At 41.7% G+C, this 105,286-nt stretch overlaps 2 protein-coding genes across 5 annotated transcripts; both read left to right on the top strand.

Annotated features, from left to right (window-relative positions):
* The first annotated feature begins 39,911 nt into the window (after positions 1–39,911).
* On the top strand, positions 39,912–76,291 carry pnisr (PNN-interacting serine/arginine-rich protein). Of its 2 annotated transcripts, XM_041187178.1 has the most exons (12): positions 39,918–40,163; positions 50,749–50,927; positions 52,260–52,445; positions 54,222–54,454; positions 56,941–57,082; positions 60,416–60,606; positions 61,180–61,317; positions 63,413–63,512; positions 66,312–66,365; positions 69,446–69,625; positions 74,626–75,757; positions 75,969–76,291. In XM_041187178.1, exons 2-12 carry the CDS (start codon positions 50,840–50,842, stop codon positions 75,997–75,999), a joined length of 2,475 nt encoding a protein of 824 aa, XP_041043112.1. In that variant the 5' UTR covers positions 39,918–40,163; positions 50,749–50,839; the 3' UTR covers positions 76,000–76,291. The 2 variants fall into 2 exon arrangements, 1 of the variants encoding a protein (XP_041043112.1); XR_005942951.1 differs by lacking the exon at positions 75,969–76,291 and having other exon boundaries at positions 39,912–40,163; positions 66,223–66,365; positions 74,626–74,711.
* coq3 (coenzyme Q3 methyltransferase) lies at positions 75,971–104,647 on the top strand. 3 transcript variants are annotated; one of them, XM_041187180.1, is made up of 6 exons: positions 75,971–76,088; positions 93,719–93,856; positions 96,911–97,010; positions 98,134–98,376; positions 102,842–103,001; positions 104,207–104,647. In XM_041187180.1, exons 1-6 carry the CDS (start codon positions 76,078–76,080, stop codon positions 104,416–104,418), a joined length of 864 nt encoding a protein of 287 aa, XP_041043114.1. In that variant the 5' UTR covers positions 75,971–76,077; the 3' UTR covers positions 104,419–104,647. The 3 variants fall into 3 exon arrangements, with proteins under 3 accessions (XP_041043114.1, XP_041043113.1, XP_041043115.1); XM_041187179.1 differs by lacking the exon at positions 75,971–76,088 and adding an exon at positions 91,754–92,030; XM_041187181.1 differs by lacking the exon at positions 75,971–76,088 and adding an exon at positions 92,070–92,381.
* The last annotated feature ends 639 nt before the right edge of the window (positions 104,648–105,286 follow it).

Below are 105,286 nucleotides of genomic sequence, written 5' to 3'. Positions count from 1 at the left end.
TTCCAGGTAATGAATGCGAAAGTTGAGCTTGACCTGCAGTTGTTCTTCTAAGATGGACCTCTTCCGATAGCCCTGACAGAATTCAGAGTGTCAGCCTTGCAGTTGAGACCTGAGAATTTGATAAGACATAGTGTTGATTTTCCCAGGACTCTGTGTTTTCTGAATTAGGAACAAGCTTTCTTGCTTTTTTGGTATTCAGGATTAAAGATGCTCCAGATCCTGCAATACCTCTGGTCGCCACACCCTATTTCTATGCTTTTTTTGCTGCTCCATGTGTGGCACTGCTGTCTTCTTTGTGTATGTGCTCACACCCACCCATGAAGTGGGGTTCTGGTGCAAACGAACCACCAGTGCCTAAAATCAATGTAATGGCTACAATGGCTTTTCCCAGCCTTTCTAATCCTTCGTTAACCTTCCTGAGCTTGCTGTTTGATCGACCTTCCCTGGCACTATTCTAAGTAATGGTTAACCCTGTTTTGCTACTGATCCAGTGGCCCCTTTACTCAGTTGATACTTGAATACCGCCTAGCGCTGCACTTCTCGGAACTATATTTTCCACACATGCTGAACTTACAGATCACTGCTGCAGCTCCAAGAGAAATTGGAAGATCTCTGATTTCTGAGCGTTCTGTGAGAACTCAATGTGCTGCTGTGCTGCTGCACATATTGATTCTCAAGAAGACTGGATCTTTGATTCAAGTCTGAAGAATTTGAAGCTCTGATGTCACAGAGTTATTGCAGATGGTCTCTCCACATGATGATAGAGCCTTCAAAATACATTGGCTGCCATGATGTTTTAGATGGATGATTTTCTTAAAAATCAAAAATCTTCTGAAACTACAAGCTGCCATCATGTTGTGTTTCCTTTTCTTACTGCTGAACACAAACATATCAACCACTCAAATGGGATTGGTAAACTCAAATATGGGTTTCTTTATTGATGTGTTATGATCTCAGCTGATGTATACTAGATTTCAGGGTGGAATCTGGCTTGATAGATCCTGACTTTTATATTTTGTTTAGATACATGAAGAGTGGTTACTGAATCTTTGTCATGACCCCAGCTGATGTTACTACTGGACAAGACAGGTCTCAGGGTGGAACCCAGCTTGGTAGATCAAAACTTTTATTTTCTTTTTAGATACATGGAGAGTGGCTACTGAACAGTCACAGGAGTCAGCTGATGAACTTTTAACAAAAGAATAATACATATATTAAACCAGAAAATATGAACTATATTACAATACTCCTTCACCCACACCAATACCTTTACAGATATATACAGATTTGTAAGGATAATGCAAGTTACAAAAGCTATCTCATAGTCTAAGTACACCGTCCATGTAAACCAATAGGCAACCTGTGGTGAGGCACCCCAGACTCTGAAACCAAGTGACAAATGCCACCCCAAACAGATGCTATGGATCTCTCATCAACTCCCCTCAGACACTTTTGTCATACCATGAGCCAACCAGTCTCATTGAACTCCGTCTTTGACAGGAGAGCTTCCAATCTCCACTCTTGAAGAACTTGCTCTGGAGTCTTCTCCCAAACGACGCTTTCTCTCAGACGCCTTCTACAAGAGTCCACCTCCAGGATTTTGAACTCTCCTTCTGATGTTCATCTCCACTGGATCTCCACGTGCATTCAAGCTTCCTTCCAAGCACACTCTCTCTCACTGACTCAGCCATGCCAAAAGTACACCACTGCTTCACACGCCCATAATAAAGAGCTACAGACCTTTGGCTGTCCCCTTCAATCTTCTGGCTTCTCGGACACCTATATTGCTTTAAATCTGTGTCCTGCAGCTTTCTCTCTTTAAGCTTGAAGCTTGAAGCTTGAAGCCTTCCTCTCAGCTCCTTACTTTCACTTCCACAGAACAGGACCTTTCCAGATTCCTGTCCTTATCCTTTGACTTTCCTCTTGGATCTTCTCTGTTCCACTCCCCTGGATTTGAGGACTTCCTTCTATAGTTTCCAGAACCTGCTTCTACAGTTCCTTGTCCTGTGTCCAGCTTCTCTTGGCAGATGGCTTCAACTTTAGTTTGGGACTAGCTATCTTGGACCTCTGCTGTCCAGCCACTCTCAAATCCTGGCTTCAACTGAACTGAAACTGCTTTTCTAGCTTTCTCTGCTCCTGTAGGTCCCTCTCTCTGGACCTTTGTTGCAAGGCAACAGCACAGTTTTTTTTAACCTTGTGTTTGTTTTAAATTCCCTTCAAGAGTCATAAAATCTCCCTAAAATGCAGGCATACAAACAAAGCCTTAGACCTGGTATCTCCACTCAAAAATGAAACTAGATCCCAGATTTCACCTTTAAATCCGCAAAAAGAAAAATAAATTAAACTTAAACTTAAAGATAAACCTTATTACTAACACACCAAAATACACATATAACTTACTTAAACTATCTCTGTTTCCTAACACATGAAGATTAAATAGCACGTGTACAATCTTGGAGAGATCTTGATAACAAGTCTTTCTAGTCTTTCTTGGATGACTATACACTGCAGACTACCTATCATGTGGTACTTTACATCATTTCCTATCTGATGTACAAAGATCATAGCCACATCTAACTTAAAGATGTTCCACAGCCTTGGAAGAACAAACACTTAAATGAAAATTAGTTCTAATTTCTTAAGTCTAGAGTATCATATATGTTAGGAATGTAGTAATGATGGATCAGAAGCTATATTAGTGATGTAATTGGGGGGATATCTGGATAATCAAAGTTTCAAGGGGATATACCTTTTTGTGTGGTGTCAAAGTTGTAGCACTCGAGCAAAAGAAGGCTGAGTTGGGAGATCAGCTGGCTACACTTCATAACAGCCATGGTCCAAACATAGACAAAAAAGATGAACACAAGAACTGAGGTGAGAGTGACTGTCCTTGACATTAAGGCAGCATTTGACAAAGTGTGACATCAGGGAACCCTAGCAAAATTAGTCAATGGGAATCTGGGGCCAAAACTTTCTGCTGGTTGCAGTCATACCTAGCACAAAGGAAGATAGCTGTTGTCGTTGGAAGTCAATCATATCAGTCCCAAGACATCACTTCAGGAGTTCCTCAGGTTAGTGCCCTCAGCCCAACCATCTTCAGCTGCTTCATCAATGACCTTCCCTTCAACATAAGGTCAGAAGTGAGGATGTTTGCTGATAATTGCATGATGTTCAGTACCATTTGCAACTCCTCAGTTACTGAAGCAGCCTTTGTCCAAATGCAGCAAGACCTGGACAATATCCAAGCTTGGGCTGATATATGGCACAAATGTTAATTGCTATTTAAGTGCCAGGCAATGACCATCTCCAACAAGAGAGAACCTAACCATCATCCTTTAACACTCAATGACATCACCATCACTGGATCCCCTACTATCAATATCCTGGGGTTACTATTGACCAGAAACTGAACTGAACTAGCCATATAAATACTGTGGCCATAAGGGCAGGTCAGAGGCTAGGAATTCTGGGATGAGTAACTCACCTCCTGACTCCCCAAAACCAGTCCACCATCGACAAGTCAGGAATGTGATGGAATACTCATCACTTACCTGGATGAGCGCAGCTACACAACACTCAAGAAGCTTGACGGCCTCTGAACAAAGCAGCCCACTTGATTGGCACCCCATCCACAAACATTCACTCCCTCCACCACCGAAGCACAATGGCAACAGGGTGTACCACCTACAAGATGCACTGCGGGAACTCACCAAGCCTCTTTAGACAGCACCTTCCAAACCCACAACCACTACCATCTAGAAGGACAAGGGCAGCAGATACATGGCAGCACCATCACCTGGACGTTCATCTCCAAGCCACTCACATCCTGATTTGGAAATATATCGCTGTTCCTTCACTGCCGCAGGGTCAAAATCCTGGAACTCCCTTCCTAACAGCACTATGAGTGTACTACAGCACATGGACTACAGTGGTTCAAGGTGGCAGCTCACCACCACCTTCTCAAGGGCACTTAAGGATGGGCAATAAATGCTGCCCTAACCAGCCACATCCACATCCCATGAACAAATAAAACATGTCCTAATCAGAGTCCAAGGAAATGGCTGGGGGCGGGGGAGTGGAGAAATATGGGGCCTGTTAAAAGTGGCATTGACTCGGGAGCCTGACTGCACCTTGCACAGTGTCATGAGATAGTGACTATAGTTATAAAATGAAAATCAGTAGGTTATAGAAAATTAGTAGCTTAACTACATGCAGGGTGCATGTAATATGTAAATTATATCATTGTTGGTTATGAGGTAATCTGAGTGTTGCCAATATTACTATTAGTTATTGGATCAATTTCAGTGAATTGCTGTTAGTTCCTTTCAAAATCCAGTTCCTCCCACCTTTTCTGTCTCCCCTACAATAACATCCCTGACATCCATTTACCATCTCACCAGCTCCTCTCCCTTGGATTTTGCTCCTTTATCCTCACCCATTGGTGTCTTCACTTCCCCGCTCTCACTCTTTCCTTCCTTGTCCTCTGCCTCAATCTCCTCTTTCTCCTCCCTTGCCTGCTGTGTCACCTCCCCCAACTGGATTTCCCATTCCCTGCATCATACACATGAATATTGAGCATCTCAGTAAGATGCAACAATTGTCCTTGATCCTGTCCTTGACCAACATAAGAACATAAGAAATAGGAGTAGGAGTAGGCCATTCAGCCCTTTGAGCCCACTCCACCATTCAATGAGACTGATCTACTTGAACACCATTTTCCTGCATTACCCCATATACCTTGATGTTTTTAATACGTAGAAATCTATTGATCACTGTCTTGAACATACTCAATGACTGAGCCTCCACAGCCCTTTGGGGCAGAGGATTCCACCCTCTGCGTGAAGAAATTTCTCCTCATCTCTGTCCTAAATTGCCTGGCCCTTATTCTTAGACTGTGTCCCTGATTCTAGACCGCCCCCCCACACACCTCCAGCCAAGGGAAACATCCTTTCTGCATCTACCCTGTCGAGCCCTGTAAGAATTTTACATGTTTGAATGAGATCACCTCCCATTCTTCAGAAAATAAAGGCCCAGTCTATTTGATCTTTCCTCTTAGGACAATCTCTCCATCCCAGGAATTAATTTAGTGAATCTTCATTACACTCCGTCTATGGCAAGTATATCTTTCCTTAGGTAAGGAGACCAAAGCTGCACATGGTAGTCCAGGTGTGGTCTCACCAAGGCTCTACATAATTGCAGTAAGACTCAAATCCTCTTGTAATAAAGGCCAACATACCATTTTCCTTCTTAATTGCTTGCCTCATCTGCATGTTAGCTTTCAGTGATTCCTGAACAAGGATACTCAAGTTCCTTTGAAGTTCAACACTTCCCAGCCTCCCACCATTTAAGAAATACTCATGCCAGAATTTTCCACCCCTGTTGGCGGCGGGCGTCATGGTGGGCAGGGGGACGACAATATGGCAGGAAGGCCAAAAATCAGTTTCACGTCATAATGAAACCAGTTAGCCATCATCCACTCTGCCCGTCAATGGCAGGCCGTCTTTCCCGCTGTCCAATGTAGGGAACCTAATTTCAAAGCATTTGCATCTCATCATCTTGCCTGCTCGCCGCAATCACCCCCCACATCAAATTTACCGCTCACATTGGCAGAAAAACACGCCAGCCCAGAACACATCAGGACAGGTGTGACATGCAGAGGTCGGGACTTACCGTTAGGGCCTTGCTCACATTGTGAATATCCGAGGAGTAGAAGATGCTGGAGCCCGACAGCTACCGGACCCTGGAGGAACATGTGCATCACGTGCTGGGTAGATTCTCATGGACATGGTTCCACCACGAAGCAGCTCACGGAAGGTGAAAGGTCTCCATTGATACCTGAGGTCTGCTTCAGGACATCACAGTCTTGGCCATGGGTTTCTACAGATGGAGGAGGGGAGGAAGGTGTACTGTGGAGGGTGGGGATGGCATTGGTCGGAGAGGAAGGTCTAGGTTTGACTGGGACAGGAAGGTGTACCAGATGGAGGGGGTGAATTTGGGAGTTGAGGGGAGGGAATACACGGAACGGGAGGGTAAAACGGGGGAGAAAGTGGCATCTTGGAAGATAGGTGTAAGGTGGGGAAGAAGCTGTAAGGGAAGGAGTTTGGAGGAGGAAAGGACTTTGGGGGCGGGGGGGAAGGACTTCAGGGAGAGGAAGGCCTTTGGAGGGGAGAAGGATTCTGGGGAGGGGGAGGGTGTAAGTGTGGTGGAGGGAGTAAGGTGTTGGGAAGTCCAGGTGAACATGCAAGGGAGGGATCTGTGGAGTCAATGATTGCCTCCTGGAGAGCAAACTGAGGGCAGGTGTAGTAGGAGGGAATGGTGAGCATGAGAGGGGGCAGAGAGAGCTGGAAAGGCAGGAGGCTGACAGTGCAATGGTAGTGCTAAAAGAGATGGTGAACGTGGTTCGTGGGGATTTGGAGACAGACACAGACCCTGGGGGTGGGAAGGAGGAGGTTTGGGAGGTCAATGTGGGTAAGGGTGGGATTATCAGGAAGGTAGGGAACGTGCATCTTCACCTGGACAGGCTGAAAAGAAAAGGGTTCTAGCTGGTAGGTGACAGTGGTGAGGTGAAAGGTGATGCCAAGGGGATCAAGAGTGATGGGGGAAAGGGCATAGGTGACTGGGGGAGGAAAAAGAACAGGGGAGCTGAGAAAAAAAACTTAACTATTACCATGCCTGTCAGAATCAAAAGTGAATAGAGCCTCATGTTGGATGGGCAAAGGTGCTGCATGGGAGTGCAATCAGTGGGTGAGCAAAGATGCAGATCAGCTCAGATGGGCAACTGAAAGAGAACCACATCAGGCCACATTGAAAATGCTTGGGACATTGAGATGTGTGATGGAGGAAAGCTCCATGTGCATGGGAGAGTGTTTGCAAGAGGCTCTGAAAGGCCCTGTCACACACACTTCTCCCTCCAGAATCACTCGTGGTCTGGCTGCGTGCAGCTAAACTGCTAGTGGGGTCAATGCAGGGGGAGGACTCGCGAAGCCTGAAAATGAGATTGAAAGACATTACACATTACTCAGTGAAAGCGAATATATTTTTAGATTATAAAATAACAATATATATTCACCCGTGCAAACCACTTGTGATCAGAAATTCTTAACTTTCCTAGGCCTACCACTTCTTCAAGGTGTTACCCTGACATCCGCAGCAGGGGTGGAACAGCCTGTGCAATGGTTGACCCTGTTGCCTCTGATGAATTTGGTGTATGTCCTCTGAAGCTGAGGCCTTGAGGGCCCTGGGTTGCTTTGGCTGTCCTCCTGTGGGCCACCTGCTCTCTCTGTGGTGACAGAGGACAAGGTTGTGGGGCTCACAGGCAAAGGGGACTCAGAGAGAGAGGACAGCCTCTCAGATTCCTGAGTGGATGGCCCAGGGGTGTCCAGCTGCCGCTCCTCCCTTCAGGTGCCCAAGGGCACCCAGCCTAGCTCCTTGAGGGGAAAGAGCACCTGGAGGGACGCCAAGGTGTCCTGTTTCCCTCTCCCGTTGCCACTGCAGGAACTCACCTATGGCTACCGTGATGGAGTGCAGATCTGCATACATCTCCACGTCCTGCTGGATCAGGGTCTCCATGGCGTCTGCCATCCTTCCCATGGAGACCTTCATACGCACACATATGGGCACCACTTCATCAGAGAGCAGGCAGCACAATGCTCCAACTCTCGTGCCACTCTGTTGAGGGCTTCCAACAGCTCTGCATTATATTCCCCCGCCCTCTGATGACTGTCCATGATGAGTTAGAAGGCCAAATCCAGAGGCTTGTCATCCGACACAGACCTCGCAGATGCCGGGGAGCTCAGTTGAACCTGCCTCCTCCTGTTGTGGACACGTGTCCGTGCGGTGACCACCAGATTGTGAACCCAAGCCTCCCTCCAGATCTAGGTCCCACTGAGTTGCGTGTCTCTGCGCCAGTGGAGGGTGTGGGTAAGCGCTGTGACCAGTTTTCCAGGCTGCTTATTTCCAACTCTTTGATGGAGGAGGTGTCCTCTTAGCTGGAGGTGAGGAGCTGGATTGCGCAGAGGGACTGGCTGGCTGAGGGTGTCGGTCATTGGCAGAGCTCCCTGTGAACCAAAGTGGAGATGATTAGTACATGTCAGCACAGTCAAAAGCAGGAGAGAGAGAGAGCACTCACAGTTGCATTGAGAAAGGGATGATGTGGTGCAGGATCCTCAGAAATAAAAACAAAAAACTGTGGATGCTGGAAATCCAAAACAAAAAATAAAAAATACCTGGAAAAACTCAGCAGGTCTGGCAGCATCGGTGGAGAAGAGTACAGTTGTTGTTTCGCGTCCTCATGACCCTTCAACAGAACTAAGTAAAAATAGGAGAGGGGTGAAATATAAGCTGGTTTAAAGGGGGTGGGGGGGAAGAGAGAAGGGGCGGAGGGGGGTGGTGGTTGTTGGGACAAGCAAGCAGTGATAGGAGGAGATAACCAAAAGATGTCACTGATAAAAGAACAAAGAGGTGTTGAAGGTGGTGATATTATCTAAAAGAATGTGCTAATTAAGAATGGATAGCAGGACAAGCAAGGTACAGATAGCTCTAGTGGGGGTGGGGTGAAATAAGAGTAAAAGGGCATAAAAGGTATAGATAAATGGCACTTTACAACCTTCCGGACTGAATATTGAGTTCAACAATTTTAGATCTTAAATTCCCTCCTCCATCCCCACCCGCTTTCCGTTTCTTCCCCCTCCTTTTTGTTTTTTCCAATGATTTATATAGGTTTTTCTTTTCCCACCTATTTCCATTATTTTTAATGTATTCCACCGATCATTTATCTATACCTTTTATGCCCTTTTAGTCTTATTTCACCCCACCCCCACTAGAGCTATATGTTCCTTGCTTGTCCTGCTATCCATTCTCAATTAGCACATTCTTTTAGATAATATCACCACCTTCAACACCTCTTTGTTCTTTTGTCTGTGACATCTTTTGGTTATCTCCACCTATCACTGCTTGCTTGTCCCAACAACCACCACCCCCCCTTCTCTCCCCCCCCACCCCCCTTAAACCAGCTTATATTTCACCCCTCTCCTATTTTTACTTAGTTCTGTTGAAAGGTCATGAGGACTCGAAACGTCAACTGTACTCTTCTCCACCGATGCTGCCAGACCTGCTGAGTTTTTCCAGGTATTTTTTATTTTTTGTTTTGGATTTCCAGCATCCGCAGTTTTTTGTTTTTATCTCTGTGTTTAATTGACTGCCACTTCTCTTCAAGAAATGCCTACCTTGAAGAAGTTTTGTACTACTCTCCATCAGGATTTTCGAATCTCTCTTTTGCCTTGTTCACCTTCATTGCTTTCCATTTCTCTCCTGGTGTTTGACAAGGTGTTTACTAAAACCCGCTTTCACAGCCATATTTCCTTTCTCAGTGACTGTCTCCGTCTCCGACTTGCCCCACATGGATTTCAACTGAAATTCCATCCCTCAGGATTACAGGTATCTCTGGGACATACAACGTTCCTCAGTTTGCTGTTCCGGTCACATTCTGAGATCCACACTCAGTGCCATACGCAGCCATATGAACACACTCGAACTCTCCCTCCAGCAGCACCGCCGCACCCATTTCCAAAGCTGCGCATGTCCCCGGTTTCATTTTATTCTTCGTCTCATCTGACGCCTCAACAAAAAACTTTTTCTCTTTCTCCCAAGTGCTAAGGAACACAAGCTCCAACAACTCATCGACACCAACACACATCCAGGACCGTCCACCCCTGCCTGTCCCACCTTCCAATCCCAGCCCTAGCCGTGTATTCACTATACCCCCTGACCTTCCCCTCAGGTCGTTGTCAGGGCCCTCAACCGTGTCCGGCCCATCTCCTGCACATCCGCCCTCACACCTTCTCCTCCCGCCCAGAACCATGATAGGATCCCCCTTGTCCTCACTTATCACCCCACCAGCCTCCGCATTCAAAGGATCATCCTCCGCCATTTCCACCAACTTCAGCATGATGCCACCACCAAACACATCTTCCCTTCACCCTCCAGTGGCATTCCGTAAGGATTGTTCCCTCCGTGACACCCTGGTCCATTCCTCCATCACCCTCTACTCCTCAACTCCCTCCTAAGGCACCTCCCCATGCGAACACAAGATATGCAACACCTGCTCCTTCACTTCCTCTCTCCTCACCGTCCAAGGGCCCAAACACTCCTTTCAAGTGAAGCAGCATTTCACTTGCATTTCCTTCAACTTAGTCTACTGCATTCGTTGCTCCCAATGCAGTTTCCACTACATTGGAAAGACCAAACGCAGACTGGGTGACCGCTGAACGTTCAGTGCTCAGCAAAGGATTTAGTTTCATACCCTATGCCCTCATCTCAATGAATTTCGGTCTCGGCACGATGCTGAACTCTTCTTCCGCCACCTTCATCTCCATGCTCACTTCATTGGGCAGGAGTCCTCTCCCCATTCAACGGATCCTTTTACCCACCTCCAATATTCTCCCTCCACCTGGACCCCTCCCTCTGGATTCTTACCTTCTTTTGATCTTTTCATTGAGAACTGTCGGCGTGACATTAGTCGTCTCAAGTTCTCTACTCCTCTCACCCATTCTATCCTGTCTCTCTCTGAACTTACTGCACTCCGTTCTCTCAGGTCCAATCCTAACTTTGTCATCAAACCCGCTGACAAAGGTGGTGCTGTTGTTGTCTGGCGCACTGACCTCTACCTCGCGGAGGCTGAGCGTAAACTCGTAGACACTTCCTCCTACCTCTCCCTGGACCATGACCCCACCACTGAACATCAAGCCATTGTTTCTAGGACTGTCACTGACCTCATTTCTTCTGGAGATCTTCCTTCCACAGCTTCCAACCTGATAGTCGCTCAACCTCAGATGGCCCGCTTCTACCTCCTACCCAAAATCCACAAACAGGACTGTCCCAGCAGGCCGATCGTGTCAGCCTGTTCCTGCCCCACGGAACTCATTTCTCGCATTCTTGACTCCCTTCTCTCTCCCCTTGTCCAGTCCCTTCCCACCTACATCCGTGATTCCTCTGACACCTTACGTCACATCAACAATTTCCAGTTCCCTGGCCCCAACCGCCTCCTCTTCACCATGGACGTCCAATCCCTCTACACCTCCATCCCCCACTGGGATGGTCTGAGGGCCCTTAGCTTCTTCCTCGAACAGAGGCCCGAACAATCCCCATCCATCACTACTCTCCTCCATCTGGCTGAACTTGTTCTCACATTGAACAATTTCTCCTTCAACTCCTCTCACTTCCTCCAAATAAAAGGTGTTGCTATGGGTACCCGCATGGGCCCCAGCTATGCCTGTCTCTTTATGGGATATGTGGAACATTCTTTGTTCCAGTCTTACTCCAGCCCCCTCCCACAACTCTTTCTCCGGTACATCGATGATTACTTCGGTGTTGCTTCATGCTCTCGTTGGGACCTGAAAAAATTTATTAATTTTGCTTCCAATCTCCACCCCTCCATCATTTTCACATGGTCCATCTCTGACGCTTCCCTTCCCTTCCTTGACCTCTCTGTCTCAATTTCTGGTGATAGACTGTCCACCAATATCCATTACAAGCCTACCGACTCCCACAGCTACCTCGACTATAGCTCCTCACACCCCACTTCCTGTAAGGACTCCATCCCATTCTCTCAGTTCCTTCGCCTCATCGCATCTGTTCTGATGATGCTACCTTCAAAAACAGTTCCTCTGACATGTCCTCCTTCTTCCTTAATCGAGATTTTCCACCCACGGTCGTTGACAAGGCCCTCAACCGTGTCCGGCCCATCTCCTGCACATCCGCCCTCGCACCTTCTCCTCCCACCCAGAACCATGATAGGATCCCCCTTGTCCTCACTTATCACCCCACCAGCCTCCGCATTCAAAGGATCATCCTCCGCCATTTCCACCAACTTCAGCATGATGCCACCACCAAACACATCTTCCCTTCACCCTCCAGTGGCATTCCGTAAGGATTGTTCCCTCCGTGACACCCTGGTCCATTCCTCCATCACCCACTACTCCTCAACTCCATCCTAAGGCACCTCCCCATGCGAGCACAAGATATGCAACACCTGCTCCTTCACTTCCTCTCTCCTCACCGTCCAAGGGCCCAAACACTCCTTTCAAGTGAAGCAGCATTTCACTTGCATTTCCTTCGACTTAGTCTACTGCATTCATTGCTCCCAATGCAGTTTCCACTACATTGGAAAGACCAAACGCAGACTGGGTGACCGCTTTGCAGAACACCTGCGGTCTGTCCGCAGGCATCACCCAGACCTCCCTGTCGCTTGCCATTTTAACACTCCACCCTGCTCTCTTGCCCACATGTCTGTCCTTGGCTTGCTGCATTGTTCCAGTGAAGCTCAACGCAAACTGGAGGAACAGCACCTCATCTTCTGACTAGGCACTTTACAGCCTTCCAGACTGAATATTGAGTTCAACAATTTTAGATCTTATACTCCATTCCCACCCCTTTTCTGTTTCTTCCCCCTCCTTTTTGTTTTTTCCAATAATTTATATAGGTTTTTCTTTTCCCACCTATTTTCATTATTTTTAATGTATTCCACCGATCATTTATCTATACCTTTTATGCCCTTTTAGTCTTATTTCACCCCACCCCCACTAGAGCTATCTGTACCTTGCTTGTCCTGCTATCCATTCTTAATTAGCACATTCTTTTAGATAATATCACCACCTTCAACACCCCCTTGTTCTTTTGTCTGTGACATCTTTTAGTTTTCTCCTCCTATCACTGCTTGCTTGTCACAACAACCACCACCCCCCCTTCTCTCTCCCCACTCTGACCCCCCACCTCCTTAAACCAGCTTATATTTCACCCCTCTCCTATTTTTACTTAGTTCTGTTGAAGGGTCATGAGGATGCGAAATGTCAACTGTACTCTTCTCCACCGATGCTGCCAGACCTGCTGAGTTTTTCCAGGTATTTTTTATTTTTTGTTTGTACAGGATCCTCACGTGGGTGTTCACTGCCAACTTCACCATTACCGCATGCACGGTCCACGTCCTCATCAGTCAGTGCGATGCCAAGCTCCTCAAAGTGACTGAGGGGGTCTGATATATGCCACTCTACCCCAAGTCTGTGCCCTGTCCCTGCTGCTATGTGCCAGCCTCTGCTGCATGGAAACAGCTGGAGAGAGTGGGCAGGACACTTGGCATGGCACGGAATGTTTGTGCGATGACTGGAGCGGGATGAGAATGCCAAATCCAGAGCGTATGATTCTGATGGAGATGTGAGAGTTAATGGTGTTGTCCCTTGAGGTGTGAAATCCTTGTGAACGTGTGATGTGTTTGTGAGTGTGAGAGTTACGAGTGATGAGGTGGTTGACTTACTCTGACGGAACAGATGAGAGTATTCATCCTCTTCCTGCATTAGATGGCTGACCGCCTTTGTGCTCCGGTGGTGCTGACCACTGCTGCCACTGCCTCCCAGGCCAGATTGGTGACTCTGGTGGACCTTCTGCATCAAATTAGAGGATATCGCAGCCACCTTCCACTGCATCCAGCAGATGCCCCAGAGAGGCGTCACTAAATTTGGGGGCTGCCGTCTTCTTTGCTTTCGCAGCCACCTGTCGCCTGGAGCAGCCCTGGTCTGTAGACATGAAGTAGGCTCTGCTCTGGTCCACTTTAAATATGTCGCCTGGAGCAAGGAAGTGCTGAGGTCATATTGTGGTGGGCCAATCCAAGCTCACCTGCTGACAAGCCGGTGTGTTCCCCATGAATGCAGAATTAATGAAGCAGGACACATCAGGAACGGAACAATACAGCACAAAAAGACACCAATGCAGCCAGCGGGTAAAACGTTCTTTTTCCCGCCTGCTAGTGCACTTTGTGAATATCTGGGATGATTTAGCTCTCTCTATTTCTAATTTTCCTCCCACAGTTGATAACCTTACATTTCTTCACATTGTATTCCATCTGCCAACTTTTTGCCCACTCGCTTTGCTTCTCCAACTCCCCTCAAAGCATCTTTGTATCCTCCTCACAACTCACACTTCCACCTAGTTTTGTGTCATCTGCAAATTTGGAAGTATTACATTAAACCCCACATCTAAATCATTGATATAGATTGTGATTAGCTGGGGCCCAAGCATTGACCCTTGCGGTACCCCACTAGTCACAGCCTGTCAACCTAAAAATGACCTGTTTATTTCTACTCTCTGGATGGAATCATCCCAGATTTGCACAAAGTGCGGTAGCAGGCAGGATAAAAGTTGCTTTACCCGTCGGCCACAATGGTGGGTTTTCAAGCAGTAACGTCCCATTCCCGCCACATTAATTATGAAGCCACAGGAAACACGCTGTCACACTGGCGGATGGCCTCCAATTTACCCGCCAGGCTGTTACCTTGCTGCTTCCTCACGCAGTATGCAATATTTAAACTGCAGTGTGCACACACTTCTCAATGCTTGCAGCCCAGGACTGCTCTGGTGAAGACATGACCCCAAAAGCCAAAAAGAGTGAAGCCACCCGATTCAGTCACACATCCCTAGGACACCTTCTGGATGCCGTGAAGTCCTGCCTCGATGTCATCTATCCCTACTCTGGCCACAGGAGGCCCATGAGTATCACCACTCCAGCTTTGGAGGTAGAGGAGGTCAGTGCCAATGCTGCACACAAGAGGTCGGCCATCCAGTGCAAAAAATGGACGAATGATCTCATCCATGCAGCCAGGGTAAAGCAACCATCTCATCACCCTAAACTCACACACTCAAGTCCATCACACATTCACTGGCATCTCACTCACTGCCAGATCAAGGGACATCACAACTCACTCTCACACACGCCCTCGCATCTCCATCTGACCTCATCTCCTCTGGAGACTGCTTCCTCCATCCTCTGGCTATCCTGAGGCCACTTGCACTGATCACACACACCCTGGGATACCTCACTTCCCCAGTACAGGCCTAGCCCTGCAGCTGTTGAAAAGCCACCCACACATTATGGCTGGTCTGGTAGGGAGAAACCTGCCCTTGAGCTCCAGCAAAAGTGATGTGGTCCTACCTGCTAAGCCTGGCGCCGATGACCACGAGTGCTGCCCAAAGCATGGTAGGCAAACAAACCTTGAAGTCCCAAGCAAAGTGCAGCTCACCTGGTGCACGTACAGTCACTTATGTACAGTTGTGAAACAAGTCGGCGTGTAATCACGCAATGTGCCAGGATGATCCAGCATGGGGAGGGTGATTCCAGCAAGCAAGGCTAATGAGATGCTAAAGTATTGAAATTATGTTCGTGATGTGCGACGGCAGGAAACAAGGCCCACCATTGAAGGGTGCAGCGGACGATTGCAAACTGGTTTCATGATGGCGTAAAACTGATTTTTGGCCTTTTCGGCATATTGTTACCACCCCCCAACCCACCCACCATGATGCCTGACGCCAATGGGGCCAGAAAATTCCAGCCTGTTTTCTGTCCGTTAACCAGTTCTCAATCCCTGCCAGTATATTCCCCCCAATCCCAAATGCCCTAATAGTGTTTACTAACATCTTGTGGGACCTATCAAAAACTTTCGGAAAATCTAAATATACCACGGCGATGGTTCCCTCTTATTTATTCTGCTAGTTACATCCTCAAAGAACTCCAACAGGTTTGCTGAAGATGATTTCCCCTTCATAAATCCATGTTGACTCTGCCCAATCCTATCATTAGTGCCCTGTTATCACATCCTTTATTTTAGATTATTTTCCCTACTGCTGATGTCAGGCTAAGGGATCTGGAGCTCCCTGTTTTCTCTCTCCCTCCTTTCTTAAATGGTGGGGTTTCACTTGCCAATTTCCAATCTGCAGGAACCATTCCAGAGTTTATGGAATTTTGATAGATGATCACCAATGCACCTACTATCTCCACGGTTGCCTCTTTCATCAGGTAGATCATTGGGTCCGGGGATTCATCTACTTTAAGTCCCATTAATTTCTCTAGTTTTTTTTAACTAATATTAATATCTTGCAATTCCTCGTTTACATTAGTCCTTGATTCTCCATTATTTCTGGGAGGTTTTTAGTATTTTCCTCTGTGAAGACAGAACGGAAGTATTTGTTTAGTTTCTCCACTATTGTCTTATTCCCCATCACAAATTCTCCTGACTCCACTTGTAATGGACCCACATTTGTTTTTGCTATTTTTTTCCTTTTTACTTACCTATAGAAGCTTTTACAATCCATTTTTATGTTTCTCACTAGTTTACTCTCACATTCTATTTTCCCTTTCTCAATCTTTTTCTTCAGTGCTCCTTCGCAGAATTTTAAAATGTTCCCAATTCTCAGGCTTAATCTTTTTTGGCAACTTTATATGCCTCTTTGGTCTAATGCAATTCCTGATTTCTTTCATTAGCCATGGTTGGAACACTTTCCTTGCTGGGTTTGTGTGCATTTAAGGAATGTATTTTTGTTGTAAATTATGTATTAGTTCTTTAATGTTAGCCGTTGCCTGTCTATGTCATCCTTTTAACATAATTTCCAAACCTACCATTGCCAATTTGGACCGCAGAACCTCATAGTTTACTTTGTTCGGATTTAAGACCCTAGTCTCTAATTGAACTACATGACTTTCAAATTTAATGTAAAATTCTACCATATTATGGTCACTCTTTCCTAAAGGCTCCTTTACAACAAGATTATTAATTAGCCCTTTATTATTGCACTACTAGATCTAAAATAGCCTGTTCCCTACTGTCAGTTTCTAGCAGGGATCATTAGATTGTGATCAGAAGCAAGAGCCTTGGCTGATATTCCTTTCCCTTTTGGAAGTTTAATTCTTTATCTAAGAGAGACCTCAAGTTCCTTTTGTCAGAGTAGCATGGGGTCACTCGTCATCAAGGTGGATTCCCCTATTTGCCTTTTGCGCCCCTACAGGCATGGGCCACCCACCTCAATTATTACAACATCACGAAGATTTGAGATGGAGGTTAATCATTACTCCAATTATAGATGGAAATCACACCCAAACGCACTTTGAATAGAAGAAGGAGTTGCAGGGTCTGGACATATCTAACGTGGATAGGCACAGATAATGTAGACAAGGACTGAGGCACAGGGAATGGGTAACTGAACAACTCTAAAAAAAATCTAGAGCCTAATTCAAATAGGAGACCACCAGGAAATGTTATAATTAGGAGGATAGACAACCTGTTTTGCAATTATGATCAGGAGTCCTACTGGTGAGCAGCACCCCAGGAGTCAAGATAAGGAATATGAGGAGCAGAGAGAAAAACTTTGGTAAAGAAAGGATATACAGTAACTGTAATTATGGTTCACATAGGATCCAATGATATTGGAAAGAGTAAAATGGAGATTTTGCAGAGTTTGAACAGTTAGGTTCTCGACTGAAATGTAATACCTTGGATTTGATCCTGGTGCCACAGATAGACAAATTGAGAAACATTAAAGATAATGGTTCATTCCTGGAAAAATTGTGTTGATGGGATAGTTTAGATATAGAAATGAGTTCTGGAATATAGAGATGCTCTACAGATGGAGCACGCAACTTCCCCTTCCTGGTCCCTATGTTAGCTGATATTGTAAATGGGTCTCCCTCTTCAGCTGTTGTTCCTATCCCCTGAAAACTGCTGTCCTCACCCCCTCAAAAAAAAAATCAACCCTTGACCCCACCATCCTTGCAAATAGCTGTCCAGTCTCCAAACACCCTTCCCAAAGTCTGCTGAATGTGTTGTCACCTCCCAAATTTGTTCCCATCCTCCTCAGAACTCAATATTTGAATCCCTCCTGTTAGGAAATAAAGATAGTTTAAGTAAGTTATATTGGTATTTATGGGTAGTAGAAATGAGTTTTAGCTTTAATGTTTAAATTTGATTTGTATTTCTGTCTCTGTGTGCTAAGAAAAGGTCAAATTGAGTTTTAGTTTCACTTTAAAATGTGCCTGCATTTCTAATGAGAGTTTTACGACTGTTGTGGCCAAGTTAAATAAACAAGAGTAAAGAAACTGGGCTGTTCCCTAGCAAAAGGGTGCAGGGAGGCAGATTTTTTCATTCATTCATGGGATGTGTGCTTCGCTGGCTGGGGCCAGCATTTATTGCCCATCTCTAGTTGCCCTTGAGAAGGTGGTGGTGAGTTGCCTTCTTGAACCACTGCAGTCCAAGTGATGTAGGTACACACACAGTGCTGTTAGGAAGGGAGTTCCAGGATTTTGACCCAGTGACAATGAAGGAATAGCGATATATTTCCAAGTCAGGATGGTGAGTTACTTGGAGAGGAACTTCCAGGTGGTGGTATTCCCATCTATTGGCTGCCCTTGTCCTTCTAGGTGGTAGTGGTGATGGGTTTGGAAGGTGTTGTTGAAGGAGCCTTGGTAAATACCTACAGTGCATCTTGTATATGGTACACACTGCTGCTACCGTGCATCGGTGGTGGACGGAGTGAATGTTTGTGGATGTGGTGACAATCAAGTAGGTTGCTTTGTCCTGGACAGTATCCAGCTTCTTCAGTGTGTGGGAACTGCACTCATCCAGGCAATTGAGGAGTATTCCATCACACTCCTGACTTGTGCTTTGTAGATGGTGGACAGGCTTTGGGGAGTTGGGAGGTAAGTTACTTGTTGCACGATTCCTAACCTCTGATCTGCTCTCATAGCCATTGTATTTATATGGCAAGTCCAGTTCAGTTTCTGGTCAATGGTAACCTCCAGGATGTTGATACTGGAGGATTCAGTGATGGTAATGCCATTGAACATCAAGGGACGATGGTTAGATTCTCTCCCGCCCACAGATACACAGAAAAAACTGGGAATAGCCGTTTGATTTGGAAGCTATTTGAGTTCAGTTGCTTTTGAAAGTAGCTGCCAGGAGAGACTGGAAATGGGGACAGATAGCCAGTCCCAAGCTAAAGAAAAGACCTCAAAATCCAGGGGAGTGGAACAGGAGAAAGTCCCAAGTGGACCTTCCAGTCAAAGGAACCACAAAAACCTGGAACAGGTCCTGTTGAGTGAAGTTAAGAATGAGGTGCAGAGAGAAAGACTCCAAGCTTCAGATTTAAATAAACAAAAGCTGTAGAAAGTGGATTTAACACGGGAACAGCTTGAAAGAGGTCTGAAGGTCCAAAGAGATGGCTGGACATCTATAACTCTTTGCTAAGGGCATGTGAAGCAGTGGTGTACTGTTGACAGCTGAGTCAGTGAGAGAGCACGTGGAAAACAGCTTGAATGCATGTGGTGACCCAGGGGAGAGGAACATTGGAAGGAGAGTTTGAAACTCTGGAGGTGAACCCTATGGAAGTTGTCTGAGAGAAAGTGTTGGTTTGGGAGAAGATTCCAAAGCAAGTTCTTGGAGAGTGGAGATTGGAAACCCTCATGTGAAAGACGGAGTTCGGTGGGACCAGTTGGCTCCTGGTGTAACAAGCATCTGTGGAGGGGGTTGAGGAGCGATCCATAGCATCTGGTTGAGGTGGCATCTGTCACTTGATTTCAGAGTGTGGTGTGCCTGACCATAAGTGCCTATTGGTTTACATGGACTGTATATTTACTGTGGACATTAGAGTATAAGATAGCTTTTGTAACTTGCATTACCCTTACAAGTCTGTATATAACTGTAAAGGTATAGTTGTGGGTGAAGGAGTATTATAATATAGTTCATCTATTCTTATTAAATAAATGTTTTATTCTTTTGTTACAAGTTCATTAACTGACTCTGGTGACTCTGCTCAGTGGCCACTCTCCATGAATCTAAACAAACAAATTAAAAGTTAGGATCTATCAAGCTGGCTTCCACCCTGGGATAAGGCTTGTCCATTGGTAACCTCAGCTGGAGATCATAACACTCTAGTTAGGTTTCTGCCCCTGCTACATTACCTAAACAGTTCATAGCAATGTCACAGATGACACCCTATGTGACTGTGAGAAAAGTAAACATTCCCTCCTCATTCTTCTCAACCTGTCTGCAGCCTTTGTTACGGTTGACCACACCATCTTCCTCCAACACCACTTCACTCTCATCCAACTGGATGGGAGTACTCTCACCATTCTTACCTAACTAATTGTTGTCAGAGAATCACTTGCAATGGTTTCTCTTCCTGTTCCTGCACTGTTACCTCTGGGGTCCCCACGGATCCCTCAGCAACATCATCTGAAAACAAAGCAATAGTTTTCACATGAATGCTGATGACACCCAGCTCCACCTCACTGCTACCTTGCTGAACTCCTCCACAGTTGCTAAATTATTAGACTGCTTATTTGACATTGGTACTAGATGAGCAGAAATTTTCTTCAATTAAACATTGGGAAGTCCAAAGCCATTGCTTTCAGTTCCCGCTACAAACTCCATTCCCTAGCTACCAACTCCATCCTAATCCCTGGCAACAGTCTGAGATTAAACCAATCTGTTTGCAACTTTGGCATCACATTTGATCCCAAGCTGGGCTTCCAGCCTCATATTGATGCCATCACTAACACTGCCTATTCCCACCTTCGTAACATTACCTGAATTCACCCCTGTCTCAGCTCAACTGCTGCTGAAACCCTCATTCATGCCTTTGTCACCCTAAACTCAACTCTTCCAATGTAATCCTGGCTGCTTGCCCTTATTTTACATTCTGTCCACTTGAGGTCATCCAAAACTCTGCTGCCCATGTCTTAACTTGCAGCAAGTCCCATTTCCCTGTCAACCCTGTGTGTGCTGTCCTATATTGGCTCCTTGTCAAGCAATGCCTTGACTTTAACATTCTCTTCTTCGTTTTCAAATCCCACCATGATCTCACCCCTCTCTATCTCTGTAATCTCCAGCCCCAAATCTCTCTGAGTTGTCTGTATTCCTCTAATTCTGGCCTTCTGTGCATCCCCAATTTTAATTGCTACACCAGTGGTGGCCATGTCTTCAGTTGCCCAGGCCCCAAGCTCTGGAATACTCTCCCTACACCTCTCCATCACTCATACTTTGCTTTCCTCCTTTAGGGCATAGGAACATAGGAGCAGCAGGAGGCTATTCCCCATCAAGCCTGCTCCGCCATTCAATACGATCATAGCTGATCATCCATTTCAATGCCTTTTTCCCACACTATCCCCATATCCCTTTATGTCATTGGTATTTAGAAATCTGTCAATCTCTGTTTTAAACATACTCAATGACTGAGGTTCCACAGCCCTGTGGAGTAGAGAATTGCAAAGATTCACAATCCTCTGATTAAAAGAAATTCTCCTCATCTCAGCCCTAAGTGGCTTCCCCCTTATTTTGAAATTGTGTCCCCTGTTTCTAGACTCCCCAACCAGGGGAAACATCTTACCTGCATCTACTTTGTTTATCCCTTTAAGTATTTTGTAGGTTCCAATGAGATCACCTCTCATACTTTGAAACTCCAGAGAAAACAGGCCCAGTTTCCCCTATCTCTCTTCATAGGACAGTCCTTCCATCCTGGGAACAAATCTGGTGAACTTCTGTTGCACTCCCTCTATGGCAATAATATTCTTCCTAAAGTAAGGGGGCCAAAACTGCACACAATACTTCAGGTGCGGTCTAGCCAAAGTTCTATATAATTGAGGCAAGAATTTGCTACTTCTATACTCAAAGGCACTTCTTAAAACCTACCACCTTGGCCAAGCTTTTAGACATCTAATCTAATGGACCTGAATTTCCTTGTTGTGGTAATCAGCGTCGGATTGCCACTCTGTGCCCAATTACTTACTTTAATTTTTTTCTCAGCCTGTCTCGCCCGACCATCTGGCTCAGGCCAGGCGAGATCCAGGCAGTGCCTGGGCCCAGCATCATAGTGCAGCAGGGTCAAAGGGAAAGAGGCCAAGCCCCCTATTGTACGGCGCTAACTGCCATTCTCCAAACCCACCTTCCCAAAATCTTCCCCTGGAATAACAAAACCTATATGATACCAAAAGTCTATGTTCCATCCTTTTACAGACGAATGTGGATTTTTTTTCTGTAAGATATTTCATCCCATTTTATGTTTTCCCCATATTGCAAATTGTTGCACATCGTGAAGGAGACCTGCTCCCAGAATGCAACTGAATTTTCTGTTAATGCAGCCCAGTGTTGCATTCCCTCCAATTGTCCCTTTCTCATTTATAAGAGGAGTACTTTTTAAAATTACTTCTGGCTCCCCATGATGACTGAGAGTGGGAACTGACACATGGAAGATTGTAGCTGGGAGCCCATGTCCAGTTCAATATTTTGATGTTCCAGTAAACTGTCACCCTTCATGACTAATGTTGCTATATCTTTGCCAAATTTGTAAGTAATTTGTTTTCAAATGAAAAGTTCATATGAAAGTTCCATGGCAAAGCCTTTCAGCTGCACATTACTCACCAGTCTTAGAAAGATATTCATAACAAAACATTGTGACACATATAAACCAATACCACAAAACAAATTAACTGGTTATTCATTTGGTTTGCTCTGTATGATATCTTTTGTGCAAATTGGTTGCAATGTTTGCTACATAACAACAGTAACTATGGGCAGAATTTTCACGTCAGCACGTGGCATCGCGATATTTAGGTCGGCAGGTGCACTGTGCAGCGGGATACGCGCCGGCCATTAATTAAGGCCTCGTTAAGGCCCTTAACTTGCCAATTGACGAGGATTTTGAGGGGCCTGTGTGAACTTCAGCTCAGTGCATGGGCCCAACAGGCAGATAGGTGATTTTTTATCAAAACTCATGCACGGGCAGGATATGTGGACTCAGAGGGGTTGTTCATGTTTTTCATGAAGTATTTAATGCAGAAAGTCTTTTAAGCTTGCCTGTGTGATTGTTAGCAGTTCAGATCGATTTCCAAGAGCTTTTTGTGTACTTTGAAGCTTCAGCTCACCAGTCTGCAAACAGTAATTTTTATTAGGCCTACAGCTTTCCGGAGGCCTCCATTTAGCCTGGGTATGGATTCTGACATCTCCATTGGAGACAGCTCCTCTGAGGAGGAAGGGAGGGATAGAATAAGGAGGAGACCATGAGTGGACGATCAGCCTCCAGGGGAGCCACCTTTGGGAGGCCAGGCGCAGGCACAAGGGGCGCAGGGCCAAGAGGTTGTCCAAGGTGGAAGGGGCCGCAGAAGACGCCACTATCCTGCTGCCAGGGTATACAGGCGATGAAGCAGCTACCTCAATATGACGGAGGTGCAGTGCCAAAGGAGGCTCCATCTCTCAAGGGAGACAGTCAACGATATCTGCCAGATGACTGGCCCTGAGTTCTCCTCTAACTGTGTGGGTGGACACTCCATGCCAGTGGCTCTGAAGCTCACAGTTGCCCTCCGCTTCTATGCCTCTGACTCCTTCCAGGGCTCAGTGAGTGATCTTTGCGGTGTCTCCCAATCAGCTGTCCACACTTGTGTCAAGCAGGTTACAGATGCTCTGTTCAGATGGGCATTGACCTTCATCCACTTCCGCTGTGACCAGGCAAGTCAGGCACAGGGAGCCAGAGACTTCGCAGCCATTGCTGGCTTCCCCCACGTACAGGGTGCAATAGACTGTACACATGAGGCCATCAAGGCACCAGCAGATGGGCCCTGTGCCTTTGTGAACAGGAAGGGCTTCCACTCCATGAACGTGCAGATAGTGAGTGATCACAGGATGCTGATTCTACAAGTCTGTGCAAGGTTACCAGGCAGCTCCCACGATGCCTACATCCTCAGGCACTCCCAGGTGCCAGCGCTCTTCAGTGCTCCAGCTCAGCTGGATGGTTGGCTGCTGGGTGACAAGGGTTATCCCCTCTGAAGGTGGCTCATGATCCCAGTACACCGTCCAAGAACAGAAGCTGAGCACTGATACAATAGGAGCCACGGCGCTACAAGGGCTGTGGTGGAGAGAGCCATCGGTCTTCTCAATACACGCTTCCCTTGCCTGGACCGCTCAGGGGGCGCACTCCAGTACCCCCAGATTGTGTCTCTGTGATAGTGGTAGCATGCTGCGTTCTGCACTATCTTGTGCTGGAAAGGGGGGATGCAGCTGACAATGAAGACCTTGATGCAGTGGATGAGGCTGCACATGATGAATCCAGCAGTGGCTCAGAGGATGAGGAAGCACAGGGTGATGATGAGGGGCAGCACGCTGACCTGCTACTACACCAAGGAGGCAGAGACACCTGGGACAATTTAATCCAGCTAGCTCCACACACATCAATCAGCAGGACCAGCATTGCCTGGCACTTCTACATGTGGCATTTAGGTGCTACATCTTCCACCTCATCAGCTGCAACTAAAGGCTTAGTGCAGAAACATCAATGTCCACTCAAACACTCATGAGATGTCTGTGAAACATACAAATGCAGCACAAAGGAAACACCCTCAGCCATGGTCAGAAAACTGGATTTTATTCCGTCCAACATCAAAGAGAAACGTCTCTCTTACAAACATAACTGTTTGTTCCCTAATCTAAGGCGAACACAAAATCACCAGTGACATACCCGTGGAGTGCCTACCGTGCCTCATGCTTTCATTGGCGGGTGCTATGTCTAAGTGCCGCCCCATCACTCAGAGTAGCTTGTGAGACAGCCTGCTGACTTTACTGTCCTGTTGGCCTCGATGACCTTGGCGGGTGTCCTCTGGCGCATGGAGCCTGTGATGGCCCTGCCTGGGAGGGAGTGGCCAGTTCCAGAACTGGCACCTACCCAGTTGTCGCAGCCTTAATTGATGCAACGGTCACTGGCAGAGGGGCGGAGGAGCTGCTGCCCTCATCCGGAGCGCCCTAAGAGGAGCTCGCAGCGACGACAGGCAGCTGCTGCACCAACGTGAGGTCGCTTCAGACCTCCCTGCTCACCACAGATGCATGAGCACTGAGCGCCGACACTTGTTGCCCAGAACATCTCCCAAATCTTTGCTCCCTCAACCTTCTGAAATACAAAGATAAAAAAAAACTGGGGATGCTGGAAATCGAAAACAAAAACAGAATTACCTGGAAAAACTCAGCAGGTCTGGCAGCATCGGCGGAGAAGAAAAGAGTTGACGTTTCGAGTCCTCATGACCCTTCGACAGAACTAGGTGAATCCCAGGACGGGTTGAAATATAAGCTGGTTTAAGGTTGGCGGGGGTGGGGGGCGCGTTGGGGGTGGTTTGGTGGGGGGACAGAAGTGGAGGGGGGTGGTGTGGTTGTAGGCAAAAGCAGTGATAGAAGTAAATCATCAAAAGATGTCACAGATGGCAGAACAAAAGAACACAGAGGTGTCGAAGTTGGTGATATTATCTAAACGAATGTGCTAATTAAGAATGGATGGTAGGGCACTCAAGGTATAGCTCTAGTGGGGGTGGGGGGAGCATAAAAATTTAAAAATATTTAAAAATAATGGAAATAGGAGGGAAAAAGAAAAATCTATATAATTTATTGGAAAAAACAAAAGGAAGGGGGAAGAAACAGAAAGGGGGTGAGGATGGAGGTGGGAGGTCAAGACCTAAAGTTGTTGAACTCAATATTCAGTCCGGAAGGCTGTAAAGTGCCTAGTCGGAAGATGAGGTGTTGTTCCTCCAGTTCGCGTTGGGCTTCACTGGAACAATGCAGCAAGCTAAGGACAGACATGTGGGCAAGAGAGCAGGGTGGAGTGTTGAAATGGCAAGCGACAGGGAGGTTTGGGTCATTCTTGCGGACAGACCGCAGGTGTTCTGCAAAGCGGTCGCCCAGTTTACGTTTGGTCTCTCCAATGTAGAGGAGACCGCATTGGGAGCAACGAATGCAGTAGACTAAGTTGGGGGAAATGCAAGTGAAATGTTGCTTCACTTGAAAGGAGTGTTTGGGCCCTTGGACGGTGAGGAGAGAGGAAGTGAAGGGGCAGGTGTTACATCTTTTGCGTGGGCATGAGTGGTGCCATAGATGGGGGTTGGGGAGTAGGGGTTGATGGCGGAGTGGACCAGGGTGTCCCGGAGGGAACGATCCCTACGGAATGCCGACAGTGGGGGTGAAGGGAAGATGTGTTTGGTAGTGGCATCATGCTGGAGTTGGCGGAAATGGCGGAGGATGATTCTTTGAATGCGGAGGCTGGTGGGGTGATAAGTGAGGACAAGGGGGACCCTATCATGTTTCTGGCAGGGAGGAGAAGGCGTGAGGGCGGATGCGTGGGGGATGGGCCGGACACGGTTGAGGGCCCTGTCAACGACCGTGGGTGGAAAACCTCGGTTAAGGAAGAAGGAGGACATGTCAGAGGAACTGTTTTTGAAGGTAGCATCATTGGAACAGATGCGACGGAGGCGAAGGGAACTGAGAGAATGGGATGGAGTCCTTACAGGAAGCGGGGTGTGAGGAGCTGTAGTCAAGGTAGCTGTGGGAGTCGGTAGGCTTGTTATGGATATTGGTGGACAGTCTATCACCAGAAATTGAGACAGAGAGGTCAAGGAAGGGAAGGGAAGCGTCAGAGATGGACCATGTGAAAATGATGGAGGGGTGGAGATTGGAAGCAAAATTAATAAATTTTTTCAGGTCCCAACGAGAGCATGAAGCAACACCGAAGTAATCGTCGATGTACCGGAGAAAGAGTTGTGGAAGGGGGCTGGAGTAGGACTGGAACAAGGAATGTTCCACATATCCCATAAAGAGACAGGCATAGCTGGGGCCCATGTGGGTACCCATGGCAACACCTTTTATTTGGAGGAAGTGAGAGGAGTTGAAGGAGAAATTGTTCAATGTGAGAACAAGTTCAGCCAGACGGAGGAGAGTAGTGGTGGATGGGGATTGTTCGGGCCTCTGTTTGAGGAAGAAGCTAAGGGCCCTCAAACCATCCTGGTGGGGGATGGAGGTGTAGAGGGATTGGACGTCCATGGTGAAGAGGAAGCGGTTGGGGCCAGGGAACTGGAAATTATTGATGTGACGTAAGGTGTCAGAGGAATCACGGACGTAGGTGGGAAGGGACTGAACAAGGGGAGAGAGAAGGGAGTCAAGGTAACGAGAAATGAGTTCCGTGGGGCAGGAACAGGCTGACACGATTGGTCTACCGGGACAGTTCTGTTTGTGGATTTTGGGTAGGAGGTAGAAGCGGGCCGTCTGAGGTTGGGCAGCTATCAGGTTGGAAGCTGTGGGAGGAAGATCCCCAGAAGAAATGAGGTCAGTGACAGTCCTGGAAACAATGGCTTGATGTTCAGTGGTGGGGTCATGGTCCAGGGAGAGGTAGGAGGAAGTGTCTGTGAGTTGACGCTCAGCCTCCGCGAGGTAGAGGTCAGCTGTCTCAATCTCTGGTGATAGACTGTCCACCAATATCCATTACAAGCCTATCGACTCCCACAGCTACCTTGACTACAGCTCCTCACACCCTGCTTCCTGTAAGGACTCCATCCCATTCTCTCAGTTCCTTCGCCTCCGTCGCATCTGTTCTGATGATGCTACCTTCAAAAACAGTTCCTCTGACATGTCCTCCTTCTTCCTTAACCGAGGTTTTCCACCCACGGTCGTTGACAGGGCCCTCAACCGTGTCCGGCCCATCCCCCACGCATCCACCCTCACGCCTTCTCCTCCCTGCCAGAAACATGATAGGGTCCCCCTTGTCCTCACTTATCACCCCACCAGCCTCCGCATTCAAAGGATCATCCTCTGCCATTTCCGCTAACTCCAGCATGATGCCACTACCAAACACATCTTCCCTTCACCCCCACTGTCGGCATTCCGTAGGGATCGTTCCCTCCGGGACACCCTGGTCCACTCCACCATCACCCCCTACTCCCCAACCCCCATCTATGGCACCACCCATGCCCACGCAAAAGATGTAACACCTGCCCCTTCACTTCCTCTCTCCTCACCGTCCAAGGGCCCAAACACTCCTTTCAAGTGAAGCAACATTTCACTTGCATTTCCCCCAACTTAGTCTACTGCATTCGTTGCTCCCAATGCGGTCTCCTCTACATTGGAGAGACCAAACGTAAACTGGGCGACCGCTTTGCAGAACACCTGCGGTCTGTCCGCAAGAATGACCCAAACCTCCCTGTCACTTGCCATTTCAACACTCCACCCCGCTCTCTTGCCCACATGTCTGTCCTTGGCTTGCTGCATTGTTCCAGTGAAGCCCAACGCAAACTGGAGGAACAACACCTCATCTTCCGACTAGGCACTTTACAGCCTTCCGGACTGAATATTGAATTCAACAACTTTAGGTCTTGACCTCCCACCTCCATCCCCACGCCCCTTCTGTTTCTTCCCCCTTCCTTTTGTTTTTTTCCAATAAATTATATAGATTTTTCTTTTTCCCTCCTATTTCCATTATTTTTAAATACTTTTAAATCTTTTATGCTCCCCCCACTCCCACTAGAGCTATACCTTGAGTGCCCTACCGTCCATTCTTAATTAGCACATTCGTTTAGATAATATCACCAACTTCAACACCTATGTGTTCTTTTGTTCTGCCGTCCGTGACATCTTTTGATGATCTGCTTCTATCACTGCTTTTGCCTACAATCACACCACCCCCCCTCCACTTCTCTCCCCCCACCCAACCACCCCCAATCCATCACCCCCCCCCCTCCCCCCACCCAAACCCCCCCCCCCCCCCCCCCCCCCCCCCCGCCACCCCCCCCCAACCCCACGTTAAACCAGCTTATATTTCAACACTTCCTGGGATTCACCTAGTTCTGTCGAATCATCATGAGGACTCGAAACGTCAACTCTTTTCTTCTCCACTGATGCTGCCAGACCTGCTGAGTTTTTCCAGGTAATTCTGTTTTTGTTTTCTTCTGAAATACAAACTTGATCATATCTGGTGCACAGCTGGCTTACCCATCTATCACTAGATATACCTGGGTACACACAAATCCCAATTGAGGCTTACCGCCCATGCCACAAATATGAGGCACTTATGGATTTCTTTGTCCCTAAAATGGAGAAAACCCTGTCTCTGTTCCTCCATTAGTCCATCCATCCTAGGCCTGAACCATTATCACTGAGCTCCCTAAGCTCATCTCATTGTTGAAACCTATTCCTTCCTGCCTCAATTCCATTGGGCCTTGAGGTGGTGACAGATATAGTGGATGAGGGGTCATGCAGTGGATGTGGTTCACATGGACTTTCAGAAAGCCTTTAACAATGCACCCACACAGACTGAGAGGAGATTAAGGAGATATGTAATTAGGAGTATGGTAGAAAATTAGATGAAAAACTGATTGGAAAAGAGAAATAGAGAGTAATAAAAGCAAAATACTGCGGATGCTGATGACCTACAAAAGTGCTAGAAAAATTCAGCAGGTCTGGCAGCATCTGTGGAGAGAGAAACAGAGTTAATATTTTGAGTCCAATATAACTCTTCTTTGGAACTCCATAGTTATGTGTAGTTTTTCAGAGGATTGGAAGTGGATCAATTCTGGCGTCACCTCTGTTTGCTCATTGCCCCAGAACGCTGTGGAGGCCAGGTCATTGAGTGTATTTAAAAGCGAGATAGATAGGTTCTTGATTGGTAAGGGGATCAAAGGTTATAGGGAGAAGGCAGGAGAATGGGGTTGAGAAACGTATCAGCCATGATTGAGTGGTGGAGCAGACTCGATGGGCCGAATGGCCTAATTTCTGCTCCTAGGTCTTATGGTCTTATGCTGTGCATATCATTGATTTTGGACATAGACCTAGAGGGAATGTTATTGCAGATGATACCAGGAACTTTAGTCAATTCCTTAAGAGACTAGGGGCGGAATTTTCTGTGCCCACTGGCACAGATATATTCGATGGCGTGAGTGAACAATATAGCGAGAAGGCCAAAAATAATTTTCACAACGTCATGAAACCAGTTTGCAGTCATCTGGTCTGCCCATCAATGGCGGGATGTGTTTCCTGCCGTCGAAATTAGGGAATCTCATTGTAATATATCTGCATATCATTATAAGTTCAGCCCACCGGAATCATCCCCCCATGCTGGATCATCCGCCCACATTGGTGTGATTGCACGCCAATGTGTTTCACAACTGTACAAAGCACCATGCACCTGGTGAGCTGCACTTCGCTCGGGACTTCGAGGTTTGTTTGCCCACCTTGCTTCGGGCAGCACTCATCAGAGCCAGGCTTTACAGACAGCACCACATCACTTTTAGGGAGGCTCTGAGGCTGGTCTCTACCTACCAGATCAGCCATAAGGCGGGGATATCTTTTCAATGGCCGCAGGGCTAAGTCTTGCTTGGGAAAGGGGGATAAGTGGCTTCAGGCAAGGGAAAAGGCTGCAGGGCGAGATCTATACTGGGGAAGGGGCTATGAGTGGGGGCACAAGTTGATCTGTGCAAATGGCCTCAAGATGATGAGGGCTGAGGAGGCAGTCTCCAGAGGAGATCAGGCCAGATAGGAGATGCGAGGTGTGTGTGAGAAAGTGAGTGGTGATGTCCCTTGAGGTGGCAATGGGTGAGATGCCAGTGAATGTGTGATGGGCTTGAGTGTATGAGTTTAGGGTGATGAGATGGTTGCCTTACCCTGGCTGTTTGATGAAGATCATTCATCCTCTATCTACATTGGATGATCAACCTCTTCAGTGCAGCATTGACACTGATCACCACTGCCATCACCTATCATTCTGGAGTGGTAATTTTCTGCCCCTCCTGTGGCCAGCGTGGGGTTGGAGGACATCACGGTGGGCCTCCATGGCATCCAAAAGGCAATCAATGGATGCGTCACTAAACTTGGGAACTGCGGTATTCTAGTCTCTCAGGGCATATCTTCTTTGCAGCAGTCCTAGGCTGGAAACACTGAGAGGTGTGCTTGTGGCTGCACTTTAAATGTGGTGATCGGCGTAATGAAGCAATGAGGTGACGGCATGGCAGGCGAATGATAGCCATTTAGCCATTCGTTTCGCAGGAATGCATAAGTAATGAGGTGGGATTGGGACGATATGGTGTGAAAAGCCACCATTGCAGTCCTTCTTCCTGCCCGCTGCCACACTTAGTGCAAATCTGAGATGATTCCGCCCTAGGCTACTCTCTTGTGTCAGGGAATACCTTTTTCCAAAATATATCTATCACAAAGGATTTAGCCCTATGGCCTTGCTGCAATTGTCCTGGTGATGAAAAGGGGAATGCACAAAATTACTGATGAATACACAATCATAACAAAGGGCAATGGACTATCAGGTAACACCACAATAATCTGTGCCCCTACAGGTGCAGCACAGGACCTGGGATGTTGGAGTCTGTCTCTTCTATGTCTCAACATGGCTTTCAACTATATTTTAATGCATTCTGTATTGTGATTTATTGTTCGGCATGTACTCCATTTTTTTGTACACTTATGTACAATGGGCAAAAACTACATTTTGAAAAGTTCAAGATGAAGTATCTGAATAAAACACCTTGTAGGTTAGAGAACCTTTTGGCATAATTTTCCTCTCCTTCCAAAGTTATGAAATTATGCTGAGCCTTTATAAAGCTCTGGTTAGGTCCCAACCAGTTCTAGGGAAAATTTTTTTACTTCAGTCGGCAGGCATGCGCCCAACCCACTCGAGCATAAAATGAGGTGTGTTGACGTCGGCCAAGTGTCCTGGTGTCAACGTGCAGTCGCGTGATATTTTGGTTGGCGGGCACACCGGAGTCAGAAGCGCGCCCGCCAACAATTAAAAGGCCTATTAGAACCATTAACAAGGTAAATAAAATAAAATTTTCACTGCCTATCCAACATTATGGTTGGCGGGCAGGAGAAAAGGCCAACCAGCCTTTGCACTTTTTAGGAAACCTCATCCACGAGCAGGATAAGGTTTCCTAAAGCAAATAAAAATAAAATAAAAATGTTAAAATTTAATTAATGACAAGTCCCTGCTCACGTGACAGAGTCACATGAGAGTCATGTTTTATAACTCTTCATCTCCCTGAGGCAGATTTATTGTTCGGAATAAACAATTTTTTTTTGGGAGATGATCAAGCGCGCATTTGAGTGCATGTGCAAGATTCACGCTCACCCTCCTGCACCTCCTGCCCACACAGGCAGCACTGAGCGCTGCCACTCGTGTTTCCCGCTGGGCAGGCAGTAATTGGCCTGCCAGCGTGAAATTGCCCTCCAGCCTCGATCATGGGCAGCAGTCAGCTTCCCGACTGCCCCCACCCAGCCCGCCTAACAAGGGCCAAACTCTGCCCCTGGTCACCACACTTTAGGAAAGACGTGAATGTTCTTGATGGGGTCTTGAGGAGACTAACCAGAATGGTTCCGGGGATGGGAGATTTTTGTTAGAGTTGTTTTCCTTGGACCAAAGGTGAATGAAGGGAGATTTGATAGAGATGTACAGGGTTATGGAAGGCTTAAATAAGGTACACAAGGAAAAACTCTTCCCATCAGCTAATGGCACAAGGATCGCAGTACATGAATTTAAGATTTTGGACAAAATATGCAGAGGGACTGTGAGGATGAACTTCTTATGCAGCGAGTAGTAATGACTTGGAATTCACTGTCCAGAAGGGTAGTGGAAGCTGAAACAATAATGATATCAAAAGGAAATTGGATAGGCACTTGCAGGAAATACACTTACAGGGCTACGGGGAGAGTGGGACTGATGGATTACTCTACAGGGTGCCAACATGGACTCAGTGGGCAATTGGCCTCCTCCTGTATTATAAATGACATACATATGTACGAAGATACATACGAATTAGGAGCAGGATTTGGCTATGGCCCCTTGAGCCTGCTCTGCTGTTCAATAAGATCATGACTGATCTGATTATAACCTCAACTCCACATTCCTGCCTACCCTGATAGCCTTTCATCCCCTTGTTAATCAAGAATTTATCTAGCTCAGCCTTAAAAATATTCAAAGACCCTGTTACCACCAACTTTTGAGGAAGAGAGTTCCAAAGACTCACAACCCTCTGAGAGAAAAAAATTCTCCTCATCTCTGTCTTAAATGAGCGACACCTTATTTTTAAACAGTGACCCCTAGTTCTAGATTCTCCGACAAGAGGGAACATCCTCTCCATATTCACCCTGTTAACACACCTCAAGATCTTAAACGTTTCAATTGAGTCGTCTCTTACTCTTCTAAATTCCAGTGGATGCCTATCATGTCCACCTTTCCTCATAAGCCAACCCTCCCATTCCAGGTATTAGTCTAGTAAACCTTCTCTGAACTGCTTCTAATGCATTTACATCTTTCTTTAAATAAGGAGACCAGTACTGTACACAATACTTCAGATGTGGTCTTACCAATGCCCTGTACAACTAAAGCATAACCTCCCTACTTTTGTAATCAATTCCCCTCAAATAAATTAAAACTTTCTATTAGCTTTCCTAGTTACCTGCTGTACCTGCATAATAACCTTTTGTGATTCATGCACCAGGACACCCATGTCCCTCTGAATTTCACAGTTCTGCAATCTCTCACCATTTACATAATAAACTTCTTTTTTGCTCTTCAGCCAAATTGAACGATTTCACATTTGCCCACATATGCTCCATCTGCCAGATCTTTGTCCACTCACTTAACCTATCTATGTCACTTTGCAGCCTCCTTACATCCTCTTCACAATTTACTTTCCTACCTATGTTTGTCTTCAGCAAAGTTAACCACCATCCCTTCATCCAAGTCATTTATATAAATTGTAAAAAGTTGAGGCCCCAACTCATCCCTGTGGCACACCACTTATCACATCCTGCCAACCAGAAAAAGATCCGTTTATGCCAACTCTCTGCTTCTTCTCAGCTAGCCAATTTTAGTACACCACTGGTTTCCCTTTATCCAAGGCACATGTGACTCCGTCAAAGAACTCCAATAAATTGATTAAACATGATTTCCCTTTTACGAAACCATGTTGACTCTGCTTAAATACTTTGAATTTTTGAACCCTGCTATATCATCTTTAATAATAGCATCTAATATTTTCCCTGTGACAAATGTTAGGCTAACTGGCCTATAGTTTCCTGCTTTCTGTCTCCCTCCCTTTTTGAATAAAGGAGTTATATTTGCTATTCTCCAATCTAATGGAACCTTCCCCAAATCTAGGGAATTTTGGAAAATCAAAACCAGTGCATCAACTATCTCACTAGCCACTTCTTTCAAGACCTTAAGGTGAAATCCATCTGGACCTGAGGATTTGTCAGCCTGCAGCCCCAGCAATTTGCTCAATATCACTTCCCTGGTGATGGTAATTTTCCAGAATTCCTCCCTCCCATTTTCTGATTTACAGCTATTTCCGGGATGTTACTTGTGTCATCTATAGTGAAGACCGAAGGAAAATACTTGTTTAATTCATCTGCCATCTCCCTACTTTCTATTATAATTTCTCCAGACACATCCTCTAGAGGGCCAATGCTCACTTTGTTTACTCTTTTCTTATTGGAATATGTATAGAAACTCTTACTGTCCATCTTTATATTACTAGCTAGCTTTCTTTCATACTTTAATTTTTCCCTCGTTATTAAGCCTTTTATCATTCTTTGCTGTTCTTTATATTTTTTTCCAATCTTCTGACCTGCCACCCGTCTTTGTGTAATTATATGCTTTTTCTTTCAGTTTGATACTGTCTTTAACTTTTTTAGTTAACCATGGATGGTGGGCCCTCCCCTTGGAGTTTTTCTTTCTCATTGGAATGTATTTTTTCTGTGTACTATGAAAAATCCCTTTAAATGTCTGCCACAAACTTCTCCTGACATATCCCTTAATCTCATCTGCCAATTCACTTTAGCTAGCTCTGGTTTCATGCCCTCATAATTGCCCTTATTTAAATTTAAAATATTGTTCTTGGGCGCAGTTGTTTTTCCCTCAAAAAGAATGTAAAATTCAATCACTAGGGGTGCCTTCACTATGAGGTTATCAATTAATCCTATCTCATTGCCCAATACCAGGTCTAGTGTAGCCTGCTCTCTGGTTGGCTCCAGAATGTGCTGTTCTAAGAAACTAACCTGAAAACACTCCATGAACTCTTTGTCCACATTACCTTTGGCCATCCCATCTGATTTTTCCAGTCTATATGTAGATTAAAATCCCTATTATTATTGCTGTACTTTTCTGGCAAGCTCCCATTATATCTTCTTTTATACTTTGTCCTACTGTGTAGTTACGATTAAGGGTACACCACTCCCACAAGTGACTTCTTGCCTTTATTATTCCTCATCTCAACCCAAACCACTTCTACATCCTGGTTTCCTGAACTTAGGTCATCCATCTGTAATGTGCTAATACCATCCACCCCTCCACCTTTTCCTAATTTCCTGTCCCTCCTAAATGTCACATATCTTTCAATATTCAGGTCCCAATCTATGTCACCTTGTAGCCATGTCTCTGTAATGGCTGTCAGATCATTCTTATTTATTTCTATTTGTGCAATCAGTTCATCTGTTTTGTTTTGAATGCTACGTATGTTTAGATGCAGAGCCTTTGGTTTTGTCCTTTTATTATTTTTATAGCGTCTAGCCTTATCTGCTGATTTATTCTTAGATTTGTACTCTCTGTCCCTTCCTGTCACAGTCTGTTTATCATTTCCCATATTAATCCCTGTCAACTTGCCTTGTCTCTACTCTTTGGCTTACCACATCTTCCCAAATTTGATCCCTTGCCTCCACTATTCAGTTTAAAAACCTCTCTACTTCTCTAGTTAGTCAGTTTGCGAGGGCACCAGTCCCAACATGGTTCGGGTGTAGATCATCCCAACAGTACAGAGATAAAAACAAAAAAACTGCGGATGCTGGAAATCCAAAACAAAAACAGAATTACCTGGAAAAACTCAGCAGGTCTGGCAGCATCGGCGGAGAAGAAAAGAGTTGACGTTTCGAGTCCTCATGACTCTTCGACAGAACTTGCGTTCGAGTCCAAGAAAGAGTTGAAATATAAGCTGGTTTAAGGTGTGTGTGTGGGGGGCGGAGAGATAGAGAGACAAAGAGGTGGGGGGGGGGTGGGGTGTGTGTGGTTGTAGGGACAAACAAGCAGTGATAGAAGCAGATCATCAAAAGATGTCAACGACAATAGTACAATAGAACACATAGGTGTTAAAATTAAAGTTGGTGATATTATCTAAACGAATGTGCTAATTAAGAATGGATGGTAGGGCACTCAAGGTATAGCTCTAGTGGGGTTTTTTTTTATATAATGGAAATAGGTGGGAAAAGGAAAATCTTTATAATTTATTGGAAAAAAAGGGAAGGGGGAAACAGAAAGGGGGTGGGGATGGGGGAGGGAGCTTACGACCTAAAGTTGTTGAATTCAATATTCAGTCCGGAAGGCTGTAAAGTCCCTAGTCGGAAGATGAGGTGTTGTTCCTCCAGTTTGCGTTGGGCTTCACTGGAACAATGCAGCAAGCCAAGGACAGACATGTGGGCAAGAGAGCAGGGTGGAGTGTTGAAATGGCAAGCGACAGGGAGGTTTAGGTCATTCTTGCGGACAGACCGCAGGTGTTCTGCAAAGCGGTCGCCCAGTTTACGTTTGGTCTCTCCAATGTAGAGGAGACCACATTTGGAGCAACGAATGCAGTAGACTAAGTTGGGAGAAATGCAAGTGAAATGCTGCTTCACTTGAAAGGAGTGTTTGGGACCTTGAACGGTGAGGAGAGAGGAAGTGAAGGGGCAGGTGTTGCATCTTTTGCGTGGGCATGGGGTGGTGCCATAGGAGGGGGTTGAGGAGTAGGGGGTGATGGAGGAGTGGACCAGGGTGTCCCGGAGGGAGCGATCCCTATGGAATGCCGATAAGGGGGGTGAAGGGAAGATGTGTTTGGTGGTGGCATTATGCTGGAGTTGGCGGAAATGGCGGAGGATGATCCTTTGAATGCGGAGGCTGGTGGGGTGATAAGTGAGGACAAGGGGGACCCTATCATGTTCCTGGGAGGGAGGAGAAGGCGTGAGGGCAAATGCGCGGGAGATGGGCCGGACACGGTTGAGGGCCCTGTCAACGACCGTGGGTGGAAAACCTCGGTTAAGGAAGAAGGAGGACATGTCAGAGGAACTGTTTTTGAATGTAGCATCATCGGAACAGATGCGACAGATCCCACTCTCCCCAATGCTGGTAGAAATGTCGCATGAACTGGAATCCACTTTCCCCACACCAGTCTTTGAGCCATGACTCCATGACTCTATAACTGGTATTGACACCTTTGCTGAGCTATGGTTATATGTGTAACAGGCAATGTTGATATCTCACTCTGATGCTCATTGTTCATTTAATCTCAGCAATTTAGTTGACCGTTAGAAGCATCACAGCCATGTCCCGAACCTATTCAATCCAGATCTATGAATAGTTAAATTGGAGGGAATTTTCAAGCATTGCTTTGCAAGGATTTGAGAACGCTTTATGGATCTGAAAACATTTGATGGCAAATAGGCTTAGCTCTGAACAACTTGCTCTGAAAACTCTATCTGCTACAGTGTGAGCTTTTGTAATGCAGCTTTCATTTTTATGATATTTTGTATTTCAACTGTCTATAAATAAAGTATTTTGTTACAATGCCTTCATTGCATTTTCCTGTTTACAAGCTTTAAGTGCAACTGTTTAGAGAAGTTTGGGGAAAGATAAGAATATTTATGAAAAAATATCAGAAGTTTCAATCTATGAGGCAAGTTCTTTATTTCTTTTGAATGCCTTTCCTTCATTAGAGGAGAGTGATAAATAATTGTTTGCTGACACATTGTGCTAGAGGCATATGTAGTTTGAAGATTGGCTCATGGAGGATAAAAACTGGGATAAACCATTTGGTCTGAATGGCCTTTTTCTGTGCTGCAGATATATAATACAGATCTTGAAATTATTTTTATATATGGGATGAAAGGTGGAGAATTTCAGGAGACTATTCCAGACAGTAGGACCAGGGAGGCTAGAGACTCTGCCATCAGTGGTGGGATTAAGAGAGAGAGATGCATAAAAGATAGACTCAGAGGAACAAAGAGAGGAGGATGTAGGAAGTGGGTGTTTCAGGAGTCAGTGTGGGGTGAGGCCATGCTGGGATTAAAGATGAGAATTTAAATTTTAAACTTGGGGCATTGGGGGAACAGCATAGACTAGCAACAACAGTGGTGATGAATGAGAGGACTTGTGGGATTGCATATTTGCAATAGAGTTTTTGACAAGGTGGAGCTTATAGAAAACAGGAGGCCCGCAAGGAGAAGGTGAGAGGAGTCAAGTTTGGAGGTAACAAGGTAATGCATTTGGCAGCCTAGGGGATGGAATGGGACAGGTGTAACAAATGTTGTGGAGGTGGAAGTAAGGAGTCTTTGAAATGGAAAGGATATGGGGTCTACAACTCCGTTTGGAATGAAGGGCTGCACTTAGGCTAATTAAGCCTGAGACTATGGTCAAGGCATGTAATGGAGCTAATGGCGATGAAGTGAAGTTTGTAGTGGGGCTTTGGTCTTTCCAATGATGAGTTGGAAAAGTTTGGAAAAGCCCCATGCTTAATTTTACTCAAGAAAAACATTACAGTACGTTCAGTTGAACATTCAGTTCTGCTGAAGGGTTATGAGGACTCAAAATGTCAACTGTGCTCTTCTCCACCGATGCTGCCAGACCTGCTGAGTTTTTCCAGGTATTTCTGTTTTTATTTTTGTTTTGGATTTCCAGCATCCACAGTTCATTGCTTTTATTACTGTATGTATATTGTGCAAAGAGTATAAATTTGATATTGCATCAGGAATGTATCATTTGTATTATTCAAAATGACCTTCAGATTAGAAAACCATGACTACCTGCCGCCCCAACTGACAGTGAAGTCTCAGGGTGAAGCAGGCTCAGTGATGGTACTCATTCCAGATACAAGCAATATCTGATTAAATATATGAGGTGTTTTAAATATGAGACACTTTAGCTTGAGACCTACTGATGGATTTTAATGTTTATAAATATGCAGTAATACCTACTGGAACAAGAAACACCTGCAATGATTTTTTTAGGAAAAAATAACTGTGGACACATCAGGAGTGTAACCTGTAGTTGGATCAGTCAAAAGCCAACACTAAGATAAAAGCAAAATACTGCGGATGCTGGAAATCTAGAACAAAAACAAAAATACCTGGAAAAACTCAGCAGGTCTGACAACATCTGCAGAGAGGGATACAGTTGATGTTTTGAGTCCCTTCATCAGAACTAAGACATATAGAATTGATATGAAATGTAAGCTGGTAGAAGGGGGTGGGACAGGAGAGCTAGATAGGAGGCCAGTGATAGGTGGAGGCCAAGAAGAGACTGCCAAAGATGTCATAGACAAAAGGACAAAGGCGTGTTGACAGTGGTGATATTATTTAAGGGGTGTGCTAATGGGAACATTAAGGGAAGCAAGCTAGTGGCAGATGGCCCTTCTGCGGGTGGGGTGGGGGAAGCCAACACTTATTTATTCAATTTCCAAGCATACATTTAGTACACAGGTTCTATTTTGCATTTGGGCAATGGACAAGAACGTGTCCTATTTTCCAACTGGGTAAGCAAACTCAACTTCAACAGAAGTGCTTCATTTTAGAAGAGACACCACTCGGGTTAAGCCAGCGGAAAATTGTCAGGTCCACGTGGTAATTGTCACAGCTTCTTCTAAAAGACATCCAGTGAGTCTGTATGCGTTTTATGTTGGTATTCAAATGTCACTTAAGCTCAAAACAACATGAATTCTAAGATTTATTGGGATAAAAACTCCCCACCACCGCTTAATATGATGGAGTGGAAATCACAAAGCCTCCATTTCCACTAGTCGGGACCCTATTAAACGGTCGTGGGCCAGCAGTTTATAACCAGCATGTGACGAAGCCTCCAGAAATAGATCCAGCAAGAGTTGGCAACCCGATCTGGATACTGGGGAAGGGAAGGGAGGTTAAAAATAAAAAGGTGGAAGTGCAGCAGGGCGAATTCCACTGAAGGTGAAGTCTAGAAATTATGATTAGTTTTTAATTGGGGGAACTTGTCTATTGGCCAACTCAAAACCCATCTTTGACGCCAATTTACTTTCTGCTGATAATCCAAAGTGAACAGTATGAAGCCAGAGAGTTGAGATTATGCGTGAATTTGTAAAGCAATGTATTTCGTCGGGATACAGTTGTATGTTTTGTTAGCTGCGTTTGCCGCCTGAGCCCCTCCCCCATCACCCCGGCTCCTGTTTGTTCCCCCCGGGGATAGGGGGAGGAGAGTTCGGGACTATCGCGAGATGAGCTGGTTCGAGTAGAAGGCGCTCGCACTGTGCATTCTAACGGCGCCGCGAGCGTTCGAGTGACGGTGGCCGGATAGGGACAGTGTCGTCCGCCCCGCTCCTGCCAGCAACGCCGCAACCTTCAACCTCTCCGAGCCGGACTGGACCGGGTGGGCCAGCTGGCCGGGAGGGAGGGGTGGTGGTGGTGGTGGTGCCTGCTCTTTGTTTCCGGGTCAGGGGTGACGGCGCCATATTGTTGGGCTCGGAGCGAGCGAGCGGGAGGCCGAGCGGGCGGCAGCGGGAGGTGAGTGAAAAGAATCCAATTGAGCCGGGGGGTGCCGCCGAAGCCTCCGAGCTCGGACTGCGGCCCCTCGGGCTCCGCGGCAGAAGGCCCCGAGCTTCCACGCCGGGTGAATATGGCGTCTGAATCCGCGGGGGAGGTGGGGCCTCGCCTGCTCCCTCCGGGGGAGGTGGGGAAATGGTGCCCGGAGGTGACCCAGACCGACGGGGATCGGGTACTCGGTATCGGTCGGTTGCAATGATTTTAAATCTTGGGAGACTTTGGGGAGGTGGTGGCCGGGCCGTACTGGGGAATCCGGGCGGTGTCGAGCTGGAGCTTGGCTCGGCCTTCGCCCAGGGCAGAAATCAGAAACGCGGCTCCTGCTTAAACATATCTCCCTCCCCCCGGGAAGAGCCTGTTGTAAAAATGTTCTTTTTACAGATAAATCCGCCCCTTTTATCCATGGTGTCGATTTTAGGATTACTCTTGGGAATATGATCCCGCTTTGTGATATTACATCGGGAATCGAGTTTATTAAATGCAATTCCGTTATTTTTATCTGTTGAAAGAAATACCTAAACGTCGCCATTTATTCCAGAAGTGCATCGTGTTTGACGAGAAAATGATCGTTTTAATAAATGGGGCGATTGTTGGGAAATTGTGAATTGTTGAAACATTTATTTTTGAAAAAGGATCCCGTCTCTAGATAGATCTGTTTGGTAATCGTACATACCGATTCTGCTGGCTGCAAATGTATTTTACCGCATTTAAAATTATTAAAATATATCACATTTGATTTTTGCATCTTAATGTGTGGCCTTTTTTGGTCAGCTCAAGTGTCTGATTTGTGGAAAACCATCACCTTGGGTGTCTCCTATATCCAGTTTCTAAAAGTGTACGTGGAGGTTGTTTTTTCCCCAAGTGTGGTCTATAAGGTTGCTAAAACAGGCTTATTTCATACGGCTGCTAATAAATTGCTTTTGCAAGGAATCTGGCCAATAGATTCACACCCTCATATCTCAGTTCATAGATTTTACCTTGCACATTATGCACGTCCTTCGAAAATCCCCTAGTGGAAGACCACTGAGCGAAACCTTAGCAAATGCAGCTACTTCTATAACCGTAAGTTGAGCAAGTGTCCAAGTTTAAATACCCTCAAGTATAAGGCAGGACTCCTGTTGGAGTTTCAGCAGCAGTTTACCTGCACTGCTCTTGTATATTTGACTGTTCAGAATCACCTGTCTGTAAAAGTGTTGACTTGCAGGGCTATTTAGAGCTGTTTGGAAAGAATTCAAGGCTCTAGTGATGGGTTTAAACTTCCAAACCTCATTAATAATCTTGGCAGCTATGCCTGGCTCTGCCATTTGCTTAAGGGTTCACCAAACACAGGTCATTGTTGCAATTCTATGTCACTTTGGGGTCATCTTAACTTGCAAGACTCTGCCACTCTAGTTCCCTGTTTACCACAAATCCATTTTGTGCCCTGGGTGCTCCACATGGGACAAAGAAGGCCCTTATACAATATGTCACAGCTTTAAACTTAATTGGAGTTTTGTTTTTGAAGAAAAAAAGCACTATAGCTTTTGCACCAATCTCAGCTTATTCATATGGCATCTACAAGAGTTTTCAGGAGCTAATGTGAATCAACAATTGCAATACATATCTCTTCTGTTTCCCTATGAATACCCTTTGAGATCCATTCTTGAGCTGTGCAACACCTTTGGAGTCACCCAGCATTATATCTCAAATCAGTATCAGCAGGAAAAAAGTGACTGAACCCCACCCAACTCAACGCCATCCAATACATCATTGAGGACATTAAATCTATAATATAAATCATATGTTTATAAACTCGAAAGTTTGTTTTGCTATTAATAACTTGAATGTAAGCAAGATCTACAACAACAGTGCACTCATCCTGGGACCCATTTGGATGTAGATTGAGTCCTGTTGCTCAAATGAAGTGGCTGCCACCCGAGTAATGTTTATTGGTTCCCTTGCAGCAAATACATTTAAAATTGAATATAAGATGCAAAGTGCTTAAATTTGTATATGTGCCTCCTTTCATTCACTTCATTTTGCTGCCTTTTAAGCTGCTTCTGCAGGTTAAGGCAGGGTGTGGGGTAATATATTAGAAGGTTTTTTTTGAATGGGGTGATTCTTCCACATGGTAGTGACCCATTGCCTAAGTGTGAAATAAGAGGAATAACATCCAATCTTTATAGTGAGTCATAGATTCAGAGTTTAGCTATAATGTTTAACAAAAATTCAAACTATATGGCGTTCACTAAAGATGCTCATGCTTAACATTGAGAGATATTTAATGCAGCCTCTACTTGATATTTGTACACACACAAGTAGTTTCCATCAACTTCACTTTGCCTTTGATTAGACTACACCATTATGTGCAGTTTTGAACAGTATATTGCCTTTTGATTCTTAGTTTGTTATTTGAAAGGTTTCTCTGTACTCACAAGAAGGAATCCGCTTTAGTCCCAAAGAGCTTTAGATTCCCTTCACTACATTTTATCATGAAGTATTTTTTGTTCTCTATTAGGCAACTTTTGCAATAAAGTAGGAACTGAAATTTGAAAATAAAATATGGTTCCAAAATTATTCAAAACTTGTTAAAATTGAGATGTAATCTCTGTGGGGATTCCCTTTGACACTGGAACACGTCTCTTGATTTTATGATATCATTTGAGTAACTGTGAAATGTAAATGCAGCTTAGAGTTATTAAAGACCTCCTATTCGAGATACTGACCAGATGGTGATACTTGTGCTTAAAACTTCTGTTGCTGGAAAACATTATTGAATCTGGTTGTAATAAATGGATTAATACAGCTCAAATTGACTTGTTCTCCTAAATGAAATTTTAGCTGGTAGAGGATTCCACAATTTTTTTCAACTTTTTATCTTTAAAAAGTTAAAACAGAAAAAGTTGAAAAGATAGGCCAATTAGTATCACTTGCTGGTTTGGGTTTGTTTTCCTTCACAAATGGAAACTTCAAACACTAATAGGATTTTTTTTAAAAAGGAAAAAAATATTTTTAAACACATGAGAACGAATGGCCCATGATGTTACAAATCATCTCGCTCAAGTAACAAACATACTTTTGGAGGTAAATGTCATCAAAGAAACAAATTTGTGAATAACTAAGACAGAGAAACTTGTGGAAAATATGAGAAAATTGGAGGGATGGAAAATCTAGAAAACTTGGGGGCCAGGTTTGAAATCAGTCTCTTGCATTCTCTTCCTGGCCACTTAGCAACTCATCCCACACCACTAGCAACCTTTGCTGTTTTTGTAAAAAGGGAGCTTATGAAGCTCTGAAATTACTGAAGTTGCTCTTCAAACAAAGAGGTTGCAGCTTGTGAAGGAAAAAGATGAGACATTCTTGAAACTTGAACTTTGGAGTTGAAGCTAAGAATAGATCACATGGAATGGAAGAGTTAGCTAAATTGTGGGTCACAAAACTTCAGCTTTGTGCATCATTTCCTTCATAGTAATGTGGTGGATGGGCCTGTCATTCTCTGCAGGTGTAGGGAAATGGATTAGTGTTTTTTGTTGGGAGTGAGATGTTTTTTTCAGTATACTGAGCTGGTGGAAAAGGAGAAAACTTGCCTTCCAAGTCACTTTATTTTTGGAGCTGTTGGGTCCAACTATACTCTACCAGCACCTTCAAACCTGATACCCAGATTTTCTAATTTTTGCATTTCTCATTTTCTTATATTTTCCTTGGGCCTCTCACTTATCCTAATCCTATCCTAATATATCACCATTTGTTTCTTATAATGCTTTATTTCTTTAATACTTCTATTACATAACATAAATTATTTGTTAAACCAACCCGTTGATACTTGTTTTTGCATCCCCCCTGCCCCCCATCCCTTTTTTCTGATCATGATGGGCCCATTTCTTTCCATTGCCGAACAAAGGCACAGACAAACATTCTGCTATCACTATTTGTGTGATAACACACACAGTGCTTTTACCACAATGTCCAGGTGTTAATTGATCTGTGTGCTTTAGCTTTTGTATTAGATTTGTAGCACTTTATTTTTTGAATTCCTAAATCCACGCTTGTGATGGGGTAAGATCAAAGGCCGAGTATTTTGCAGCCTGTGTGATTATAAAGAATTTGGGCCGTGATGCTATTTTGTTCCCCACTCTGCTATTGGTGACTTCTGCCTTTATTCCATGCTACAGGTGTTCTTAAAACTGCTGTATGCTGAAGATTCATTCTTAGCCCACAGCAGAATTTTCTGTTTCCAGCACTCAAATGTTATGAATTTTTGCATGTTGTTTTGAATATTAAGAGTGGTCAGGTAATGGAAACACTGACAACTATTGCCTACAACAAGGTTAAGTCAGTGGGAAACTAAGTGGCAGTTGGAGTATAATGTGGGGAAGTGTGGTGTACTTACTTGGGTAATGAGAATAGAAAAGCAGAATTTTTTTTAAAAGACATGACACTTTTACATGTTGATATTCAGAGACTTGGGTGTATTTGTGTAACAACACATAGTGCTTTTATACAATGTCCAGGAATGTGGAGATTATGGAGATGGAGAGAGGTGAGGCCAGGGATTTGAAAACAAGGATGAGAATCCTAAAATCAAGATGTTGCTTGACCAAGACTCAGTGTAGATCAGTGAGCACAGGGGCTGGTAGGTGAACAGGATTCGGTGTGAGTTAAGACAGTGGCAGCTGAGCATTAGATGGCCATAAACTGGCAGAGGGTAGAAGGTGGGAGGTCGGAGAGGAGTGCAATAGAATAGACAAGTTTAGAGGTAGAGGAGGCATGAATAAGTACTCCAGCAACAGATGAGCTGACAAGGGAAAATATGAGCAATGTTACAGAGGTAGAAATATGTGGTGTTAGTGGTGGCACAAATATGTGATCAGAAACTCATCTTGGGGCCAAATATGATATGGAGGTTGCGAACAGTCCGGTTTAGTCTCAGACTGTTGGCAGAGGAGGGATGAGGGAATGGAGTTTGGAGCAGGAACTGAAAACTGTAGTTTCTCTCTTGGAAACTTTTGCACATTCGGTACTGGGTGTCAGGTGAGCAACAGTCGAGAAAGGTGGTGGCGAGGTAGAGCAAGTAACACAAAGTTAACATACAGGTACAGCAAGTAATTAGGAAGGAAAATGGCCTGCTGTGGTTTATTGCAAGGCAACTGGAATACAAGAATACAGGGTTTTGGTGAGGCCACACCTGGAGTATTTTGTGCAGTTTTGGTCTCCATGTCTAATGAAGAATAACTTCTTTGGAAGTAGTATAGAGAAGATCCGTTAGATTGGTTCTTGCAATGAGAGGGTTGTCCTATGATAGGTCCAATTTGCTCAACCTATATTCTCTGGAGTTTAGAGAATGAGATGATCTCAGTGAAACCTACAAGATTGTGAAGAGGCTTGACAGAGTAGACGCTGAGAGGTTGTTTCTCTTGACTGGGGAATTCTGTAATATGGGACCAACAGTGGCATGGGGGAGGGGGTGGCGTGCTGGTATTGTCACTGGACTGGTAATCCAGAGACCTAGGGTAATGCTCTGGGGATCGGGGTTCAAATCCCATTACAGCAGATGGAATTCAATTGCATTCAATAAATATCTGGAATTATAAGTCTAATGATGACCATGAAACCATTGCCAAGTGTCGTAAAACCCATCTAGTTCACTAATGTCCCTTAGGGAAGGAAATCTGCTGTCCTCACCTGGCCTGGCCTACATGCCATGTGACTCCAGACCCACAGCAATGTGGTTGATTTTTTAAATTTGTCCTCTGAACAAGGGCAATTAGGGATGGGCAATATGTGCTGGCCTAGCCACCGACGCCCATATCCCACAAACGAATAAAAAAAACCCGTCAAAGTACTTGGGTGATCATTTAGTACTGAGATGAGAATTTCTTTCACTGAGGGTTTTGAATCTTTGGAATTCTTTACCCCAGAGGGTGTGGATGCTCCATTGTTGAGCATATTTAAGGTTGGAATAGATAGATTTTTAATCTCTCAGAAAATCAACAGATATGGGCGAGATGGAGTTGAGCAGAAGATGACCCATGATGGTATTGAGTGGCAGAACAGACTGAAGGGGCTGTGTATGGACTCCTACATCTTATGTTCTAATGAAACTAGAACTCTAAAATATTTTCCATAAATATTAATCCTGCCTTGATTGTACAGGTAAATCTTGTACTTGCATATACTGCCCCTCCTGTCCTGAGGATGTCCTAAAGTACTATAGCCAATCAGTTGCTTTTGAAATGCAGGAACTGTTGCATCAGAACTATGTTTTAGAATGAAACCATATTCTACCCAAAAAGGGGAGACTAAATATGTATTTGTAGTAGAGTTTTGTGAAAGCATTGTAAGCTTAATGTAGATATTGTAGTTTTCCTTCAAGGAAAACATGTTTACAACAGATTCATATTCGATCTTGCACGCAAGGGTACATAGGGAGTAAGTATGGCCATATTTCTTGCAATTCCGAAAAAATAAATCTTGGAATGCGAATCAATCATTTGATTGTTTTAAAACTGTTCTCCCTGGAGATTGTGTATAATTTAAAGCATGAAACTTTTGCCAGTTTATTGAAAGTTGTGTAGTTGCTTCCTGTTCCCCAGAGGAAAGTTCATTATAACCTCCAGTATATCACATCCTTATAACCTCCATTACAAATTTTTCAATCATAAGAATGGTGCTGATTTGTGCTTTTTGTGACGACAGGTATGAAATCACTGACTACAATCCCTAAACTACCACTAAAACACCAATAATAAAAATGGAATTTGATTTATTCAGCCAAATTAAAGCTGTGCCCTCATAACGTGCTGAGTAACAAAAGAGGTAAATAACAACTAACTGCTAGAAACCATGTGCAATCTACCTCACTGGAGACACAAACCCACCTGCATATTTCTTCTCTTCTGCATGATTAAATGGAGCTAAATTGCAGAGAGCATCCTTCTGATCTTTAACTCTGGTCTGGTGCCTTTGTGGACAACCATGGGATGGGAAAAGTTGAATTCTCTTTTTTTCAATATAGATTTCAGATTCCAGGATTATTTTGGTGATCATATTCTATAATCATCCCATTTCTCTGTGGAAAAACACATATTAGTGGTTTTGTCTCCAGTTCTTCATCTTGGCCAATTCCTACCCCAGAAATTTGCAATTCCGTTCTCAACCAGGTATTGAAGAGTTAATTGGCACAGCGTCACTGTTTTGCCTAGAATCTAATACCATAATCCACTACTTTATTCAAAAAAGTTCCTAATTCTTTGCCTTCCTTTTGATTTGCCCATTTTAAACATTTATCCCCAAGATCTGAATTCATAAGGCAAAGCAGCCTTTTTAAATCTACATCACCTTCTGCCTCTGTAAATTGGAGACCTGAATAATGTCCTCCCTCCCTTTTTTTTATATTTCATTCATGGGATGTGGGCTTTGCTGGCTGGGCCAGCATTTATTGCCCATTTCAGTAGTGGCATTATAATTTAGAGCCCAGTACCTAGCAAACATCTTGTCGTACTTTTCTGAATCCCCTCCAATACACCGACCATTATGCAGGTTGGTATCCACGATTGAATGTAGTATTCCAAATGTAGCTTCAGCGGTTACTCATTAAGATCACTTTTGCATTTACATCAAATTCCCAAAATGTATCCTAGTATTTAATCAGTTTGAATAAAGTCTTAATTGTGTTGAAGTTTTGTGAGTTTTCAAATTGCACCATAGAAAAATGGCATCACCATTTTTGATAATATGAAAGAAACAGTTGGGCTTTGAAGTAGGGACCATCCTGTCCTCTTGGACTCCACCAGCCAATCTCTGCCCCAGAATCATTTCGCCCCAGAGTGTTTGTTTGGTCACAATGCCTTGCCATGCACAATCTAACTGTGGGTAATTGCACTGATCTCTTGTCTTTGGTTGAAACTTGGCTTATGGTGGTTAAACCTCACCATCCATTGTAACCTCCTTGCCAACCCCAACCTAACCTACAATATTGCCAAACTACCATAAGATGTCAGTGTATAAGTTGACCTTTGAAGCCTTGAAAAATCCATCCAAAAACAGAGGTCAGCTTATACACCGAGTATAAAAGTGAACTGCTGGTGTCGGTGGTTGCCATTTTGAAATGTCACTGGCATCCAAAGCAAAAAATGGGCTTGCCTTAAACACTTGTGCATCTTCAACACAGCCCTTATTGCTTGCTTCATCGCTTGCACTCGACTATAAGGTACCGGTAAGTAAAACATGCATTGGTGAGGTGAAAAATTGAGGCAGACTACTAATAGCATGTCGTGGCTGAAAAGGGGGATTGGCTTATACGCCAAGTATATCTTGTGGAGGGAGTAGAAATGGGACCACCTTATACATCATAATTGACATTACACCTCATTCTCTTTCCCCAACTCATGTCACTTTCCCATCCTGCAGGCATCTCACTCTTTCATCTTGACTCCTTTTAAAATCCTTATTTATTGTCCTCCCCTTCCCATCAGCCAAGTTTCTCCTTGAGGTATCTTACATCAACTTCTGCAGGGAGCAAGTCCTTGACCTCAATACTTTCAGCCTCAATTTCTGCTCCCTTTACCTTCTTTGAAATTCCCTAACCTTTCCCTAAACTCTTCCCTATATTTGTCTTTGCCATGGCATTTCTAGTCCATGGTCTCAGACATTGAGGCCATCTCCAGCCACCCCATTGTATCCCGTACCATCCACTTGTCTACCCCAAGTTGCTTACAACTGCACTTCGAAGTTCCCAATTGCCTAGCCTTAAAAATATCTGCTGGACAGCTGGGTTTGGCATACACCATCAGATCTGTCTGGATTATGTCACATTTTACAAGGTCCCTGCTAAAGCCACTGCACTCTTATCATCCTGAAGGGCAAAGAGAACAACTTTTCCACTATCAGTCACTTCCTTAAACCGCTTCCCACTGCTCTCTAACAATTACTGCAAGAAGCTTATGGATTTTTCTCACCACGTACATTCAGTTGCTTCCTTGCAAAATAATTGGAAAGCCCAGTCTCTCATTTTTCTTCCATCTCCTCTCCTGCCACTAAGTTTATCTCATCAGAACTGATGAAGGGTCATATACTTGAAATGCTTACTCTGTTTCTCTCTTCACAGATGCTGGCTGACCTGCTGAGTATTTCCAGCATTTTCTGCTTCTATTTTATCTCTACGAAATTCCCTATTTGAATTGTTTAAGTTTCCACCTCTCCCATAACATTAATATGAGCCTAACCAAAGTCAGGGCATTGTCTGTGGCCCTGATGCATTTTCACTCCTTGTTCTTGATCTCTTTACCTGTTGACATAGTTGATCACTCCATTCTCCAGTACTTCACAGCTAAGTGATGTGCCTTCACTTACTTTCAGCCTTCTGCCTAACTGTCATTGCCAGATAATCTCTAACAATTTGTTTCTCCATTTAACCATGCATATACTTCAAGAGCTCAAGAGTATATCCTTGACCCCACCTCTTTTTATCTGCATGCAGCCCTTGGTGAAATCATCAACAAACATGGGGGTAGCTCACATGTATGCGCTGTTGAAACCCAACTCTTAATTCTCCACCACCTCTCTTGACCTCTCCATTGCTTATTCAACATGTAGTCTTAGATGAATCTCAAATGCCTGCAGCTAAATGTTAGGGTGACTGAAGCCACTGCCTTTAACCCCAACACAAATGAGTACTCCTGTCATTATCTCCATCCTTGTTCTCAGCAAATATCTTTGAACCAGACTGTTTGTAACCTCAGCGCCTAATTTGACACTGAGCCAAATTCTGACCCTATGCCTATATACCTTTCAATACAAAGACTATCTGCTTCCACCTGGTGAATTTCTCCAACTTCCTCCATTCCACCACCATATTGCTGAAACCTTTGTTGGTGCCTTTGTCAACTTCAAACTTGACTCTTGGCCTACCTTCCACCTTCAGCCTCTAAACTCAAAACACAGCAGCTCATATCATATCCCAATGGCTCCTCATCTCTGTTGTCACTAACCAACATTGGCTTCCAGTTCCCCAAAACCATAAGTTTTAAATTCTCACCCCACCTCCCCTTTTTAAAATATCCCCATAACCTAGCACTTCCTATCTTTGTAACCTTTTCCAATGCTGCAACACCCTCACCTCTCAAGTCCTTTGTTTTCAGCCTTTTTTTGCATTCCTTCACCCCATCATGGCAGCTGTGTCTTCAGTGCCTTAGGCTATAGAATTCCTTCCCTGTCCCCTCAATCTGTCCACCTCCCTATTTTCCTTTAAAATGACTTGACCACGTTTTTGATCATCACTTCAAATGTCTCCTCTTTTGGTTTGATGTGCATTGTTTTCTCAAGTACTCTGAAGTTTTTTTTTTGGATATTTTCCACATTAAAGCGTCATAGAATACAAGTTATTGTTGAAATTGATGGTCACAGTGAGTTGTCTTCACAATTGTTTTATGAAGGTGTTAAAATAAACCTTTACTGCTGCTGAACAATACTTCATTTGTTATTTTAACCCCTTGTCAGTGTGTTAAAATCCCCTTTAGCAGTTTAGTCATTGAAAACACAAAAGCACTAATTGTACCTATTTATATTGCAGGTTACACTGTTATGCAGTTGCTCATTTGTTGAGACATTGTGGAAAAAATATTTTGAACATTTGTTCAACATTTGCAGTTCAGTAGTTGATAATGTGGGATCAAGGTGGTCAACCTTGGCAGCAGTGGCCTTTAAGCCAACAACAGTGGATGCAGTCATTTCAGCAGCAGCAAGATCCAAGTAAGTTTCCATAAATTAGCCTAATATTTATTTTTTACAAATTGGATATTATTTAAATGATTAGATATTAACTGAAGTAGCATTGCCAAAAACAAATACATTTTAAGCATACTTTAAAGTCCTGCCACTATCATAATTTGTCACCTGTCACTAGGCAGTGCTTCAGGATACTTTATTGAAATCCTAGTGACAACATTAAGAAAATCCCAATCTTAAACATTCCTTGTGAAGTTAAAGTGCATATTGCTTAGCAAATGTGATAAATATTGATTTAAAGAATAAAATTCATTCATGGTTTGTGGGCACTGCTGGACCTAATTGTCCTTGAGAAAGTAGTGTTGAGCCATCGCTTTGAATGCAGCCGAGTGGTTTATTAGGCCAGTTTGGTCCGTTAACTACTGGTAGTCCGCAAGCTGGCCCAGAATGCCACAACCAAGGCCATGTGAGAGAATTGGCCAGAAACCTCATCTTCATCACTCGCACAACCAGACAGCCTCCCATGTGTGTAGCACAAGTTGTCATAACCTTGAGCAACATCAGTGTATTTTTATAAGCAAGATTTATATTACTGCTGATTGATTATTACACAAGTGAGGTAATATCAGTTACGCAGAAGAAGGTTATTGTGGTTTTTATAGCACTGTTTCAAACATGTTATTTTGTAGTAATGTTTCTAATATGAACATTTCTATACTTTCATATATGGCATGAATTAATTTATATCTAATGAGATGCACAGCACAAATTTATTACATGTAGCAGTGAAAAATGAGTGAAATGTTTCCATAAGTTCCCATTGATTCTGAGTTTTTCTTTGCAATGGCAAGGGAAAGCAGGTGGGCTAGGGCAGCCGGTAGGGTGGTTTACGGGGTCTTTTGCCCTGCCTTAGTGGTCCGCAGATGAAAAAGTTTCAGAACACTGTACTAGGCTGTTTCAGATGGCAGTTAAGAATCAACCATATTGCTATGAATCTGGAGTCAGACGTAGGCCAGATAAGGTAAGGACAGCAGATTTTCTTCCCTAAAGGACACTAGTGAACCAGATGGGTTTTTGAGAGTTTGGTAGTTACATAGCTGGCCACCATTTCTGAGACTAGCTTCTTATTCCTGATTTATTTAATTTCACCAGCTACCATTGTAGGATTTGAACTGGTATCTCGCGATCATTTAGTCCAGACATCTGGATTTCTAGTCCAGTAACATAACCACTATGTCACCATAACCATGAATTGTGATGTTACATGAAAAATGACAGCAAGTTCTGCATGCCAATGTAACATTACACATGTGACAGATGTATTGAATTGTATTTGGATTGAAAACTCTTTTTCAGGTCAAATTGACTGGGCAGCGTTAGCACAGGCATGGATTGCACAAAGAGAGGCCTCCGAGGAATCTGTAACAGCACAACAGCCAATCATAATACCCAATGGGCAGACAGTACATAACATTGAAAATAGTCAAGACAATCATGGAAATTTTCCAGGAGATCCTAATTTCAACAGGATGTGGGAACCGGGTTTGTATTTATCATTTTGCATAGATATTTTTGTTTACTTGGGAGTCAATTGGATATATAATTGCAAATAGGGGCATTTGAATAACTTTCTTGTTCATTGATGATTATGAAAAAAATAATAATTTCTTCCTATGTTGTCACATGGTTTAGCTTGATGTAATGTACCACCAATAAGAAATTTCAGTGCTTTATTAATGCATCAAATTAGATTCTGCCCCTATAAATCAAAACATAGAATATGGAATGAGAATAAGCATATTGAGCTTAAGCCATTTCTTTCCACAGACCATTCACTGTCTGTCCTTTCTTGGCTTTAAACCATTTATAATCCTGGGAAGATTCTGCGGGTTTTTGTTTTTTTCCCCAGGGAAAGAATGGGAGCAACTCAAATGCATTGAATCCTATCTTTTCCATTATTTATCTAAATATCTACCATCTATGATATACTTTTCTTGTCCCAGCAGGCCAGAAGCCTGATGTGTCATACATTATTCCATTATTGTACTTACAAACCTCAATCCAGTTCCTACATAGATGTTTATCCAGATTTTTTTTTAAAAGATGGATTCGGAACCTCTATGAAAAACATTGTGGTCATATCCAAGGGCTGTGAGAAATGGGCAGAAAATGGTGGCAAAAAACCTGGGTGTTTTTCCTTGTTTCTTGTGAAGAAATGGGCAAGTTATTGTGGATAATACATGGGTATTTTTTAGCAAATTTGTATTGTTTTATTGTAAATTAAATATCTTTTAAGATTATTTAGTTAAGTTTAACATTTTCTTTACCCCCCTTCCCCCACTCAATTTCTTGGTGAGATTAACATTTTTTATTCCCCACTACCAGTTCTTCCTTCCCTTAAAATATAAGCTTTGCTCAGTGGTAACACTGCAGCTGGTATTCTATGCTTCACCCCCTCCTTTCCCAGTTTACATCAGCACTTCTCTCTCTCTCCTTTTCCCCCCACCATTCCAAGTCAAGCTGGCAGTACTTCCTCTCCCGCCCCAATTCATGGAACCAGTTTTCCTGCTTGCTGAGCAATACCTTGTAAGATCTACTAGCACCCACTTCCTACACTTCCAGGGTTACAATAACTTTCTTCCATCATGCTGTTTCACTGTAATTAGTTATCCTAAAAAATATTTTATTTACACCTGGCTCATCCCAGCTCTGGAGTTGTGTGGTCCTGAGTGCTATAAATATTAGCCTCAAGAGTTGAGTTTACATTTTCTTTTCAGTCAGCCTTCTGCCCTTGCCCAGCCATCATACGTAGTTCCCAGTTGTGAGAAGTTTTAAGTCTTTAAATATTATCACTGTCACTGCCTGCCTCCAGGTTTCTAGCCAAGAGACAGGAATAATATAGATCCCCTGGTTTTATCATTGACCATCAAAGGGCCTGTTTACATTCCCCAAGGCAGAGGTTTAAAAGTTACATTGTTCCCAGGTTATGGCCAGGAACACAAGGAGAGGCACGTTATACCAGCTATAAGCTCAGCATTCCATGGTTAGTAAAAATATGCAGAAGATAGAAAAAAATAATAAATTCCCAAAATTGCTTTTTTAAAAAAATCAATTTTAAAATCTGAAATTAACATTGTAACAAAATCTGTAAAGTGCTTGACTTAGAGGAGTGTACTGGGGAGCAATAAATATTAATATTTGCAAATCAGCATCCAGATAGAAATTCAAAGTAACCTATGGCCACACGTTCAACATTTTTAAGTCCATCTTTTGAAGATTTTGAAAATTGTGCTGAATTTCAATTTGTATGTTTACTAGACTGGGGAATGCAACACCATAGACCACCTCCCCCACCACCAGACCAGCAGCAGTGGATACCAACCCCAGCCCCCATGGACATAGTCCCTCCATCAGAGGACAGTAGCCAGGACAGTGGTGAGTTTGCACCAGACTCTAGACGTATGTTCAATCAAGTCAATAACAACAATTTTGGAGGAGCACCAGAAAACTTTGGAATGGGATCTGTGCCGGTCAGCCAGTTTGATTATCAGGTAAATTTGTTTAATGCAGTTTCGTTTTTGGTGTCTATTTTGTAAGCACTTCTATTGCAGCTGCAATCAAGCTGCATTATATTGGAGAGAGCATTAAAAATCACAAAGTTTAATTTTTTTCATGAGTATATTTAGCTTCACAGTTAGGCACATCACTCTAAAACAATGAAGAGCCTCATCCGCTGCATGGTGTATTTGATTCCCAGCTCACTATGCGCTTTGGGGTTTTTCCTTTTTTTCTGTAAAAGTGGAAGGTGACTGGGTAGTACATTATGCTAACATTAGCCATTAAGGTAAATGTGTCTCAGAACTAGAATTAAGGTGGTAACCTAGGTGTCTTCAAGCTTAAGTTGAGTTCTTTGAATATTAATCAGGATACAGAAGCTTGGTTCTATGTGCAAATTACATTATTGGTCCTTTTAAAGAGCAATAAATATATTGTTTGTAGATTCTAAACCATACCAATCAGATGGAAATCAATTTTGATGATTTTAGTTGCCAGCAAATATTAAAGTATTTGTAGAATGAATTGGATGGTAAATGGCCAAAGCATGAAGAGGCTTTTGCCATTGAAGAGTTCAAAACATGCTTTTAGAGCATCAAGTCCTGAGGAACAGCTGACTTACTAATAGGAAGGAATGCAGACATCTATCTGCAATCAGAGAGCACAGATTTAAGATAAGTGATGAAAAGGCCAGAGGGGAAAACATGATTTTTTTCAACATATTATCTGGAATGCACTGTTTAAAAGGATGGTACAAGCAGATATAATAATGATGTCAAGAGGGAATTGGGTATATACTTGAAAAGAAGAAATTTGCATGGCTATGGGGAATGGGACTAATAGCTCTTCAAAGAGCTAACATAGTTGGCTGAATAGCCTTTGATGTGCATTCTATATATGACAGCAGATTGTTTACGGAGCATTTTTAAGATAGTTCATCCACGCACCCCCCCCCTCCCTCCCAAACAAAATCTGACATTGAGCCACGTAAGGAAATATTAGGACAGATGAACCAAAGTTTGGGTAGGTTTTAAGGAGCGTCTTAAAGGAGAAGAGAGGGGCTGAGAGCTTTTGGGAGGGAATTCTGGAATTTAGCACCTAGGCAGCTAAAGGCACAGCCACCAGTGGTGGAACATTAAAATTGGGGATATGCACGAGGCCACAATTGGAAGAGTGCAGAGATCCCAAAGGATTGTAGGACTGGAGGAAATTACAAAGATAGGGAGGGACAAGGCCATGAAGGGATTTGAAAACATGGATGCAAATTTTAAAGTTTAGTTACTGGGCCAGGAGCCAATGTTGGTCATGTGAGCACATAGGTGAACAGAATTTTGTATAAGTTAGAGTATGGAATTTTGGATGAGCTCAAGTTTATTTAGGGTGGAAGATGGGAGACTAGCAACTAGGGCATTGGAATAATGAAGTTTGGAAATAACAAAGGCACAGATGAGGATTTCAACAGCAGATGAACTGAGACAAGGGTGGAATTGGGCAATGTTACTGAGGCAGAAGTAAGCAGTCTTTATGATAAGGATAATATATGTGGTCAGAAGCTCCTTTCAAGATCAAATACAACATCAGGTTACTTGTTAGTCTTGTTTTGCCTTAGGCCAAGGAATGGTGTTGGTGACTAGAGAATGAAGTTTGTGGTGGGGACCCAGGACAATGGTTTCTGTCTTCCCAATATTTGGAAGACATTTCTGCTCATATAGTGTTGGATATCAGACAAGTGATATGATGGGAGTGTTGAAGGGTTGAGAAAGGTGCTGGTAAGGTAGAGCTGAGTGACATCAGGGTACACTACACGAGGAATCTCACTTTGTGTAGCATACTGTTATTGAGCTTTCTTGATTGGCAGCTCTTTATTCTGAGGCTCTTTCATCCAGGCTATACACTGCAGACATATTTTAGCTTTAGGTTCAGTTACTAGAATTCACATTAGGATTGGTCAACTTAGAAGTCATCTATGTACAATATTGTATTGAAATTCTGCAAAAGTTTGTTTCATCCACAGTCTTAATATACGTTTATAAAAGCACATCTTAATCTTTGGCTGATTTTGTTATTTTTTAACTTTAATGGCCTCAAGTTCCACAGGCGTTCTCGTGCCATAAGTTCAACAGGTGTCTACTGGCATTAGTCCGGCAGCAAGTACATTAGGTCCCAGCCTTGCAGCCAGCTTTCCAGATGGCCTTTTTCGGAAGCAGGATTTGAACAGCAAATCAGAATTCCAATGTCTAAGCTTTTCCAATTGTTAAGACCAGATGTACTGCTGAAACATTGGTGGTGGTGGGGCCCATCTGGGTATTCAGGCCAGGATTGAGGTTTGGACACCAAACAGTCCACACTTTTTTTGCAGGGACATTCTCAACCCATCACACTTTGGTTGGGTTAGCTGTGTAAGAAAGTTGGTATATTCACTGAGAAATTGAGATGCATGAATAATCTCATGAAACAAGTACGTAATATTTTACACTTACAGCATGGAGCAGCTTTTGGCCCTCCTGGAGGATTTCATCCACCTTATTGGCAACCTGGGCCACCACCTAATCGTAGAGACAGGCCCTCTTACAGAGACCGCCCACGCTCACCCATATCAGTAAAACAAGACCCTCCTGCACTCGGTGAGTTTTGTTTTCTGCCAGTTTGAACCTTTGTATGAAGCATTTGTCTCTTTTTTTTATTTAAGTAGGGGTAATTTAGTAATTCATTTTTGTTACTATTGAAATTAACTAATCATATTTGCAGTTTCTACAAAGCTTCCTTTGACTATATTGTAATCTTGTTACAAGCATTCATACATGATTAGAGGAAACTACAAAACATCGGGAATGTGGGATACTGGTGCTGATTTGTTTTTGGTCTCTGATTTTGCAGCATGATGGATTGTGGGGATTGTAGTCTTTTACCTTTTTGATCATTTAACAGGCAGTGTTCTCCCCCGAAAAGCTTCATGAATCAAGCCTCAGGCTTTTCTAATGGACTTTTCTAAGAGACTCCAAAGGCTTTCAACACGAAACATTATTAGGGATATTGCAATCACAAACAACATTTACTGCTTAGTAATTTTAATCTTTTTGTGTGTTTAATGTTACAAATCTCATTAGCAGTATTAAGTTGATCAGCATAGTGAGACACTAGCATACCGATCAAAAACACTCCATTGGCTCCTCTTCTGCTCCTTGTTATTGGTAGCTGTTCTCTCACTGCCCACCTTCTGTAGCTTTGGAACTTCATGGTTGGTAATGTATGTTCTTGAAACCTCTTCACACTTGGAAGGTTTGAACCAGTTAACTGCAAGTGTAGCACAACTCGCTTAACAAGTGACCTGAAAAAACACACTCCCCTCCAGGATTGTTCTAAAGTCTCCAGGAATTGAGATTAATTTTCTTTCTACTGCTGCAAGCAACCCAGGTGGAAAAAAATCGGGGGCATTTAAGAAAAATTGTCAGCTTCCATTTTCTTTCAACATTTCTGTTGATTAGTTATAAAAATATTAGATTTGGTGGGGTGTGGGTAAAGCTGTTAGACTGGTCAGGGTTGGAAGCAGGAGGTCTTGTGATGAAAATGTCCATGAATATGTCCAACCTGTTTTATATAGAATCTATAGCACAGAAACACTGTTTGGTCAAACTGGTCTTTGTGCTTATATACCGTACCAGCCTTCTCCACCTCTAACTGCCTCTTGCTACTCCCATGTGTCACTATTCCCTACTCTTATATGCACCAAGTCTCAAATACATCACTTTTAGTATGCTTCAACTAGTTCATGTTGCAGTGAGTTCCACGTTCTTGTGATTCTCTATGTAAAGAAGATTCTGTATATAAAGACATTTCCCCTAATTTCATTTATTTGATCTTTTGGTGGCTATCCTATATTTAAGCTCTTCAACCCTTTCTGGACTAGTTTACAAGTCGAAATTGCTCCTCCAAATTCACCCTATCAAACCCTTTTCTAACTTAAAAGACATTTATCAAGCTACTCTTATTCTTTCTCTTTTCAAGGAGAAAAGACCCAACTCGCTTCACGCCTGAGTGCATCTTCTCACTTATTATCTGCCTATATATCCCCTCCTAACAGCTGTCTTAAAATAGTTTATATTTATAATATATATATTGCTGAAAAAGACATACTGTTAAAGCATTTCATCTTGCACTCGTCAGGACTGACACAAAAATGCCGAATTTCAGAGGGAACAACAATTTATATTGCACGAGAAAAGTGATGCTGATTCATTGGCAAGTTGGCTCTGATTGGTTGAGATGTTGCAATGGCAAATACGTCAGGGTGCTTTGCCCACCGTACTCTTGTTTGTTCAAAAATGGTGCAATGTCTGGACATATTACTTTTGCCTGCAGAGGACAGGGCCCTGCATATAAATATACGTAGCTTGTAGCAGGACTGAGTGAGCTACATTGCGAGCCAGATTGATGATCTTAAATTGGTTGCTGGTGTAATTCTTTGCACGTCCTGGATTGTTCACAAATGCTGTCCAATTGTAGAATCATCACATCTAACGTTAGACATTGTTCTGAGTGATGTTCTAAACCACTGCATAGTAGCAGCATGAAATAGCTAGCTTCACCTATTGTTCAAATTTTTTAGATACTTTACTCTTGCAGGGTAATTTGAAGTGGACTGGGCACTTTTCATGTCCATAAGTGGCAAGTGTATTCCACTAACAGGATGCTGCCGTCAAGCCAAAAAGATGTTCTGCCTACCACCCAAATGAGTAATGTTTATGAATTTCAGTGCCAGTGCAATGCCAGATATGTAGGCCATACGTCCCAATGACTGGCAGATCATATCAAACAACACATCCCTTTAGCTGTTCACAATAGGCAGAATATTGACCATATTCAACCAATCTGTGTTTACGTTCATTAGACATTACATTGCAATTCCACGATTGGTTTGCATTTGCTGAACAATCCTAATCTGCTAAGAATTACACTAATAACCAATTTAAGATTATCACTTGGGCTTACTTATACCTGCTAGAAGCTACAAATATTCATATGCAGAGTCCTGTTCTCTACAGGCAGACACTGCACCTTTTTTGAATAAACAAAAGCATGGGGGACAAGAGCTCTCTGCATTCACCATGGCAACATCTTGACCAATCAGAGCCAAGTTGCCAACCAATCAGCATTCCTTTTCTCATGCAGTATAAATTGTTGTTCCCTTTAAAATTTGTCAATCTTACATCTGTCCTGATAAGTGCAAGTCGAAAGCTTCGACAGCATGTCTTTCTTTCACCAATACTCAAGTTCTGCACTACCAAGCAACTATAATATATACTACAAGTCAAGTATTGCACATTTTAAATATAATGACCATTGACATTTTTTCATTCTCTCCCATCTTCCCAAAACATACACAACCTCGAGAGCATTTTAATCTGTAGTATTTACACACCCCAAACAAGCTATACTTCTGACTCCTGGGTGAGACTAGTATTCGTTCTGCATTTCATGTAGCTTTGTGCTGTGAATTTGCACACAGTAAACTGAGTTGGGAGTACCCTAAACTAACTTAATTTAGGCCCTTAAAGATGGTAACAACGATGCTGTTTCATCCACAAACAGTTTATTAGCTGCCAAGATAGAAATTAGTAATCGACTTCCCAGATTTCAGCCATCCCTGCTCTTTAATTCGTAGCTATGAAACAAAATAGTGTTTATTGTTGTAGTGTTCCTTCAGTTGCTCTCACTTACTGTGGGGAAATAACTAAACTACGTATTACACTTCTTCCATACAGCAATCTCAATGGCATTGAATTACTGTTTATGATATTGCAATTAAAATCAGCTTAATATGATAGACTTCTCAGTGCAAGTTTGCTATTGCTGAATGCTGATAATGTTATTATTAAAATAGACAGTGGAATGCAATAAAGTTATTAACCTTTAAAGGCATTAATCAGAGCACTGAGATTGCATAATTGATGTTGCAGATGCTGTGAAACGTAGAACCTTGCCAGCCTGGATTCGTGAGGGACTGGAGAAGATGGAGCGGGAAAAGCAAAAAAAGCTTGAGAAAGAAAGGTTAGAAAAAGAGCGAGCTCAATCATCAAAACGCAAAAAAGATCCAGAAGAGGTTCCTGAAGAAACTGATGGACCACGATTGCCTCACAAAAGCAAATTTGTAAGTGCGTGCACAGCGGCATATCTCAAGGTGCAGTAACTGATGTGCTCTTAGCCATGTTTTTCATTTGAGACTGTTTACAGGTTTTCAGAAAAATCTGTCCAATAAGATTGACTACTACTAACATTGCTAGTGATTTACAGTTCTGTGTGTAAAATATGCATGGCAAAAGGGATGATGGCTTAGCAGCTAATGTGCTTTTTTGCAGCTTGACATTTTTATCCTTTCCAGAAGAACTTAAACCAGATACCGTTGTTTGTAGAACATACTGATATATTTTTTTGAGTATTCAGCTGTTTATGTAGTCTGGTAGTTACATTTAGGGAAATTGAGATGTGTGTACTTGTGTTTGTTCAGTTAATAATATATTACACTAAGCACAAAGAACATGCTTGTTTTGAACCTGTTGGTTTTCATGTTCAGCTGCCTGATTTGGTGAGTACGTATTTAGAGAATATACCTCTGGAAGGGATTGTGATTTTTTAAAAATTGAACAAAGTAGTTAGTTGGATTTTTGTTGAACTCTGCTTTGAAATTTGGCGCTTGATATTATTCTGGTTTGTGGTGTTTTAGGACAGTGATGATGAAGATGAGGAATATGAAACCACTGAAACAAAAATTAGCGACAAACCAAGTAGGAGCCCCTCACCAGTTGCTCAGGAAGAACAGAGCGAACCAGAAATGACTGAAGAAGAAAAAGAATTTCAGATGGCATGTCAATCTGTTGACCTTGTTGCACTTTGGGTTTGAAATTAAAACTTTCAATTAGGAAATAAAATTAATTAGAAATATATGAATTGTGTATTTGCAAAATTCTGGCAAGTATTAAGGAACATTGCAAGTACAAAGAACTCTAATTTGAATTTGAGGCTTATGCAAATGTAGTTTTAAATAAATTGATTTTGTTGACCAAGGAAAGATAACTTCGACACAATTAAGGAATGGATGCATTACCATGCAAAAGCTGTAAATTCTTCAAATGCTACTGATATTTCACATGCAAATACCTGCATCAATTGTTAGACTTTCTGCAATATCAGTCATGCTTTTCCTGTCATTGCTATTGCATTTCTTTTGATTTTACTTGCCTCTGATCAAGTCCTCAAAATAGGTGACACTATTGCCTACTTATCTTTAATATCCAATGTAAGTGGCAGTGTGAGCAGCCATTCTTGATATCTCTCTTCATAACTGTTATTTCTGATCCCTGGTATCACACTAGTGAAGCTATGCTGCGCCTTTTTCATTTTTATATCCTTCCTGTGATGGGATGCCCAAAACTGTCCACAGTACTCCAGCTATTGTCTTTCTGTGGCCTTATACAAGATTAACATTACCTCCTTGCTTTTCCATGCCTCAAGATACAAATTCAAAGATTTAATTTCACTTCTTGTGGCTTTGTCTATTTGTGCTGCTCTCTTAATATTTTGTGCATCCAATTGTGCATTTCTAAGCTCTTTTTGTAACTTCTGTATTTAAATTGGTTCTAGCTTTCGTGGTTAGTTCCCTATTCATCTATAGGTGTTTACAGCACAGGCAGCTTTTGGTCCATTATGTCTATGCCTTCAAAGTCTATTAAATCATTAAACTTTCTCTACCCCTGTAAAATAGTCTCAGTAATCTTGCATCCCTGGCAACATTTTTGTGAATCCACGCTGTATACAATCCATGACTTTTAATGGTTTCTCGAGTAGAATATCCAAAGCTTTGAACCTAAATCTTAACTGGCTTACCAATGTTTTGCACATGGACCTTCAACCTCACATACAACTTTTTTCCCTTAAATAAACCTATTGAGCCTTCTCAATCTCCTTTTAAATATCTACTATTCTCAGTGTATCAATTTTGATTAGTTTTTCCTTCTCTCTTTATCTGACCATATTTTGCTTTGTTTCTTAGTCAAGTATCCTGCTCTCGACTTTTTTTAACTATACCTTTATGTTTTGATCACTGCTTCCAACATGTTTCCTTGCTTTCTGTCAAGTGATTGCCATACTTCATTATCCATAACCAAGTCAAGTAATGCATCTTCTTATTTGATCAACAGCATATTGATTTAAGAATTGTCTGAATATATTGTATGTCTCCTTCCAGCCCTTGCCACAATCATTTTCCCTAAAATTAATTATCTTGCATAATTAAAACTTCAGTTAAAGCTATTAATGCATCCCTTTTTAAAATTCATCTTTTAGTTTCTAAGGATAATAATATAAATAGTCATTTTGTGATTATATTCCGTGCGGTAAGAAAGGAATGGCTGAAGTTGAGATTGATGAAGATTATTGAGCAGATTAGAGGACATCCTATTCCACTACAGGCTTTGTCATATTTAAAATGGGAATGTCTGCTGAAGGTGGGTGCCAGAATGTTCCATTTCTCTGCACTGAAACAGTCCTGTTAATGAACATAAAAATGTAAATCTAAATACCATTATTGGCAAAAACAATGTATAAGCTTGAAGGAGTTTGTAGTACAGAAACTTTTAAAATTAAACTATTTACCAAGTCAAAACAAGAAAAAAAATGATCAGAGTAAGCAACTTTTTTATGGCTATTCTGACCTTTTATGTGTGGTTTAAAGAACAGGTGACTTGTCAGTCCCTGTCAGTGAAGTTAACAATTAAAGTAGAAATGGATTCCAGGTGCATTTGTAGACTTGAAAAAAAAAACTACTGCGATGACTGGTCAAGGCTGTAAAAGTGGTTGTTGACTTTATGCATGTAAATTCCATTATAATCTCCCTTTTTTCATGTGGTGATCAGCTAACGCAAACATTAAAATGTTTGCTGTTCTGTTCTTAATCACAGATGATAATGATGAAGATGCTGCTTACAGAAGTTCTTTTGGAAGTAACAAATGAAGAGATCTATTATGTTGCCAGAGAAGTTCACCGTAAAGCCACTAAAGGTAAAAAAAGTTTCCTTGTTAATAAATAATTGGTAGAATATAACTAAAATTGAAAAAGCTGAAAAAATGGCCTAAGTTTTTAATTCCTTCAGACTCGACATATTTTGGAATTTCTGATATATTAAAATGCTTGACAGTAAATTTAAAATGTCTATACATTCATAAAGAAAATTGCATTTATTCCTAAGGAGAAATGGATAAGTAAGCTACTCTTGAATTTAATATTTCCCTCATTGTACACTCTACAGAGAGGTTTTACACTCCTTGAGAGAAAAATAATTAAGCAGCTAGTACAGTAAAACCTCATTAAATCAAATGTTTGTGGGATATGGAAGTAAATCAAACAGATTAGGTGAATGAGTTTTACTATACAGTAGCTGTGACCAACTATCACAGACATAAAACAACTTATTTTCATCTGGGGAGCAGTTGTAATTAAGAGACCTATAGAATATGTCAGGCGGGATATTCAGTAAAGTGAGGAGAAATGAGCCTGCAGGTTAGTTGATGAATCAGCTTAATCTTGCTGACTAGCTGCAGAGGGAGATTGTAGCCAAGTGTATTGCTGTTTTTTTTGCTCAACTGTCTGTCTGTCTTTAGAGATGTGTTTACAGCAAAGAAACACCAGCTAAATGGACCATTTTGTCCCAATAGTTCTATGCCGTTTATGCTTCTCACAAGCCGCCTCCCACCTTAATTCACCCCATATATCCTTGTATTCCTTTCTCCCTTGTGCCTATCTAGCTCTCTTAGAGATTAACGACTAGGTCTCTTAGAGATTAACAACTAGTATTAAATAGTTTTAGCATTTGACAAAGGTATTCAATTCAAAATATAGCTGAAATATAAGAGCTTATGTCTGAAATTAATTGGGGGAGGGGGTGAGTGTGCTTGTGTAATGTTTTAACTTGTAGCTCTTCAATTATCTTTTGAATGTGACCTAAATGGCTGTTAAATGTTTGCCCTGTAGTTGGTCATCAGTAATTAAAGAGCTTCAGTTGAGAACTGGTGGACAATGGATTCAAATACAGCTTAGACTGATGGGGTGAAATCTCTTCATTCTGCTGACTAAGGGTCTTGTATGAAATGTGTTTGGCAGTCTCATTCCAGTTCCTGGTGCATGTGGGGCTACAACACACAATTGTCCCTAATTTAGCATTAATTGGTAAATAAACTTAGACACCCCTAAAGATGGTTGCTTTGAGAACTGTAAAAATATAATGTGTGTGTTCTGAGATTAGGACAGAATAGATAGAGAACTTTGTTCTATGTCTGTCTGTGCTGTACCTATTCCTGGGAATGTTCTGTACTGAGCCTGGTTACCTCAAATTGAAAGTGCTTTATTGATAAGAAAACAGAGTTAAGGTTTGAATTTACACCCATGCCAGTGTGCTATAATTTTTTTTTAAAAATCAACGTAGTTATTTGGGATTGACCAGTGGTCTGTCTTCAGTTGGCACAAAAGATAGCCCAACTTTCAAGGCCTGTATTAGTCAAACAAGATTTGTTGATGATCTGTTGTTGGATAATTGTCTCCCTTTTGGTTAATTGAGAGTTTTGAGAGGGATTTGGTTGAATGGGATTTTACTGTATGCGAAACTAAAATGAAGTGTATTTCAGTCAAGAAAGCTTTGATTTATTTTCTCCCACAAGATTTCAATTTTTTTAAAATCCAAAAATTCCATGATACTTTCTAAATCATCACTGACATTTTTTCTCCAAAATGGAAGTGACCTCCAACTGGAAAATTCTGGAAATTATATCCACAGAAAGAAGATATGGGATATTTGACGTTTATGACAGTTATTGGGGTAGCCACTGTAAAAAAAAAAATGAGCACGGATGTGTTATAAAATCCTCTAGTAAATGTCTAGTCAGGAGCTTTATTTTAATATGTAGCACTAATCCAGGTAGCTAGAAAGGTAGCTCAGGAATTAATGCAATTTCTTCTTATCATACTATTTTTCGTAGTTGCTATAAGGAACTGAGGGTTACATAATTCCCTATACTTGCAAATTTAACAGATTTAGGAGTGCAACTTTAATATCCATTAATAATAGGTTGGTTTCAGTCAGTATAATCATTAACATGGACTTGTGCTAGCAGTGATCTGCAGTAGTGTATTGCATTTATTGTGAACTGTCTCTAGAACAGCAATTCAATTTGTAGCCTCCTATCTGCAGCAGACTCCAGACTCTGTGTGTTCCTTGGATTATAAATGCAGTATACTTTATTTGGCTATGCTTACTTAATAACTGAAATTAAGAACTAGGAATTAAAAATTGGGATAATTTTGGTTTAACGTGAATTCTGAAATCGATGTTATAATCAGCCTGCCTTTTCAGATTTTGCATTTGCTGCCAAGCCAGTATTAATATTTCCTGTTGAATGCATACTGAGATGTATCACCAGTTTTTAAAAAAATATATCAGCATTTCACTATTTTCAGGTTTTGTTTTTATAAACGTAGGAACATTATCAAGATTTTTTTTTTAAAAGCTTGACTGCATCTCCCTACCATATATAAAAAGTATATGAAACCCAAATCCTTTGCTCCTTCTTCATTGATCGTGTATTATTAGAGAAGATGCAAGCTGATTTTGCTTTAGGTGATATAAAGTTGTAAACAAAATATGCCTGTTATGTGAAGCACTGTGCTCTTGAATGGATCTTTTTGTTTATAATGTTTCTTCTCTCCCTTGCAAAGCAGCTGTAGTAGTACAGTTTTGCAATGCCATAGCAACTCATGACTTTGAAAAAGTGTTAACATGTTGTTCCTGTTGTTGATGTGATACAAAGCTCCTGCAAAGCAGCTGGCACAGTCCAGTGCACTGGCTTCTCTAACTGGACTTGGTAAGTAGCATCCTTTAAGAAAAAAGGGGTAATGGGAGAAAGGGGATTTGTCCAAAATTTAAGTTTGTACATGTGCTGTACCTATGTACTTTTTAATCGTCACCATGTACTTTTTAACAGTCACCGTGTACTTTTTAACAGTCAACGTGTACTTTACAATCAACAGATGATAATTATGTACTTTCAACTCTCACTTTGTTTTCTCATCCAGTTATAGATTACTACATAAAGTTATGGAAAGCATTGCTTGTATAGTACTAGTGGCCAAGCTGTCTTGCTGACATTGCAGAGCTTCATCCTTTCCTAGCCTGAACTTTTACCTCTCTGCATAGTGCAACCTGTTTCCAAAAGTATTTGTTATAGTGATATAATAATGCCCATTTTAATGTTGTCAATTTTCTTTTCCCAACTGGAAACTGGTTAAAGAAAATGACATCAGTGGGAACCCACTAATTCAAAGCTCATTGTCACTAAATCAGATTCAAGCAAATACACCTATTGCAGTTGGCAGTTCGGAGCTAGTAAGCTTTACCTTGATTGGTACATTTGTTTATTCTTTCAGTAGCTGTGCCATTTTAATCATGAATGCAATGGCACTAATACCACTTCCACACTTGCTTTCTAAAACAAAGTCATTGAGACTACTCAGTCTATGCTTTGTGGTTATAGTGTTAAGTATTTGTTAAAGCCAAAAAACCATTACTAAAGAACTAAAGCGTTTTAAGCCCCAAAAAGTGAGTCCAGAACCTGTTCCCGGAATAAACCTTGTGTGCTCCATAGCTAGAGATAATGAACAGTTGCTATACACAGTCTCCATTATGTTAATTATGTTTTGTGATGGTTTATCTTGCTTGTAAAAAAAAATTGTCACTTCCTACAAATAATTTATTTTGTTTTTTAATCTATACTGTTATAGTGATTCTTGTCTGCAATTTCTTAGCAAATATTAAGAGTGCTGACAAGACAGTTTCAGGTGTAGCAACTTTGCAGCATTGCAAAGTGTGATGTCTTATGTTTTGCTGCATGGTTGTTTGTATTTGCTTTTTCCCCTCTGATTACCAGCTATGGTTCACCTCACACTACTTTCACCAATTACTTACACCAATAAAACAGGCTGGACTTCATATCAGAAAATTAATAAATACCGCAATAACAGTTTTGAATCTATTCATCTAAATTTAAGTACGAAGTCTTAAATGCCCATCTCATGTTTTAAGATAATTTGCTTAACAAACCTATTTCCTACCGAAATTGGTAATCCCCAAAAAACCACCACGCACAATAAACTTTTAAAGAATCCTCAACTTTACAAAGGATTATCCAAGCTGTGAAGAAAAGCATTAAAATCATTTAAAATGGGAAATTGAGGTAGAAAATGATTGCATTAAAAGGAAATTAAAATGTTGCTTTGTGGTTGCTGCTGGTAGTGTTTTTTTTCCGTTGTCTGCCCTCAGGCTAGTGATTAGCACCTGGGTGCAATTCCACAGGGACTGGCAGCCCCTTCTGTATGTTGCCCACTTTATAATTAAAATGGATCTAAACAATTGTTTGACAGTACCGAACTTGAATATTGCTGAAAAGAGAGATGCTTTACCAAAGTTTTTCATCTTGAACATATCAAGACAAATGCAAGAATACCAAATTTCAAACAATCTCAACAGTTTATACTACAGGAGAAATGGGAGCTGATTGGTTGGCAAGTCAACTCTGGATGAGACATTGCCATGGAGAAAGCAACGGGAAACTATAGGCTTCTCAAGCTCCTTGATAATTCAAAAAAGCACAAGGCTTGAACATATTCCTTTTGTTTGCAGAGAACAGGTCCCAGCAAATGAATCTATGTCCCTTTCAGCAAGCGTAAATGAGCCAAGTTACAAACTTGATGGATTATTTTAAATTGATTAGCAGTGCAGCTGTTAACACATTCCGGATTGTTCCGCAAGTGCTGCCCAATCGCGGAATCACATCTAACAGTAGATATTTTATTTTAGGTTTTGCAAGCACAGGCTTGTTGAAGCATTTGTTGAATAATCCTGATTGTGCTAATAGCTGCGCTAACAGCCAATTTAAGATAATCAGCCAAGCTCCTTATGTGGCTTATTTATGCTTGCTACATGTGACATACACTCATACGCAGGAACCTGTTCTCTGCAAACAAAAGGACATGTTGAAGTCTTGTGCCTTCTTTGAATTACCTGGGAGTTTAGGGTGCCTATAGTTCTCTCGCTGAGGCGTTGCCATGGAGAAAATCAGCTTCGATTTCCCAACCAATCAGCACCCTTTTCTCCTGTAGAATAAATTGTTGTGATCGTTTGAAGTTTGGTATCGTTGCATTTGTTCTGATGAGTGCAACATAAAAAGGTTCGGCAACATGCCTCTCTTTTCAGCAATGTAAAATGGATCCATAAGACTGACCTTAAACTCAATTAATGTCCATGTGTATCTTTTCAGAAGAGTTATGGGTCATGATGACAAGCAAATATCTAAGCAAATTTTTTTCCTTCCCACTACCTACCACAAAATATTTTCCAGGGACCACTGCTGCAGCTTAGATCAGCAAAGTGTATACAGACTAAGGATTGAGACTGACCTTCCTGGTCTGTATGGCTCAGAACCAGCTGTTGGTGAATTTCCCTATCAAGCTATTAGCAGGGTTCCACATTAGCATATTTAAATGTCATGAACTAAGTCAATAAAAATACAAGAGTTTCTCAATGTCAGAACTTGATGTGCTCACAAATACATCACTTCTTTAGCTTGTCCTCCAAGTCATATTGGGTTGATATTGAGAAATCATGTGTGAAATTGTCTTCAATTTAAGCTTTGATAGCACAGATTTAAATTACTGTTAATAGCTTAGCACTGAAAGTTTTGTTTTCTTAAATCTTATCTGGATAACCCTGCAGAAAGTATTTCAAAATTGGTATTAAAATGTTTGATATTCAAATATGCAAATAATTTCAGTAATTCAGCAATGAATTTGGACAAATGAAAGCCAGCAAACATAATGAACTAAATTAAAAATCTGCTAGAAAGTATGTTCTTTCCACTGTGAAAGAAACTGGGGTTTTTATGTGCAGGTGGACTGGGCGGGTACGGCTCTGACAGTGAAGATGAGAGGAGTGAGAGAGCCTCTGAATCCTCTGACACCGATGATGAAGAACTACACCGTAGAATCAGACAAAAACAGGATGCCTTTAGACGCAAAGAAAGGGAATTGCAGCTGCTGCTACAACAGCAGCAGGAGAAACAAATGGAAGGTATGATTGCTGTTTGAGGGGAGGTGTTTTATTTTCTACTCAAACTTGTCAGTGTGGTGTTCTCCAATATTTACCTATATCCATTCCCTAGCTATTTCTTTTCCTCTCCTGAGGGTGTTTACCAATATTGGTCCATGGGTACATTACCCAGTACTTGACTGCTGTAGTTGTTGTTCTTGACCCATGAGCTTCCGAACAATGAAGGCAGTTGCAGTACCACTGCTGCTTACCTGGTTGAGATCCAGCTAACTCCGAGCCAAGATTTTCATCTTACCAAGATTGAGCTTCTCTAATGTCATTAATGGATATTCTATAGAACCATGGGAAATGTTTCATAATATATTCACTACATACTTGGGTAGCAAATTTTGTGGACTCTGTGAAGCAAAATTCATCGTATTTCATATTCAGATAATTGTTATCATACAAATTATTTGAAAATCTGTAGATTACAAATTGTGTGCTTTTTACATACTGTTAAGCATGCATGAATTAATAAATGTTCATAATCTTCTCGATCCATATATTATAGTACCAGTCACATTTTAACAATGTCTCCAAAGCCTTGCTTTTGTGACATTTCGACAGATTTTTTGTCAACTTAAAATTGCCCATGTAAACTTGTCACAGTTATGTTGCTATATCGGCTTGCCCGTGGTAGAATTATATTTTCTAAGTTTTATCTCTCCCAGCTTCTCAAACTGTACTGCATAGATACTCCTGTTCTCCAATGAGCTCTAATTCTGTTTCTCAAAGTTTTGTGATTTAACTCTTTAAAAAATATATTAAATAAAAATAAAGACAGCACATTTGATTTAAAATGAGGGCAGAATTATGTTTGCATGCCATGATCCAGCTATCTCCCTGCCTTCTTGCTTTTCACCCTTGATCACTTCTTATATGTACACTGCCTTCAGAGGTCAACTAACTAATTAAAAATATTGTGTTGCACACACCACCTCTTCTGTATTTTAACCTTCTCTCGTCAGAATTTTTGTCATTATTAAAGTAGCAATATAACGAAGAGATAGGAGCAGGGGTAGACCATACAGTGCCTTGAATCTGCTCCATCATTCAACAAGATAATGGCTGATATTCTACATCAGTTCCACTTTCCCATCTTATCTCCATGTTCCTTGATTCCCTTAGTGACTGAGCATCTGCAGCCCTCTGGGGTAGAAAATTCCAAAAATTCAGAATTATCTTCAATGGCTGATCCCATACCCTGAGATTATGACCCCTTGTTCTTGAATCTCCAGTTAGGGGAAACGCTCTTAAGAATTTTATACATTTCAATTAAATCATCTTTCATTCCTCTAAATCTCAGAGAATGTAAGCCCATTCTACTTAAGCACTCCTCTCATCCTAACAATGAATTTAGTGAACCTTTGTTGCACAGTCTATAAGGCAAATATTTGCTTCCTTAGCTAAAGAGATCAAAAATGGTGCATGTTACACCATGTGGTGTTTCACCAAAGCCCCACATTTTGTGGCAGACTTCCTTATTCTTTTACTCCAACCCCCTTGCAATAAAGATTAATGTATTATTTGGCTGAATTGCTCGTTGTGCCTACATTTTAATTCTGTGATTTGGATACAAGCTAAATCCCTCCGAATACCATCTGTCAATATTTTCCAGTATCAAAATATGCCTGTCCTGTTGTACCTGTTGTATTATAAAGCTTTGTGGGCCATTGACCACAAGCTGGCGCTGTTGAGCTATCCTGTCATGTTTGCCTGCCATTTTGTTTCATTTTCTGTTTTTTGATTCCATTCTTACTGGGGTTTGGCACAGTTGCTGAAACTGCATAGTTAGGTTCCTCACAGCGTTTCATCCTGTCCGACTCAGTTTTCAATTTTATGCCAGAACCTACCACTCTATCCTCCTGGATCCTTGTGGGATCACTCACCCAACACATTTATATTTTAGAACCTCTCCCAAATTAGGGCTGATCGTGCCTCAAGTCTTCCACGTCAGACCTATCAATTTAATCTTCACCAACTTAATCTTCAACCCTTTTTGGTAACAACCTCCTGTTCTCTCTTCCTTCTGGATTCCTATCATTGAACTGATAAAGACAAACTTGTCACAAAGGCTTTGGGTTTACTTTGGCTTTGGGCAAATATAAAGAATTGGCTCTTTTCAATGCCTTCCCAATTAAGAGTCTCTCTTCAGTTAAGTACTCCTAAGCATGTAGTTCTTAAAAATTGTTTACTTTTACGGGTCTGTAATGTTTTCATCAACTTTTTTTTGTTATATTTGCCAACAGCTTAGTAAATCAGGGTATTGCTGGATTAGACACAATGTTTTCAAAAACATCTGCCTTGGATCCCTCAGTCTGACAAAACTTCTGGTCTAAGTGATGGGCTAACAATCATTTTTTAAAAGTGCTACTGGTGTCATCTGCAAAACCAATAAGCTCGCATCCCAGTAATGAACGAGTTAATCCACATAAAGTCCTAGCAGCTGTCAGTGAGTAACCGCGTAGCAAGTTCAAGCACAGCCCTGGCAACTGCACGTATCTGAGATGGGTTAATCCGACAAATCTGTTAACTCAGCAAACAAACAAAATCAAATTGGGTTAGATCAACGTTTCAGATCCAATCCCACTTTCATTATAGTGATTCCAAGATATTAACCTAACCTTTTTTCAATTCTTCACAAATGCTACCTGTCTGCAGAGTGGTTTCTGTTTTATTTAATACCTCTCTTAAACTAACTTTTACATGTATTGAGCATTTTAAACCTCTCTCACTTTAACAATACTTCAGTGCATCCTCTCTGCAGATCCAGCTCCAGTCAATTCACAGTAATGTAACAAGTCTTTTTTTATGTATTTTTACTTTGTTTCTAATATCAATCAAATAGTTAAATTACTACAACAAACTGACCAAAGTTAACTTAATCTACAAAACAAAAATAACTATTTAACTTTCGACTATCAGTATTTTTATCAATGATAGATTTATCTAGAACAAAAATGGTATGTCACAACTAGACATCCCCTTCTTAACAGAAATTTTAACACCTTTCCATAAGCAATGCTCTGCCATTGTTGCAAGACTGTGGAGTATTTATGCCTCGTAAGTTTAAAAGATGCCACACCTTCACCTTACTACCAAAGTAATATATTCCATTATGTTCCTATCCTTACAAAACAGCAAATCCTCTGACATACATAGTGTGATTGGTGATTAGCTGGAGTATAATGAAACGTAAGAGATGCATGCTTTTTAAATATAATGTCCATGAGCAACATCATGGTAGATTAAAGTACCTACAATAAGAGCAGAAATGTTGAAGCATTATTGTCAATAGGCACCTCCATTAGATCTATGCAGGTGAGACAGAACAACAATGACCAAGGACAAAGTAAGCAATTTTTTTAACTTATGAACTTAAGGGAGAACCTGAGATTTACAACCACCTGCCAATCTGCAGAGGAACCATAGGGCTGAGCTTTATAATGTTACACTTCTAGTGAGCCAGAGTCTTGTAGTAGGTTCTGAATCCAGAAATTAGGTCTTATTCCCTTCAGTTAATGCCCCTCACCATCATCTCCTGAAAGCGTAGTCTTGGGCTGAGCTTTGAATGCCTGCAATCCTGCAATCTCTCTCTGTCTCTCCCCCCCTCCCCCCCCCCGGATGAAAGACTTTGTTAAGAGACTTAAAAACAGGATGTCCTTGGAGTGGAGATGGTTAAGGGGAAGATTTGACAGAGACATTCAGAATTATTGAGTTTTGATAGAGTAAATAAGGAGAAATTGTGTCCAGTATCAGAAGGGTCAGTAACCAGAGGATGCCAGTTTAAGGTAAAGACAAAAGAACTACAGGCAACATGAAAAAAAACACTTCTTTAGTCGGTGAGCTATGATGAACTGGAATGCATTGCCTTAAAGATGGAAGCAGATTCAATAATAACTTTCAAAAGGGAAGTGGGTGCTTCAAGGGTAAAAATTTGTAGGGGATGGAGGCTAATTGGATAGCTCTTTCAAAGAGTTAGTATAGGCGCGATGGGTCAATTGTCACCCTATGTTGTATCATTCTATGATTTTATTTAATGCATTTAAATGACCAGATTTCATTAGTGAGTCTAAAAATTGTGTTGGTAGTCTTTTTAATTAAGCCTTATCTGTTTCAATTAGATGCATATTTTGAACCAAGAATCGGGATAGCAAATGGGAGCAAGACTTTTGAATTTTGTCATGAGACATTGAAAAAAATGTGCTGATTCAGGTCAAGTGCTCTCCATTGCATCACTGTCCCAGCTAAAGGTGCACTTACCAACTGAATGTTTGCTTGGGGGACTTTTTAGCCCCTACCAAACCATCCAACTATAGCATGTTTTTTAAAGAAGGAAAAAAGAGTAGGCATGCTTCCAAGATTATACCTTTATTTTCAACTGATGTTTTCTAGATAAATCAGAAATGTTAGTTAATAGCTTCTGCGCCTGCAGGCTGAATACCTGAATTTAAATTTCATCACCTAAAGACACTAAATTGAACCAATGGATCAATGCATTAGACAGCATCTTACCATGTGAATGGTCCATATGGGAAAGAAGGAAAGCTTTGCAGTGGAATATTTTGGGAAGGCGTTGTACACACTCAAAATGTACTCTCAGTTTATAGTATTTTTCTTTATGCAAATGCACTTTGTTAATTTAGTTTAAATCCCTTTAATTTTCCCTTAACCCAGGGGTGTCCAAACTGTGGCTTAGGCAACTTTGTCCCAATTGCACTTGTTTCACAATTTGCTGGTTTATCCCGTTTGAATTTTGTGGGGCTGAAAACTTGAAAAGAGCTTTTTTTTTTTTGCATGGTTGCCTCATTGGATAAGTCCTAAACACAGAAGGTCAAGATTTGTTTCTGCCTGTCTTAGTTTTCCATGTTCATTCTTAATCTTACATTGTGTTTTTACATAACTGAGCCATAAACCTCTCATCGAAACTTGTAATGTCTCAAAATCAATTTCGGTTCATTTTTATTTTTGTTTTCCAGATGCAAAACATCAGGAGGGCAAATTTTTCAGGGAGGTGGATATTAAAGAACAGAGTAAAGAACATGGTGGCAGTGCAGTAAAACAGGAAGGGAAAGAAAAAGAGTGTGATACTGCTACTGAAAAGAAAAGAACTCAGAGTGAAACTGAACCCAACTCAGAAATGAATAAAAGTTCTAGTGAGAAAAATTCAAAGGAAAAAGTTTCAAGAAACAGAAGTTCCTCCAGCAGTAGTAGTGGGAGTAGCAGCACCAGTGACACCACCAGCAGCAGCAGTAGGTCCAGGAGCTCGACTTCCAGTAGCAGCACAGAAAGTAGTAGTAGCTCTTCCTATTCTTTTTCTCCTAAGAGAAAGAAAAAATGGAGCCGGAGCAGATCCCCTTCCCGTAAAACTAGACGTAGTAGCAGAAGCCAGAGTTACTCCCGCAGGCACCGAAGGGAGAGGAGTAGAAGCCGGGATAGACTTAGGAGAAACAGCAGAAATGGAAGTTGGGAAAGGGAAAGGCGTAGACATCGCAGTGGGTCTCGAAACAGGAGAAGCGGAGATAGGCAAAGAAGTAGAAGCAAGAGTGACGTCAAGCACGTCAGTCGCAGTAGGAGCAAGGAAAGACGTAGGAGTCCTGAAAGGCGTAGGAGCCATAGCAGAGGTAGAATAAGACAAAGGGGGAATAGTAAAGATAGGGACAGGAAAAAAATTAGGAGTGGAAGTGCTGAGCGAGTTAAAAAGAGAGAGGAAAAGAAAAGGGACAAAGAAAAGGATCAGGACAAAAAGAAAGACAAACAGAGAAAGGATAAGCAAAAGGAGGATAAAGACAGCAGTAAGTCCAGCAGTCAGGATGAGAGTAAGCTGAAGCGAAAAAGGGAATCAGAGCGGACTTACTCACGCAATAGCTCCAGTAAACTGCCTCAGCAATATTCCAGGCAAGATAGCAAGTCCAGCAAGAAAGGATCTACAAAAGATGGTAAAAAGCATTCAGAAACAGAATCTAGTGCAAGGAGCAGCTCACGTTCTCCAGATAGCAGCAGAGACAAGAAGGCAAAGAAATCGAAACGCAGTCGCTCAAGATCAGTGGAAAAATCTCAAAGGTCTGGTAAGAAGGCAAGCCGCAAACACAAGTCTAAGTCACGATCAAGGTAGTACACATTTTATACAATTTCTCTTTGCTTATGTAAAGTTATAAGACCAGTAATGTTAAATGATACCAACATATTGGTCTCCAGCGTTTTTTTATCTATATGATTAATCTCTTAATATGAAATACTATATTTTCAATTAATTTAGCTAGTGATTAGAGTGCAGTCTTGCATATTATTAATTTGCTTTTTTTTCTCCTTTCTTCTGTAGGTCGAGGACACCCAATAATCGTAAGCATTAAAGGGGAAAATATGTGGCATCCTTGCCATGATCAGAAATTCCATGAGTTTTGGAGGCTTGTCTCATTATAGAGGCATACATGACAACTGTGTAGGTGTTTATATGTATATAGGTGTAAATTTTTTCCAAGTGCTGTCTATAGTTCAGTACTTAAAGGTTTTATTTGTATTGCATTCTTCTGAGATTATTCACTGTAAAAACAGTTTGCTTTCAGTTGTAACATTTTAACATAAAACTCACACTAACTGTAGTTTGCTGTCAATAAACTTTTCAAATTGGTTTTGTTAAACATTTCCTATTGTTTACTGCTGATGTTTATTAGCGAATAAGGTTATGGGTATGAACAATAGGAAGGATCAACATCTGGAGAGCACTGAATCAAAGACATTTGATTATAAAGCAGGAATGTTTACTTGAAAGGTCTGGTTTAGATAAAACACAAGAACAAATCTTAAAGGTAATCCAGACTCTGTTATTACCTCTAATTATATACCACTTGTAGTCATCTGTGCATATTTGCTTAACACCTACATATGGAATTTCTCCAAATGTTCTCATTTTAAAAGTAATTTGAGGAAGTAACTACATGAGGCTAAGATTTACTGAGGAATGTTTCAAAGTTATAGGTGTACATTTTGGAGGTCCGGTTTGCCCTGCAAATTTAATTTGATCACTGATTAGTATAGTACTGTTTTTATTTAAGCAAATTCAGACTCTCTCCACTTTTGTTCAGCTTTATTTCAAACAATTTCCACTTACCAGTAGAATTTAATTCTGTTACAACTCTGAAAGATGCAGTGTGAAACCACCTGGAAGACAAAGTATTGCCCCAAGGGCTTGTACTGTATGAAGTGCAATTCAGTATACTGTCAAAATTTATTCAAAAAAAGAGGGCCCTTTGGGTTCCAAGGCACCTAGCTACCTGTACATGATTTAAATGTTTAGGCGGTACACATGCTGTGCCACGTTATCATTTAAATTTTAAACATGCATGAAGAGGAATATCAGGTGGAGTCAAGCAATATATATAAGATGTGAACTGGTTAAAATTGGTAGCAGTAAGATAAATGCACGAATAGAGGATGTTCTATCTGCTATTTACATTACGGTATTATGCTAGCTTAATGTAAAAGTGATACATATGAAAGAAAAAGTATAAATTCTAGAACGTACTCATTTCATTGAACTTGAAATTATTTCATCATATTTCAGAGATGTAAGGTTGAAAGAAAGTTATCTTCATTTAACTCTCTTACCATGGAAGAAAAGTATATTTCTGAAACTTCACCTATTTTTTTCCTAAAACTTCAACCCATGGCTATCCTGTAAAATTTGCCATTACCTCCTGACATATTATGCCTTATCACTTCCTGTTCTTAATACCCATGCCTCCCTACATAGCGCAACCATCTCCCTCTTCTGCCCCCCAAACAAAACACTACCCTCTTCCTCTGGAGAGGAGAGAACACCACTTGCCCTTAGGAGAGGGGTGAAAAAAAATACACACCCATTCCCCTCTTTTCTTCCCCCTCCAATCACAACATCTTCCCTTCCATCAACTTTCTCTTCCTTTGGCACTCCAGTCAACATCGTAACCTCCTTCTGAACTTCCTTGCTTCTGTTTCCAATTTTTTCATCTCCTCCAAATTTCTGAGGTCGGTTACAACACCCACCTCCGCATCCACATTTTCAAATCCAAGGGCCATCAACTACCCTGACAGTCATCTGATAATATTTGTCCCTGCAGGAACAAAAAAGTTATGGAGTTGCTGATTGGTCAATATTTGAAAATGAAAGAGAGCTAAATGTTTCAGGCTGGATCGTGCATCAGAACATTTTAAATGTAGGACTTGTTAGAAATTACGAAATGTAAATCTGATTGTTCAGCTAATGGAGTTATGTGATATTATTGGTTCTTTAGAAGTAGGTATTTCTCATTGCTGTGAAGACAGACCCTTTCCATCAAAACTATTTCAAACAAAAAACTGAAAATCATTTACTAAACATATAGATCTTTTGAGAAGTTGTCCAGCCCTCTTAGGACATTGCAGGTAGGTGGTTCTAAATTTATGCTTTTGAGAAAACATTTTTTGCATACACTTGATAGGAATAATACCCAAATATTCTGAAAAGGGGTAACATCTGCCATCCCTGAAATCATAAACTTCAGTCATATCTTGCTTCCAAAACTTTTCAAAATGCCAAACACAAATTAGTATATTCCACTGTAAAGAAGGCAGATCCCCTGAGGTATTGCTCATGGTGAGTCAAAAGTCAAAATGACTTTTAATAATCTATTTTAAAGTAGAAGAAGCCAAAGAAGATTTATTAACACATCTAGCCCAGTACTCAACTAAAATCTGGGGAACAGGAATACTGACCAATGACTTGAATTTAAGTGGTAAATTTAAATTATGAATAACATTAGATCCTCTAGGGACCTGAATAAACATTTACTTTGTGCATAGCATTTGTGTATATGCTAATTTAACTGTTCATACAGTAATCTTGGAGCTATTAGTTTGTATTTTCCATATGAAAATGGACAGAATTGCAAATGCAATTCATAAAATGTGGAATCTTTTGCAATGAAAAAGAAAACAATTTGTTCAGTTATTGTGGACCTGTAAGCATTAACCATTTAAAACCACTAAGCTTTTTATGACAAACATGCTAAAAGATCTGCAATTCATGAAAGGGTTTTGTGAGGATGTATTCTTTTAAGCAGAGTTTCAACAGATGACTGGGTATGTTACAAAGGTTTCAAATAACATTAAAGATCATGAATATTGATTTATGAACATCATCCAAATTAACAAATTCTGGCTTTGCTTCATTATAGTTCACAATTTCCATTTAATTTTTCCATGTACTTCCTCCTCAATTTTGGCTTCTGACCCTTTGCATCATATGAATGGGAGCTATTTATCAAGGCTGCAATTAAAATACAATTAGTTAACCAGTTTTATTTTTGGATGATCTATTGGTTTATTTTGTACATTTTATATATTGCAGCTTAGACTGAAATATTTGTTGGTAGTTGGGATAGAAAACTTGATAATCTGTCTATGTAGTATAATAAAAATGTGCTGCATGATTACTTGCAAGAATATATTGAATAGAAGAAAGCTACTCCTTTAAAGAGAGTGACCGTATAAGGTTGGTTACAAGAAGGCATGTAAATGTTTGAACCTCTCCCTTTAACTTTTCCTTTTTGTTAAGCCATGACTATAGGAAAGGATGTGGTACAAAAATCAGCCCGACTGGCATGGAGGAAAACCAAAATGTATCCTATGAAGCAGTGCTATATTGTATCACCCTAGTGCCAAGCAATGACTATCTCCAACAAGAGAATCTAACCATTCCCCTTGATGTTCAATGGCATTAGCATCGCTGAATCCCTCACTACCAACATCCTGGAGGTTACCATTGACCTGAAACAGAACTGTACATATAAATACTGTGGCTACAAGAGCAGATCAGGCCAGGAATCCTGCGGCAAGTAACTCACCTCCTGACTCCCCAATTTGTCCACAAGGCACAGGTCAGGAGTGCGATGGAATATTCTCCACTTGCCTGGATAAGTGCAGCTCCAACAATATTAAAGAAGCTTGATACAATCCAGGACAAAGCAGCCTGCTTAATTGGTACCCCATCCACAACATTCACTTCTTCCTCCTCCTCCATCACCAATGCAGTGGCAGCAATGTGTACTTTCTACAAGATGCACTGCAGGAACGCACCAAGGTTCCTTAGCACCTTCCAAACCCATGACCACTACCATTTAGAAGATCGGGGCAGCAGACACAAGGGAACACCACCACCTGGAAGTTCCCCTCCAAGACACTCACCACCCTGACTTAGAAATATATTACCATTACTTCACTGAAGCTGGGTCAAATTCCTGGAAAACTCCCTAATAGCACTGTGGGTTTACGTACATTGAATGGGCCGCAGAGGTTCAAGAAGGCAGCTCACCATCACCACCTTAAGGGCAATTAGGGGTGGGCAATAAATGCTGGCATAGCCAGCAGCACCCACATTCCGTAAATCAATTTAAAAAAAAAACTTGGACGTTAATCTCAAAGCTATTCGAAAGATGATCACAAATTGGTTTTCCTGTGTTCTGTGAAGGATCGGGTCATCTGTCCCAACTGCAGAATAAAAATAACCTGGTGGAGTGATCTATCAATTACAAAAATAATTAGTCAATTTTCAATAATCTTACATGTATGGCTGCATATGTAGCATTAGTATTCCTATATTAGGTTATGGAAGATGGTGAATCTTCATGTAAATTTAACATATTAGTCGACTTGATACATATTAATCGTTTTGATTAACCTATATTATTTACACTATATGTATGTGCTACACCTATTGAAAGCTTACATACTCGTTGGGTGATTGCCTAAGATTTCATCATGTGAAGTTTTCATTATTCCCAGTTCATGACCTATGTGGTGGGCTCTGCCATCATTGGGGACGGAGATGTTTGTGGAGCGTCCTCTTCATGTTAGTTTTTAAATTGCCTCATTCAGAATTGGATGCTGCAGGACTGCAAACCTTTAATCTGATCTTTTGGCAATGGTATCACATAGCACGTTCTAAAACATGCTCTTTCTGCTATTTAGCACACGTAATCTTATGTCATGGCTAAGGGGAACATTCTTTTTTATTCGTTCATGGGATGTGGGCATTGCTAGCTAGGCCAGCATTTATTGCCTATCTCTAATTGTGCTTGAGAAAGCGGCGGTGAGCTGCATTCATGAACCACTGCAGTCCATGTGCTGTGGGTAACCCACAGTGCTGTTAAGGAGAGAGTTCCAGGATTTTGACCCTGCGTCAGTGAAGGGACGGAGATATATTTCCAAGTCAGGATGGTGAATGACTTGGAGGGGACGTCCAGGTGATGATGTCCCCATCTGTCTGCTGCCCTTGTCCTTCCAGATGGCAGTGGTCATGGGTTTGGAGGGCGCTGTCTAAGGAGCCTAGGTGAGTTCCTGCAGTGCACTTTGTAGATGGTACACAGTGCTGTCAGTGTGTGTCGGTGGTGGAGGGGGTGAATGTGGATGGGGTGCCAATCAAATGGGCTGCTTTGTCCTGGATGGTATCAAGCTTGAATGTTGGAGCTGCAGTCATCACGCTCCTGACCTGTGTCTTGTAGATGGTGGACAGACTTTGGGGAATTAGGAGGTGAGTTAATCACCGCAGGATTCCTGGCCACTGACCTGCTCATGTAGCCTTAGTATTTATGTGGCTAGTCCAATTCAGTTTCTGGTCAATGGTAACTCCCAGGATGTTGATAGTGGGGGATTCAGTGATGATAATGCCATTGAATGTCATGGGGCAATGGAGTTGGAGATGGTCTTTGCCTGGCACTTTTGTGGCATTAATGCTACTTGTCACTTGTCAGCCCAAGCCTGGAAATTGTCCAGGTTTGATGCACTTGGACATGGACTGCTTCACTATCCGAAGAGTCATTAATGGTGCTGAACATTATATAATCATCAGCAAGCATCCCCACTCCTGTCCTTATGATGGAAGGAAGGTCATTGATGAAGCAGTTGAAGATGGCCGGGCCAAGGACACTACCCTGAGGAATGCCTGCAGTGATGTCCTGGAGCTGAGATGATTTACCTCCAACAACCACAACTATCTTCCTTTGTGCTAGGTACGACTCCAACCAGTGGAGAATTGTACCCGAGTATGCCCCCCCCCCCCCCCCCTTCATGATTTCCATTGGCTCCTTGACACCACACTTGGTCAAATGCTGCTTTGATATCAAGGACAGTCACTCTCTCCTCACTTCAAGTTCAGCTCTTTTATCCATGTTTGAACCAAAGCTGTAATGAGGTCAGGAGCTGAGTGACCCCGGCGGAACCCAAACTGAGCATCAGTGAGTAGGTTATTGTTAAGCAAGTGCCGCTTGACAGTATTGCTGATGACCCCTTCCATCACTTTACTGATGATCGAGAGTAGACTTATGGGGTGGTAATTGGCCAGGTTCGATTTATCCTGCTTTTTTTGTACAGGACATACCTGGGCAATTTTCCACATTGCTGGGTAGATGCCAGCATTGTAGCGAAACTGGAACATCTTGGCTAGGGGTGGGGCAAGTTCTAGAGCACAAGTCTTCAGTACTATTGCAGGAATATTGTCAGGGCCCATAGCCTTTGCAGTATCCAGTGCCTTCAGCTGTTTCATGATATCACGTGGAGTAAATCAAATTGACTGAAGACTGGCACTTGTGATGTTGGGGACCTCTGGAGGAGGCTGAAATGGATCAGCCAGATAGCACTTTTGGCTGAAGATTGTTGCAAATGCTTCAGCCTTTTGCACTGATGTGCTGGGCTCCACAATCATTGAGGATGGGGCTATTTGTGGAACCACCACCTCCTCCAGTGAGTTGTTTAATTGTCCACCAGCATTCACAACAAGATGTGGTAGGACTGCAAAGCTTCGATCTGATCCATTAATTGTGGGATCGCTTATCTCTGTCTATCCCCTGCTGCTTATGCTGTTTGGCATGCAAGTAGTCCTGTGTTGTAGCTTTGCCAGGTTGATGTCTCATTTTTAGGTGTGCCTAGTGTTGTTCCTGGCATGCCCCCCTGCATTCTTCAATGATCCAGGGTTGATCTGACTTGTTGATAATGGTAGAGTGGGGGATATGCTGGGCCATAAGGTTACAGATTGTGGCTGATGGCCTAGAGTGCTTCATAGTTGAGCTGTTAGGCCTGTTCAAAATCTATCTCGTTTAGCATGGTGGTAGTGCCACATAACACGATGGAAGGTGTCATCAATGTGAAGACAGGACTTTGCCTCCACAAGGACTGTGCGGTGTTCACTCCTACCGATACTGTCATGGACAGATACATCAGCAGGCAGGTTGGTGGGGATGAGATCAAGTATGTTTTTCCCTCTTGTTGGTTCCCTTACCACCTGCCGCAGACCCAATCTAGCAACTATGTCCTTTTAGACTTGGCCAGTTTGGTCTGTAGTGGTGCTACTGAGCCACTCTTGGTTATGGACTTAAGTCCCCCACCCAAAGTTCATCTGTGCCCTTGCCACCCTCAGTGCTTCCTCTAAGATTTATTCTACATGGAGGAGTACTAATGCATCAGCTGAGGTGGGGCAGTACGTAGTAATCAGCAGGAGGGTTCCTTGCCCATGTTTGACCTGGTGCCATGAGACATCTTGGGGTCCGGAGTCAATGTTGCGAACTCCCAGGGCAACTCCCTCCCGACTGTTTACCATTGTGCCACCACCTCTACTGTCTGGGACATTATCTGTAAGGTATGATTCCATGTGTGTGATTATGTCAGGCTGTTGCTTTACTCATCTGTCAGACATCTCTCCCAATTTTGGAGGGCTTTGCAGGGGCGACAGAGCTGAGTTTGTTTCTGGTGCTTAGGTCGATGCCAGGTGGTCGGTTCAGTTTCATTCCTTATTGACTTGCTTTTAGCGGTTTGATGCAACTGAGTGGCTTGCTAGGCCATTTCAGAAGGCAATTAAGAGTCAACTACATTGCTGCAGATCTGGAGTCACAGACTAGGTAAGGACGGCAGATTTTCTTCCCTAAAGGACGTCAGTGAACCAGATATGAGTTTTTACAACAATTGACAATGGTTTCATGGTCATAATTAGACTTTTAATTCCAGGTACTTATTGAATTCAAGTTCTACCATCTGCTGTGGTGGGATTCAAGGTTGGGTCCCTAGAGCATTACCCTGGGTTCCTGGATTTCTCACCCAGTATACAGTGACAATACCACTTTGCCACTGCCTCCCCTGTAACATGTTGCTTCTGTTTTTTTAATATGCATGTCACAAGTATGCAAGAAGTAGGAGCAGAAGTAGACCATATGGCTCTTTGAGCCTGCTCCACCATTCAATATGATCATGGCTAGATCTTGGCCTTCCACTCCACTTTCCTGCCCATTCCCCATATCCCTTGGTTCCATGAGATCAAAAATGCATCTATCCTAGCCATAAATTTATTAAGTGATGGAGCAGCCACAACACCCTGGGGCAGACAATTCCAAAGATTCACAACCCTTTGAGTGAAGTAATTTCCCCTCATCTCAGTCATAAATGATCAGCCCCTTATTCTGAGACTTTATCCCGACAAGGAGAAACAATCTCTGAGTCTACCCTCTCAAGCCGTTTCAGAATCTTGTATGTTTCAGTAAGATTGCCTCTCATTTTTCTAAACTCCAGAGAGAATGCACCCAATTTGCTCAACCTCTCATCTTAGGACAACCCCCTTGTCCCAAGGTCCAATATTAATGAATATTCGCTGTACTGCCTCCAACGCAAGTATATCTTTTCTGAAATGTGGACACAAAAACTGCAAACAGTATTCCCGACGTGGACCAAGATGAGGAGAAATTTCTTCACCCAGAGAGTGGTGAGCCTGTGGAATTGGCTACCACAGAAAGTAGTTGATGCCAAAACATTGTATGTTTTCAAGAAGGAGTTAGATATAGCTCTTGGGGCGAAAGGGATCAAAGGATATGGGTAGAAAGCGGGAACAGGTTATTGAGTTGGATGATCAGCTATGATCATAATGAATGGTGGATCAGGTTTGAAGGGCCGAATGGACTACTCCTGCTCCTATTTTCTATGTCTCACCAAAACTATGCACAAATGTGGCAAGATTTCTTTATTACTGTACTCCAAACCCTTTGCAATAAAGGCCTACATGCCATTTGCCTTCCTAATTGCTTGCTGTACCTGTGTAACTTTATACATTCCTTTAATGAGCACGCCCAAGTGTCTTTGAACATCCACACTTAGAAAATTCTCACCCTTTAAATATTCAGCTCTTCTTCCGACCAAGTGAATAAGTTCACACTTTACATCCGTCATTTTGTTGCCCACTCAACCTGTCTATATCTCTTTGCAGCCTGTGTCCTCCCCACAGCTTTCCTTTCCACCTAGCTTTGTACCATCAGCAAACTTAGATACATTAATCTTATGTCTCTTCATAATAAAGCTTGTAAGTAGCTAAGGCCCCATCACTGATCCTTGTGGCGCTCCTCTCTTCACTGCCTGCCAACTTGAAAAAGCCCCAATTATGCTAAACCTCTGCTTTCTCCCTCTCTGTTAACTAATCTTCTATCCATGCTAATATTACCTGCAACTCCATGCACACTTATCTTGCCCATTAACTTTTTGTGTGACACCTTATCGAAAGCCTTTTGGAAATCCAGATATACTACATCTTCTGGTCCTCTTATCTACCTTACTGGTTACATTCTCAAAAAACTCCAATAAATTTGTTAAACAGGATTTCCTTTTAGTAAGACTATGTTGACTTGTTCTAATCATACTTTGGTTTTCTAAGTGGAATGTTAACTCTTCCTTAATAATAGATTCCAGCATTTTTCCAACAACTGATTTTCGGCTAACTGGTCTGTAGTTCCCTGTTTTCTCTCTCCCTCCATCCTTGAAAAATGGAGTAACATTTGCCAACTTCCAATTTGATGGAATTCCCGAATGCAGTGAATTCAGGAAAATCATAACCAGTGCATCCATTATCTCTGCAGCTATCTCCTTTAGAGCCCTAGGTAGGCTGTCAGGCGCCAGGGATTTGTTGCATTTAGTCCCTTAAGTTTTTCCAATACTTTTTCACTGCTAATATTAATTTCCCTAAGTTCCTCACTCTTTTTGGCCCCCAGGTTACCGTATATTTCTGGAATGAAACTTGGACTCGAAACTTTAACTCTGTTTCTCTCTCCAGAGATGCTGCCAGAACTGCTGACTATCCATAACTTCCTGAATGAGCCATGGGCGGGTCTGTCTTGCTGAGTTTTTGTTTTTCCATAGAATGTATTCTTGTTGAACATTTTGAATTGTTTCTTTAAATGTTTCCCACTGTTCATTAACAGCCATACCTTTTAGTCTATTTACCCAACTTACCCTAGCCAGTTCTCCCCTCAAAATTATGTAATTGGCAGATTCTTGTTTGTAATTGGAGTAAGTCACTTTCAAAATTAACCTGGAATTCAATGGTATTATGATCACTATTTCCTAGTGGGTCTTTAACTACAACAGTACTAATTAACCTTGCTTCATTACACAATTCTAGATCTAATAATACTAATTGTGACTGATGCAAAATATATTTCCACAACTGAAAAGTCTACAGGAAAATTGAGATCATAATTTCTCCTGCAATTGGCTCCAAAATGTATTGGTCCAAGAAATTGTCACAAACACATTCTACAAACTGATATATTCTAGACCACTCTTGCCAATTTGATTGTCCCAGTCTATATGAAGATTCAAGTTCCCCACAATATTACATTCCCTTTGTAACAAGCTCCTATGATTTCTTGTGTAATGCTCTGTCCAACAGTATAACTACTAGTCCGGTGTAGTAGCTTCTTCAGGTTGGCACCTCATTTTACGTATGCCTGGTGCTACTCCAAGCATGATCTCCTAGACCTCTCATCAAATTGCAAAGAATCGGTCCTGAGTTAATATAATGGTAGAGTGAGATATGATTTGTGTATGATGACACTGCCCTAGACTTCTTGTTTGCCATACCACACCTGTGGGGTGTCTAAGGAACACTAATTTCCTATCCCCTGTGAAAAATATCTATTCTGAATATTTCTATGATCCTCAGTTTGCATTATCAATCCAGTTTATTTTTAAAGGTACCAATTGACCTGAAATCAACTATCTTACCTTTGAATTTGATTCACATATCTACAATTGCAGGAGAGATTATGATCTCAATTTTCCTGTAGACTTTTCAGTTGTGGAAATATATTTCGCATCAGTCACAATTAGCAAATCTTGTTGATGCTCACCTGTTTTTCCATTTTTTTAACTAGTGTGGAATTAACTGGCTGCATTTTAAAAATTTTTCCTATCCTTAACTTGCTTGAAGTGTTGGAGTTTCATGATAGTCATTTATTTTACAAATGCAGCCACAGGACTAGAAAAAAAAATCTGATCTGTAAAGACCACTGTCAAAACATGGTACACACCATTTAATATGAACTCCTTCCACCAGGCATTCAAACTGCTTAGAAGCAAACAGAAATGTGGTTTTTTTTAATTATAAAAATAAAATGGGAAATTTAAGTTTGGGTAATATTTTTGGCCACAGTATCTCCTGCCATGCATGATGGAGAAAAACTGAAAAAATGGTCCATCTGTGATCACACAGAGGCTTTGTAGACCCTCAGTATCTTTACTTTTAATTTGTTCTGATCTAGCAGCCGAAAACCCTACCTTGCCTTGCTGGTGGCCCTGTGTTGAATATGATCACTCCAGGTCCCTGTCAGCTCTGTACCCTAATCAGGCAACCTCATTTTGTATGCTTATGCCTGGAATTTTACAGGTCCAAATGGAAAAGGCTATTTTTTTCACCTTGAAGGATGTCAGAGAAGGACCCATTCCCAAAACCTATCTAATTTGATCAGGCTTATTTCATTTAAATTCCTAAATATCAGGTTCCTTTTGTGTCATCTGAAAATCTCTAAATTGTTCAATTAAATGGTCTCATCCAAATTGTTTATGAAGCTGATGAACAGCATTCTAACATAGGACTTTAGGGGACTTCAGTTATAACCTTGTCCCATTGAAGATTTCCTATCTAGGAAATGCAACCAATTTCTTATCCTGCATAATATCTGACCATGAGTTCCATATTCTGAAATGTAATAGTTATTTTTATGTTAGTACTTCATCAAAAGTTTTCTTAAAATCAAGATATACAATTTTTGTGAGGCTGCCATCATCCACTAATTCAGTTACTTTGTTTAAAAATAACCAAGATAGTAAAGCTGGGCTCTGCTTTCTAAAAGGTTCTTGTAATTACTGACAACCTCCCAGATGTTTTTAAATCACACCCTTATGATTCCTTGCAATGTCAAAATGAAAAGCAATGTCTAAGAAGACTCTGTTTCTTTCCTTCCAATCCATTCAGTTTAGCCTAGATCTCAAGGAAATCTTAAGTCTACAAGCTAATAGCTCACTGATGTGTTTCTTTTGAAGTAAGAGTACTGTAGCCAAAATTCCTGTACCAAGAGTAGATTAACGAAATACCCATCATTCCTAATGGGCAGTCAATTCTAAAGGTAGCAGGGGAGATGGTGGTGTAGTGCTAATGTCAATAGTTTAGTAACCAAGAGGCTCAGGTTAATGCCCAAACACCACCACAGCAGCTGGTGGAATTTCAGTTCAAATAATTTTTAAAAATCTGGAATTATAAAGCTAGTCTCAGTAATGGCGACCATGACAACTATCATCAATTGTTGTAAAGCAACCATCTGGTTCACTAATTTCCTTTAGGGAAGGAAATCTGCTGTCCTTACGCAGTCTGGCCTACTTTGACTCCAGACCCACAGCAATGTGGTTGACTTTTAATTGCTCTCTGAAATGGTGTGGCATGCCACTCAGTTCAAAGGCAAATGGGAATGGGCAACAAATGCTGGCCTTACTGACGATGCCCAAATCCCATGAAAGAATAAAGGAGAAAAAAGACAAATCCTGCTAAGCACAACAAGTTTTCTTTATGTATTGGTGTAAATGACCCAGAACAGTAAGCTAGCAAAAGTAGCATGACAAAGTTTTTCTTTCAAATTTTCAGGGAAGATCTTCTGTAGATGTACAAAAGGACCTGGGTGTCCTTGTCAATAAGTCACTGAAAGCTAACATGCAGGTGCAGCAAGCAGTCAGGAAAGCTAATGATAAGTTGGCCTTCATCGCAAAAGGATTTGAGTATAGGAGTAGCTAAGTCTTGCTTCAATTGACAGACAAGGAAGAAGAGCTAATTTGGAAAGTTCAGGGAGCTAAAGAAGAAGATTTCCAGAAACTTCCAACACTCCGAGATGAAAAGTTCCAACTATAGAATAAAGTCCCTAACATGGTGAAGGTTGAGCAGGACATAATGTGACAAGCTGAAAAGCAGCATATGAAACAGGAACTGCAAGCTGTAATGTTAACAGAAGAAGCACCCAAGAAGGAGATCCTGAACTTCAGGTCGAAACCTCAACAGCATGCACTTCAAACAGAGGAACTTGAAAAAGAAAAGAATGATAATGTTGAGTTCAGACAGCAACTTAGTGAACTGCAGATGCGGGTTACCACTATATCACAGTCAGAGAATGATTTACTGGAGACCGATAACAAACCGCGAGAAATGCTGGAGCTTTTAAAAGAGGGAACACAAATGCTAAAGGGCAAGCAGAGCGAGCACAGCAGGAATCTGAGAAACTGGTGGAAGCCAGACACATAGAGTGGTTGGAAAGAAACATAAGCTGCAGAATTGTAACGCAGAGCTTGAGGAGAAGAACTGTCAAGCCAAAGACTGACTGCAGTGCGCTGCTTTAGTGCAGAAGAAGAGGCACAACATTTTACCACCTGAGTGATGTCATGAATAATGTTTTGAGAAAAAAACAAGCTAAACAAGACCCTTAAGGTGTTCAGTTTAATTATGAAAGTTAATTGTTAATTTTATGAAAGCAAATTACTGTGGATGCTGGAGCTCTGAAATAAAAACAAAGTGTAGTATAAGGATCCGACACATATAGGATTAATGTGGGACTGAGTACAGTACCGCACGCACAGCAATGTAAGACAGCATATGACCCACACCCAGGGTCAGTGTTGGACAGATCCATGTGCAGACCTATGCATGGACACAGCTCCTGGCTTGTATCCTTCACTGTATATTTGTAAATAATTCAAGTAGTTAATAAAGATTTACAGTTAACCTACTTCAGACGACAAAGACTTCATTAAAACCTACCGAGATGTAACCAACACCTCACGATGTGGCGGCAGCTGGTGGAAAAATCCCAAAACCTCACTAAATGCAGAGAAAAACCCAAATGCTGGAAGACTGAGACAAACTCTGACCTGAAAAGAAGCTCCAGAAGCAGAGGCGCTGAGCAAAAACTGTCAGGAAAAAACTCCAAAGAAAGATTTTCAAACCTGAGGGTAGAAAATTAAAACTCCTTACCACAGCAGAAGAGAAGACTCCATTGAATCTTGTTCCATCAGGAGACAGGAAGAAAATTTTATATATATCTACATCAGCCTGGCTACTTTATAAAATTATCTTTTCCATTTTTTCAAAGTAGACAATTGCTGGGCTGATAAAATGGCTGCAGTTGATCACATGCTGGTTTCTGGAAATTTCTGAGCAGATTGAAAGTGAACAAAGCAAACAAAGGCTAATACATCAAACCCCCTGGAATGTAACACACCTTGCATCGTATAAAGCCAACACAAAGGATGGCAGACGATAAGTCTGCACCAGCCAGCAATGGACAAAGGTAGAGCTATTTGTGACTCCTAATCTCCATCTCTCTTTGTCTGATTTCCAGGAAGAACCCTATATTTCACCTATGGAATGAACTGATACCCAGGATACAAGAATACTTTACTGCATCTTCAATTGGCTCAACCTGCAACCGAGTTCCTAGGACCAAGACCAGAAATTCTGCCAGACAAATTAGACACAGGAGCCAGCGTCACAGTCCTGTCAGACAAAGGATTGTGACTAAAAGATCTTTGGCTTCGAACTATAGACACACTATTCTATGAACCCAGAGAAATTCCGCTTTCAGTCATAGGCATGATTTTGGAGCCACCAAGGTATGGTGGCAAACAAATCTTTGAGTCAGCCAGCATGCCAAAGCCATGAAAAATGCTGGAACCTGGTAGCAGCCGTCCATGACCAACAATGAAAAGGAGGGTTGAGTGTACCACTAAACCACCTTCTCGTCACAGGAATGCACTTCCTCAGCCACGGAGGACATCGAGACAACCCACATGACAACATAAAAAATGAAAGAAGCGACAAGGAGACAAACACAATGTTAATCCATGTTGCAAGAAATGAGCTAGAGTAGTAACTACCTGATCAATACAATAGCTGAACCAACCAAATGCGGTTCAACACAAGAAAATGGAAAAGAATGAAAAGGTACCCAGATGCCAACTCAACCTCCAAACCTACAGAAAGAACCAGCAATGACAGAGTGTACCATTCCTCTGACAGAAGTGTGAATGAGATATGGAATATGGCCTCCAGACCTCCTGATCCTTTAAATTCAAGGACTTGAAGTGTGGAGGTGGGGTAGTGATAACAATGAAGACATGAAGTAAACTCCAAATACATTGGATAAAGACCTGGAAAGGGGTTGGGGGGGGGGGGGGGGTGGTGGTGTAGTATAATGGTTTGGCACATATAGGGTTAATGTAGGACCCAGTGCAGTACCGCCCACACAGTGATGTAAGACAACACATAATCCACACCCAGGGTCAGTTTGATGTTGGTCAGAACCCTGTGCATGGGAACAACTCCTAGTTTGTACCCTTTACTGTATATTTGTAAATATTTCTGGTAGTTAATGAAGAGTAGTTAATGAAGACTTAAAGTTAACCTATTTCAGACTACGAAGACTTCATTAAAACTTATCGAGATGCAACCAACGCTCCAACACAAAGCACTGGGAAAACACAGTACGGCCGGCAGTATCTTATTTTGAACATCTGTGAACGACAAGGCATAACAGTCATGGTCTTGTACATAATTTTAAAAACTCATCGGGGATCAAAATGCTCACTTAATAGTCAGTGTATCTTAAGTAATTAATCGCAAGAGTTTAAAATTGTCTCAGACTCAGTCTGGTAACGTGCTGTGCAAATTGTACAACCACCGCATCTGGGGATGAAATTGGATAGAATTGTCAGGTGCACGTATTTCCGCCGGACTGCAATATCTGTTGCACCGATAGTGAGCTGCAGCAACGGCGGCGATGGCAATGTGGAGAAGGTTGTTGTTGTTGTGCAGCTCGGGGAGGAGCCCTCAGTTTGGGCGCGCTTTTGGGGTTCTGGAACGCGCTGTCCCGGTTGCGTTCTGTGATTGGAACACGGTGCTGGCAGAGTCCAGATTCCGAAAGCCAACAGCCACGAGTCTGCAACCGTGCACAGACGGCGCGGCCCCCGGAACAAGCGGCTATAGCAGCGCGAAGGCACCTCACAGCTGCAGGCGTGCCAGCCGGTGAGAAATGACCACATAAATATTTGTGATTTCGTTCCCTGCTGAAGGACCACCAGGATGCGCTGCAATTTCACAAGAGACATTTTTAAAAGCTTTGGCAAGTTTCGAGAGTGAATTTCAGTGAGATTCATGGTCACCCACATTAATGGATTCAACAACTGCTTGGATATTTATATCGTGTCCTTAAGATACTATTCCAAGTATATAGGCAAAAAAAACCCTGCAGCTAATAGTGGGAAGTAGGGGCAATGACTGAAGCAATATTAGAGATGTAAAGTTTGGAAGGAATAGCAAAAAGCTGGAAGAGAGGAGTACAGGGAGCGTTTTAGGCTAAAGGACTTTGTCACAAAGGTAATCAACCATAAATAGTAACAAAATAAACCTTGCATTTGTACAAAAACTTGCATTTATATATTGCCTTTCACATAATGATACATCCCAGTGATCTTCACCAAAGTGCTATAAAACAAAATTTGCAAAAGAACCACTTTAGGGCAGATGGCCAAAAGTTTAATCAAAGGCCTAGAATCATAGAGTGACACAGAAGGAAGTCGTTCAGCCCATCAAGCCCCTGCTAGCAACTGCAAGAACAATTTAGCTATTCCCACTTGCCCATCCTCTACAATTCTTCCCTTCAAGTGCTTATCGAATTCCCTTTTGAAAGCTACAATTGAATCTGCCTCCACCACACTGTCATAATCTCTTGTGGAGTAAAAAGGTTTTTTCTCATAACATCTTTGATTCTTTTGCCAATCACCTTAGATCTGTGTCCTTCCGCTTTCTGTAGTCTCTTTCACATCCTCAGGAGACTTCCTATCTAATGAATTACCTTTGAGGTGTAGTCATTGTTTTGTTAGGAAAGGTAACAACCAGTTTGTGTACAGCAAGCTGCCACAGCGGGGCCAGGGGCAGTGGTGTTGAATGTTGACTAGGAAAGTTGGAGAACACCTGGTTCTTCTTTGAAAAGATACAAAGGGATCTTTTACATCCACCTGAACAGGTGAAGGGAGCCTCAGTTTAGCATTTCTTCCAAGAGGCAGCAGCTGTAATGCAGCATACCCTCAGAACTGCACTGGAGTATCAGCCAATATTATGTGCTGCAGTGGAACATGAACCCACAACCTTCTGACTTGGAATGAGAATGCCATCTACCACTAAGAAAAACAGACACTTTCTTTTAATCTCATATCAGGATGAGAAACTGCCGTTCAGCCTATTTGTACCTGCTCCATCTTCCGGCTGATTGGATTCTGAGGCTCTCTTTTTCCCCCACTGCCTTTGATATCTGCTATAGCAAAATAAAGAAGTGTTCTCAAAAATTTCTCTCTGCCTAGTCATAGGGGATCAGGCAAGCACCTTGCTTTTTCAGAAGAAAATATATTTAAACTTATCAAATTAACAGGAATGCAATGGCTTTCATTATCTGTATGTGTACAATAATGTCATTCTCTGTTTGTGAAATATCACATGCTCTAAGTTAATGATCTACTGGAACTAAACTTAAGGATGATGGCAGTGGCTGCCGATTAAATGGAATGCTGACCTGAAAAGCACTTCAAGCTTTTCCGACAAAAACCTATTCATAATATCTAACATTAAATGTCAACTGGTTAAAGAAAAAAACTTTCAGTTTTTGAAGAGGTTGTGAGATGCATTATTTACTGTGATTTGCTTCTTCACTGCACTAGGATGTACAGCACATCAAAGACAACTGTGGAACCTGGTGAAATGAAGAAGTTTCAGGCGTTGTCACAAAATTGGTGGGATAGAAATGGAGAATTTGCAGCTCTACATGCTTTAAATGACCTCCGTGTTCCTTTTATCCGGTACGGTAACATTTCAGTTCACCACATACGGTGAAAATATATAAGTTGATTTTAGAATTTGTGACATTTAGGAGACCAGAAAAACTGCCCTACAAATGCCTTATTATATGATTTTGGAGAAGAGGGGTTGATTAAATTGCCAATGAGCATGCAGTACAACTGTACAAGGTGATGCTGTGCTTTACTTATATCAACATATTTTATTTTTGGAAACTCTTTTATTACATGGTTACAAATATGCTTTATGTAATTTTTTTTCAAGAAAGAAGAGAATGGGTAGCCTCCGGGTGGTAACTTCTCTTTTGGATGAGACTAGAGTCTTTGCCTCAGTTAGGCAGTGAGTTTTATAAATTCTTATATAGGTTCCACCTTAACGAGCATTTATCTAGTTTTAGGAGAAGGGGGGAGAGGAAAATGAAGGAATTTAATTAACGTACGAACAGGTTGTAATGGCAATTTTATTTTGAACTGACCTCATCTGCTATTTTGATTTGAGATCCATCTGATTAATCATCTAAGTACCATTTTCCTACATATGCATTATAGCATCATTTCACAGAGAGTGATTAACAACTGGAGAAAGTACCAGAGAAGGTGGATGTGAATAGGTCACTAGGCTCATTTAAGAAACAGATGGATGCTATAAATGGAAAGACAATAGGGTTGATAATTTAGAATGGTAAAATCAAATGGGCTGAAGGATACTCTTCAACTGAGACTTGTAAACTTGTGGAAGTAAATGCCATGGTTATGCATCTAACAAATTAAAGAGGTTTGTCCAAAGGTATTGAATGAAAATCCACCAAAAAATAATATTCTGATTTAATTTGTCATTTAGAACTAGTGCATTGCTTGTCTCCTTGTTCTTAATGTTGAGTGAAGACTATAAAATACATTTATATGTTTTGAGTGAATATAGTAGGCTAAATTTTACCACAAGTGTTGGGAACACAATGTTGGGATAATTTCCATGTTGTGAACCTGCTTAACACAGCAGTTCGCCTTCTGGCTGCACTTCATGGGAGGTGGTCAGTTAATAGATCTTCTCCCTGTTCGTTGCCCAATTAAGTAAAGTTGGCCAGTTCTGGAGGCAGGAACTGCGGAATGTGCTGCCGACTGCAAGGGGGAGGGAGCCAGCAACCCTCACCATGTGACCATTGGAAGCGCTGCTAAGGCCCAAACCATTGGAATGGTAGGGAAGCACTGGAGCCACCACCACAATCAGGGGAGAGGCTGACACCTCATTAAGCCCATGATAATTGGACACATCTGTCTCCAGGAATTTGCATGTGACATGAGGAGATCATAGCCCTGTCATTTTCTACCAGAGACATTTGGATTTCTTTCAGTGTAACACAGCCTTGCCCTCCCTGCAGTGAAGCTGCCTTCTCTCACTTGCTGTGATGTGAATACAGCGGGGTATCCACACAACACTGGCAGAATTGCTGTATTGCTATGATAATTATCATTAAGTGGCTCCTTAATTAGTTTGCCTTCCCTCTGCTCTTGGTGGTGGGATGGGTGGGTGTTGCCATCATGGCTGGGCACCTGCCTCCAGGAAAAGTGCAGAGAGATGCAAATAGCGCACCTTGGGGAACCAATCCGGCATTGTATAGTCCAATTTTCCAGGCCGCTTCACCTCCAAATTGTTAGGAAAATTCTGCTCAATATCTCTCTAATAGCTTTAAGTGTAGTATGAAGCTTTATCTGATTTCAATCCACTGGTTTCTAAAACCAAAGTTTCTGGTTGATGTTTTATATGCTCATGTTGTACAAACCCTAAGCATGCCCAGGCACTGCATACTTGTGAGCATTTGTGTCTTTACTGGGGTTAGTGCAGCTCTACATCCAAGAAGTTAATCTCTTTTTTCCCTATCTTCAGACAAATCTCAATCCAGCATGTTTTTATTCAGTTCTGTAAATAAAATGAAAGCAAAGAGTGAGGATTATGGATTAAGAATGAATGTGAAGAAGACCAAGATAATGGTGATAAGCAGAGACCTAATCCTGGATTTGAAAATTGAAGTAAATAGACAAGTGAAAAGATTCACATACCTTGGACAGATTATCACAGACGAGGGAGAGATGTGATTATGAGATCTGAAGGAGAACTGAGATAGCTAAGACCAGCCTTGTCAGGATGAAAGACGTGTTAACATCAAAGAAATTGAACCTGAATCTTAGAGAAAGAATGCTGAGGTGCTACAATTTGTCATCTATGTTTTATGACTTGGAGTCACGGACAGCAAATAAAGAGACTATTGATAAGCTGAATGCATTCGGGATGTGGGCATATAGGATAATATTCCACATATCCTACACAGGCAGAAAGAATGATGAGGAAGTGCTGGAAATGGCTGGAGGAAAGAGGAAATTAGTGCATGACATAAAAGAGAGAAAGATAGAATACTTGCACCAGATAGCGGACAGTAGACAGAGACAGTTATTGGAGGGGAAGCTTGGCAGGAAATGTAGGGGGGAAACAGAGGAGAAAATGGATGATGGGCATAATGGACTGGTTGCAGTTGAGTTATGTAGAATGTGTAAGAGCAGGACAGATAGAGTTGGAAATCCATAGCACTCAACCTGGGAAGAAAATGACACAACCAACGAATAAACCATGATTTTTTAAGTTATAAGTCATGCATGCCAGACATCAAATTATATCAAGATTGTTCCAGTTTTGTTAACTCTCCTATAATGTTCCAGGAACATTCACTGGGCCAACTCAATGCTCTGGTTTTATTAAGCAAAACACTTTTAAAAATCTGACTGATGGCTTTAAATGAAAGATGAAAGCTATTGCATCCAACTTTTGATTTAAATACCATTTATTTATGCCTAAAACTAGTCAGTTACTATCTGTATTACTGACATGTCCTGATTTTATAACCTGTAAATCAGGACATTTTTTCCTAAGGGATGAACATATTGTCAGAATTGAATACAGTTAACTTAAGGCATTGCTTTCTTTTTCCCATTGTAGCACTTTAAAGGCACCCTTGAGGGAAATGTTCTACATGGGTTATTATTTTTTTCTCTGATCTTTCTTAGTGACACATTGTTGACAAATAGTGAAAAACAGCAGTTAGGATGTCCTCTTCATGGTTTACGAATATTAGATATTGGCTGTGGAGGAGGGCTACTAAGTGAGGTATGTTAAAGACTTGTGATAATGATAAATGGATTCACTGTTTACTTACAGAATAGAGAACATCTTAACGAGCATTGTTATGGTACCTTTACCACAATAAAAAATCTGAAGGATAGGGACCTGGGAGAGTGTGATACGAAAAGGCACGACCGTCCATTGGGCTGTCCAGCTTACAACCACAAGAGGGCCACATTTTACCTTAGACACGAACTGTGGCCCACATTACTAAAATGAAATATTTTTACACCCAAATGAAAGATGATCGCTTGTACGTTGTAACAGTATATACAAAGCACAAGCACCCAAAAAAGAATTGAAGTATTAGGCCTGAAAGACATTTATTTAGAAAGAAGCAACAAAAGATAACAAATAACACATACCTTCGGTGTGAACACTGGACGAGAGCATTTACGAGAGCAGATATATCTACACTATCTGGGTAGTGGCAATCCAAAGCAGATGATAAAGTGATTTTTCACTCAGTGAAGAACTAACTCTTAATAACTTAAAACTCTTAATAACTTAAAAGCTCTTTCTACTTACCTCCTGCTCACTGCCTTCAGCACCCTCTTCCTGTTCGCTGACCCTCCCATTCACCATTTCCCTCCCCGACCTTCCTGATCACTGCTTCCCTCCCCGAGCTGCTTGCTGCCTCTCCCGCTCGCTGACCCTCCTGCTCCCTCTTGCTCACCGCTTCCCTCTCCCGAACCCTCGCTGTGGGAAATTTTGTGGGTCGCACGTAACCCTTTGGCTGGCTGTTAGCTGGACAGCTCTGGGTTAGATTCAAACGAAAAATGTCAATTACTCACTGCCTCAAATTTCTACCAATTCCTCCAGTAAAAGTGATCTGTTGCCTTAGACAGTCTGTACCAGACATTAACTACCATATTTATGAAGCATTTTGGCCTAAACTGGCTGTGTCTCTTTCCTGAACTTGAGTTTGTACTTCCTGTGACAATTTTGGATGTATTCATTGGATTCAACCTATATATTTCTTTAAGAAAAAAAACGTTTAGCTAAAGATATATGTTTGATTTTACTTCGGCTTTTTACCTTGGCTATAAAATGGTGCTTTTCTCAAATGTTCATAGACAATTGTTAATGTTACTTTTGACTTATTTAGCCGCTTGGTAGGCTTGGAGCAATGGTTACTGGAATTGATCCTTTGAACGATAACATCAGAACAGCGGAGATGCACAAATCATTTGATCCAGTCCTGCAAGAACAAGTGCAGTACGCTGCCTGCTCTCTGGAGGAAATGGCAGATGAAGCAACTGGCATGTTTGATGCTGTTGTAGCCTCTGAGGTTGTGGAGCATGTTGGTGATGTGGAAATGTTTATCAAATATGCTGCACAAGTGTTAAAGGTAAGGTTAAAAAAAACTGCAATTTTATTTATTCATTCACAGGATGTGGGCTTCACTGACAAGGAGAGCATTTATTGCCCATCCTGTATTGTTCTTGAGAAGATGGTGGTGAGCTGCCTTCTTGAACTGCTGTCATCTGTGTGGTGTAAGAAACCCTAGTTGAGTATACATAAAAAAAAGCATGGTTAGGACTTGGGTTACTCGCTAATAATTAAGGCTTTTGCTTCCTTTTTACTTATAAATAACTTGTAGATTTGTATTGTAACTAGAAATAATGAAATGGTGAGAGTTGTTCATTCCCAGGCTGCTTTTGGGTTTAATGTGACACAGTAGAGTTAGCTCACTGTGCTGTTTAGCTTTGCTGAAACAAGAAACATTGTGAAACGAGATGACCAAGATTATCTCATTTCTTTATCTCAAGACTATTAACTTAGATAGGGAGCTGCAGGATTTTGATCTAACAATGACAAGAATTGGCGATATATTTTTAAATTAGGATGATATGTGACTTAGAGGAGAACTTGGAAATGGTGATGTTCCCGTGCATCAGCTGCCCATGCCTTTGATGAGGTAGAGCTTACGATTTTGGGAGGTGCTGTTGAAGAAACCCTGGCGAAGTCATACAATGCATCTTGCAGACCATACTACTGGAGCCACATAGTGCTGGTGATGGAAGGAGTAATTATTTAAGGTGGTGGATGGGTTACTGATCAAGTGAACTACTTTATCAAGGATGGAGTCACGCTTCTCGAGTGTTGTTGGAGCTGCACTCATGCAGGGAAGTGGAGGGTATCGATCGCATTCCTGAATTGTACCTTATAGGTGGTGGAAGGGCTTTTGGGAATCATTTGCAGACCCCTCAAAGACTCTCCATCATCTGCAAAGTGCAAGTTAGGATTGTATTGTGTGCTTTGCAATAACATACAGTTCAATACTGTATTGGCAGTGTAGCCTGTTTGATCAGTATCCCCCCCATTATTACCAAGTATCCACTGTACCACTAGTGCACTGTGACTGAGACATGTGCATCTGCAGGGTAGGCTACAATGCCACAGTCATGTCATATGCATATCTTGTAGAAGATAGACACTGCTCTTAAAAATCAACATGGAATATGGACACTGTACCTTCACAAAATGGACTCCAGAGAGTCAGGTGACTTATTTTATGGTTTCTATACAGATAGGGACTAACTTCATGTCTGGACATGTCTCTGGAAAGTTGTTAAAATGTAAATGGCCTTCCCAGGTGTTGATGACCACCTCTCCATTTCAGTTGAAACTTAAAGTAAAGGTGGCTGTTAAACCTGCTGGCCCATGAAAATGGATTTCAAATGAAGACATTCAGGAGGCTATTCATGGCTAGAATTTTGATGGGATATCATTAATTCCCCATTATGAGTCAATTACATCTGACATCAATCCATCGTGTGGACAATGGAATACATCAATACTGCTCTCACAGGACTGAAACAGGTTGTAGATAGCCAATACCTTATTAATCCACAAGGGCAGCCCAGTGAGTCAGTCTGGGATACCAAGACCAGAGAGAAGTTATCTCTCATCCAACACAAGATTAATTCCTGCCACAAAAATAAAATAATCTTAGGCAGTAAAGTAGGGCTAATTTGTTTTACTTGCATGATCATATTTCTTTACTACTGAGCTGGACCACAATTTTGACCGAAAAGCCACAAACTTCCAGCCTCCATTGTCTTCAGGGAACCAAGAGCGAATCTTTCAGGCCTGCAATGTTTCAACCACCATGTTAGGGACTGTTTAAGGAAGTGACCTGTTTCTTTTATCCTTTGAGTAATTTAAGTGCATGCTACATCTTTAAAAATCATCTTTTCTTGTGTGTATGCCTAGTATGTGTGAGGAGTGAATGTTTGTTGTGGTTACATTTCATGCATTGTGAGAAATAAACATTTATCCTTTCTTTTGATTTAAATGTAAAAGAAAGCTTGTTTTGTGCCTGTTCGTTAAATTCACAGCATTCAAGGCATAAAACACTCCTTCTCAAAAATAAATCTTGATGTGGTCAGCTGAGAGGTGAGAAAATGGGGAAATTATCCCACATCACTTCCCCCATCTGCAACAATAGCAACCCACCAAGTTTATTTGGTATTTGGTTGGCACCTCCCAGTTCTGTGAGATCTACCTTCAAAAAGAAAAAAAGAATGTCTTGCATTTATGCAGCACCTTTTAAGATTGCCAGACGTCCCAAACTGCTTTACAGCAATTAAGCCTTTTTGAAGTTTAGTCAATGTTTAAAGGTAGGAAGTGCACCAGTCAATTTATGCACAGCCATGTGATAATGACCAGATAATTTGTTCATGTGATTTTGATGGAGAGGTAATTATTGGTGATGACACTGGGATAACTTCCCTGCTCTTCTTTGAAATAGTGCCATGAGATCTTTAACATCCAACATCCACCTGAGGGTGCAGATGGGAATTGTTTCCAAGTTACTCTCCAAATGACATGCCACTGAATTGAACATATAATGCAGTTCTTTCATCACTCAGACATAATTATGGAATTTTCTAATTCACATCATTTCAGGTGCACTGTTAACACCAGGATTTCAGCAGTTTAAGGCAAACCCCCACTAGCTTTATCTCGAGGGAAGTAAGGTTAGGCAATATTACCACTGCCCATGTCCAGAAAACAATTTATTTCTAAATGCCGGAAGTTATCTTGACTGACACTCTGTTTCAGTGTGAGGGCTGTATTCCTTGTTAGTGAACTTCTGTTATGATCTTTGTCTAAAAACATTTGGGACTCTCTGTTTGAAAACCAATTGAATTACATTTAAATTTCACCTGTATGATGAATGAAATGTGATCTCAGCATAATAAAATTGTTTTGCAGTATTTTAATACCTGCAGGTTTCTGAATTCTTCTGAGCAGGCTGGTTTTAATTGAGTTGGAGGTGAAATTTTTGGATTGAACTACAAAATCTGATATTTTGAGAAGCTACACGTTAAAGAAATAGAGGGCAGAATCTTTGGCTCAGCGAGCAGGGGCACCTTTGTGCCTCAGGGAGATTTATGCGTGAAAGAGCGAGCTCCCGACTTAGGCAACCCCCCCCCAGCAAGCCTGCACAGGGAGCGCAAAGTGCTTCCAGGCGCGCATCACACTGGGCAGGCCTTAATTGATCCACCCACGTAAAATGGCGGTGCCCAGCCAATTCGGGGCACCGATTCACTGCACGCTCGCCCGCCCCTGCACAAACCCCCTGACGGGGAGAAAATTCTCCCCAGAGAGTAGGGACAGGCAAACGGAACATGACCAGGCATTGCGCCTTTTTTGAATTAAATAAAAGAGGAAGGGACAGTAATTCCCTGGTGTATTCTCCATGGCAACACCTCGACCAATCAGAGTCAACAATCTGCACCCTTTTCTCGTTCAGTATAAATTGTTGCTCCCTTTGAAATTTAGCATTCTTGTGTCTGTCCTGAAGAGTGCAAGAAGAAAAACTTCGACAGCATGTCTCTTTTTTTCAGCAATACTCAAGTTCTATACTATCAAATTGAAAGTAGTATTTCGCTGCTTCTTTCCGAGAGGATATGAATGATTTGATCTCAGCCTTTACAATGAAACAACTTGCATGATTTTCTCCAGAACTATCCATTTGGCTCTATAGGCAGCAGCTGATGTCCTCATATTACATATGATGACGTGGAAAAACCAGTACAACTATCATATACAGTATTATTTAGTACACAATACTATATACAAAAGGGTATGTAGTAAAAGGATACTATATACACTTTCATATATAGTACTTAAAACAAAAGGCTTGCATTATTGCTGTAGCATACAGTTGATTGAGGATAGTAGTAATGCATTTGCACATCTTATGGTGAGGTCTGCTGCTTGTGAGCTTCAGGTACCAAATAATGGCTCAGGTCTGTACTTACTGGCTATCTAACAGGGTGGAGGGGGTTGTAAGCGAATCAGTCCTGCAAGACAGACTTAATATTCTTATGACCTTCCATCTGGAGGTCTGTACATGAGACAGAGGGACCACAGGCAATGTTGCTGATCAACCTGGCCCACTAATGGAACTTGCCTGTTAATTTTTCACGTTTAGCAGCAGGAAATCTTGCAGATTGAAGCTCTCACAGGCAGAATGTTTGTCTTGATCCACTCAGGTTAAGTTACATGGTTCTAGTTGATTCAGCTGTGTACACTTAACATCCTTGAGCCTTAGTTGTGCCAACCTAACTCAAACTCTCTTAGGCTGGTAAGTGGGATATGTTCCTACACAAGTATGCGCCCAATAATTGGAAAACAGAAAGGTGGATGCGGTTTCTCGGTAGTTTGAACTGGAAGTCAATGGGTTTCTACATGTCAGATATCCAGCTGACCAGAAAAAAACAATATTATTAAGCTGATTTATATTTGTCTGGCAGTCCACAGCTGCAAATAACTGAAATAAGTTATTCCTTCTTAATCAGCCTGGAGGATCACTGTTCATAACAACAATTAACAAAACGTTCCTGTCCTACATACTGGCAATTGTCACAGCTGAGAAGATATTAAGAATTGTACCAAATGGGACACATGAATGGGAAAGGTTCATCAACCCTGATGATTTGGAGAAACTTCTAGTGTCCAGTGAGTAATACGGATTTTTATCTCTTTTATTTTCAAAGATATATCTCTCACATAGGAAACAGGATAACCTGTATTTTACCCTTGAATTTATTTAGAGCTAAATGTATTTTAATTTGGGAGTGTAGTTTTAAAAATTAGGTAAGTCAAATTCCTCATTTATTATCATTCGACTAGTTAATCAGGACAGGGCAATATGAACGCATTAGCTAAATATTTTTGCAAATGAAAGTTTTTTTTGAGTAACAATTCAAGATTGTAAACATTGCAGGTGATCTATATGAATGGTAAAAAGACACTGTTGTGCAGAGCATGGATGGCAGAGGCTATGCTATGGTAATTCACCTCATTGTTACATAAGAGCAAGAAAGCCATGCTGCTATGTGCTGCAAATGTAAAAATATCAATAACAGAAGAAAGCTCAGCTTTTTCCCTTGTCTTTCCAGAAAAAAAACACCTCCTACTTTCCACTTCCATAGTTCAGGCAGATGAAAAATCTTAATGCACTATCACTGATATTTTTAAGCCAACCATTGGGCGATGAGTGATCTGCCTCAACTGATCCTTCCTTCCTTCCTTCCCCTCTCCCACCCTTCCTTCCTCTTCTTTCTCCTCCTCACCCACCCCTTGCCTGGTTGTATCATGGCGACAGTTGCAGTAATTAATTACAAAACAGCAGAAAGGCACATATGATATGCCTGTCTGAACCTCTGATGAACAAATAATAAGCTTGTGCTCTTTCACTATTCATGCTGTTCACCTGAATTGTTGGGAAATTTGCTGAGTTTTAAGGATGTTGGACAAACATTTGGAACTTGTGACAAATAAACTGGAAAACAGTTGAAAAATAATGATAATTTTAACATGCCAAAACAGTAAAATCTAGCAGGTTTTTTTTGCATCTATGAGATTAAAAAACAAATTCTTTGTAGAAAACCAGTCCTGACTAAAATGGTGGAGCCTGCCTTTGCTGTGCTTAGTTTGTTGTTCAGCTCTATACTTCATGCAGATCTCCCTCAACTCAATACATTGGTAATTTATGGAAAACATCAATTACAACTTATGTTCATTGTTAAAATAAAAAATAATGGATCAACGTTTTCATATTTTGTTAAAGTGAAGATATAGCCAAGCTTTTTTTTTAAAAGTAACAAGTCAATATATCAGATGTTTTTCTTTAAATGCTTTCCTTGCTTTTCCATTTCTAGGTGGGTTCACAGTAGAGACTATCAATGGAATGCTGTATAATCCCCTATTTGATTCCTGGAGTTGGATTAATAATGCTGGTGTAAATTATGCACTACATGCGGTAAAAAATAAAATTGAAGAGCAATCGGATTTCATGTCAGAAACAGGTGATAGGAAAGACAATGACACCTATCAATCAGAATTCAGTGTTGGCTCCACAGTCAAATTGTAGGAAAATGAGCTATTTAATCTAGCACTCCCACAAAAATGCTGCTTTACTAATTTAAACTGACTGACCAGACTGATTATGCTTGATGGATATCTACTTCATCAAGGATGGGCAATCTTTTGAAGCTGGAGAGCAAAATTGTAACCAAGCAACAAACCACCATTTTTAAATACAGTGTATTGATGTGCTGACTGTAATTAAAGTATACTGTGCAACCAATTTTTGAAATCTAGACCAACAGTGTAACTTTTGACATGCATTCTTTCAAATTATTTACTTAAAACCTCTCATACCTATTCACTCTTACTCCTTCTCCTCCTTAGTCACTCTGGTTTTTCTCTCATCACAATGATTATTGTAAGATCTCCTTTGATTTTAGGGAATTTTAAATTTATGTTTGTGCATCAAGTTTGAAGCTGGCAATGTTAGCATTACAGAGTTTTGTGCTATAAAGTGGACAATGTTTACTGGGCCACATTTGTCATTTAGCCCAGTGACTTCTTTAAAAACTCCTATGAGATTAGTAATACACAGCCTTTCTTTCCATAAGTTGTGTTCATTATCTCTGAAATCTCCTTCTCCATCTACCTGAGCATCCTTCGAGTCCAAGGCAACAAGCCCTAACTCTTTAACAAGTTGCTAAAGGCACAGGCAAAAGTGTGGGTGGATGTCATCTGGACTGCCAGCCCTATGTTTTGAGGTTTCTAATTCAATCTAACTAATAATCCTATCTCAGCTATTTTAATATCTACAATTTCTAAGTTGCCAGTGTAACTCATTGTTGGTAATTGAATTTTATCTACAGTAGTGAAGCCTGATGCAAAGTAATCATTTCAGACTTTTTACTATACCCGGAGAGTCCATTTAAATT

This window comes from Carcharodon carcharias, chromosome 5 (assembly GCF_017639515.1).
Source record: "Carcharodon carcharias isolate sCarCar2 chromosome 5, sCarCar2.pri, whole genome shotgun sequence".
NCBI classification, from domain to species: domain Eukaryota; kingdom Metazoa; phylum Chordata; class Chondrichthyes; order Lamniformes; family Lamnidae; genus Carcharodon; species Carcharodon carcharias.
This window is presented reverse-complemented; position numbering and strand designations above follow the sequence as displayed.

Coding starts and splice junctions, on each gene's coding strand:
- pnisr (XM_041187178.1), top strand. CDS start 50,840: ATGTGGGATCAAGGTGGTCAACCTTGGCAGCAGTGGCCTTTAAGCCAA. Junction 60,607..61,179: donor TGCCTCACAAAAGCAAATTT/GTAAGTGCGTGC, acceptor GTGGTGTTTTAG/GACAGTGATGATGAAGATGA. Junction 66,366..69,445: donor GGCTTCTCTAACTGGACTTG/GTAAGTAGCATC, acceptor TTTTATGTGCAG/GTGGACTGGGCGGGTACGGC.
- coq3 (XM_041187179.1), top strand. CDS start 91,786: ATGGCAATGTGGAGAAGGTTGTTGTTGTTGTGCAGCTCGGGGAGGAGC. Junction 97,011..98,133: donor GAGGAGGGCTACTAAGTGAG/GTATGTTAAAGA, acceptor TGACTTATTTAG/CCGCTTGGTAGGCTTGGAGC. Junction 98,377..102,841: donor ATGCTGCACAAGTGTTAAAG/GTAAGGTTAAAA, acceptor CTTCTTAATCAG/CCTGGAGGATCACTGTTCAT.